This window comes from Heloderma suspectum, chromosome 8 (assembly GCF_057233095.1).
Source record: "Heloderma suspectum isolate Gila_16-S chromosome 8, 16-S_ref, whole genome shotgun sequence".
Lineage (NCBI taxonomy): Eukaryota > Metazoa > Chordata > Lepidosauria > Squamata > Helodermatidae > Heloderma > Heloderma suspectum.
The window spans coordinates 43,720,569-43,862,276 of NC_139465.1; the positions used below are offsets into that span (position 1 = coordinate 43,720,569).

The 141,708-nt window shown below is 49.5% G+C and overlaps 3 protein-coding genes across 10 annotated transcripts; 2 read left to right on the plus strand and 1 right to left on the minus strand.

Annotated features, from left to right (window-relative positions):
- The first annotated feature begins 2,890 nt into the window (after positions 1 to 2,890).
- Positions 2,891 to 45,166, plus strand: PDPR (pyruvate dehydrogenase phosphatase regulatory subunit). 5 transcript variants are annotated; one of them, XM_084812204.1, is made up of 20 exons: positions 2,891 to 2,952; positions 4,420 to 4,477; positions 6,447 to 6,736; positions 9,154 to 9,287; positions 9,832 to 9,913; positions 10,009 to 10,172; positions 10,715 to 10,836; positions 12,721 to 12,838; positions 14,253 to 14,402; positions 15,354 to 15,546; positions 16,627 to 16,751; positions 18,373 to 18,528; positions 18,621 to 18,754; positions 20,601 to 20,749; positions 26,151 to 26,263; positions 30,667 to 30,761; positions 36,446 to 36,535; positions 38,719 to 38,901; positions 41,008 to 41,408; positions 41,861 to 45,166. In XM_084812204.1, exons 3-20 carry the CDS (start codon positions 6,510 to 6,512, stop codon positions 42,018 to 42,020), a joined length of 2,796 nt encoding a protein of 931 aa, XP_084668330.1. In that variant the 5' UTR covers positions 2,891 to 2,952; positions 4,420 to 4,477; positions 6,447 to 6,509; the 3' UTR covers positions 42,021 to 45,166. The 5 variants fall into 5 exon arrangements, with proteins under 5 accessions (XP_084668330.1, XP_084668334.1, XP_084668331.1 ...); XM_084812206.1 differs by having other exon boundaries at positions 2,907 to 2,952; positions 6,447 to 6,641; XM_084812208.1 differs by lacking the exon at positions 41,861 to 45,166 and having other exon boundaries at positions 41,008 to 41,499.
- Positions 45,167 to 46,904: 1,738 nt separating this feature from the next.
- LOC146339120 (fibulin-7-like) lies at positions 46,905 to 87,088 on the minus strand. 4 transcript variants are annotated; one of them, XM_084812213.1, is made up of 9 exons: positions 86,853 to 87,088; positions 62,498 to 62,616; positions 58,533 to 58,689; positions 57,231 to 57,401; positions 55,240 to 55,365; positions 53,028 to 53,150; positions 51,260 to 51,397; positions 48,912 to 49,050; positions 46,905 to 48,371 (listed from the first exon to the last, which is right to left on the minus strand). In XM_084812213.1, the coding sequence occupies exons 2-9, from the start codon at positions 62,567 to 62,569 to the stop codon at positions 48,011 to 48,013; spliced, it is 1,287 nt and encodes a 428-aa protein (XP_084668339.1). In that variant the 5' UTR covers positions 62,570 to 62,616; positions 86,853 to 87,088; the 3' UTR covers positions 46,905 to 48,010. The 4 variants fall into 4 exon arrangements, with proteins under 4 accessions (XP_084668339.1, XP_084668336.1, XP_084668337.1 ...); XM_084812210.1 differs by lacking the exon at positions 86,853 to 87,088 and adding an exon at positions 64,901 to 65,266; XM_084812211.1 differs by lacking the exon at positions 86,853 to 87,088 and adding an exon at positions 64,519 to 64,731.
- LOC146339121 (C-type lectin domain family 18 member C-like) lies at positions 76,721 to 106,908 on the plus strand. The gene is given in 11 exon segments (XM_084812898.1): positions 76,721 to 76,834; positions 80,011 to 80,137; positions 81,503 to 81,726; positions 88,154 to 88,378; positions 89,441 to 89,538; positions 91,796 to 91,917; positions 94,485 to 94,592; positions 96,880 to 96,972; positions 103,485 to 103,591; positions 104,537 to 104,666; positions 106,808 to 106,908. Coding segments are annotated over 11 exon segments (1,449 nt in total).
- The last annotated feature ends 34,800 nt before the right edge of the window (positions 106,909 to 141,708 follow it).

Below are 141,708 nucleotides of genomic sequence, written 5' to 3' on the forward strand. Positions count from 1 at the left end.
AGGCATTTGGACTGACTTAAGTAACCAGCTTTTAGAAGGCTTGGATCAACAGCTGGTCCAGCTGTGTGTGTGTGGGGAGAAACTGGATAGGTGATAATTCAACAGAGCAGACTGCTCCCAAACTAGTAAGCTAGCCTAACTGCAATATTCAGCCATGTTTACAGTTGGGTAGGACAGTGAAGCCCCAGTGTTCTTAAGAGCCCTGCTGCCAACAACCGATGGTCCATCTAGTGCAAGGGTTGCACAAAGTCGCCCCAAGGCCTTAACTATGGTTACCTAGGCGCCCTGCCCTTGCTGCCAAATCTGCCCTCCTTTCATTGTACCATTGCTACTGAGCACTTTCCGATGAGGAAAGAGCAAGCTATGTGAGGATTGCTGGGAGAGGGAGCGATCAGTATCAGGACTGCTGGGGGAGGAGGTGGATAGAAGGCTCTCCTCTCCCTGACATCCTCATACAGATTCCTCTTTTCCTGCTGGTCCCAGCAAGTAAAGAGCAATCTGAATCAGGTTACTGGGATATGTGCATGTGTGTAGGCCCTGAGCCAGCATCCCATGCAGCTGGCTGGGCAATTCTGGGAGTTGCAGTCCAACATGCCTGGAGGACACCAGGTTGGAGGACACTGGGACATAGGCAACCGGGGAAGCAGCCATCACCACATCTCATGGCAGCAAATGCCATAAATGATTTGTCATGTGAAGAAGGCCTTTCTTTAATCCTCTAAGTCAGTTTCCTGATAACCTCATTCTAATAGTATGGAGAGAGGGACAAAACCTCTAGCCACTCCCTTCATGGTGTACATAATTTTATTGAGCTGTCATACACTTTTCTGAACTAAAAAGCCCCAAATGCAGCCTCTCCTCGTTGGGAAGGTGCTCTAGCTCTTTCGATATGGTGGGTTGCCTTTTTCTGCATACAGTCCCAGCACACAAGGAGAAGAAATGAAATAGCTTCTGTGAAAGATTCTGCTTGCGATTTCCACTCTTTCTATGCAGTATAAATCTGCAGGAGAATGTTGGGTGTGCTTTACGGTGCACTTTCAGCTGATGTAGGATGAGGGCCCAACATGAACTGCATGTACCTGCACAGGTGAGGGCTGAATTCCGTTTTGGAGACGTTCCTGGGGGGCATATTCCAGTGGCAGATGGGGCAAAAATATCAAAAATTCCAGCATATTTTAGCATAAAGCTCTTACTGCCAGTAAGGAGAGGCATGTCAACCTTTTCGAATGGGTAAGAAACCACACAAAAGCCAGGAAATCACGGAATAATCAGCGGTCCAGGGAAGGGGGGGGCACTACTTGGGGGACTATATGGGGCTGCACTTGACACCCCTGTCCCCACCCACCCTGGGCCTGAGGTTCTGCATGGTGCAAGTAGATTGAATTTCCAGTGTGGTGGTGGACTCTGGTCCCCAAAGAACCAAAGCTGTAGTACATTTTTGTCTTTAAGGTGGCACAAGACTCTTTCGGGGAGGCAGGTTTTTGCCCTCGTAATACTAGAATTTGGCCTCGTCGCTGATGGGCAGCGGGGTCACCGCAGCCAAAAAGGTCTTTTGTACAACATGCCACTGACTTACGTTGCCCCAAGGTGTAGCGTTGGTCCCTGGAGCTTGCCAAATTCATGCGATGCCTGGCCAATTAGGGCGAGTGGCGATGAGAGCTAACTGGAACGAATGGGGCAAGCGGTATTATAACTTTCCACGCCGCCTTCTGGAGACAATGGACGGACCGTTCCTCTGGTCACCTGCCTGGGCTCGCAATCCTACGGACACTCGCTTGAAAGCAGATCCTGCTGCGGCGCTCGGAGGGCCTTTGGTCTGAGCAAACACGCGTACGACTGGGCTGCAAACGGGGCGCCCGGGTCGGACGCAGCTCCGCGCGCCCTCGGCCCCGCGGCTGGCAGCGGCTCTCGCTCGCCCGGGGTCCCCCCGGCGTGCGGCCCGCAGCCCCGCGCGGCCGGCCGCGCCCTGCTCTGGGGAGCGGCGCTGGACTCGGCGCGCTGGCGGCGCGGGAAGCCCGGCGCGTGGTCTCGCCCGGAGCACGCTGCGGACGGGCGCAGCGACTCCGCGCCCGCGCACCGGGGAGGGGCGCCTCGCCGGACGCAGCGGCGCTCGCCTCTGGCGGGCACGCGCGAGGCGGCGCCGGAAAGGAGCCTCCCCGCCCGCGGCCCCGGGGTGTGTTGGGCGGCAGCGCCATCGCCCCCGCCGGCATGGCGACAGGCGCTGCGCCCGCCGCCGGGGCCCCGGGCTGGCCAAGGCTGCTTCGCGGCGCCGCAAGGGCGCCGCCGCGTCTCCGCCCGGCCCGCCCCGCCCGGCCCTCCGCTTCCATCTCCACGACGACCCCGCGAGGTCGGCTGGCCGCAAGAGCGGGAGCGCGCCCGGCCCCGCATCACGCCCGGCGGGCCCGCGCCGCCCGGCCCCCAAACTCTGCGCGGGGCCCGATCCGGCCTCCTCGGCTGCAGACAGTTGTCGTCCCGCAGTTGATGCGCGGCATTTTCTGCCCCTGCGGGAAACGCGCGCAGCGACGGCGCAGCTTAGAACTCGGCGCACGCGAGGCGCGCTGGGCCGGGCGCCGGCAGCCACCGGGCGGGGCGGGGCGCAAGCCCAGCCCGGGCAAGGCGGCCCCAGTGCGCTTGCGCGCGCCCGGAGCCCCGCGCGCGCTCTCTCTCTCTCCCCCCTCCCGGATCGCGGCCCCAGTGCGCTTGCGCGTGCCAGGAGCCGCTCTCTCTCTCTCTCTCTCTCTCTCTCTCTCCCCCCCCCCCCGATCGCGGCCCCAGTGCGCTTGCGCGGCGCCTGGACCGCGGCCCTCCCCCCGCCGCCCGCTCCGGGCGTTGATTGGCTGCCGCCGGGCGGCCGAGGAACGGCACCGGCCGCGACGCCGTCTCGCGCTTCGGCCGTAAAGCGCAGGCGGGAAAGCGAGGACGGGAAGGCGGAAGGTCGCGCGAGCGGCGCAGGTGAGGCGGCGGCTGGGCCCACCCTGGGCCGCCCCTTCCCATTGGCCCTGGGCGGGGCCCAGGCACGCAAATGAGCGTCGTGGGGCGGGGCCCAGCATGCAAATTAGCGTCGCGGGGGCGGGGCCGCAGCACGCGAATCTGAACCCAGGGCCAAGCTAGGTGGGAGCGCCTGCCCCCAGCATCCCTGAGCCGTGGCCTGCTGGCTGGGGATGATAGGGGATCGATTTTATTTATTTATTTAATTTATTGATCGCCCATCTGGCGGGTCACCCAGCCGCTCTGGGCGATGCGCAACAATAAAAACAGTTCATACAATAAAATTCAACGTTAGAAACATCACATTTCTAAACTCACCCTCGCCCGCCCCAAATGCCTGCCCGAACAACCACGTTCTTAATGCGCGGCGGAAGCTCCTTAGATCAGGGGGCTGGAGCATCTCCCCTGTGAGGAAGGACACAGCAGCTGGGATTGTTTAGCTTGGAAAAGAGGAGGGACACGGGAGAGGTGCGCAAAATTATGCACGGCGTGGAGAACGCGGATCAGGAGGCATTTTTCTCCTTCCCTCGTATTACTAGAACCCGGGGTCACCCCATTAAGCTGACTGGTGGGAGACTCAGGACAGCAACAAGGAAGGACGTCTTCGCACAGCACATTGCCAGACTGTGGAATTGGCTACCACAGGGTGCAGTGATGGCCACCACTTTGGATGGCTTTAAAAGGAGGTTGGACAAATTCCTGGAGGAAAAGGCTGTCAGTGGCTACTAGTCCCGATGGCTATTTGCTACTTCCAGTACCAGAGGCAGTGAGCATATGTACACCAGTTGCTGGGGAACGTGGGCAAGAGGGTGCTCCTGCACTCGTGTCCTGCTTGTGGGTTTCCCATGGGCAGCTGGTCGGCCACTGTGTGAACAGAATGCCGGACTAGATGGACCCTGGGTCTGACCCAGCAGGGCTCTTCTTATGTTCTTAAGGCTGCGAATATGAATTTAGGAATAATCAGAACAAAGAGCCTTGTGGCACCGTGAAGCCTAACCAGTTTATTCTGGCATAAGCTGTCATGGGCAGTGCCCACTTTGTCAGAGGCGTGAAGTGTTCTGCCAGCCTCCTCCAACTTGGTGCCCCTCACATGTGTAGGACTGCAGCTCCCATCACTCCCAGCCACCAGTGTTGTGGCCCAACTCCTCTGGAAGGCAGCTGGTTGGAGAAAGCTGCCTAAAGGCCGAACAGCATTTATTATGTCATATGAGTGTAATACCTTTATTAGGCTGACAAAAGGCACCAAAAATGTGCAAGTTTGTGAGAACTCCAGATCTCTTCATCAGCCAAGATGTTACAAAAAGCAGATGGAGAAGGGGAATAGGAGGAGAGGAAAAGTCTGACTTGATGTTGAAGTCACAATGCCTGCTTGGAGGGTGTGTCATCTGGTCCTTTGTTGTGTCAGGTTGCTCTACTCTGAATCTTTTCCAGGTGCTGAGCCTTACACATTGGTGTTCCAGATGTGGCCCTGTTAGCGTTGAATAGAGTGGTATGTTTGCTTCTTGCACCCACGTGGCAGGCTGTTGTCCCTGTGGCATAACCAAAGGTGGGATTGTGCCAAGGGCAGCGGTGGGAGGAGAGGCTTTGCTCTGGGTTGTGCTTTTGGTATGGCACATAGTGTAATGCCGCCTTTCCCAGCCTGGCACCCTCCAGATGTGTTGGCCTACAACTCCCATGGGGTGATGGGACCTGTAGCCCAGCACATCTGGAGGGTGCCAGGTTAGGGGAGTCTGCTGTAATATCTTGTATGGCCTAACGAGTTGGTTCGCTCAGGAGAGCATGGGCTGGGGTGGATGCTGACTATGGTGCTGCTGCAGCTTTCACCTCCTTAAACAGACTGCAGTCTCCTGTCCATGTTCATATTCATGTTCCTCTTTTGTGGAGTTTCAGTTTTGCTCCATTTGTGGACAGAGTCCTCCTTTCCAGCATGGAATGCACATAATACAGCTTTCGCTCTTTCTGTCTTTCTTCTTCTTTCTTTTTCTTTAAAGGGATGTTGGTGGGAAAGAGCAGTCCTCTTGCAGGACGGTTGCCCTCTATCCATCATCTGTAGATATGGCTTTTGGATTAAACTTGCAGGACTTCAAGACTAATGCTGACAAAACTTGAGAGTCTGGTTTCCATGGCTGGTCATTTGTGTGGCAAAATGAATACATTAAACACTGTTTGGGAAGCTGAATATTTCAGCAAGGATTAACCAAGTGTCCGTTTCCGAGAATTTTGCTTAAAGAGTCACAAAGAAATACATCTTTACCCTTGATCTGTTAATTACACGCCAGGGTAAACTCAAATAAGCTTTTGTCTGTGTGAGCTGTCATTCAAGAATTAGTTACAACTGATTTGAAATTACTGCATTTCCATCAGAGGCCTTTGTAGGTCAAAGTAAGTGGCAAACTTTGCTGGTTGGAAAAGCTGGGAGCTCACAGACTATCAGCAGTCGAGAAATACATTGTTCTGGAGGAAGACATTGTTTCTCAGTTGAATTTTTAGCCTTTGAAATTATATAGAATACATTTATTTCAATATGCAGCTTCCAAGCAATTTTTTAATTCATGTGTACAGTGAAAAATAATAGAAAATTTAAAACGTAGAATTTCATTTCTCATAATTCACTTATTATTCTTTTAGCCTTCAAGTGGCTAATAGTGCTCTAGTATTTTCAGTGCTAAAAAGAACACTAGTACTATTGAGTTAATTCAGGGATCATGTTAAAACAGGCAAAAAAAGATAAGACATTTTGTTTGCAAGCTATTTGTGCTAAATAGATATTAGGTATTTGACATTGGACGATTCAAAATCTGAACAGAGTTGGGATTCCCTGATAATTATTTTGCTTATTTGGGAATTGCTGTAAATCTGCATGTGTTATTATGCAAAAAAAATGATCATGCAGTCACCACTGGCTTCCACTGTAGCCTGCACATTCCTGGGAACACATCCTTTGCCATTGTAACGCAGTCTGTTGCCTCAGGACCTGGAAACATCTCTGCCTAAGGCTCTGGGTAGCTGTTCTCTGTCAGGGTTCACAAAATCAGGCTAGAGAAACTGTTGGTCAGTGTTAGTTATCTCCTTATATCAGGGATGTAAAAAGTACCGCATGTGGGCTCTATGTGGCCCGCCAAGTCGTTTCTGGTGGCCACACATTTCTGGAGGCTGCACTGCCTCGGTTTACCCTTGCTGCCACTAGCAAGGGAATCCCTTCCTTCTGGCCCATCTGTGCCGAGACATCAGAAATCAGGCAGGGGCTTCCTTGCTAGTGCTAGCAAGAAAATCCCTTATGTGTTGGTTTGTGTATGTCTGATGCAGGCCTTGGAGCCAAAAAAGTTGTGCACACAAGGGGTTGCGCACCCCTTCCTAATATGTAAGGAAGATGAGAATGCTGGCTGATGCAATTTAAGGCCACTGTACTTTTTCCAAGATTGATTTTGCATTTTGAAAAGAACTCTAATGTTTTCCAGAAGCAGACATTGTGGCGATTTATCTGTGGGGCCTTGAGGAGAACCAACGGACCCATTGTCAAGATGTTCCTCCGACTATTGTCGGATGTCCGGTGGCAAAGAATTGGCCCAGGATGGTGGAGCATGTCCAGCTGTCGGCACAACACTACAAATGGAGCAGAACCGCACTCGACACCTCTGCCGGCACATGCACAGGTGGTTATCTGTGGGGGTGGAATCATGGGTACGTCAGTGGCATATCACCTCTCCAAACTGGGATGGAAGGACATCGTCTTACTGGAGCAGGGCAGGTAAAAATCTTTTTTTCTTTGCTAAAGCAAAACCAGTTTTTTGATGTTGCAGATAGTTCTCTGTTGATTCTCTGGAACTGAACAAAAGTCTGTTGTTGTAGAACAGCCTTCCCCATCCCAGTACATCTGGAGGGCACCAGGTTTGAGAAAGCTTTTGCAGAAGGCTTTGCAGCCAAGGTAGATTGTCTGTGTAGCTGCTGGCTGGTTGACTGTAGAACCCAAGCCAAGAACTGATCTGTTACCTGTTCAGAAAAAGTATTTGTGATGTGTGTTCTCTCAGAACACAGGTTAGGATCAATGCTTGAATGCTTCCCCACATAATAAATAATCCCCCCCAATACAGAACTAGGCTGGGTTGGGCTGGAACCCATCTCTCTGGCATGTTTGTTTTCCGTGGACATTGGTTTTTATTCAACCTTCTTTACCCTTATTTGCCAGTTTTCTTTTGTGGTACCTTATGGCTGGAATTCCCTTCAGACTGCTTCATCTCTGGCCATTCAAGAGAGCTTAGCATTTGCTCTTTTCTGTTGTGTTTTTTGTAACTGGATTTCTTTTTCTTCTTGTTTCTCTTTGACTTCAGCATCTCGTCTCTTGTGTCTGCATTCCGTAACCTTTTGCTTCTCACTGTGACACATTATCTGACACCACTTCCGAAGGGTGAAGGGTGGTATAGAAATATTTCAGATAAATATGAAGGTGTGCCCAAAGCTTCACAGAGAAGGTGTTTTTTTCTGGATGGATTTGAAGGAAGTAAGAGAGGTAACATGGAGGCATTCTGGGAGGAGGTTCCAGGCATAATAGGCAGCAAAGGAGAAAGGGCAGTCACTTGAGAGAGCAGATGGGTGAGGGCAGTGAAGCCTGATTCACAAAGCTAGTCCAATCTATTCCAGTCTCAGCCAAAAACTCAGCCAAACTGTCACTGTCCCTGCTCTCTCGGAACCTGAAGTGCCAGCATTCTGACAGGTTTTCCCTGAGCAGTTGGAATCTTTATGAAACACCGTACCATCACACCAGCTAATACTGGTGTTAGAGGCTTCAGTAATTTCGTTGTTTCAGTCATAATCAGGGTAGTTGAAATGTGTCGTCCCCCCCCCCATTTCAGCACATACATATGGAAGGACTGGAGACTCTAATCCCTGGTGATTTGGTGTGTGGATTCCGGAGGGGGGCAGGGGCAAGCTACCCTAGATTACCTTTTGGACGTTGGTGTGATCTTGTCTGTGTCCTGATAAGAGTATGGAAGGACCCAGGAGATGATCTAATCCAAATTCTTGTCCTATGTAGGCTTATTGGATCCCTTAAAAGCATCCCTGATCAGTGCCTGCTCAATATTTATTTTAGAACCCTTTTTCAGAACAGCTGTAACTATGCCCCTCTCTCTCTTTGGAGCACAGAGTGCTTGATCTGAATGGAAAGAGGTGACTTTTAGGCAAGAGCAGGTCCAGTTTGGCAAAGAACTCCTGGCAGAACACCTTGCTTGGCATTCAATGGTGACCTTGTGGGGGCTGCCCAAGTTAGTCTTCAGGATTGTCAAGAATGGAAGAAGCCCCGTGGAAAGAGCTGGCCTGCTGCTTGACGTTCCAGTGTCGTACTGAGCCTCCGTGCTGATATGGCCCTGCCAGTGGCAGGCAAGGGCAAGTGTTTGCCCTTCATTTGGCTCTAGCTGCTCTGCTGTTCCTTGAGAGCGGAAAGGCCTCCTTGCACCTGTATGTCTCTGGTTCTCCTTGGACATCTGGAAAGGCAGGGAGAGTGTGTGCCTCTTGTCAACATGCAGCTAAAAATATTCCCTGCTACAGGACACTTCAGTGGACGCTTGGGCTCCAGGAGCTCGATATCCAGATCGCTTTTCATCAGTTTCCATTCTCTACATGAACAACATAAACTTGCATTGACAAGGAAAAAGCATGGATGTATGGCAGAATGGATGGGGCTCTAAAATATAAGAATAATGTATTGCACGTGAAAATAAATTTAGCATATTTATGCAGAATTGAAATAGAAGCCCTGCTCGAAAGTTCACCGTCTAAGTGGTGAACTAGATGCCAGTCCAAAGGAGCTGCCTTTCGGTTGACCTTTTCTGGCTGATAGCAGATGAAGCTTCCAATCCGGGTCCTGGCTCCCCCCTCCAGGCAGGAATGTAGGGATCCCAGTCACTGGTGATGCGTGTGATCTACCCCATTCTAGGCGAGTAGCCTGCCTTGGCTTGTACTGGCCCTCATAGTCCACGATGACTGACCAAAGACCCATGCGGAGGTTGTGCCATCTGTGCAACGCTCCATCCCCCAACCTGGTGCCCTCCAGATGTGTTGGGCTGCATCTCCCATCATCCCCAGCCCTGCACGCCTCCTCCTCTTCTGCCATCTACGTTGGGGGCTGCTTCAGAGTTTCCACAAGCCTTCCTGTGTTTTCTCTTTCAGGCTAGCAGCTGGTTCCACTAGATTCTGCTCAGGAATTGTAAGCACAGCAAGGCACTTGTCCATTGAGCTGAAGATGGCCGACTATTCGAACAAGCTGTATCAGCAACTCGAGCAAGAGACAGGGATAAAAACTGGTAAGGACGGGAGGATCCTCTGCTTGCAGGGACTTCTGTTGCTTGGAATAAAGGCGATCCTGTGCAGGAGGAAGCCTCTCGGTCCCAGTGCAGTCCATTGTCTTGATGATTTGTACTCCAACTCCTGTGACAGGCCCCAGTTCTGGCTCCACGACGTAGTGGGCCCTCAGCAAAGCAGCCACAGCCTCCGTGGGGGTCATGCACCCAGCCCTCACCCCTTCCAGGGAGTAGCAGATTCTGATGAGGATGAAGCAGCGGCCTTGAGGGTAGGGCAGTCAGTGCCTTATTGGGGGCCCTCCCAGCCAGAGGACGACACTGCCTTGCCATTATGTCCCCAGCCTTGCAGAAGCCTCAGGCTTCAAGATTTGGTGAGGGCCCTTTAACAGTCCGAGTCAGCTCCTACATGATGGGCAGAACTGACCAAGCAACAGGTCTCATCGGCCTGCATAAGACTTCAGTGGGCTTCAGCTGAAAGCTGGCTGTTGGAAGTTAGCCTAGGTGGGAGCTGTGCTGAGCACTGACCTGCTGCCGGTTCTGGTTCTAGGTTATGTGAGGACCGGTTCTATCTCCTTAGCTCAGACGCAGGACCGACTGATTTCCCTGAAGCGCATAGCGTCACGGCTCAAGTAAGTGCGCGCGCGCATGGGAGGGGCGTGTAATGCATGCACCAGACTTTCCGGAGCAGACGTTGAGTGGCCTCTGCTGTGTGTGTCCCTGGCAGGGTCATGGGGATCCCGTGTGAGATCATCTCCCCGAAGAGAGTGGCACAGCTCCACCCCCTGATCAACATCCACGACCTGGTGGGGGCCATGCATGTGCTCGAGGATGCTGTCGTGTCGTCTGCAGACGTGAGCCTCGCTTTGGCCAGTGTGGCCTCTTCGAATGGTATGGCCCTGGTCTGGCACTTCTTTTGTCAGCCACGCTGCTTGAGAAATGCTAGCTGGAGAGGTGTGGCTGAAGAGCAAGGACTGCTCCTTGTGTCCTGCTGGGCTTGCACATTTAATTTGCAATGTACTTTACAGCCCTTGGTGTGTGCTGCCTCATGTGCCCATTTTACAGATGAGGAACTGATGGTTGGGGCCAGACTTAGTCACACTTAGTCTTCACTAAATTAAGTCCCACTGACTTCAGTGGGGCAGCTCTAAGTATGACTAGGTCTGGATCCATCCCTGAGACTGAGGGCAGAACTACGTGCCCCTGTGTCCTGCATCACGTTCGTCCTTGTAACATCTTAAGGCCAGGGTGTGGAATCTCAGGCCTCTGGCCAAATCTGGCCCACCTGGGGTCCCAGTCTGGTCCTCTGGGATTCCCCAGAAGGCCATGCCCCCTTCCCTCTGACCACTGGTTGCAGTGGGTAGACTCGCAGCTTTTCTTTGGAGGGGGAACTAGAGGACGTCTGACTCCCGTTTCCATTTTTCTCTGCCCAGGTGTCCAGATCCATGAGCGAACAAGCGTCATCCATGTTGTAGGCCAAAAGGGCTGTGTAGCTGGAGTAGAGACGGACAGAGGGCTGATCACGTGCCAGTATTTTGTTAACTGTGCTGGACAGGTCAGACGCTCGTTGTAGTGTGTGGCGGCAGCGGGGGCTCTGGTGGTTTGGCTTGGGGATTGCTGTGAATGACCTTGGTTTCTCTCTCAGGAGGTTTTGGGGATATCTGCCAAATTAGAAGAAAAATGCCTGTTCTGTCATATAGGCAGTTGGGATAGTTTTGACCTCAGAAAATGGGAAATCCTATTTCAGGGCTCCTGGTCACTGTCATAATCTAGATCGGGGTCCCCAATGCAGCACCCGCGGGCACCTCCAATGGTACTCATGAAAGCTCTCCACCTTTTACCCCCTTCAAAAAAATATATTTTTCTAATACAAACCGTGGAAAATGTTGCGGTAGTGTTCTTTCTCTCCTTTGCTAGCCTCTAGCCTTGCTGTTTCTCTCCCCTCTATCCCTTTGCCTTGCTGTTTCCCCCTCCCTCCCAGCCCCTAGCCTTGCTGTTTCTCTCCCCTCTATCCCTTTGCCTTGCTGTTTCCCCCTCCCTTCCAACCCCTAGCCTTGCTGTTTCTCTCCCTGACCCTCTTCAGCTCACTTTTGACTAGCTGGGCCCCTCAGCAGCCATGATGTGACAAGCCACCTCCTTCGTGGGAGCCATCTTATAGTGGTGCCCACAGGAATTTCTCAAATTCCCCAATGTGCCCACGGGTCTAAAACGGTCAGGGGCTCCAGGGCTAGACGTCTCGGTCGCGTCCGTCTGTGCTATGTCCATGACTGGCGGGGGACCAGTGCGAATTATGCACAGCTGGCTTCCTGTAGTGCAGCCTTCCCCGACCTGGCGTCCTCCAGATGTGTTGGACTACAACTCTCAGCATCCCCAGCCAACATGAATGGCTGGGGATACTAGGAGTTGTAGTCCAACACATCTGGAGGACACCAGGTTGCGGAAGGCAGCTGTAGTGAGTGCCTTGAGGACTGTGGGTAGGGGGACGCCTTGGCTTGCATTAGTCTGCGTGTGGCATTCACAGCAAAACACAGGACTGGCGTGTGCAACTTAGGCAGAACTAGCTGTTTTCTGTTAACGTGTTAAATTTTGCTTTCTGTTCATGGGGAGAGCACGGAGCTGCAAGGCACTATATCTGGGCCAGGCAGCATGCTGCTCACAGGCGGCCCACGCTGCCCCCAAATTTACCCCCAGTTCAGTTTAGTTTTGTTCTTTAAAAGGTGTCTGTGGCAGCTACAGGGGATCAAAATTAGCTTGCTTATGGACATTTTTAAAAAAACAACCTTCAGCAGGAGACCTCGGGGGGCGGGTTGCAGCCCCCAGACCTCCCAGGGTTGCCCACCCATGGACTAAGTTATTCCAGGAGATGCTTGCCACTTCTCAGCAGGCAGCTGCCTGTCTTAATGTCCAACCACCCCGAGCTCCTCTCTGTGTATTGTCATATCAGCCAAAATAATAAAAGCGCCCACCCAGAGTTTCAAAGATTAACCCCCACCCCTTGTCACCGCACAAAATAAGCAGGCACCTCTGTGATTCTGTGTCACTTTTGTTTTATGGCTACTTGAATCTGGCCTCTCTGTTTTGGGGTGTATTGTCATATTACTCTAAGCCACTAGAAGGCCCAGTTTGCATGATCGTGGCTGGGGAAATAAGCCATGGGCTGTTGTAGGGTTTGGGGTGGCTTGTTACCCATGGCAACAAGCCACCCTAGCCAGGTTCGCACAACATGACAAGCTGTGCTACTAAGGGTCATTATGTGAATCCCCCTGGCACACAACCAGCACGTGCAGGGTGGTCAACAAGCCACCCTGGCTTATTGACCATCTTGCAATTGTGTGAACCTGGTCAAGGAGTCTGAAAGCAGTGACGTTTGAGGCATTAGCCACCCTGGGGTGACCCCTTCCTGCTGCTTAGCCACTGACATTTCCTGCCTTGGTTTCAGTGGGCTTACGAGTTGGGCCTTTCCAACGAGGATCCAGTCAGTATCCCGCTGCACGCCTGTGAGCACTTCTACATCCTGACGCGCCCCTTGAAGACGCCGCTGGAGAGCAGCATGCCGAGTGAGTCCCCTTCTTTTTCCCCCCTCTCCTTCTCTGTCTGTATGTCTGTCTGTCTGTCTCTCTCTCTCTGCGAGTCTGCATGGGCCCTTTCTGCTTCCCTGCACACACTTGGAGCTACAGCACAATTGAGGATATGTTTTGGGTGCGCAAAGTTCTGGCGGGGAGCAGGGCCAGTGAAGGCGTTTGCCTGAGACATTAGGGAACCATGCTCAGTGGGAGGAGATGGGGCTGCATCAGGCAGGACCCTGTTCCAACTCCACTTAAGGCTGCTTCCTGTGGCTTAGAGAGAGAGAGATTGTGGGAGGCCCAGCCACAAAGAGGCCCCCTGCAGTTCTCCCTGAGCGATCATGGGGTGGTATGGGGGACACATGAAACTGCCCTTGCTGGCACAGCGGTTCTTAAGCAGTGTCGCTGGAAGCTGCATTGGGTAACTACATTGTGAACTTGCATGTGCGGCTCTCATCTCTCACTCACACTGTGTGTGTCTTGTATACATTCTAATACATATTTTTAAAACCTTTAGTTTAAGATACATGTGAACAACTTGTGCTGCATTCCCTTGGGGGTAATCTGTCAGGTCCCCCTGTGCCCCCCTTCACACACAGACCACTCACCTCTCCCCCTTCTACTCACACATCCACACGCTGGCATGCTCACAGCTTTATCCCTTCCCTCTGCGGCCAAAAAAAGAAAACAGTGCTCTAGGAATGGGCTGTATGGTTCCTGCCATAGAAGCCTCATTTCTAGAGCATCCCTGAAGAGGCCTGGGAAGCAGGCAGGAACCTTTGAGCAGTGCCTCCTGGGTGCTCCAGGAGTGAGGCTTTTATGGCAGGAGCCATATAGCCCATTCCTAGAGCATTTTTTCCCTTAACCCCCCCCCGCCCCCGTTTCACTGGCAGCAGATACTGGGGGTCTGGGGACCACTGTTCAGGGCTTGGGAAGTGACCTGCAGCCCACAGGCCACACAGTTTGCACCCCTCCTGTAAGCAGAAGACTGTGTTTGGCTGTGGGAGCAGCAGGGCTGGAGAGGGTGGAGGAAGAAGTATCTGGGTTGGCTTGTGTCCTGCTGGGATGCCAAGTTCTCTGAGCAGACGCATTCCTTTTGCCCACACCCCTCCCCTCCCCTCCCCTCCCCTCCCCTCCCCTCCTCTGCTGCATTCGACCCCAGCCTTCCCCAACCTGGTGCTCTCCGGATGTGTTGGACCATGTCATTCCCAGCCAGCAAGGGTCCCACCCTGACCTGCAGGAAAGGAGCCTTGCATGCCAAACCCAAGGGGCAAGCTAAGGCCAGCGATGCCCTCCAGGAGTGGGGTGGCCCCCTCCCTGAGCTGCTTGAGCTGCTTGCTGACATGAAGCATGGGGGCAGCCTCCTGCGCGTGTCCAAGCGGCGGCTTCTTCCTCCTCTCCTGCTCAGGTATTGTGGACCCCGACGGGAGGATCTATATCCGCACCTGGCAGGGGGGCATCCTGTCGGGTGGCTTTGAGAAGAATCCCAAGCCCATTTTTACAGAGGGGCGGAACCAGCTGGAGATACAGAACTTGCAGGAGGACTGGGATCACTTTGGTACGCTGGGGGCTTCTCTGGAGTGGCCTGGAGAGGAGGGGCCCAGGGTCTTTCCATGTCCCTTTGAGCAGGAGGTGTCCATATGCTGGCTGGAGCAAAGCAGTTGTGAGCAGGAGCAAAGTGGGGAGAGCCTTCTGGGTTGTTGGGAGGAGTGTGGCTAGGACTAGGTAATGGGAACCCTGACCCCAGTGTATTTCCCAGGGCCCCAGATCTACGGTGCCAGTTGGAGGGTTTTTTCTCCACTTAACTGCCATGCAGGCGGAAATTTCCAAGAGGGATGGAAGATGGGGCAGGAAAGGTTAACTCTCTCCTTCCCCACACCCTGCTACACCCCCACAGAATCGTCTCATATCTGGCAATTTAGCTTCGAAAGGAACTTTCCCCATTGGTTTGAGATGAGCTGGGTTCAGATTAACTGAATAATGTATTTCATTTGAGATGGTTTGGATGAGAGATTAATTAGCTGGCTTTGCCTCCTGTGAAGTGTAAATAAATCATCCTAAGTATTTCCAAATTTGCACGCATAGATATAAGTTAGCATATGCAGAGTTTTTGCAGAGTTGTGTACCATGGGCTGGTGGCCTGAATTTTTTAAGTGACTAGCAACACTCCTGGTTGGAGGGGAATCCCTGTGGTTCCCCTTTGCTTTTGCACAGGCTCCAGTTAGTGCCACCCACTCTGGACAATGGTATGATGTTGCGCATGGCTCTCTGGTCACCAGGCCCTACTGGATGGGCGGAGATAGGAGCAGAAGGCACCCCTGTCTCTGAGCAAGCAGGACAGGCCACCGAGTAGAGAGGAGCCAGCTTAAGGTGTTGTAGTCTTGGGGCTTTATTGGGGGTGGCGAGGATGGGCCAGCGAGGGCTTGAGATCCATGCACTCTGTACATGCCTATCTGTGCAATGTGGTGGAAGAGACCCGGTCGTTTGCTTTGTCTTGTCTCGGGCATAGAGCCGCTTCTGAGTGCCCTTCTGCGGAGGATGCCAGGTCTGGAGGCCCTGGAGATCGTGCAGCTGGTGAATTGCCCAGAATCCTTCACTCCAGACATGCGATGCATCATGGGAGAGTCGCCCACCGTGCAGGGCTACTTTGTCCTGGCAGGAATGAACTCAGCCGGCACGTCTTTTGGTGGGGGAGCCGGGAAGTAAGTGGCTCGCCCCTCTCTGTCTTCATGGGGGAGGGGGAGGCGAGGGGGCATGCATGTGTAACGTGTCCCTGTATGGCGGAAGGATTTTAAAATTATGATTAGCCAGCTAAGAGGCTAATTGCTTGCTTTTCCATGCTGATTGCAGAGGACGTGGATCCCTCTCCTCCTCAGCCAGCATGAAAAGGTGCTGGCTGAGGTGCTGGCTGAAAAAAAAAGCTTTTTTTTTTCTTCACTAGCTTCCTCTCAGCTGGCTAGTGAAAAAAAAAAAGCAGGCTAGTAGTTTTTCTGGACTCATGTAACTGATAGAACTATACAACAGGCATCTTTACATTTGCAAATTTCTTTCTTTGATGTACAGTCAGTCTTCAGAGCGGCCTCCCTCAAAATCAATAATCTGTATCGAGACAGCCTCTCCCTGTCATATAGGGCTTGTCAGGGCCCTGTCATTAGGCAGAGTGAGGCAGTCGCCTCAGGTGGCAGCTGCTGGAAGGAGGCAACAAGGCTTTGGAGGAGGGAGTCCCATCCCCCCCACAGCTACCCTCAGGTGTGGTGGAGGAAGAGGAGGATGCCCCATTGCGAGTGTTGAAGAAAGCGTCAGTTGCCAGCCCAGTCGGCTTTTGTACATGGAGTCGGAGTGGGGCGCTATCTTGGTTTTTTGCCTCAGGCAGCACAATCTCTACGGCTAGCCCTGGGACTTGTAGATCAAAGGGCTGGATGTGTCTGATCTCGTCAGCCCTGGTTGGTACTTGGATGGGAGACTGCCTGGGAATCAGGCTTCCTGCACTGAGCCGGGGGTTGGACTCGATGGTCTTGTAGGCCCCTCCCAACCCTGTGATTCTGTGATTTTGCCCTAATTTGCAACAACTGTTCTGGGCAGCCAGACGAGCTGTGCCCTACAAGGACACAGCTCCACTGCAGCGTCTTCTCCTGCTGGGTTGCCTCTGCAAGTCATTCAAAGAAATGACCCCTTGACATGGTCTGGGATGCAACTATGGTCTTGGGTCGCACCATGGTTCCCCTCTGCACCACTTAATCTCCTGGCCCTTCTTGCCCCCCGCTCCCCCCCCCCCTGGACAGGTACCTGGCTGAATGGATGGTGAATGGCTACCCCTCGGAGAACGTGTGGCCCCTGGACTTGAAGCGCTTTGGTGCCCTGCAGAGTAGCCGCACCTTCCTCCGCCACCGTGTCATGGAAGTGATGCGTAAGTGATGCTGCTGAACTTGTCGGCTGAGACCTGGGTCTGCCCGCTGGAGATGCGGAGGCTCTGGCGGGGAGGGAGAGGATGTCAGCAATCCATCTCGCATCAAGGCCCTTCGGCCGGCAGAAATGCACACAGAAAATAAAGCCTGGTTGAATGTAAAGACAGCTGTGGCTTCTGTGCCATGCTGGATTGGCCTGTTCCAAAGTGGATGAGCCGTCAGAGGCATGTTTGGTCGGGACACAGGGGAGGGCTTCTCAGTGGTGGCTCCCAGGCTGAGGGAGGCTAGCTTGGCCCCCTCTCTGTTGTCCTTCCTCCGGCTGGCAAAGACACTTTTATTCAGGCAGGCCTCTGGAATGTAAGCTGGTCTGTTGCCAGAGGGGGTTTAATTGGCTGGGTGCTATTTATTTCTTTTATTGTTGAGTTTTTAATGGTGTTTTAAATTTTTTATTTTCTGTTTTAATTAAGATTTTGTTTTTAATCTCTATTTTATCTGTTGTTAGCTGCCTTGAACACCATTTTTGGCAGAAAGGCATAATGTAAACAAAATAAATAAAGATTGGCACAGCTAAAGGTGGAAAAGATGCACACTGTGAAAACTGAGCCTGTGAGGACCAGGGTCAAATTAGACTGCTTGCTAATTCTGTTGCCCATCATATCTAGTATGGGCTAGAGCTGAAGGAAGAGAGTCTGTTTTCAGTGCATAATAAAGAAGATTGAGTGATATTAGTGTTCAAATATTTAGAAAGATCTCTGAAGGCCAGGGATGGGAAACTAAATTTGGAAGGATGGCTGGATCACCCACCCACACCCACACACACCCACACACACACAGAGCCCTCCATGGGTCATCTGGTCCCCAGCTGATGCACTAGGTGGACAGTTCACTGAGCGTGTTGGCCAGGACCTGGCTTTACTGTGCATGGGGCTTCCCCCATTGAGGAAGGCCTGCGTGCAGCAAAGCGGCCTTGACCAACGCGCTGGGTGGATGATGCATCTGCCACATCAGATGGGAAAGCTTCACCTGCCCTGCGCCTTCTCCCACCGGGTGAGGCTGTGGCTCATGAAGGGAGGGGACTTGGCCATCCTCAGCCAGCCTTGCTTCTACTTTTTGTTCCCTTCACCAGAATGAGAAGGAGGAGCAAAGTGCACTCGGCCAGCACTAACCATGGTTAGCTTACCATGGGAGTTTGAAACCAGCTTACAAACCAGATTCTAATATTTGCTTTAAAGCTAACCGTGGTTAATATAAACCTTGGCACATAAGTTATGTGGATAATGTTGATGGGGTGGGGTGGGGTGGGGGGAACAGTACTCAAGAAAACACCAGGTGCTCCTAATCTCTTAAGATCAGTTAAGAGATCAGGGTTGCACCAGGCCAGGGTTGTAGATTTAGATCAAACATAGGAACACGTTCCCAAAGTGCAGAAGTAATTTAGCACTGGAACAAGGTGTGTGTGGAGGTTGTTGTGGAGTTTCCTTCCTTCACTGAAGATTTTTCTGTTCAAGGTTGGGAGAAGTATTTTTTTGAAGGGGCTGTACTGGATGTCTGGCCTAGACTAGACAGTTGATGAATTTGTGTCCCTTCCAGCACTTTGATTCTGTGATTCTGTGGCCCCTCCAGCCCTGATCTATGACCTGAAAGTTCCCCGCTGGGATTTCCAGACCGGCAGGCAACTGCGCACGTCACCCCTCTATGACCGGCTGGATGCCCAAGGAGCGAGGTGGATGGAGAAGCACGGTTTTGAGAGGGCCAAGTTCTTTGTGCCACCTGGGAAAGGTGAGAGCCCTCTTCATCCCTCTGCAGCCCTGAGAAACTGAGGGCCAGCACCCAGCCGGTCTGGCCTAAGTCTCATGCTTCCTCTCCTTTAGACTTGCTGGCCCTAGATCAGAGCAAGACCTTCTACAAGCCAGACTGGTTTGACATCGTTGGGGCAGAGGTCAAGTGCTGCAAGGAGGCAGTGTGCGTCATTGACATGTCCTCGTTCACCAAGTTTGAGATAAGCGTAAGTGTGGCACAAGAGGGAAATCGCGTCCTCCCATAGACACCTTCCCAGACCATAAGATCATCTTCAGAAGTCCTCCTCTGCTTGCCCCTATGAAACAAAGTGAGGTGGGTGGCTACTAAGGAGAGGGCCTTTTCAGTGGTGGCACCCCAGGTGTGGAATGAGCTCCCCAGAGAGGCTCACCTGGTGCGTACTTTGTGGTCCTTAGGGTGCCTTTTTATTTTCCTAGACTTTTTAGTCCTTCAGTTTTAAAAAACGAATTAGTGGGTTTTTAGAGCTTTGCTGGCTTTTATTCTGGTTTTTACTTTGATTTTATTCTGTTTTAAACTTTTAAAGGTTTCATATAATGTTTTATTTTTTATTTTATGGTTTTAATTTTTGTGAACTGCCCAGAGAGCTTTGGCTATTGGGTGGCAGAGACATGTAATAAACAATTTAATTTTTTTTTTAAAAAAAATGGGCCAGCACTGTCTACATGGCACCTGTTCCTTTAGCTTGCTTGGTGTCCAAGTCTTCCATCTTTTGTTTGGTTGATACAATGCCTTAATTATTAAACAAAAACCCGCCAACAGCTGTTAGCCGTGACTACTAGCCAAGAGATACAAAACCAATGCAAGCTAAAATGGAAGCTGAACACTCTTGGGCAACAGCAGACCAAGATCTTAAAAGCTTCTGGCAGGGGTCCCCAACCTTTTTGGGGTGGTGGGCACATTCAGTCCAGAGACCCCAAGTTCTAACACTGCGTTCCCCATCGCAATGCCTGTGGGCACCACGGACACACTTCTTGGTGCCTGCCATGTGTCCTGCCCCTCCTGGTTTTTGAAAAAGATTATTTTTCTTTTAAAGTTGTTGTTGTTAAACTGGGAGGCTGGCATGCTGCAAAGCCAAGTTCCCACCTCCAGCACCATCTTTATTTCCAAGAATGTCTCTGGGCCCCACATGGCAGGGGAGGATCCTTGGGGGCTAAGGGGGGGGGCAAGGGAGTGCTTTGCCTGTGCTGTGTGGGGGTGAGGGTTGCGTCTGTGTGTGCTCGCTGTTTTGTCTGTTGTGGTGTGCTGTGTTTAGCTTGGATTTTGTGTGTGGTTGTGTGTTTGCTTTGCCTGGTGTGGGGTGCGTGTTTTGCCTGTGCGTGTGTGTGTGTGTTTCTGTTTCTCTGAGCATCATGAGTTCATCTTCTGTTAAATGGGTATTGTGACTCAGACGCCATCTTTTCCCTATACTCAGTTCTTTGGCCAAGTTATTTTCAGTGTGTCTTCTGAGAAATGGGCGTCAGAGCCCAACTCTGTGAGTTTAAAAGAGTGGTATTGTGTTTTGGAGCTCCAGCCCCACCTCTGCTTGGTACTTGGATTCTTGGGGCACAATCCTATGCATGTTTAGAGAGAAAAAAGTCCTACAATTCCCCCCATTCCCCATGGCTGGCTGGGCAATAGTGAAAGTTGAAGGACTTTTTTCGGTCTAAACATGTATAGGATTGCACCCTTAGCCTAGTTAGAAATGGCAACCATCATGCGAATGGGCAAGCCCGCCTGCCATGGCAGCCATTTTGTGAAAGCACCCACGACACTCTCTAAAAATTCCAGATACGTGCACATCAACTCAAAACGTTTTGGGCCGCCTCTTCTAGCATTATGGAAGTTGGAGAGAATCCCTTTCTCTCCCCGTAATCCCCCTCCAAAGTATAATATTATAAATCTCCCTGGGTGCCCTGGAATATTATGTTGTCCCCTTATGTCGCCCTAAACCACGGGCATTCAGAGCGCTCTGCCATGTCAGGCTGAAAGCTGTTCCTTGGGGACAGGGCCGCATCCGCTCCCTGATCCCTCTCCCCCTTTCCCCAACACTGCAGTCCACGGGGGGCCAGGCCCTGGAGGTCCTGCAATATCTCTTCTCCAACGACCTGGACGTGCCAGTTGGACACATTGTGCACACAGGGATGCTCAACCACAGTGGAGGGTACGAGAATGACTGCAGCATCGTCCGCGTAAACAAGCGCTGGTAAGACCCTTTCTGAGTTTTTTGTATTTATTTGCAATACTTGTTTACTGGTGAGCATAACAAAAAATTCTAAGTGGTTTAAATACAAAAATATTAAAAATTACATTTAAAATGCATATATAATGCCATAGAACACTGTTGTTGTTGTTGAATTTATTTATTTATTTACTACATTTCTATGCCGCCCAATAGCCAAAGCTCTCTGGGCGGTTTACAAAGATTAAAACATTTAAAAATACAATATACAGATTTTAAAAGCCAATTCCATAAACAACACACGAACAGAACAATATACAATATCTAAAACAACTTCAACAAGCAATCTCAAAGCAGACAACCATAACCATATGCCATTCCAGGATCAATTAAAACTTATCACATGCTGCCAAATGCCTGGGAGAAGAGAAAGGTCCTAACCTGGTGCTGAAAAGATAACAATGTTGGTGCCAGGCGGGCCTCGTCGGGGAGATCATTCCATAATTTGGGGGCCACCACCAAGAAGGCCCTCTCATTGCTGTCTTCCGAGCTTCCCTTGAGTGGGCAGCCGGAGGAGGGCCTTAGATGTTTTGCGTAGTGTACGGGTAGGTTCGTGTCGGGAGAGGCGCTCCGTCAGGTATTGTGGTCTCGCTACCGCCTCTTTGAGGCAGCCCAGGACCACTCCCTCTCGCAAGGAGGCATTAATCACCTCCCTGGCCCAACCAGCTGTTCCTTCCCTGCCAGATTTTATAAGCCAAGAGGGGCAAGGATCCAGTACGGAAGTGGTTGCATGAACCTGTCCAAGCACCTTGTCAACGTCCTTGAGCTGCACCAACTGAAACTCATCCAGGACAACAGGACCAGGCTGCGCTCTGGACACCTCACCAGATTCACCTGCTATAACACTGGAGTCTAAATCCCAGTGGATACAAGAGATCTTATCCTGGAAGTGCCTAGCAAATGCATTACAGCGGGCCTCAGAGGGGTCTACAGTGTCCTTGGGGCCAGCATATAATAGCCCCCGGACGACTCTGAACAGCTCTGCTGGGCAGCAGACAGAAGATTCAGTCAGTAGAGGCAGCAAGATGATTTTTTTTGCCGCCCTCACTGCCCCGAATATACTTTACTGTAGGCACATACCAGCATTTGATTGCATCCACTAGGAGTTCTTCTCCATCTGTACTCAAGCCGTCTCCTATTTTGTTTCATCGCTCTCAGCTCCGGGGTATACCACGGAGCAGTACGAGCTCTACTTGGGAGAGGGCGCTCAGGAGCAATCATGTCAACCTTCCGAGACATTTCTGCATTCCACAGATCAACCAGAGTTTCGACAGGAGAGCCCGCCATATCAGTCAGGAACCTCCCCAGAGTCCTCTGGAAACCATCCAGATCCATTATCCTCCAGGGCGGATTATTTTAATAGGTCCCCCATCCTTGCAGAGGGGAAAAGCTGCTGTAAGTCTAAACCTCAGCAAGTAATGATCTGACCATGACAAGGGGACTGATGCAAAGTCCCCCACCTTCAGATCACCATCTCCATGTCCAGTTGAGAAAACCAAGTCTAGAGTATGCCTTGCTACATGTGTTGGGCCGATGACATGTTGGGACAGTCCCATGGTCCCATGGAGGCCATGAAATCCTGAGTCACCCCAGACAAGGTGCCCTCAGCATGAATGTTGACACCCCCCAGAACCAACAGTCTGGGGGATTGCAACAACACACCTGAGACCGCCTCTGTCAGCTCAGATAGGGAATCTGTTGAGCAGCGGGGTGGGCAGTACACCAACGTAGTCCCCAGTCCGTCCCGCTGGCCCAGCACAAGGTGCAAACACTCCAGACCAGTAGTCACATGGTCAGGGAGCCTGCAGAGGCAAATGGAACTCCTGTAGACCACAGCACCCCTGCCTCCCCAACCTTCAGGTCTTCCCTGATGCTGGATCAAGCACCCTGGTGGGCAGACCTGGGAGAGACTAACTCCTCCCTGCTCACTCACCCAGGTCTCAGTTATGCATGCCAGATCGGCTGCCTCATCCACTTAATAAATCATGGATGAGGGAGGTCTTATTCTGAACTGATCTAGCATTTAACAGCAGCATCCGGAGACCCGAGGGCAGGCTGATAGGGCAACCACTGTGCCTGAGGCTGGAGGGAGGGCGGGAACATGGCACAGCCATTAACTGGCTGGGCCATGTTCCCCTAACCTGGCTAGCCCTCCTCCTGATGCCATATCTCCCTTGACCCATAACCACACTAATTGGGGCCCCCTCAAGTACCCTGACTTGGCCATATGTCCTCTCTCCCAGGCACATAACAGGACCCTAAGCAAACAACCAACCCCCACACACAAAAGCCGCAAAACCAGTCAACCCAGTGTTAGGGGGGTGGCCCTTGCCCTTGCGGCTCCCCCCAAAGGGGCAACCCCACCTTTGGCGGCACGGTGCTACTGCCCCACGTCAGAGCTGGGTTGATAAGAGTGTTCCAAGGGAACCCAGGCCCAGCCGGCTCAAATCAGCTGTAATTAGCCCAAGGGAGTTTTTTCTTTCCCTCTTCAGCTCCAGCCAGGGGTGCGAGGGGTTTCTCCTCTCTGGCAGCAAACACAGTTCCAGGCAAGGCCAATAAGATGGTAAGTTGGCCCACCTGCCTCCGTTTGATGTCCTGGCTGCCATCCCTTCTGGGTCCGGGCTTTGAATTTACTGGAAGCCTTTCTCTTTAAAAAGACCCAAAGCAACTTACAACAAAATTATTTGAAGCATCCAAAATATAAAGCCGTTAAAAAGAATTTTCATTCAACTAGCAAAACATGGTAAGATGATAAAAACATCAGAAGAACCATAACCAAAGCAACTGATGAATAACAAGCCCATCAGATGCCTGGGAGTAGAGGAAAGTCTTAACCTCTGAAACATGACAGTGTTGGCTCCAGGCGGGCCTCACTGGGGAGAGCATTCCACAGTTGGGGTCCACCACTGAAAGGCTCTCTCATTTGTTGCCACCCTGCGAGCCTCTGTCAGAGGAGGCACTCCGAGGAGGTCCTCAGCTGTTGAATGTAGTGTACGGGTAGTTTCATACCGGGAGGCCAAACCACAGTAAAAACAGACAGTAAAACAGAGCAGCATCATGATGATCCGTTATAAGTCAAGGAGAGCTTATGTGAACAAGTATGTTTTCAGCAGGCATTTAAAGCACACCACATTTTCTGCCCCCCTAACTGTAGAGAAGAAGGTATTTCAGAGGGTGGGGTGCCAGTGCTGAGAAGGCTGTGCTGTACCTTTGCTGGCTTATTAGCTTCTGTTTGCCTGCTTTGGGCCCTCATAATGTGCCTTCCACATTACGCAGGGCCTGTGTCAGCTCTGGGCCTGAAGCAGTCATGAGGAGAACAGATCTGGCCATATTTAATGGGGAAAAAACACCCTTCCTCATTCCATGAATGAATTATATGGAGTGCTTTCCTTTGTTTGTCCTGAATCTTCTACTAATCGGTTTCAAGACCTACCTAGGAAATTACAGCTTCACACCACACATAATTAATTTATAGAAATGATTGCCACAAGATCTGTCTTTAAAGTGTTCAAATAGTTTTTAAAGCTTCCAAATTATATGTCACTTTGGGGACCCTATATGGGCTGCAAGGCAACTCGTAAATGTATGTATATATGTACGTATAAATAAGAAAGAAAGAAAGAAAGAAAGAAAGAAAGATGTCGTGTTGGCCCCTGGCTTGGAGACTCTCGAAGGGGCTTAGACAAGCTTGAGGAAGAGGAGGACATAGTCAATGGCTCTTAGCCATGGTAGCTAAACGGGACCTCAGAGTTCAGGGGACAAATGGGGGCTGGGGGGCTGTTACCAGCATGTCCTGCTTGTGGCGGCCACCAGGTAAAACAGGAAGCTGGACTGGATGGGCCCTTGGTCTCATCGAGCATCACTCTGCTTGTTCCTGTGCGAGAGGCCAGGTTTCCCCACCTGTTTTGGGATGGCCGGAGTGCCACTTACCTCCAGGATAGAGACCTAACGAGCTTGATTTAAGAGAACACGGCCAACCCCTAGTGCTGGTTTGTGAGTAGGCAGCTGGGGTCACATGGGTTGGGGATCCCAGGCTACCTATTTTTTGGTCCCATGGTCATTCTAAGGACCGGAACTGCTTTTCTGTGGCTGCCACTCATCTCCATATTCCAAGTGCAGCAACTTGCTGAACTGAAAAAAGAGGCAAGGAAAGTGCTCCTGATCCTCTAGAGCAGGGCTGGGGAACATGGGGCCTTCCAGATGTTGTTGGACTGCAGCTCCATCAGCCCCAGCCAGCATAACCAGTGGTGAGGGATGATGAGAGTTGCAGACCAACAACATCTGAAGGACCACGCGTTCCCCATCCCCGCTCCATAGCCCTCACTTCTTTGCTTGCCCCATGAACAAACAGCTGCCGTGGGCAAAGGACAGTTTATCTCAAGAGTCTGTAAAGCAGGGGTACAGAACTTCTTTCAGCCTGATGGCCAGAGTCCACTTTGAAGACGCTCCAGGGGCTCGCCTCCCAATGGTGGGTGGGGCTGAAGCCAAAAGGGGTGGGGCCTAAATACCAGAAATACCCACATGTTTTAGCTTAACGCTCTTACTGCCAGCACCAAAGCCTTAGGAGAGGCATCGGCACTCGAGGGATAGGGGCGTGGCCACCTGGGGAAGCCTGGAGGGCTGGATTTGGCCCCCCAGGTGGGCTGGATTTGGCCCCCCAGGTGGGCTGGATTTGGCCCCCCAGGTGGGCTGGATTTGGCCCCCCAGACCTGAGGTTCTGCACCCCTGATGTAGATATTCGACATGCATTCAAGGAGGCTCCTGGCCAGAGTTCAATAATACATCCGCTCACCTCCTTGCCAGCATTGGCTATGGGAATACTTCGTGACCAGGCGCCTGACCTCCCTATTTCTGGGGCTTCAGACACCCCAGAGTGGATGGTTCAGGGGCTATTTTGGGGCTGCATCCGCAGATTAATCCTCTTCCAGGCCAAGCATAGCTGTGTGGGCCAGATGGCGTTGGTCATGTCGTGAGTGATTCTTCAAGTGGTGGCTTTCTACCCTCCCGCCACTACAGCCTTCCCCCACCTGGCTTCCTCCAGATGAGCTGGGAGTTGTGGCATGATGGGAGTTACTGTCCAACTCATCTGGTGGGCACCAGGAGCAGGGGGGCTGCTCTACTCCTTGGTGCTCTCTTCCCCCCCTCCCCTTAGGCCAGGTCTCCCATTTCACCCTCAGAGCCTAATTGGCTGGAATCACTTGCTATCCATTCCAGGTGAGGGGCAAATTCCAAACAGGCTTTTATTTAAACCCTCTGTCATCTGGAAACGGCTGCAGCTGGCTCCCCAGTGTGGACTCCCCAGTGTTGGCCTCCCTCAGTGGCCCCTACGTCGAGCTTAATCACTGCAATGTAATTTGTATTCCAGCTTCTTCATGATTTCCCCCACAGACCAGCAAGTCCATTGCTGGGCCTGGTTGAAGAAGCACATGCCGGATGACAGCAACCTGCTCTTGGAAGATGTCACCTGGAAGTACACAGGTGAGGCGAGATGGGATGTTGTGGCCGCCAAACGCAGCTGCAGCTGGAGGGGCATGCAGATTCTCCTAGTGAGAAGTCTTGGTTTTAGTCTGGGTCATGACACAATTTTCCTCCAGATCAAGTTGCCTAGAAGGAAGGGGTTTTTTTTAAATTGTGTTCAGGCGAGCCTCAGGTTCCTCAGCGACCAGATCGGTACAGGTCAGATCGGTCCCTGAAGGAAGGCTTGCCTGCTACTCCTGCACCACGTCTTCCCTTGCAGTGCACACCCACAGGGAAATGTTAGAGGTGCTCCAGGCTCGTTTTCTGGTCATGTGAGGTAAAAGGCCAGAACCCAGATCTCTGAACAGAGCGTGTGCCCAAGAACATGCCTAGGAAACAAGTGCAGCATGCCGGGGTTCTCTGCCAGAGGCACGTGGATTCCTCAAGCGGACCACCAGTCCATGTACACAGGGTTCCTCTAGCATTACACTAAGGCTCAGAAGCTTCATAAGGCAATACAAGACCAGGACAGTGTGAAGTGTCTTTGCTGGTCCCAGGTACTCCATCCTGCCCAGCTGGATTTGGGACTGAAAGACCCAGGAAAAGTAGTTGCCTGGAGGGTAAGTTGTAAGCAAGCACCATTTGTGACATTGCACAACATCATGACCGATTGCGGGGCACGTCTGTTCAGGCTTCAGCCTACGCTTCCTGTTTCCTGGCGTTGTGGAGCTTGAGCCAACATGAGATAGGTTTTTCAAAACTTATCTACACAACAAAAGCACCACTATATGAACACTGAATAAAAACATTGACAAAAGTCAAAAATATTTGCTGACAAGAATTTATTTAATGAGGGGAAACAAGGGAAGGAAGCACTAGGAGCAACTCGGATAACTAGAGCATTTAAGGAGAGTTTCTACACAAAACAAGGAAACAGGAGAGGATGGAGTCCAATACATCCAGCACTAGGGAGCGCTTAGGGTCTCTCTTCTCAGGCCTGTCTGCTGCTCACACAGCCCTGAGCTGGAGTGCAGCTGTAGGCCTCAGTCCAGTGTTCCCCAACCTGGTGCCCTCATGCTGGGAGTTGTAGTCCAACCCACCTGGAGGACACCAGGCTGTGGATGGCTGCCACAGCCTGTCATGCTCTTGCCTCAAAGCTGCTTTTGCTGAATGCTGTGTGAGGCTGCCCAGCTGCAGTTCTCTGCCATCTTCTGCAGCTGGTGCTTTTTATTCACTCATTCTCCCTGTGAGTAGCCAGATCTCTTTTGCCTCGCAAATCTTCCAGAATTGCCTGGCAAAAACTCCTCGGAATTTCCTGTGGCATCTCCTCAGCGACAAGAAGGATTGTGTTCCGGGCATCCTCCAGCGGGGAAAGAGTTAAAGTCTCCCTGCCCCCCCAAGCTGTGGTCCTGATCTGTAGAGTAATATGCAGTCTGAGCTTGTGAGCTCACATTCCATTACTAATGGAATGGCCATTGCCCCTGTAATCCATTAAATTCCCTCTGCAACATGAAATCCCTCTGAAAATATGGGAGAAATGGCAGCATTCTAGCTTCAGAATGAAACTGAATGGATATTGCAGAGTTGGAAAAGGTGCAGAAAAGGGCAGCTGAAATTATCAAGGTGCTGAAGCAACTCCCCTACTCCTCTACAAGTACATGCTCGGTGGCAAATCAAGCTTTGTTGTTGCATAATGTGGGAAAGAGTTAAAGGTTAAAACATCTGGGACGATTCAGCTTTAAAAGAAAGCAAGTAAGGGGAGGCATGATACAAATGTACAAAACAATATGTGGTGTGCAGAAAGTGGATAGGGAGACACTTTTCTTCCTCTTCCATAATGCTAGAACCCAACGGGCTCAACCCATGAAGCTGATTGGTGGGAGACTCAGGACAGCTCAAAGGAAGTCCTTCTTCACACAGTGCAGAGTTGAACTATGGGATTCGCTACCACAGGATGTAGTGGTTGCCACCACTTTGGATGGCTCTAGAAGGGGGTGGGACAAATTCCTGGAGGAGAGGGCTGTCAATGGCTACTAGTCCTGATGGCTCTGTGCTACCACCAGTATAAGAGGCACTATGCCTATGTACACCAATGGCTGGGGAACATGGGCAGGAGGGTGCTGTTGCACTCGTGTCCTGCTTGTGGGTTTCCTGAGTGCAGCTGGTTGGCCACTGTGTGAACAAAATGCTGGACTAGATGGACCCTTGGTCTGAGCCAGCAGGGCTCTTCTTACGTTATCTTAACTTTGCCAGTAGCTACTGCTATAGGCTTTAGTGGGGCAGGAAAACTTTCATAACATGTGAACCACTGCTCGAAACTTCACCAAAACAATGAAGGATCACCTTCCCCAAGAAGCCTGAATAACATACAATAGTAGTTTTTACCAAAATTTGACAGATATATGATATGCCCTTCCAAAAATTGGAGGTAAAAATGCTGGAAATTGACACATTGACTCTACTGGTGGCAATTTTGATTGGATTGCTTTGAAATTTGGCCCAATTGTAGATCCCATCAAATAGATCACAGTTGCCATGTTTCAAGTTATTAGTTCCACAGGTGTCCTTTTTATTTTGAACTTATTATGGTGGAACCTTATTTTTGCAACTTACCTTAACTAAAGGGGCACTACTGTGTCTCTTCGATGATCCCAGATACAGGGGATTGGCTGTGGTTCTCTACGAGTACATGCTCGGTGGCAAATCAAGCTTTGTTGTTGCATAATGTGGGAAAGAGCATAGCAAGGCACACAGTTCATTTCATGATGCAAATTCCCATTTCCTGTCTTCTCATAGAATTCTCTTCGTCTTTAGAACATGAGTTACTCCTTTCTGGTACTGAGGGTTGAACTCCGCTTTACATGGCATTGCCACCAAAAACAGCAGCCTCGTGCTATGTTTGCCCCCCACACACACACACACCCCTTGATGTTTCTAAGCTTACTTTCCTCCGATGATTTTGCGACACGTTGATTTTGCAACCCAACAATAGGCCATGGGTTATTTAAGGGTTGTTTCTCCCTCGAACAAGCCATGCCACCTGGGTTTGGAGGACACGGCAAGCTTCATACAGGCGGATAATTTGGCAAATGGTGCCTGGCACGCGCTAGCACATGCCATGGCTTAAACAAGCTGTCGTGGCTTGTTTAAGTCACGGTGATTGTTTGAACCGGGTCACTGCCTAGGTTCACTCAACATCAAGGTTGAGAATGGGTGAAGTGTGGGTTGTCATTGAACTGTGGGTTGTTGTGTTCTGTGAACCCAGCCATGCCAACAAACCATGAACAACCCACGGTTCACAACCCAACAACAAACCATGGGTTCTCTTCCTGGGCTGTCACGTCAACTGAATCTGGGCAGCATGGCTTGTCCTCAAATGGCCTCTTGTTTCTCCCACGCACAAGCCATGCTGCACGGGTTTGGATGACACAACAAGCCGCGACTGGGCAGGTGATTAGGCGAATGGCATCTGGCATGCACTGTGGCTTAAGCAAGCCACTGCTGCTTGTTTAAGCTGCAGCAATCATGCAAACTGGGCTGTGTTTCCCCTGCGCATCAGTAGCTACCCATGATATGACGTTGGATGGAGAGTTGCACAGCATGATGATGTTGCAGCACAGAAGCACATACAGAGGGTAGAGTGGATGCTGCTGACTGTGACACAAGTCTTCCGTTCCAGTGGCAGGACTATGTTAGCAAAACTAATTTTTGTGTGGTTACTAAGCACGTGTTTTTAACACTAATGTAACAAGCCTGCCTGCTTGGAATGGGTCAAGGGCAAATTCCTGGATTCTCTTGACAGCTGCAGCTGCAGAATGTTCCCATACGTACTGTCTGATCTCATGGGACATCTTGCCATAGCTTCAGGTTTTTTTTTATTTTCCAGCAATGGGAACATTGATTCTAATTTCTGTAGAACATGGGCAGTTAGAAAAAACAAACTAATATTTAAAATCCATAAATTACACAACAAAGATGCACAAAATACATTTTTGTTTTTTTTAAACATTTTTATTGCAATACAGTACAAATTTAAATATAGATTTACATGTATAAATACAAGAAAAATATATAACGAATCCAGTGACACCATTTAAATGAATACAGTACAGATAAACTTGAGGAACAATTACGTTAACAATTTTGGAGTGTCATTTATCTCATATAATCAGCATTGCCATTGTTAAAGTTCATGTTAACACTTTATAAAATTACTAACTAAATACAAAACCTCCCTGTTTAGTAGGCTTTTCTTGCCCAGCAGAATTTCGTGGCTGTCCTCCTTTCCTCTGTCAACGACACCTGAGTTGTTGAGCTAGAAAATAAAAGCAATCGGCTGGGAGAAGCCAACGTGGTGGGGCCCACCCTGCCTTTTTGCAGGTTACTCAGAGGCAGAAAAAACCTTTGTGTTTCTCTCAACCCAGCTTTGAACCTGATTGGCCCGCGTGCTGTGGATGTCCTGTCAGAACTGTCCTACGCACCGATGACCCCAGAGCACTTTCCCTCTCTCTTTTGCAAGGTATGTGACTTTCCAGTTAGCTTAAGAAACCTACATACTTTGCAAGCAGGGCCAACAGATATTTAGGAGGCCTAACTAAATGCAGAGCTTTACACAATGTGCCTCCCTCTGCTCCTGCCCTAGGTTTGAAATCTGCAGGCCCTGCACAGGAAAGCATTAACACAATGTTAATGCTTCATCTTGCAGTTGGATTTGTGCAGTGCAGTTCCGAGGAAGGTTTCCAGGGGGTTGTAATGCGCAGTTGCAGAAATTGGAGCACATCCTTGGTGCGTGTGAGGCAGTGGTTAGACCAATCAGGCTTGGTCAGGGCCTTGTCTGAGCTGAGATCATGTCGTCAGATTCAGCGTATAATCCATGGTGCAAACACAGGGTTCCTCAGAAGACAAACCTACAGGATGAGGGCTGCCTCAAAGTAGGCAGGCTTAGAGTAAGTCTAGTCTTGGTTTCATATCTTGGGCTATTTGCAGCCCTGGGTCATGGTGTTTCCAGACAAAGGGTTGTGCTGCCTCTTCCTCTTGTTTAACTTTGTAATGATTAGACATTCACAACCTGGTATGAGCCCTAGGTGTTTGTTGTTCCTCATTTAAGTTTGCTGAATGACACCAAATGTTTTAGGGTGGTTAAAAAAAAGGGAATTGCAAAGAGCTCTAAAAGAATCTCTCCAAACTGGGGGATTGGGCATCAAAATGACAAATGTAGTTCAGTGTAAGCAAGGGTAAAGTGATGCACGTTTGAGCAAAAACTCCCAACTTCATATATACACTGATGGGATCTGAGCTAGAGGTGACTGACCAAGAAAGAAATCTTGGTGTCGTGGTGAACAGCTCGATGAAAATGTCAACCCAGTGTTGTAGCTGCTGTGAAAAAAGCTAATTCCATGTTAGGAATAATTAGAAAAGGAATTGAAAATAAAACTGTCAATATCATACTGCTCTTATACAAATGTGTGGTGTGACCACACTCAGAGTGCTATATGTACAGTTCTGGTCACCACATCACAAAAAGGATATTGTAGAGTTGGAAAAGGTGCAGAAAAGGGCAACTAAGGGAGCAATCCTATGGCCACTAGTCACCGGCTAGATGGCCATAGGATATCTTGTTTCCTGGGAACCAACCTCGGAGCCCGCGCTCCGAGGTCCGTTCCCAGAGAACTGACTTTTCCCCCCTTCCGCGCTGCCTCGCAGGCAGCATATAGAAGCCCCATGTTTCGCACTCGCCAGAGGAGTGTGGAGTGGCCGAAATGAGGCGTTCTGAGGCGAGGAGGGCAGAAATGCCTGTATGACAGACACATCCTATGTGTGGTACGGTAGCCTCCTCCCCCACTCTGCCCTCCCGCGGCCAGACAGCCGAAAGCGGCTGTCTAGCCAAAAATGCAGGGCAGGAGGAGCATGGAGGGAATGATCCCCTCCCTGCTTCTCTTGCCCTGCATTGGATAGGCGGTTGCCTCTGAGTTTGGAGGCAGCCGCCTATCTGCATAGGATTGCGCCCTTAAGTGATCAAGAGGCTGGAGCAACTCCCCTATGAGGGAAGGTTACAACAGCTGGGATTGTTTAGCTTTTAAAAAAAGTGAGTGAGGGGAGACATGATACAAATGTACAAAATAATGTGTGGTGTGGAGAAAGTGGATAGGGAGACATTTTTTGTCCTCTCCTATAATACTAGAAAGGGGCTGTGGTGGCTTAGTGGTTAAGACGCTGAACTTCAGACTGGAAGGTCGGCAGGACAGCAGTTCGAGACCCGAGTGCTGCGTGATGGAGTGAGCTCCTGTCTTCAGTCCCAGCTCCTGCCAACCTAGCAGTTCGAAAGCAAGAAATTGCAAGTAGATAAATAGGTACCGCCTCGGCGGGAAAGGTAACAGCGTTCCGTGCACCTCGGTGTTCAGTCATGCCGGCCACATGACCACGGAAGCGTCTTCGGACAGCGCTGGCTCTTCAGCTTAGAAACGGGGATGAGCACCGCACCCTAGAGTCGGACACGACTGGTTGGGGACACCTTTACCTTTACCTTTTTATAATACTAGAACCCAATGGGGTCATCCCATGAAGCTGATGGGTGGGAGATTCAGGACAGATAAAAGGAAGAACTTCTTCACACAGCACATAAACTGTGGAATTCACTTCCACATGTTGTGGTGATGGCCACCAAATTGGATGGCTTTAAAAGGGGGTTAGACAAATTCATGGAGGGTAAGGCTATTGGTGGCTACTAGTCCTGATGGCTCTGTGCTACCTCCAGTATTGGAGGCAGGATATCCCTGTATACCAGTTGCTGGGGAACTCAGGTGGGACAGGGAGGGTGCTGTTGCACTCGTGTTTTACTTGTGGGGTTCCCATTAGGCATCTGGTTGGCCACTGTGTGAACAGAACTTTGGACTAAATAGGCCTTTGGTCCAATGCAGTGCAGGTCTCTTCTTATCTTCCAAGTCCCTCCCAATAATGATAATAATAATTTGAGTCTTATATAGTGCTTCAGAGTGTTCAAAGCACTTCACATGCTCGATAATACAACAAGCTGGTAAGGTAGATGGCTCTTGTTTTCTCCCATTTTGTAGATTTGGGGTGAGTGGGGCTGGCCTCAGGCCAGCTTGTCAGGTTTTTATAGCAGAAGTGAGATTTGAACCAGGCCATTCCTGATTCATCGCTCCAGCTCTCTCACCGCTCGGCTGTGCTAGCTTCCTTTCACACTACAGCGGCTTGTTTCACACTCCCAAACAAAGTTTCTCCCAGTATGAGCTATAATGTACATTCTATAATGCTGGTTGGAAAGGCTACAGTAGGACCTCTGATACTCGAAGGCTGTGAGCCAGTTGGGAGTTTCCCTCCTGCCTAATTATAGCAGGATGGTGGCATTGATCATAAACTAGCCAGCCATGAGCAAATTGTAAGAGATGCTTGTGTACACTGCGGAAATATGAGTGGTTTGGAATGCCTGGAGTCATTTTGGCAGGCATATAAAACCTGTGCATTTATTTTTTTCATGTATTTAATGGGTGCACCTTTTTTAGTGTTCCCCTCCTCTCTCCAAAGTACACAACTCTTCTGTCCACAGACAGAGAATCCTGTCTCCATCCTGTGAATGGAGAATGCTTTGGGGCAGAGGAGCCCTTCCAAGTGGGCCTGACCTCTAGCAACCCCCTCCCCCGCCCTTGAAGGCTCTCTAACCATTTTTGCCTCCAAACAAGCAGGAGAAACTTGCATAAGATATTCCAGTTGCCAGCCACTGGCATCAGGAACTTTGGATTTCCAGACAGGATGCATTCCAGCTTCTGCATTTAGGGTTTCAGTCTGTCTCCACTGGCGGAAATGACAGAGCATCTGGGGAAGCGTTCCTAGTTACAGATTCCAGAGGAGCAGCCATGTAAACCTTTTGGCAGTAAAAACAACAACAAAGAGCCTTGTGGCTTAATTTATCTATTTGCTTTGTACCCCACCTTTCCACTAAGAAAATGGTGCTCAGGGCAGCTAACAAGCACAGGAACAATAATAGTACATTCAAAACACAGATTAAAAAATGCAAAAATTACAGAATAAAAACTCCCAACCCAACAGACCAGGTTACATGCTGAAGCGCTGATTGAGGAAGGACAGCAGAGAGGAGGCCAACTGAGCCTCCCTCAGCAGGGAGTTCCAGAGCCTAGAAACCACCACCCAGAAGGCCCTGTCTCGCATTCCCACCAAATATGCCTCCGATGGTTGTGGGACTGAGAGAAGGACTTCCACTGAAGATCTTAAAAAGCAGGCAGGCTCACATGGGAGAAGGTGGTCTCAGGTAGCGTGGTCCCAAGCTGTAGAAGGGCTTTATAGGTCATAACCAGCACTTTGAATTGTGCCTGGAAACAGCTAGTGAAGCTGTTGTAACAAGGGAATCACACACTCCCTGTAAAGCCTTAAAGACTAAGGGCACAATCCTATGCATGCTTAGACAGAAAAAAGTCCTACAACTCCCATATGCTGGCTGGGGAATGCTGGGAATTGTAGGACTTTTTTCTTTCTAAACATGCATTGCATTGCTCCTTAAGACATTCGTTGTGCCGTAAGTGTTCATGGACTAGAGCCAATGTCATAGTCATTGTCAGTTTGTTGGTATACTGCATGTTCTGCTCAAAGAGGATCACAAAACAGTCGCCATAATTATAATTTAGTACAATACACCATTAATTGCAGTTCATTTAAAACATATCAAAATTTAAGCAAGTGCAAGACGTGCCAGCAGGTCAGTTAACAATATCCAGTACCAATAATATCAACTTTAAACTCACATTAAGCATTTCATTCAACTGTTGATATTAAGAGACCTAAAAATAAGGTGTCTTGCCCACATCAAACTAGCAGCAAGAGGGAAAAGGATAAAAGAAAATAGCCACAAAGCATTTCAAGCAGCCTGCTGCAAGCAGCAGAAAGAGACCCTTCTCTCACCAGGGTCCTGTATCCTGAGCCAAGAATGGGCCCCCTCATTTCTCCCACCTGGCACTCTCTTGATAGCAGAGCACCAGGAAAGGCAAGATGGAAGAAGCCTTTCCCTGGGCAGATGTTCCCTAGCTGGAGACACCACAAACTCCCCCCCCCCCCCCACACACACACATTTCTGAGGGATCCTAGGACTAGGTGTGTGCCAAGGTGGGTTGAAGCAGCAGCCTGTCTCTCCCCATGCCCTCAGGTGAGTGCCCCTCATTCGTCAGAGGAGACGCACCTGATAAAGTGGGGTCCAGCTCACGAAAGCTTTAGCCGCAATCAGTGTCTCTGCAATTAAAGGGTCACAAGACTTTTTGTTGTTTCTCACTGAGTCAGTAGCCAACAAGCTGCAGCTTGAATTCTAGACTGGGAGGGTTGAATGTGGGGAGAGGGGGGAGGCTGTTGAATCACATAGTTGAAACAAACCAACTGGATCATCTAGGCTGGTGATTCCAGTGTGTTCCAGAGAGCTCTGTGGTATCTTGGAAGAGTATGGAATGGGGTGGAGTGGGATGAATGGAATGAAACCAGTAATGGTGGACAAACAGAGCTTTCCTGAACTATATCTTGTCCTCCGCTGTTGGTCTTCCCTTGCAATGTGTCGCTGTAAGAGAAGGTTGGGTGCGTTCTCGGACGCAGTCTTGTTTCATATGGACTTACTGTGAAATCCTGCGGGCCTGGCCAGTGTCCTGTGTGAGCTGACTGTGCACCCAGAACAGGGGTGGGAACCTTGTGGTTCTCCAGAAGTTTTGGCCTACCACTCCCATCAGCCCTAGCCAGCATAGCCAGTGGTGAGGGACAATGGGAGTTGGAGGGCCATGTGTTCCCCATCCCTGATGTAGGAAATGCCCCCGAATCCTCTGCAGTGAGGAAGGATTCTTTGGCAGATGAGCCAACAATGTTCCCTGAAGGGAGACTGTCTTGAAAACCACGGATCGACTCCATTCCACACTTGTTGAGGCATCATGTACCGGCCCAGTCTTTTCCTGCAAGACGCCAGCTTCCCAAGCCTGCTGTTTCTGTTGCAGATCTGGTTTTCAGGGTTGGTTCAAGTTCTTTCTCATGTGTAATCACAGTTTGCTTCCCTGCAGTTTAATCCTGCTGCATGTCACCTTGGCCTCAGTGGAGAGAGTGAATGATTGCTCCCCTTCTACTTCTATACTGGGTCTTGTTCTGGATTTCACAAGTGCTGTGCCAACCAGAATCCTCTCCATTTGGCCCCTGTTTCCACAGGAGATGAGCGTGGGTTACGCCAACGGGATCCGTGTCATGAGCATGACACATACTGGAGAGCCGGGATTCATGCTCTACATTCCCATTGAGGTGAGCAGGGCTTGTACTCTGACCAAATGCACCAATTTTGGGGGTCTCTGGGCAGGTGCCATCGAAGAGACCAATTCTCTGCTTTTCCCAAAGGTGGTATAATACGATCCAAAGTCTGCGCTGAAGAGACTTTGCTTAGAGCGAGGGAGTTGAACCTCAGGCCTGCAGGGCCAAATCCTGCCCACCTGGCATCTCAGTCTGGCCCTCTGAGGTTCCCCCAGATGGCCATACCTCTTTTTCCCGACCACCAATCGTTTGGTGTTTTCCCAGATTTTGTACAGTTTCCCCCCGTTCTCCAAGACTGAAATGCTTCTGCTAAGGCTTTAAGCTAAAATATGCCGGGAGGGGGCGTTTTCCCCTTTTGCCACTAGAACGTGGTCCACAAGGGCTTCTCTGAAATGGATTTCGGCCCTTGGACTGAAAGAGGTTCTGCACCCCTACTTTATATACACATACCCCCCTCCTCTGACAAATCCGCTCAAGGGCTTTGTGCAAATTCTGGAAAGAGGGAGAAAATGGAAAACTTGAAAAGACATCTCTGCAAATTGCTGCAGAGGCAGCCCTACCCAGAATGGAAATTCAGTCTCTCAGGGTTGGGTTGGGGATCAAATTGCAAAGAAGTCCCTCTCAGTGAAGATTGATGAAAAAGATGAAGCTGGTTGGATAAAAATGCAGGATGGGGAGATGTTTTACAATTCTGACAGAGGAGGAGGAGGGGAGGGACAGTGGCCCAGAGGAGAAGAATTGCAAAGGGTTTGTCCAAATAAACATTAACTCTAAAGGGGTTCTGCAAACCTGCCTGGGAATGTTGGGAATTGCAGTCGAACACATCTGGAGGGCACCTAGAATAACATATGCTGAACCATCTCATTTGCCCCCCCCCCCCCCCGGCCAAGAGGATGGGTTGATGCTCAGGTGTTTTGCGAATGATCTGATAGATTGCAGTGCGAATGTTTGTGGATGTATATCCCTTTGCTGTATGTTCATATCATATTTGATATGAAAAGCCTGAGTTGTCTCCTGATGTGGCTGGCCAGAGTCTGACCTGAAAATAAACACTTCTAGATTTGCTTACAGGGAGCTTGAAACTGGAGTCCGTACAAGGCTCCTGTTGTCTGTCTGTGGAATCACACGTTGCTTTATGTTGGAGACACGGTTTGCCAAAACAGATTCTCATATGGCTTCCAAGAGCAGCACTGTTGGTGGTGGAGTTATTGGCTGAGAAACTGGGAGGTTCCCTGGAAAATTGCTCAGCTTATATATTCTACTGATTGGATGAATTAGGACTCTTGGGAAAGATGTATTTTTTTAATGTCAAGCTGATTTGGTCGACATTGGATGTGCACATTTCTTACTCAAGAGCATACTAATAAATCCATAACACGTGCTAAGCACGGTTCTTCATGGTGATGGTCTCCTGCAAGCTCCCATAATATGTAACCTAAAAGCAGACTTCTGTACTCCCAGCCCGGCGTAGACTGGTCCAAAAACCTGAGAAATGTATGTATTGCCTTTTCCTGCAATTCAGCATTTTGATTAAAGCCAGCAAAGGTATCTTGAAACCACCAATAGTCTGTGTCTGTCTGCTTGTCTGCAAGTCTGCCATTTTTCATGAGGTGGAGAGGAGGCTCTCTGGAACTGTGACCTTCAGGACTTTGACCAGGGCTGTTGAACCTCAGGCCTGCAGGTCAGATCTGGCCCACCTGGGCTTTCAATCTGGTCATGCCCCTTTCCCTGGACTGCTGATCGGTGGTTCCTGGCTTTTGTTTTCCAGTTTTTTCCCCATTCTAAAAGGTTGAAAAGCCTCTCCTAAGGCTGAGTTACTGGGAGGAAGAGCATTAAGTTAAAATGTGCCAGAATTGTTGGCCCTTCCCCCTTTGCATTTGACTCTACTCTGCCCACCCCTGGAACGTGGCCTCCAAGAACGTCTCCAAAACTGAATTTGGCCCTTGAGCTGAAAGAGGTCCAACACCCATCCCCTACGCCATGGTCATGAACCCTTTTCCCAACATCCTTCACCTAGAGTTGCAGTTGGTGGTAACTTTGGTGGATTGGGGTCATGGGGGTTTTGCTGCATGCCATGTCACTGGCCAAGGGCTGTTGCCGGCTTTCTGCCTCCAGAGTTACAAAGGGTTGCTTCTGGCCACATGTATTTCAATGCCACGTTGTCTTTTCCCCTGCAGTACGCGCTGCATGTGTATAACGAGGTGATGAGCGTGGGGCAGAAGTATGGGATCCGGAACTCCGGCTATTATGCCCTTCGCAGCTTGCGCATTGAGAAGTTTTTTGCCTTCTGGGGCCAAGATCTGGATGCATTCACCACCCCCCTGGAATGTGGGCGCGAGTTCCGGGTTAAACTAGAGAAGGTGTGTGACGGGGCTCGGAGCAGCTCGTGCTGGGCTTGCTGGCGGGAGCATAAAAGCTGGTCTGCCTTGAAACGGAAGCACACCCCAGCTGGACTGCAGCACCGGAGCTGCCTGCCTCGTGGTTGTGTCACTGTCTTGCACGCTTCCTTGCAGAACAGGCACTCGGGCTGGGTGACTCTGTCAGTGTTGATTTCACTCCATTTCTCATTTTCTCACCCACAAGTTAGTTTTTTGACCTGTTTCCTGCATCAGTTTGCAAATTTGGTGAGAAAAGATTCATACATCTGCATGAAGATTCATACACATTTTTGTATGCATGTGTTCTCATATACATAGTATTGATTGCGCTTTTCCTAGCGTGCGCATGTTTTGCAAGCGATTCTACCCTAGTATGCATTTTTGTGCATACTTTGCTCTAATATACACTCTTGTGTGTGCACTTTTGAGTTGTAAATTGCATCACAATATTTTGAAAAGTGTGCATTTTGGTGCCTTAGTTTGTTCATTCTGGTTTCTGTATAGGGTCGAGAGGTGCAAATTGGATACGTTTGGACTGAACAAATTTCTCATCCATCCCTAACGGGCACCTTGTTAGACTTGGAACTGGGTAGTGTGGGTTCAAATCCCACCACAGCCACAAATTCCCTGGGTGGCCTTGGGCAAGCCACTGGTCTCTCTGCTTCAGTTTGCCTTCCACTACATGGGAATAGTAGTTGTTTATTTCACAAACATGATAAGACTTTGCATAGCTGGGGTCTCCAATGTGGTGCCCTGTGGACACCTCTCTTGGCGCCCCCCAGGCTCCCTACCCCTCCTGATATACGTATATATATATTTAAAATTGGGAGGCTGGAATGCTGCAAAGCAAAAGGATGCCCTCCAGTTCTGTCTTTATTTGGGGTCAAAAGAGTTTGTGTTTTGGAGCCCAGACCCCATCTCTGCCTTGGTCGTAGGTTCTTGGGCAAGTTATTTTTCTTTTAGTCTCACCAGTTTGCCTTCGGTGTTTTGTGACACCCCCCCGGCAGTCATTTTGTGAGAGTGCCTGTGACACTCTCTCAACATTCCAAATGTATCCAATGACCCAATAAAGTTGGTGATCCCTGTTGTAAAGCAATACGAATAGCTAGCACTATTGCTATTAATAGCTACTACTATTGCTAATACTAGTAGTATTACCACTATTACGTCATCATCATCATTAATTTATCAATTTTTAGACCATAAGAAACCAAAACAGACTTTGAAATGCAAGCATCATGATAACATATCAGTTAAAATGTTTAAAATCAGAACACAACTACGAATGAGTCTTGATTGTCAGGGTGGCTGACCCTGGGCAGTATCCAGCTGCGTCATTCCGTCAGTGCAAATGATGTTGCGCTTGTGGAAAGTAGGTTCTGAACTATGCGCAAGTTTAGAATCCAGATCAAGCCATGTTTGTGCAAGCATGGTTGCGCAAGCAGTTGTGTGTTATGCTTATGCAACACGTTGTGCATAACTGTTGTGTGATGCATTGTTCAGCCGGTTTGCACAACTGCTTGCACAACCAGCTGCACAACAGAAAGATTCAGCAGAGCTCCGCTTGTGATATTTCAGCTTGTGGAATTACACCATTGGGTACTTCTCCCTGGTTCCTCCTGGTCCTTTGTAAAGAAGCTCCCCACATAACAGGGATGCAGTACCTTGAGCCCAGAGGCCACGTCCAGCCCTTTAGAGTTCCCCACATGGCTCCACCTCTTTGGCCCCACCAAAAGTCGATGTTTTCCCGACTTTTATGCAACTTTCCCCCTAAAGCTAAAAGCTTGAAATGCCTCTCCTAAAGCTTAATTACTAGCAGTGAGAGCTTTAAGCAGACGTATGCTGGTATTTTTGCTCTTTTGGCTCTGCCCCTTTTGCCTCTGGTCCGACCCACCCCTGGAATGTGGCCCTCGGTGAGCTCTCCAGCATGGGATTTGGCCCTTGGGCAGAACGAGGCTCTGCACCCCTGCCATGTAATACGAAACAGGAGCTGCATGCAGCCTGGCTCTTCGACGCTTCAGCAGCTGATTCGTGGGGTGCCAGCCTTCCCCGTCCTCCCTCCATTGACGCCTCTCTCCCTCTCTGCAGGGCACCGACTTCATTGGGCGGGAGGCGCTGCTCCAGCAGAAGCAGGAAGGGGTCTACAAGCGCTTCACCATGTTCATTCTCGAGGATCATGACACGGACCTGGACCTCTGGCCCTGGTGGGGGGAGCCCATCTACCGGAATGGCCACTATGTCGGCAAGACCACCAGCAGCGCCTACAGCTACACGCTGGACCGGCATGTCTGCCTGGGTTTTGTTCAGAACCTGGACCCAGAAACTGGCAAGGAACAGCTGGTGACGCCCGACTTTGTCAACCGGGGCGAATACGAGGTCGATATTGCGGGGCAGCGCTTCCAGGCCAAGGCCAAGCTGTACCCCTTCAGCTCCCTGTTCACGTCGCGCCGGCGCAAGGATGAGTTGGCGCTCGGTGGCTACCAGGGGAAGTAAGGTCCCGGGGCTGACGGAGGGGCTGCAGCTCTGGACACATCGGACTTCGTATAGCTGCCTCCCCCAGTCTTGTACCCTCCAGGTGTGTTGGACTACGACTCCCATCATTCTGCCCAAAGGATGATGGGAGTTTTAGTCCGCCACATCTGGAGGGTACCAGGTGTTGGGGAAGGCTGTTGTATAGTCCCTCTGAGCTGTTACATTTTGTACGTTTTAGCCCCTTTCCTGCCCTTACGTGCATATCTGCCTCTCGCATGACTGGGGCCCTATGTTTGCTGCAGTTGCTGAGCTCCAGGCCAGAAAAGAGCCCTCTGACTTGGCAGGCCCAGACTCTCTCCATATGTGGCAAGCACAGACTCACCTAGCCAGACATGTTCTCAGAATCCGGGCAACGGCCTTGCAGGGCTCGGTGGGGCCACCTGAACCTCGGAATCTCTTCTCTCTTTAGGGCACTTAATTCTGTCACCCATGGGCCAGTGAAGCTCCCACACATGGAACACCCAGCCACCTGCCCCATCTTCACCGTTTGCAGCTTTCCTTCTCGTGTGCTGCCGGTAAGGAGTCTGACTGGCATTGGAAGGAGTTTTACTAGCTCATCTCTGCCTTAGAAGATGGTGCAATCCGTTGGCGGAGGAGGGGAGAGCCGGATTTTGGCAATTCAGTTCAGCCCCTCTGCCAGGCAGCACAGGGTAAGCACATTACAGCAAATCACAGGTCATCGGCATCGTGGAGCCCCCGATGGTGGGATGACAAATCTGTGCTGTTGAGGCAGCAGCTTTGGATCCCCCTTCCCCCCCTTGTGCTCTGTGTGTTTTGTCATTGGGCGGTACCCAGTGCTGCCACAGTGATAGTGTAAACCAATGCTGGTGCTTGCAAGGCAAAGGGGAAAACCTCACCTCCGAAATCCGGTGGCAGATCACTGCTTTTTCCCTTTGCCCAGCAAGCACTGATGCCGTAGCGCTAGTGTTGGTTTGCGCTAGTGCGACGTCATTAGTGCTATTGCTGCACTCACATTGGATGTTGCCCTTTGGTTGGTTGTGCAATATCTGGGGTTTGGGGGCTGGCCAGCCATTAGCCAGGATGTCTCTAGTTGCTTGCAGGGAGCACATCTGCTTCTGTGCCTGACAGTGACCTGCTTCTTACGGAGGCTGATCCCTTGTCTCCCTGTTGTCTCCTTTTCCCCCCATCCACATCTTTGATGGGCACCAGACTGCCTCTACTTGCCCCCCCCCCCTGCATCAACCTCTGCTGCAGCCGCTGAGAGCAGATTTAGAGGCCCTCTCCTGTGAGGACTGTACCATCTCGGGATTCAGGGAGCGCTTGTTTGTGAAGACTTCTGGCCTTCTCACTGACATTGGAATGATTTGGCCACGGGGTTCCTTTCAGGCAAGCAGTTCTCCCTTGAAAGAGAGCACCGAGTTTGAATTCACTCCAGGCTAATCTTATGGCTGTTTGCAACTGACCACTTGGTCCCAACCGCAAACGACTCTGCAGATGGAACCAAACTAAGGAGAAAAGCAGCGTGTCAGGACTTTCGGGTTCTCCCCCCTCTCCTTGTGAGCTGGCTCAGAGTACTTCAGTGTCATTCTTCTCTTTGAAAAACTCGTGGATACTGCTCTGTGTCCTTCTATCCCACCCGCCCCCGGCCGCTTTCCTTTATTCCACCTGCTCCCCAACTTCTCTCTTTTGCCTCGCTGGGTGGCACGATGCACATAACATTGGGGAGCATTATCCCCATTGTATTTTTGCGACTGCTGCCGCTTCTGAGACAAGGTGCTGAGCGCCTCTGCTCTCTCACATTCCCGAGTGGTCAGTCAGCCAAACGACGGGTGAGGGGGCACTCTTAGTTCAAGTTTCTTGTGGGGGGCAGCATGCAAGGTCGGGCCCACCAGGGATGGTCTGCCTGTGCTCTTGCCTCCTCGACAGAGGCAGAACTGCCCCTTGAGCAGAAGCCTTGGGCACCACGTGGCTACATTCTCACGCCTGAGGCCGCCCCCACCCCCGCTGGCCTCCAGGTGTGTCGAGCGGCAACTCGCAGCCATTGGCCACGCAGGCCGGGAGTTCAGGTCCCACACATCTGGAGGGCGCCAAGTTGGGGAAGGCTGCTATGAGGCACGACTCCTGAAATCTCCCCCAACGCAGACTCTGAAGCCCACTGATGGATGGCTGCCCAGGACTTATATGAAGTACGAATGAGGCCAGCCAGACCAACGTGGGAAGGAGAGGAAAAATCAGCATCTCAAGTAGGCAGGCCAAAAAGGAGAAGGGACTCCAGTACCGGGTCACTGTAATGTGGGTCTCTACACATTTCAGAGCAAAAACTTCAGGAGGAAAATGCAAACATTTCAGATGTAAAAAACTTGCTCTCTAAGTAGGTAGAAAATCTTCCAAGATTTCTTCCTCTCTGCACTTGTAAAGAATTGCTGCAACCTTCAGAAGGAGTTTTTATTCTAAAACACATATAACTACACTCAAGGTTTCCACCATCTCTCAGCACTGAAGTTGTCTTCTCCTTTCTGCTTTGCCAGCTGGACCGAAGAAGCCCTTTCTGTGTCTTCTGTGCTCTTATTGTGATGTTTCCCGTTTATCTCATATAGAGATGAGATAAATTTTTTTGCAGGAGTTTAAAGTGGTTTGAAAGAGGGACTGCTACTTGTGGTGTATCCTCATATTCCGTTTTGGTTTCTGGTTAAGCAGGTTTTTGAGGGGGGCAGTATTCTGTCAAAAACCTGCTGGACCAGAGATGACAGCAGGATGGAAGACGTGTGTAAACCAACAGAAAGCAAAGCCTTCTACCACATCACTTTCCAACTCTCCCAATTCTGCATCCAGCTGGCCTCGCACCAGAGGTGGACGCTCTGCACGAAGGAGTTGACTTCTCACAGAGTGGAGGTGTGCGTGTGGGGCTGCTCCCACCTGTAGGCCTTCCTCGTAATACCTGCCAGGCTGTTGGGTGGTCCAGCTGTGTTCCAGGCTGTTGCTCTGCTCCAACCAAAGTAATGAGTTTTGGTCTCAGCTATACATGCTTTGTACCTGCTGTTTTTTTCTGAAAGTGTTTTGGAGGCTTCCTTAACTTGCAGTGACACCCCCCCACACACATTTTCCCTCCTCTCCCCCCAAAATCAGCACCTCAAGAGTCATTCTTCTTTTTAATTCTCAGAAGCACTTTAAACAGGTTATTCGTTTTTGACATTGAATGCAACCCCTGCATGATCACCTGTTCCTTCCAGGAATCAACTCCAAAATTGGTGGGGGTATTTTTTTTTTAGCATCATCCTCATCAGATTAAAAGCTTTTGCCACCATCTCTTCTGTGGAACGGGCGCCAGGGTTCTGAAGCTAAGCAAACCTCTCCTCCAGCGTGCCTTATGCTCATGCATGTTCCCGAACATGGGGTCTCGCCTCCATCCCATCGCCTGCACTTGACTCTTGGCCATCGCAGGGCACCATGGCAGGGTCTTGATCCCTTCTGACTCTTAGGAGGGAGGTGGCGTTAATGGCTACTGCTGTGCCTTTGCAGAGCACGTGTGTCTGGCCTGCAGAAAGCAGGCATGGTTGGAGACCCTGAGCTGCTTTTTCTGACCGAAGCCGGTCATGGGAGCTCCTGGTCTGAAGTGCACGAGGGGGCACCAGCTTCCATCCTGTCCGTGCTGTTCTCCAGCTGAGACGCTGCACCTTCATTGTGTACTGTCTCAGCAGATCTTTCCAGTTCCACTACCTGGTTTGTATATCAATAAAGAGTTGTTTTAACTGCTGTTGCAGTGGAGCCCGTGGGCTGTTTCCGAGGCCTGCCTGGACTCCTGGCTGAGTGCTGGACGTGGCTGCCCAGGCTTGGTGCCGTCCCCTCTTCCTGCCCCATTTGTGCACAAGATAACAGGACGTCTGGGCTGAGTCTCTAGTGCCTTCCATGGCACACCCTCCAACCCCAGCTCGGCACCTTCATATGGGGGCAGGGTACTGGCCAGTTGGGTGTAAGGAGATCAGGAGTGGGGTGTGCTGACCCTGTGTGGTGTGCTGGCTGAGATGGAGCTCGGAAGTCCCTGCCGGGGAACCTTGCCTCAGTCATGAGCCCCAAGAGCTGCCTTCCCCAGCTAGTGCCCTCCAGCTGTCATCAGCCCTAGCCAGAATGGCCAATGATCAGGAATGCTAGGACTTGCCCAAAATGTCTGGAGGGCACCAGGTTGGGGAAGGCTGCACGAGCAGTTCTTTGGCAAGCCGATCTCCCTCAGACCCACGTTGCAGTGCTCGTATAAAGGCTAAATATCCATTTATCAGCGTTCACTATGCTGCTTGTCTCTTCCCACTCCCTACGACAAGATAGCTTTGCAAACTCCCTTACGTTGGCCCGGTCACTCAGAAGTTTAACCCTGGCCCACTGTCTCCCCAGTCCTGTCTGATCTGGCAAGGTCTCGCCAAGCCAGCAATGTGCGCATGGCAGCTCTGCAGCTCCCAAGAGCCTTGTGGGAGTGTGGCTTGGAGCTGTGTGGCTGCACCAGTGAGGCATGTGGGGCTAGTGCTCAAGAGGAGGGGCAGAGGGCAGCGAGATGGACTTCTGGAGACGTCTGCAGCTGCTGCTCAGGGCCAAAACCATTGCCGTGGGGGCTGGGAGAGGGGAATTGTGGGAATGCCCGTGTTGTCCTAATACACCAGCGTTGCACGACGCAAACCTTTGGAAGGGCTGTTTGCGCCTTTTCTCCTGTTGAAGGCAATGCTACTTCTGTCCTTGACCCCATCTCAGAGTAGGCCAGCCCATCTCTGGAAGGGCCTAATGTCAAACTAATTGCAAAAGGAACCAACCCCATCTCACTTGATTCCTCTGCCATGGAGCAAGGGTAGCTCTTGCGTCGAGCTGCATGTATCATGGCTTGACCCATGGCAGCTCATTTCGAAATCTGTGTTTTTATTTATAAACGTTGCCCTTAAAAAAGTCGCACTGAATCTGGACCAACAGACGTCTGAAAGTCAACTGATCCTAGGTCTTTGGGCTCTATATGCAGATATGCACATTTATCATTTTTAATAATAGTGTTTCAATTAACAAATTTATAAATTGGTTGGTCTTTTAAGGAGCCGCAAGCATCTTTGTTGTTTTTACAGAATTACGTGATGTTATCTCAGCGGAAAGTTCAGTGCCTAGGTCACAGAGTGGTGGCCATCTTTGAAATCTCCAATTTTGGAAATGCTTCCGTAATTATAATTTTTTAGATCTGATATGTTCGATACATGGTTTGTACAAATTAAATAAGATGGAGTTGGTTTCTTTTGCAATTAGTTTGATGTCAAACGGTATTATGACTGGATTAAAGAAACCATTTCCCTTACAGGGGCAGGAAAGAGTGGGTCTTGGTCTTGATTTGAAATGGGCAGCAGGGGTTCCACATATCCTGCCCCCCTCAACTGACAGCCCTAGGTCTAATGGCCTTTTTTGCTTTGGGGCCTTTCTCACCTGACAGCACACACAGTTCGCTAGTCAACAAACTTCTCCATGAAACATAACAGTCAAACTTACGTTTTAATGATCGGTATCAACATAGCAAAGGTGACTAATCTTAATACATGTATTTTACATTTTCTACCTGTGGTATTAAGCCAGCACAGGTGCTGATGCTGTTTTATAGCAGATGCAGAATAGCTGCTGTGCCTATTTCTCTGCCCAGAGAGGAATCGCAAGAATCAGAGTCGAAAGCTTATAATAACTTCAGGGAGCTGGAAAAGAGGTGCCTTTCTCTCCAAATTGTGGAGTAAATGTCATCCGGCACACCCTGGTTATACTGTCCGAATACTGCAGCGCTGCATGAACTACCATAGTTACCCCCACCCGCCCACCGAGCCGATATTCCAGTTTCTTCTGGGATCATGCTGACTTGTACTTGCCTACTTGTATTTCTTTAAAAACGGAATCTGGAATCGAGCAACCAGAAATCTTTGTACCGTGGGAAGACTCAGGATACGACCTACATCTTCATCGCTGGAGGCTGCTCACTCTTGCTCACAGTTCAGCTTTCTAACATCACAAAGATTTATGCGCTGGTGTCGCTCCTTCAGAAGCTGGCATTTGGCTTTTGCTTGAGGCAGCATGCTGGAAGATAGGAGTAACACGGAGTAGTCCTTGTTCCGACTCCACTGGCAAAATCAGAGGCACGCTTCATTTTTATTTTTTCTTAATCAGGCTCCAGAACGACAGACAAGTGGATTGTGGTTGCAACTGTGGGCAGCCTGGTTAATACTGCCGCCTCACAGAATCCCACCTCGCCCTTGCCCCAAGCAATCAGGGCTCATGGATGGGGCTGTGCTTTCCAACTATAATGATGCTTTGGGGCTTTCCCAACTTCTGTCAGATGTAGCAGGGAACTGTAGTGTGTCATTCCCTCCCACTGATGGGGGGTATGGGGGGAATCAGTGTACTGCATGGGATCACCCCACTCCAAAAGGCACAGAGTGGTGGATGCATCAAGGGATAGCTTAATTATTCACAGCCCACTTCAGCCCCTCTTGCAGCACACTACTGTGCCACAGACCGAGACCCACATTTCTGCGGGTTCTGTCCATTCTGTGGTCGATGTTCCTCCAGATTCTGTTGGGGCCGGCAAGGACCAGGCTCAAAATTCATACTGGGAAACGAAGACTGTGATCTTGAAGATGTGCTTCCCCAGAAGGATCTTCCGGGCAAATTCGCTCATTTCCAGCTCAGCCTCCAGTGTCGTCGGCCCCACCGCCGGCTGGGTGAGCACCAGCTCCCCTGTGTGCTGGTCGGAGCGCTGCACGGCCAGCTTCCCCTGCCCGTTGCCCCCTAAGATGGCAAAGCGCAGGCTGTCTCCCACGAAGCGGCTGGTGGACATCTTGAAGAGGACCCTGGGCACGCTGCGGTTGGACTGGAGGGGCAAGTAGTGGAACGAGACAGAGTGGGCAGCTCTCTGGCAGGCCTTGCTGTCCATGGGGCAAGGGCTCCGCTCACACTGCCTGTAAGAAGGCAAAGAACGCGCATCCAGTTAGGGAGGCAAAAGTCTCGTGCCGGCCCTAATTGGTTGCACCAGTCAAGCTGAGAGGGGCACAGCATGTCACTCCTTAAAATGGGTGCAGAAGCTCTGCCCCAAGGGCCAGTTCTGGCCACCCAGGGCCCCACAGTTGGTCATGGCCCCTTCCCCTGGCCCCAACCCCCCCTTCCCTCCAAATTCCATTTTGCAAAAGCTTCTGGGTGCTGCATTACAGTGCTGGGTGGGCCCAAAGGCAAAAGGGGCAGGATCAAAAATAACAAGAACACCAGCATATTTTAGCTTAAAGCTTGTACCGTCAGTAGCTAAGCCTTAAGAGAGACATTTCAACCTTTTAGAAGGGTAAGGAAATTGTGCAAAAAATAAGAAACCATCAAGCGATTGGGGAAAGGGGGCTGGGCCAGGGAAGGGGGCGTGGTTGTCTAGGGAACCCCAGAAGGCAGGATTTGGCCCCCAGGTCTGAGGTCCTCCACCGCTGCCCTACGTGAAGCCTGTACCTTGTACTTACAAGGTCGAAGTCTTGACGTAGCTGGTGTTGAGCTGAGCCTTGGGGCATTCGGGCCGCACACAGCGGAAGCCTCCGAAGACGTTGACACAGGTCTGTCCGCGGCTACAGTTGTGTTGGTTCTCAGCACATTCATCCACATCTTGCAAAGACAATGGAGAGATTCACTCTGTTTGCCATGTTGACCTCTAGTCTCAGCCAGGGTGGTCTCAGGCCCTTCTCCCACCTCCATCTGGCAAGCACCAGAGGCCCCGCTCTGCCCTGGGAAGGTGGCATACTAAAAGCTATTGTGTGCTATCGAGGCTGGCCCAAGACATTTTGCCGCCTGAAGCAAAGGACAAGAGGGCGCCCCCTCTCATGCCATGTGCAAAAGCTGACTGGACTGGCAGGTGAATCTGCCTTCAGCACTAATGACGGGACAACAGTCTCCACTGAACCTGAAGGCAGCAGGCTAACTTGAGTTCTCTCCTTGAACACCTTGAGGCTGCCTCCCAGCATCTGCCGCCTGAGGTGCCTGCCTCACCCTGCCTAATGGTAGGGCCGGCCCTGTGTACTTTTGAAGCTGATACTGTACTTTGACCAATGGAAAGGAAATTAATATGTAATTAACATGAATATAAAGCCCAAAGGTGGGGCGTTGGTGCCCCACTGGCTGTAGGAGATACTTGCCGTGATACTCCTCCTAGTCTGCATTCATGTTTAAGATCCCAGCTGTTAGGACATGTCCTATACACTCTGGTAACCTTCACTTCTCCCCTCAAAGCCTTGATTTTCCCCTCTGCCATATCTCAATCAATCCACCACAATCTCAATTTGTTTAATGCATCTAATGGAGTAGGCCGTTGTCTCCAAAATAGGATGGCCAGGGATCCTTCTTTGCAGAGGACAGTCCTCTATTTGAAAGGCTGTTCAGTCTGGGTCTAGTAAAAGATGCAGAACCAGAAGAAGGGTGACCAGGAGCCATGAAGTTGCCCACTGGTACATAGCAGTGCCGACACAGCAGATGAGCGGCACTCAACAGGTCACAGTTTTCCCCACTAGGGTGAGACGTACTGCACTTCTACTTACACTCTAGGAAGTATTCCTACGTTTGCATCTATGCATATAAAGTAGCAAATGCACATTTTCTACAACGCCCTGTCCTCTTTTTGGTGAGCATTTCCTCTTTTGTGGCAAGGCATTAATGGCCACCCTACTCCAAAAGCTTGTGCCACACGAAGAGATCCACCTGCCGTTACATCAAATGGACTGGGACCAACTGAATGGGGCGTCTTCCCCTACCCCTTGGTAATCTTGGAAGGCCCCCGGGCGCCTAACTTCCTTCTAGTGCTAGCAACACCCTTCCTGGAACTGGAGCAACGCTGGTGTGAGGAGCTGAGCTGCTCTGGCACTGGTTGAGGGAATGCTGGAAGGATCCTCTCCTTTGCAGTCTCCCAACTCCGTCCCCAACATTGCAGGTCTTTTTAGAACCCTACTTCAAAGCTGCTTGTGCTAAAAGAGGAGGGAGGGGGGTTTCAAATCCATCAATTAAAGGTTTTATGTTGACGTTTGCTTTCCTATAAGCCCCTCCCAGGGCACTGCCACCATGCACCAGCTAGGCTTAGCATAGGTTCCATGGGTCAAATCCAGCCCCATCCTCCCAACCACCAATCATTGGGTGGTTTCCTGGCTTTTCTGCAGTTTTCCCTCTCCTAAGGCTCTGTTGCCTGGGCCAAATCTGACCGACTAGTGTTCCCCCAGAGGGCCATGTTCGTGTGTGTGTGTGTGTGTGTGTGTCCCCGCCTGCCCACGATCATTTGCTGGTTTCTTGGCTTTGGTGTGATTTCCTCCCCATTCTAAAAGGTTGACGTGCTTCTCCCGAATTGCTTAGGCACTGGCAGGAACTGCTTTAAGCAAAAATAGGCTGGTGTGTTGGCTCCACCCCCTTTGCCTCTGCCCCATTTTGCCTTTGGCTCCACCCACCACTGGACTGTGGCCCCCAAGAGGGTCTCCAGCCTGAATGTGGCCCTGAGGCTGAATGAGGTTCGACACTCCCAGCTTAGAAAGAAGGTCCGTTTGAACTAATGGGAACTTTTTTCTAAGCTTAATTGCTAAGTGGCTGCTGGGGGAGACAACAGAGAAATAAGGGGAGAAAGAGTGAGGAAGGGGTGGCAGAAATAAAATGGGTGGCCCACTACGAACTGCGGCCCCGTTCACCCCGGTCTGCAGCCACTGACATAAAAAAGATCCCCGGCTCCCGGTTAGAAGCTGCGACTCTGTCGGTCGTAAGGATGGGTGCAATGTCCCCTCACCCTGCTTTGCTTCCCCCAGCTCCAACCTTCCTCCCCCCAGCCCCCTGCAAAGGTACTCACCGTTGCATGTATTATGGTCAGTCTGGAGCCGGTAGCCGCTGGGACAGGTGCACCGGTAGGACCCGGGCAGGTTCGCACATTCATGGAGGCAGATGCGGGTGTGGGGGCCGGTCTGGAAGAGCAGGCACTCGTCCACATCTGGAACAGAGGAAGGAGTCTGCTGAGGGGCTGCGGAGGCAGGGAGAGAAGAGGCCTCCAGCCCCTGCTTAGACCATTTGCAGGCCGGAAGCCAGGTGAGGGTGAATTCACACAGGCAGGTTTGCTCAGTGCCCCACGAAGAGGAAAACCATCGAGTGATGCTGCAGCCCAGGGGCCCCACAAATGACCACTCAGAGTGGCAGGTGATGTGGGGAGCGGCAAGCGGGCCAGAAACCAGGCACTGGGCTGGCATTTTTATTTGATTAGACTTTTTCTTCCATTGTGGCATTCCAGGTGGCTACATGTGGTTCCCAGGTGGTCTCCCCTCCAAGCACTGACCAGGCCCACACCTGCTTAGCTTCAGCGAGGTGGCTGCTTCAGGTGCCTTCAGACCACACCCCGGGGCCCACTGGGGCTGATTCAGCTTGCCACAGCAGCCACTTTCTTCTGAATTTTAAAAACATTTTATAGTTGGGCAGGGGGGGAGCTGGGCACATACATGGTCACACATGCTCATATTGTTATTTAACTGTAAAAACAGATTTCCCCTTTCTACAACAAAATGGTGCTAATTCCCAAGTACACAGCCACTAAACTTCAGTTCATCACAGCAGCAGAAACAAGCCTCATTTTAATCCTGTAGCCATGACAGTGCTATGATTTCAGTGAGTTAAGACGTGAAATTGTACCTGCTCAGAGTATTTATTTTTTATCAGGTTTGGCAAACAGTTGCTGGAGGATTTGTTTATGTGTTTGTTCCTCAAAGGTATCAGGTATGCAGAAGCAGTTGTAAAGCACAGAATGGCGCTTGGGATGGGGAGAGACGAGAACCCTGCCTTAAAAGCATTAAGTCCAGTGTCTAAAATCACCTAGGTGCGCCACTGAAGCTGAGCTGAGGCACTCTGGGCTCCCTCGGGTAGAAGATCAGTAATGTGGGCGTCTTTCACGCCACTACTGAACCTCCTCTGGCAGGTTCAGCAGGACGGTGTGTTCTAGGTCATGCAATGCATGCAAGGAGGGCAACGGTGAGGGCCCTGGAGTCTGCTGGGGTGCCCTGGGTTCTGTTGCAGACATGCAGGGATAGTGATCGATGTGTAAAGAGTTCCTCAAAGGCAGCAAGTTTGACGAGGACTCCCTTGGGACTTGGAAGGTGCTGCGGGAGGCAAGACCATTCCCTTTCTGGGGCACACACGGCAGAAGGAATTGCAGTGGGGTTCCCCCTGTTGACCTGCCAGCAGGCCCGGCCCAACGTGGCATGAGGCCGCCACCCACCTGCTTGCCGGTGCTCACCCACACGCACCCGCCGTGGGGCTTCCACGAGAACTTGGCCAAACTCTTGCAAGACTTGGCCCCTGCGATCACGGTAAGGAAAAGCAGCGGCGCGCAGGTTGCTCTGGAGAAATCCGCCAGCTGCTCCCTTCCTGCGGCAAATGCCACAACAGGATAACGGTCCCCAGAGCACCTGCTGGAGGCGGCAGGGAGGCAGCGGCAGGCCCCCTTGGCAGCGTCAGGGGAGCGCAACACTATTTGCCGCTCTTCCCGCTCCGCTGTCTGATGCGGGTGTATGAGCCTGTGCAACGGTAGGGCCGGCCCTGCCTGCCAAGCACCCTTCCCCCCTCCCAGCGCTTACCTTGGCATATGCCTCCTGCCCGCATCTGGAAGCCGGTGTCGCAGCTGCACTGCCGCGAGCCCAGGCGGTTGTCGGCACAGCGGGGCTGGCGGCTAAAGGAAGTGTTACTGAGCGTTGCCCAATCTGTGGTCAAGAGGCAGCTGTCAGTTCATCTTATCGAGTCCAAATAAGTACGTTGGGGGGCGGGAATTAGGGACCCCCCTCCCTGCTAATCCTCACAACGGGCTTCTTATGAGCCCCATATGTTCAGCCTCTAACCAACGCTGCTGGGAAAAAGTGGTGTATCAAAGGCAGGGGTGCATAACCTCTTTCAGCCGAGGGCCGAATTCCATCTCAGAGAAGCTCTCGGGGGCTGCATTCCAGTGGTGGGTGGGGCCAAAGGCAAAAGGGTGTGGCAAAAATACCAGAAATGCCAGTGTATGTTAGCTTAAAGTTTCTACTGCCAGTAACTATGCCTTAGGGGAGGCATTTCAAACTTTTGGAATGGGGAAAAATGTACAAATGCCAGGAAACCACTAAATGATGGATGGGTGGGTGGGGATGGGGGGGGCCAGGGGAAGGGGGCGTGGCCATGCAGAGGCCTGTACAGGGTCCCCAGGAGGGCAGGATTTGGCCCCGGGCCTGAGGTTCAATCTAGGGCATCAGAACTGGCTTGATGTAGGGGTCAGAATTTTGGACAAGACCAGGATGACCCAGTCTAACTCCACTCAGCCATAAAGTTTACTGGGTGACCCAGGGCCATTCACTCTCTCTCAGCCTAACCTACTCCACAGGGATGTTGTGAGGATGCAATGGGGGCGGGGAACCAGTTATGCCACCCTGAGCCTCTTGGAAGAATTGTGGGATATACATGTAAGTAAGTAAGTAAGTAAGTAAGAAAAGAAAGAAAGAAAGGGAGTACCGTGTCAGCAGAACAGAGTGGCCTGATAGAACTGGCTTATCTAGAAGGCCTGGGTCAAGCCCAGTGCTCAGGGATGGCTCTACGATTAGGCAGAGTGAGACAGCTCGTTTTGGGTGTCACAGAAGTACAGCCAATTGTTAGCTACTCAATTTATTATTATTGTAGTAGTGCAAGTCCCGTGTCACCACGGGGGCTAGTAGTATTTCCCTTGCAATTTGAACAACTCCACATTTTAAAAATAAATGTACCACAAATAAACCAACAAAGGTGAAAATGGAAAAAAATGTTCTTTTTTATAAAATCATTTATCTTTTCTTGAAGTTTGAGGTTGAAAACAAGTGATGTAAGATATTTCTTCTCCTTCCGGTGTCCTTTCAGCACTTTCTCCTCACCTTCCCTTCTTCCTACTCTAACTAGCACTAACTGACTTTTCTTCAGCCCCTTTCCCAACATTCTGTGCCTGTCCTTAGAGTGCTGAGCCAATGAAAGAGCTCACAGGAGTAAGCATTATTCTACATGCATACACATACTGTGTCACGTTACATTACATGCACAGTGTGGGGCGTATACATTAACCTCCCCTTGCCTCATCCCTCTCCCTTCCCAAGCTGCCCAAAGCTCAAGCTTTGAACTTTTTCAAAGTTTCAAAATTTTCTGCATGTCTACACTGCTCATGCTTAAGTTTAAACAATAATGAGCAAAATCAATCTGGTAGATCTCTAGTAATAAGCCTTACACAATTGTATTCTTATATAAGATTTTTATTGCCAAGGATGGGGGGAGGCACCTGTGGGGTTTTCTACCTCAGTTATCAAAATAACTTGACCAGCCTTGGGCACTATGCACCTTGGAATGGGTGGGGTGGTGGGGAGAGGGGTGCCATTTGCTGCTCTGCCTCGGGCAGCACAATCTCATGGGCCAGGCCTGCCAGGGCACAGCCAAGGGAGCACACACAGTATCAACTTTCTTACAGCCAGCCATTTTGTTTGCTTGAAGCAGAGGTGTCAAACTTCTTTCAGTCTGAGGACCAAATTCAATCTCAGAGAAGCTCTTAGGGGCTGCAAGTGGTGGGTGGGCAAAAGAGATGGGGCCAAGATACCATAAAAGCCCCCAATGCATTTTAGCTTTAAGCTTTTCCTGCAGGCCTTGGGAGAGGTATTTCAACCTTTTAGAACGAGGGAAAACGGCACAAAAACCAGGAAACCATCAAATGATTGGTGGTTGGGAGAAGGGGGCATGACCTTCTGGGGAACCTTGGAGGGCTGGATTTGGCCCATGGTCGGCACCACATGGCAGCTTCCTCCTACTTACAGGAATAAAGTGGGGCTTGGCAGGTGCTGCCCGACCATCCACTGGGACACACACAGCTGAATTGGTGGGTGCCATCCATGCAGGTCCCGCCATTGGCACAGGGGTTGCTACCACAATAATTCATGCCTGTTAAGGAGGGAAGAGAAGGGGAAAAGATCATTACTAATAAAGATCAATTGATATCGATATCTGGCTCTCTCCTTCTTTACTATGATCCATGGCTTGCTAGAACAACTACACCCTTGCAACCTCACCTGTGCAGGTGTTAAGAAGCCCTGTGCCTACTGCACAGTGCCAGGAGGTAGAACGGGTGCAGAACATTGGCCCGGGGGCCAAATCCAGCCAATGGGAGCTCCCCAGGTGGCCAGGCCTCCTTCCCCTTTCCCCCAACCACCATTTGTTTGGTGGTTTCCTGGCTTTTGTGCCTTTGGCCCTGAAGAGCTTCTCCAGAATTGAATTGTGCCCTTGGACGGAAAGCGTCTGAACACTCCTGAACTAGATCCACTCGAGGGCTGCAATGTTCCAAGCTTTCCCAGGCATTCCGCGGGATCGATCCGAGTCTCTGGGCGCTTCCAGACAAGGCTTTTGTTGCACAATCGCCCTGCCTCGCTCACAGAATTTTATGGGATGTGTTTCCGGATGGCGTCGACTTACATTTGTAACCCTCCCATGTTTTCCCACAGCTTCTTCCATCTTTTTCCTTACCAGAAGAACATCCGCCAAGGAGAGAAAGGTGGCACCACGGGGCAGTGTCTTTTGACTGGCAGCATTAGTAGGAGCACCCTCCTCGACCGGAGATCAGGTGGCTGCCCTGGGCCACCCAGACCTTCATTTTGAGCCCACTTTAGAAGCAGGGCTCTCTATCTATTCCACACGTCCACGGAATTGGAGACTGGGTGCAGAGTTTAGCATCCTGAGGGTCTCATCCTTATTGTTTTAAAACACACGTTTCCAGCCCTTAAGGCTGAAAAGGTGGGGTTGAAAATGCGTGGTGTAAGTCAGGGGTAATCTCAGAAGCCCGGGGAAAGGGTGGGGCTGGGCCTCTGGTGGCCCTGGGGCAGGGGGCGTGCCTTCAGTGGCACTTGCTCTCCTGTGTAGGCTGCACACGTCTCCCGTGACAGGCTAGCCAAGGAACCAGGTGGCCTGTCTGTCTTTTGTCTACCGTCCACAGCAACAATAAAATCGTGTGCTCCAATTTTGCGGTTTTCACCTGGTTTGCCACCAGCTTTTCCTTGGTTCATTATATACCACCCAACTCGTCTGCAGGGTTGTTCCACTGTTGCATTTTTATTGTTCTTTGAATTACTGTCAGCTGTTGGACCCCTTAGAGCTGAAGATATAAACCAGGGGTCTTGAACCGCTTGCAGTCCGAGGGCCAAATTCACCTTTGGAGCTCTCAGGGGCTGCATTCCGGTGGTGGGTGTGGCCAAAGGCAAGAGGGGCGGGGCCAAGCTCCCCCAAACCACCAGCACATTTTAGCCTAAAGCTCTTACTGCCTGTACCTAAGCCTTGGGGGAGGCACTTCAACCTTTTAGAAGGGGAGAACCCGCAAGAGCCAAGAAACCAGCAAAAGACAGATGGCTGGGGAAAGGGGGCCGAGGCTCTGCATCTCTGCCGGTGGAGGCTGGTGGCTCCGATGTCAGTGGGGCGGTGAATCCGCTCTGGGTTTCAGTCAGAACTACCTAGCTCCTTTAGGGTTCTGACTGAAACCTGGAGTGGATTCACTGCCCCTCTGACATTGGAGCCACCAGCCTCCACTGTTCTCTACTACAAAGCTTTCTAAAAGAAATGCACAGCTGGATAGATAGATAGATAAAATTAAAAAAACAGCTCTGTCAATACATTGTTGGAGTTCACCGTACGCCAGGCTCCGCAGCTCCAGCGCAGTAGCAAAGATGGAGACTGTCAGGGGAGGGTCCCTGGGGCTGGAACACCTCAGACCTCGAAACACTCCCTCCGCCAACGCCCACAGCAGGCCACTGAGCACGTACGTTTGCAGGAGGGCTGCTGCCCGCTCCAGGTGCGGTTCTCCAGGCACGTCCGTGTCTCGGAGCCCATCAGCAGGAAGCCGAGGTCGCAGACGAAATGCGCGTCATGCCCCACGGCTCTCTTGTTGCCCAGCCTCCGGCCGTTTGAGGGTGCTGGCAGGAGAGCGCAGCTCTCTGTTCGGGTTTGGCGGGGGGAGAACAGCAGCAGAAGAAATGGGTGAGCAAGAGAAACCTCCTTTCCCAGGTTCCCCAGTCATGAACTAAGACATTTCTAGCTGGCCTTTCTGCCGAAAACGGTGCTCAAGGATAAAATGGGAGATGGCTGGCAAACTTGGAGAAAAGGAGGATTTAGACGCAACCAATAAATAAATACGTTCATTATGCATTGTGTGAAGGAGTGCTTCCATTTGCCCCTCCTGAATCTCTTTGTCAGTCCATTTCAGCAGATGCTGCCCCTGCCCCGCAAATTGTAACGTTCTGTGAAAGGGTAAAAAAACAACAACCTGTCTCTCTCTTTCTCCACATACTGGTATAAACAGACTCATCAAGCTTCAGCAGAGGGAGAGACAGGAAGCCGGACAGCTTCTCCGTCAGCTCTCCTGCGAGACCAGTTCCATGGGGCTCCTCCTCTCCCTGATCTGGTTCAATTCCCGCAGGTCATTAAAAGAACTCTGTAACTAGAAGAACGGTTGCCTGCCTTTGCTTGTTTTCCTTCTCCCTCCCCACCCCTTTTTCCTTTTGCGTCATGTTTTTTAGATTGTAGGCCTGAGGGCAGGAACTGTCTCATTACCGATCTTTGTAAGCAGCTCTGCGAATCTTTTTTGGCTGAAGAGTGTGGTTTAAGGTGCAATCCTATCTATGCATGTTTAGACAGAAGAAAGTCCTGCAACTCCCAGCATTCCCCAGCCAGCTATGCTGGCTGGGGAATGCTGGGAGTTGCAGGACTTTCTTCTGTCTAAACATGCATAGATAGGATTGCACCCTTAAATAACAAAGAAACCTCTATCGTATCGTGTCAGCCTCAGCAGAAGCCAGTCTCCACTGAGAGTCAGTACAGTGTAGCGGACTTCTACCAGGGAAACCTGGGTTCAAATCCTCTATCAGCCATGAAGCTCACAGGGTGACCGTAGGCCACTCCCTCTCAGGCTAACCTACCTCACAGGGTTGTTGTGAGAGAAAAAAACCCAAAGGGGTAGAATATAAATGTGACAGGCAGACAGACAGACAGACGGATGGATAAGAAACCCACAGCACAGCACAGCCTGGTCTGTCTCAGCCAGGCCCCTTTCACCGTTGCCCTGTTACCGTTGCGTTTGGCCGCCCGCTTGTTGACGTTGCCTTGCAGGACCGTCAGCTGCTTCTTGAAGTTGCGCAGACCCTGCAGCTGGGCCGCCTCGTGCGAGGACAGCAACTTCTGCACCTGCCTGATCACGCTGGACACCTGCTGCTTGCTCAGGCAGCCCTGGATCGAAAGAAGGAAGCACGGTGGGCAGGTGAGGAACCCACAAAGGCTGGGAACAACGTACGGAGGTGCGGCTGGGTGATTTTAGACGCTGAACGGAGGGAGCCATCCTATGTCCCCTAGACAGCGTCTGGCGGGCACAGGATTGTTCGGATGCCTGGCTCCGTGCTCGAAGACAGGGCTCCAAGCTCGGAGCCAGGAAACTGTGCTCCCCGCCCTCCCCACTCATAGCCAGCGCAGGGAGAACCATGCAGTAAACGGAGCGTGGAGATGGGAGAAAGGAGGTGTCCCTGGGAGCTGGGAGGGGAAGAGGCTGGGGTGGCTGGCGTAGGCCTTTTCCTATTGCTCCCCAGCCTCCTTCTCCCCCCTCCTGGAAGACTCTACTGGATGGGCAGAATCGCCCGTCTAGCTAAAATGCACAGCTCTGCAGAGGATACTTGGAAGCCTCCGAGTTCAGCGGCTCATGAGTGCCCATAGCGCAACCCACAGGATTGCGCCCTAAATGGCCTTATGGGGTGGGCAGGCTTTAGATGGCCAGGTGCATTCCTTTGGTTGCGAAGCACACGGCAAACATTTCTATTCCCCCCTCCCGCTGCTGTTCCATACTTTGAAACTCCGTCTATGTTACTGGTTTGTTAGATACTGGAATGAGCTCAGAGAAGGGGAACAAAGATGATCAGGGGACTAGAAACTAAGTCCTACGAGGAAAGATTGAAGGAACTGGCTCTGTTTAGCCTTGAGAAGAGGAGAACGAGGGGGGATATGGTAGCACTTTTCAAGTTCCTAAAGGGTTGTTGTCACACAGAAGAGGGCTGAAGACTGTTGGACACGACATAACAGGCTTAAGTTACAGGAAGGAAGATTTTGACTGAACATCAGGGAAAACTTCCTAATGGTCAGAGCAGTCAGGCCATGGAGCCAGCTGCCTGGCGAGGTGCTGGGCTCTCCGTCGCTGGAGGCCTTCAAGCAGAGAGTGGGCAGTCACCTGTCTGGGATGCTGTAAACCAGGCGGGGGTGGACTCAATGGCCTCTGTGGCCCCTTCCAACTCTATGATTTTGTGATTCTGCAAATAACAACAAAACTGTTCGCCAACCCTGGTTTCGGAACATACTCTGAGCATGTGCAGTTTTGCGTTTTATACTAGGGCTGTGTACCACTTCAGCCTGAAGCCCGAACTCTGAGCCGAGGTGTGGCACTTTGGCCACTTTTGAGGCGAGGCGAGACGAGGCGGAGGGAGCATGAAGCAGCCCAAGGTGGCTCGAGTTGCTCCAAAGAGCTTTAGCGCACTTTGGAGCGATCCAAAAGCCCAGCCACACTGCCACCCAGCCCCCAGCTCTTGGGACGTGCGCCAGCCACCATCTTCTTGTTCCAGGGAGTCGCCATTTTTAAAGCAAGAAGCCGGCAGATGGCACATGTCCCGAGGGACAGGTAAGGAGCTGGGGGGTGTGGGGGGGGCAGGATTTGGCCATCTGAATCCTGCTTCAGCTCTGGAGGCCAAAGTGGGTTGGGTGCCCCCGAATCAGCCCAAAGTGAATTGAGCCCACCGCAGAAGCCCTGAAGCGGCCGCCGAGGCAGAGTGGGGGGTCCCTGCACAGCCCTATTTTAAAATTACTTAAGTCATAGCACCATCATGACTAAGGAATAAAATGGAGTTTGCTTCTGGCTCTGCCAGTCCCTGGGTAGTCATTTGGGGCCCAGTCCTAGCCACACCTCTGAGAAAATACAGTGAGTTAGCTTGATGCCCACAAAGACAACGGACCATGCGCGCACAGGCGCAAAGTGCCATGGGGTCTTGAGCTGGGGCCACAGTCCAGTCAGTGTACTCCTTTGCCGGAGGCTGGCCTGATCTCCGCAGCGCTATAGCACCACCACTGCAGATGGCCAGAGAGCGGCACAGCAGCTTCCAGCCCAGCAGTGATCAGGTGACCCAAGTTGCCAGTTGCATCCCATCAGCCCCTAGAAAGTTGCTGACCCTGGGTAGGTTCTGCAGTCCATTGCTAACAGATGTACGGGCATCTGTGGGGCTGGCATGTGAGTACAAGACCTCGTACACAAGGGGTTAGATCCAGATCTAGTCATACGTAGAGGAGACCCATTGAAATCAAGGGGATTTAAGTTATTCAGGATTCTGTTACATGATTCTGATTCTAAGTGATGTCCCATAGATTTAAATGGGTCTACTCTAAGTATGACTAAATCGGGATCCAACCCAAGAATTTGGGCTTGCTCAGTGCAGCACTCAGTGCAGGGAGGATGGCACAATAGCGACCCTCCATCACTTTACAGATGAACACAGGTGGCTGGACAGATGGAGCCAAGATGGGTCCCCCAAGAAACAAGAGGGAGGCATCGGCATGCTCAGAGGCACCTTGAAGTTTGCAGAACTACAAGAAATCTTTTTTAAAAAACGTAAGGGGGCAACGAACGGTCCAATGATGACTGAGCCATGCAACGTCGAGCGTCCCGTAGAGAAGATCACTGGAAAACCAGGAGATCCTTGAACTTCTATGGTAGGGCGCAGAACCCCCGCTGGGGCTCCCAATCTGACCCTATGGGGTTCCCCAAATGGCCACACACCCCTCCTCTGGCCTCACTCCCTTCCACTGATCATTTGACGGTTTCCCAGCCCACCCCTGGAACGCGGCCCCTGAGAGCTTCTCCAAAGTGCTTCCCCCCGCCCAGGCTGGAAGAGGCTCAACACTCCTCTGAGACACTGGCCCACCCCCAGCCACGTGGACATCTGGAAACAAAGGCTGCCTGCCTGCACGCACCACATGCGAGAGGCCTGATCAAGGGTAGGGTGGCCACGTGTCCTCCTTTACAGAGGACAGTCCTCTGTTGGAAGGGCTCTCCTGTCCAGCCCCAAGTCCAGTTTAAAGGGAAAGAACCCTCCGAAGGGAGAACAGGGGCCTTAACGCGGCCTATCCACAGTTCCCAGATCCAGAAGGACAAGTGGTCACCTGGTCAACAGTCCTTCCCGTGATCGTATTTCTATTTAAATTATGGTCCTTATTTCTGAATCTGCTGCTATACATATAAATTAGCAGATGCAAATATTAGGCTAATCCATGTCTCTCAGCTTTTGCTGTCTTCTTTTTTTGGTGGTGCATAAGTGGCCACCCGCATCAGAGATTTTTCACCCAGTCTGACCCAGGGAAAAGTTTGCTGTAACACAAAAAAGTTTGCTGTAAGCCAGCTCCCGCACCCCTGCCGCCACTCCTGCCCCAGTAGGAACCCTCTTTGTGCGCCTGGGGACATCTCCTCCACTTCTGCCTGGGGGTTCCTGGGTCTCAAGGTTTGGCCTGAAGTTCTGGGGGTTTAGCCTTCTTCTCAGGGTCTCTGAGAAAAGGGTTAAAATCTGGAGGGGGGGATTCTTCACTTTGCAAGAGCTTTTGCTGTTAGCCCCCGCACCGTGTCCGCATCGGGACTCACTCTTGCCAAAGGCCACCAGACTCTTGCTCTGCCCACTGGATTTACTTATTATTAACTCAAAATATTTTTATGTTGCTCCTCAGCCAAAACGGCTCCTGGAGCAGCTTACATCCACTCAATGAAACACGACAATCCCTGCTCACATGCTTATGATCTAAAAGGCACAGCACACAAGGAAAAACAGATGGGGAGGGAAGAGGAAAACATGAAATAGTTTTTCCCACAGGGCTGGTGGAATGGCCCCACTTTCCCTCTCATCTCCCTCTCCACTGGACTTGCCAGGCACTGTTCCATGCGACCATCTTCCAGTCCCTGGGCTACAAGGGGCACCATGGCTCCCCCCGCCCCCCAGGAAACAGCTTTCTGCCCTCTTACCTGGGTGCTGCTCAGCGGCAGCCACAGGGTGCCCAGGGCCATCACCACCAGTGCCACCACCTTGGGCTGCATCTTGTGCTCTCTGGTAGACGGAGGGAGGGAATGGCTCCTCTGCACAGCTGCTTTGGCAAGATAAAAACAGGGGAGGGGAGCCAGTGAGAGGGCAGCCAGAGTTCCTGCCCCCCGCCATTCAACAGGGCAGGCCTTCAAGGGGCCTTCCCAAGGGAGGAGGGGGCAGGCCTTCAAAGCCTACTGGAAACCTCCACATTTCCCTCCCCAAATTCCGCCCCGTCCTGCTCCACAAAGACGTTCTATCCACACTGCAAACCAAGGGGTTGGATCCAGACTTAGTCTTACTTAGAGTCATAGAAATAAATGGGGCTTCAGTTAGTCGCGACTCCCTCGAAGTCGCACGGTTGAAATCAATGGTGCCGCTAGGCCCTGGGTGTCATGGATTTGGGGGTGCGGCGTGGGGAGGCACCTTTAGACAGCCTTGTGTATTATTCCCCTTGTGAAACACACAACTAAAATTTCTCCCCCCCCCACGCACCTCCAACCGCCATGCTTTAAAACGGCTTCTACATTCCTGATGCGTTAGAACAACAACAACACTTTACCAACCCTGAGGAAAAAGAAGTACTCTGAGCATGTGCAGTTTTGCATTTTAAGTTTGCTTAAATCACAGCACCGTTGTGGCTACAGGAGGAAAGCGGTGCTTCAGCTGCCCTGCTGCTCCCATCACCTGCTCCGGGGGGGGGGTCATTTGGAGGCCCTGGACTTTGTCCCCAAGGTCCAGTCCGCGCTGCACCACCGCTTGAGATCAGTGGGGCTTCAGGTAGTCATGGATTACATGGATTCCTTGGATTCCAATAGGTCTCTAAGTATGGGTAGATCTGGACCCAAGCCCTCGACTGCCAGCTGACCAGGAAATGAACCCTTCTCCCCCCTGCGACCTGCAGAAAGCAGCAGATGTGGTGGTGCACAGCAGGAGAGCAGCGCAATTGCCCGTGCTGCTCAGGCCGCTGTTCTCATGGGGCAGCAACAGGGGCCACGTCTGCAGTTGGCATCCAGCTTGCATCAGCCTCATGCCAACAGCCGGGCCACCCCGCAAGGAGGCACGGGGCCGGCAGCTGGCGGGCGCTGAGGACCCTCCGCTGGACCCCCCCCCCGCCCGCTTTCCCGTGCCCTCCAGATGGATGGGACTCCAGCTCTCCTCGCCCGTAACCGTGGGCCACGCTGGCTGGGAGCGACGGGGGCTGCAGCCCCACGCCGCCGGAGGGCACCCGGCTGGGGCAAGCTGCCCCGCGCCTGCACAGCACTGCCGCGGCCGGAGTCCCCCGAGGGGAACGCGGGACGAGGCATCCGGTCCACGCGTGGCGCGGGCCACTGTCCGAGGCAGCGGACCCAGGAGGGGGCGAGCGGCGCGCAGGGCGAGGCGCGGCGCGCCGGACCCGAGCCCAAGGGGCCGCAGGGCCCCCTCACGGGCCCGCCGCTCCGAGGAAGGCCGCCGGGCCCGCCTGGCAAGGGTTTGAGGAGCGGCTTCCGCCGGGGGGCGCGCGGAGGGGGCACCACTGCAGCCGCCCCCGGCCTGGCGCCCTCCGGCGGCGTCGGACTGCAGCTGCCATCATCCCCCGTCAGCACGAGCCGCGCTAGCTGGGACGACGGGCAGCGCCGGGCTGCGGGCAGGGGCGGCGGGGACGCGCGCCGCCCCCTCTCGCCAGGCGCCCCTCCGCCCTGCCAGCCGCGCAGGGGCGAGGGCCGCCGCGGCGGGCCGAATCCGACGGGGCCCCGGAAGGGCGCTGCGGCAGCCGCCGCCTTGGCGCGCCGTGCCCGGCCCGGCGCGGCTCCGCGGCAGCGCCCCTGCTTCGGCTGCGGGGGGCCCCGGGCTCGGTCCCCGGCAGCGCCTCCAGGCCGGGCGGGGAAGCGCCCGCCTGCGCCCCCCGGGAGAGCCGCTGCTGCCGGTCCGCGCCGGCAACGCCGGGCCGGAGGGCGCGAGGCGGCTGCCGAGGAGGGGCACAGACCTGGGCGGCGGCGCGGGCCGGGGGAGGCCGCGCGGGCGGCGGAGCTCCTTCCGCCGGCGGCGCCCGGCTGCTCTGCGCCGCCCTCCTGCGGGGACCTCGCTCGGATCGCCGTCCGCGGGGCTCGCTGTCCCCCGGGCCGAGGCGGGCGGGAGCCGCGCGGGCAGCTCCACGGGCGGGAGCCTTGGCGCGCCGCGGGCCCGCGCCGCCGGCCGCGGCGACCCCTTTCCGGCCAGCCGCGCGCCGGGGCCGCCCCCTCGGCAGAAGGCGCGGGCCGGCCCTGGGGGCTCGCCCTCCTCTTCCCCCCGCGGGCCCCCGTGGCTTAGGCGCCGCAGAAGAGGGGCGCAGGTCCGCATAGCGTTCGCACGTCCTGGCTCACACGCACCGCTGCACGTGCCGGAAGAATTCCCGTAGCTGCAGTAGGGCGCGTTACGCCCGACCGCGGCGGAGGCGGGGCGCTCCGGTGGCCGCGGGGCCGTGCGCGTGACCCGCCCGGGATTTCACCGGGAACCGCAGCGGAGCCCTCCCAGGGCCGGCGGCACGCCTGGGGCGGCCCCGTAGAGCCCCGACTGGTTCCGAGCGCCCCTCGGAGCGCAGCCCGCGCCCGCCGGCACCCCCGGAGCCCCGGCCTCCTCTGCCCGGCCACACGGTGGCCGGGTGACCCGTCTGGGCCGCTGGCCCGCGGCCGGCTGCAGCGGGCCGCGGACGGGCATCTCCAAGCCGCTCGCTTGCTCCGCCGCCCCCCGGCCGGGCTCCGCGGAGACTCGCGGCGGGGGAAAGCCGCCGCCGGGCTGCGCCTCGCGCCCCGCTGCCCGGCTTGCCCCAGCGGCCCTGGCTGGCGCGGCTGGCCTGTCGCCCGCAGCCCGGCGGCGCGGCTCGCCAGAGGGGGCAGACGCCCTCCGGCACCGCCGGCTGCCCGGGGCCCCGGCGGGGCTGCTGCGCCCCACTGGCCGCTTCTCGCCGCCTCCGCAGCCCCGCCTCGGCCCGGTCCAGCCCGACGCCGCGCAGAGGCGGGGAGCTTCCCGCAGGAAGGCGCCGAGGGCGCGCCGGCCGCCCGGCACGGAGCAGAGCTGCGGGGGCCGGCGGGATTCGCGAAAGCCCGGCTGAGGAGCAGCGCCCGCGCCCCGCTGGACCCGGCGCCGGAGAGCGGGCTCCGCTGCTCCGCTCGCCCGGCTTGGCCGCCGCCTCGGCTCCCGTTAGCCACGGGCGGGGGGGGGGGGGGGAGAAGGCAGAAGACGCGCGCCTGCTGTCCCCGCTCCTGTGCAGCCAAGAGCCGTGTGCGGGTTGGATCCGGGACGGACATTCCTCTCGAGGAAGGGCTCGGCTTGCGGACTGCCCCTCTGCTCGGCTTGGGGGATCCCGCTCCCCCGGGCCACACAGCTCACCCGATTCGACGGGATCTCCTGACTCTCTGTGCTGCAATTCCAGCGGGGCTACTTCCATCGGCGCAGTTGATCCGGTGTAAATCTGGATCCAGCCTCGGGTGTGCGGGGCACAAATCAGGTAATTGTTAGAGGAGGAAAGGGTTCATCTCCTCCACACCTTGGGACGAGGGCCCCCAGATCCAATGGGGCGGGGGGCGGGGGGCTTGTTTTAAGCCTAAAAGGTAGACTGGGCAAGATTTCTCACATGCTGTGCTGTGAACTGCCAGGGGGTCTTGGACAAGCCTCAGTCCCTCCCCTCTGCAATTTGGGGGATGCTAATACTGGCCTTGTGATACGTTCCATGGGGTTTTCTTGGCAAGAATCCTGGAGTGGATTGCCATTTCCTTCTCCAGTGGACCACATTTTGTCAGAACTCTCTGCCATGACCTGTCCGTCTTGGGTGGCCCTGCACGGCATACCTGATGGCTTCACTGAGTTACGCAAGCCCCTTCACCACCACAAGGCAGTGATCCAAGATTGATTATGTCCTTTGCAGCCAAAGATGGAGAAGCTCCATACAGTCAGTAAAAACAAGACCTGGAGCTGACTGTGGCTCAGATCATGAACTGCTTCTTGCAAAATTTCAGCTTAAATTGAGGAACGTAGGGAAAAACACTAAACCATTCAGGTATGACCTAAATCCTATCCCTGATGAATATACAGTGGAGGTGAGGAATAGATTTCAGGGATTAGACCTGATAGACAGAGTGCCTGAGGAACTATGGACGGCGGTCCGTAACATTGTTCAGGAGGCAGCAACTCAATCCATCCCAAAGAAAAAGAAATGCAAGAAAGCCAAGTGGCTGTCTGATGAGGCTTTACAAGTAGCTGAGGAAAGAAGGGAAGCAAAAAGCAAGGGAGAAAGGGGAAGATATATCCAACTGAATGTAGAGTTCCAGAGAATAGCAAGGAGAGACAAGAAGGCCTTAAATGAACAATGCAAAGAAATCGAGGAAAACAACAGAAAGACTAGAGATCTCTTCAAGAAAATCGGAGATCTCAAGGGAACGTTTTGTGCAAAGACGGGCATGATAAAGGACAAAGAAGGCAGGGACCTAACAGAAGCAGATGAGATTAAGAAGAGGTGGAAAGAATACACAGAAGAACTATACAGGAAAGATCTGAATGTCCCTGATAGCCATGATAGTGCGGTCACTGAACTTGAGCCGGACATCCTCGAGAGTGAAGTCAAGTGGGCCTTAGGAAGCATTAGTAACAACAAAGCTAGCGGAGATGACAATATTCCAGCTGAGCTATTTAAAATCCTAAAAGATGATGCTGTTAAAGTGCTGCATTCAATATGCCAACAAATCTGGAACACTCAACAGTGGCCGCAAGACTGGAAAAGGTCAGTTTACATTCCAGTTCCAAAGAAGGTCAACGCCAAAGAGTGTTCAAACTACCGCACCGTTGCGCTCATTTCACATGCCAGCAAGGTGATGCTCAAAATCCTACAAGCTAGGCTTCAGCAGTATGCGAACCGAGAACTACCGGAAGTACAAGCTGGTTTTCGAAGAGGCAGAGGAACTAGAGATCAAATCGCCAACATTCGCCGGATCATGGAGAAAGCAAGAGAATTCCAGAAAAACGTCTATTTCTGCTTCATTGACTACGCTAAAGCCTTTGATTGTGTGGATCACAACAGACTGTGGCAAATTCTGAAAGAGATGGGAGTACCAGACCACCTTACCTGTCTCCTGAGAAACCTGTACGAGGGTCAAGAAGCAACAGTAAGAACCAGACATGGAACAACCGAGTGGTTCAAAATTGGGAAAGGAGTACGACAAGGCTGCATATTGTCACCCTGCTTATTTAACTTATATGCAGAGTACATCATGAGAAATGCCGGGTTGGATGAATCAGAGGTCGGAATTAGGATTGCCGGGAGAATTATCAACAACCTCTGATACGCAGACGATACCACCCTAATGGCAGAAAGCGAAGAGGATCTCAAGAGCCTCTTGTTGAGGGTGAAAGAGGAGAGTGCAAAAGCTGGTTTGAAACTCAACATTAAAAAAACGAAGATCATGGCATCTGGCCCCGTCACTTCCTGGCATATGGAAGGGGAAGAAATGGCAGCAGTGACAGATTTTACTTTTTTGGGCTCCAAGATCACCGCAGATGGTGACTGTAGCCATGAAATTAAAAGACGCTTGTTCCTTGGGAGGAAAGCTATGGCCAACCTAGACAGCATAGTAAGAAGCAGAGACATCACCTTGCCGACAAAGGTTGGTCTAATCAAAGCTATGGTTTTCCCAGTAGTAATGTATGGCTGTGAGAGCTGGACTATAAGGAAGGCTGAGCGCCGAAGAATTGATGCTTTCGAACTGTGGTGCTGGAGAAGACTCTTGCGAGTCCCCTGGACTGCAAGGAGGTCAAATCAGTCCATCCTCAAGGAAATCAACCCTGAGTGCTCATTGGAAGGACAGATCCTGAAGCTGAAGCTCAAATATTTTGGCCACCTAATGCGAAGAGAAAACTCTCTGGAAAAGACCCTGATGCTGGGAAAGACTGAAGGCAAAAGGAGAAGGGGACGGCAGAGGATGAGATGGCTAGATAGCATCACCGATGCAATGAATATGAACTTGAGCACGCTCCGGGAGAGAGCGCAGGACAGGAGGGCCTGGCGTGCTATGGTCCATGGGGTCACAAAGAGTCCGACACGACTGAACAACAAATACTGGCCTGCCTTGCAGGGGTGTGGTAAGTCATGCCTGAGATAACTCTCTTGCCCCCACCAGAGACATGCACTGCTGTTGCTTCTGCGGTGTGCTCCCCACGTCGTGCCTGGTAAGAACACCTGGAGGAGGGAAATATCATGGGAGGCACCAAAGGCACAGCCGCACAGGTAGCTCTCTTGGCCGGGGCGTGGGGGTGTGAAAGAGCAAGGGCAGAAAACGGATGAAGGGTGTGTGTTTTTAAAGGAGTTCGCATGAGAATGCTCCAGTGCTTGAATTATGGAGAACAGGCAAGGGCACCTTAATGAAATCCAGAATCTCCACTTCTTAACTTACCCCGTGATTAGTCAAATCATTTCCCCCCCTTCTAAAACAGTAGCTAAGGAGACCAGCCTCCCCCCACCCCATTTGAGCACTGGGATGGCTCTGGTGAACGCAGGAGCTGGCATGTTGGTACCTGTGTGAGAGAAGGCCACTTGCAAAGGAGATTAGATGGTTCGCCTCTTGTCTCCCCCCTACTAAAATAACTATTTACATTGGGTAGGATCCGGACTTAGTCGTACTTAGAGTAGGCCCACTGAAATCAATGGAACTTAAGCTAATTATAACAGCAAAGAGCCTTGCAGGACTCTAAAGATGAAAGGTAAAAGCCAACATAAGTCCTACTTAGAGTAGGCCCATTGACTCCCGTAAGTCCCACTCTAAGAAGGACTTATGTTGGATTTTACCCTAATATATTTTATTCTAGCATAAGCTTTTGTGGCCACTGTCCACTTCATCATGCTGGCTGGGGATGATGGAAGTTGCAGTCCAACATGTGTTGGACTGTTGGGGAAGGCTGATCTAAGCCAACAGCCATCCCCTTTTGGGAGCAAATATACATGCTTCCATATGCGATTTATGCGTTGTGTGAAGAAGTACTTCCTTCATCTGTCCTAAATGTTTTTCTCTCTCTGATGTTTTTATCCTAGCCCTCCTCCAAGGAACTCAGGGCAGCATATACAGTTCTCCCCTCTCCATTTTATCCTCACAACAACCCTGTGAGGTAGGTTAGGCTGAGAGCTAGTGAAAGGACCAAGGACACCTACTGAACTTCATGGCTGAGTCTGGATTTGAACTCTCATCTCTCCAGTCCTAGTCCAACACTCTGGTCTCCACACCACAGCATCTCTAAATCAGGGGTGTAGAACCCCAGGCCCAGGTGTCAAGTTCTACAGATGGTTCTACACTCCCCCTTCCTCTGCCCCCCCTTTCCACGACCACCAATTGTTTGGGGTTATCCAGATTTTGTGCAGCCCCGCCCCTTCTAAAAGCTTAAAATGCCACTCCTAAGTTATTATTTTTATTTATCTTATTTATTTATTTTATTACATTTATATCCCACCTTTTTTCCTCCTTAAGGAACCCAAGGCAGCATACATAATCCTCCTCCTCTCCATTTTATCCTCACAACAACAACCCTGTGAGGTAGGTTGGGCTGAGAATCTGTGACTGGCCCAGAGTCACCCAGTGGGCTTCATAGCTGAGTGGGGACTAGAACTCGGATCCCTCGCTTCCCAGTCCATCACTCTTGCCACTACACCACACTGGTTTAGGCGTGAAATACCTCTCCTACAGCTTAGCTACTGGCAGGAGGAACATTAAGCTGAAATATGCTGGTATTTGGGCTATTTTGGCCCCACCCCTTCTGCCTTCAGCCCCGCCCACCACTGGAATGCGACCCCACCCCCTTGGAGGGCTTCTCCGAAATGGAAGGCGGCCCTCAGCCTGAAAGAGGCTCTGCACCCCTGCTCTAAATCTACTGCCTATCCCATTTATTGCATGATCCTCAGTTCAAGGAATATTATGAGGAGGAGAAAAATATCTCTCATTTTACAAACAGCACTTTGATGATGTGAAGGTGTGATCCTGACTCTCCCCCCCCCCCGCCCCAAGTGTGCAGTGCAGTGTACATTTCTACATATTCCAGCCATCTGCACAGACCGCATGTCAGTCATGCAAACTGAGAAGCCAGGTTCATACTGTAGCTGAAGACATGTCAGGGATGGATCCGCCTTCATGCTGCCTTCACTAGGGTCACCACTTATGCATCACCCCGCCCCAGGACAAAAGAGGATGCTGATTTGCATGTCATTTGCACATGCAAATTTATATGCGTAGGTACAAATTTAGAAATAATTACTGTGAATTTAACAGGAATGCAGCACATCTCACCATAGTGGAGAAGAACGACCAGGTGACCCGTATGTGCCTTCTCAGGCCAGGTGCTAAGTGTGGATGGGCACCTTGAGGGCACCACTGTCCTCTGCCAGCTCTCCAAAATAGAGGACTGTTCCCTGTAAAGTAGGACACCTGGCCACCCTAGTTCACTCTGGTTCTCTCGCAGCCCTTTAGAGGCAAAGCCCAGACTGGAGAGTGCCCATCCTAGTCCCATTCTGAAATTTCTTTGGCCATGGATGGTCATGATAAGAGAGGCCAAGCGGGATGTGAGGTTTGCACACTGAATTCCTTTTCAAAATAAGTGTTCCATTCACAGAGGACCCTCAGCATTCCTGGCACAATCTCATATGGCACAACAAGACAAAAGTTACCTTCTGTGGGAAGAGCGTCAATCTCTGACTCCCCCCGCCCCATGCAAACAGTGAAGAAACTTCAGAAAACTCTGGACAATGATATGTTAAGTGTGGAGGAAGCAGTTTAAAGTTTTTACTGACCTGAAAACACACCTCGATACATTTAAAGATCCTGGAAAAAAAAAGCCCCCCCCACACACACACACACAAAGAAAAGAATATGACAGTGATTCTGCAGGGTTCGTGAATATCGGGACAAATCCTGCAGCGGCAGGCACGTGCCTGTAACATCACCAATGTACCATCCCTTACTATCCCCAGAGCAATTTTGCGACTGGTTTTAAATGGTTCGTAAATGTGGGAGAGAGTCAGTGGGAGTAGGAGCCTGAAGCATTAGCAAATACATGTTTTGGTAAAGATATATTTTACGCTGCTCTGAAACGGCAGCAGGAGCAAACCCCATTTAATTCCTGCACTCACCGCAGATGCAGTGGCTGCGGTGGCACGTGTGCGTTAGTCGAGCATGTCACAACGGAAGTAATGCCCATGAAGCAATACACGGCCCCAGCCGTCACTGGAATGCGGCCCTCGGGAGCTTATCCAGACCTGAATTTGGCCCTTGGGCTGAAAGAGGTTCTACACCTCTGGTCTAAACTGACCTAGCTGCACCAGTGGGAAGGGTTTTAAAGCACTATAAATCAGGCAATCAGCCTGAAGCATTTAAAAAGGGGCAACTCTGACAGCTCAGCAGTCAACGTGCTGTTGAATACTTGGGTAAGGCAAGTTTTTGTGCGGTGCGTTTTTAGATCGTTGCACTGCTGCTGGTTTTATCTTAGTTCCTACTTTGGTTGTGTTCTGTTTTAAACTTATGAGTTTTATATTATGTTTTTCTATGTTATTGCATTTGATGGCTTTAAGTTTTGTTTTGTGAACTGCCCAGAGCTTTGGCTGAAGGGCAGTGTAGGACTGTAATAAATAAGATAAATAAAATAAAGTTGGGAAGTTCATGCCGAGGGTGAAGGATCCACCGTGGCCATACTGAAGAATGATATGTTTGTCTTAATTTGTTTTCAGATTTTCAGCTTCCAGCAGAGTTACATAAAAGCAAGTCCCACATTCTCCAATGCAAGCATGACCCAAATACTGGCTTCAAGACCCTGGGACACAACAAGCCCGTATTTTCAGCAGCTGGGGGGTGGGGATGCTATAAATGAAAGTTTTGAGGAGCGCCTGCTATACAGTGAGGCCAGTGTCTTAATGGGCTAAGGCAGGCAATGTCTCTTTTCCGGCTCTCACATTTAGCTTCACAGCAAGTGTAAATATCGTTTCTGTGAAAAAGCAACATATGATTCTGCAGAATTTGTCAAAGGAAAAGTGCAGGTTCAGAACAGGGATATTTGGGGTGCCTTGAAACCAGGTCTGCAGTGCTAGAACGTTCAAAAGCATTAAACCATGGAAATCTAAAAGACATTGCATCACAGGGGCTTCAAAAGCTCAGTTATTGCAGGCAATCCTCATTTATTTATTTATTTATTTATTTATTTCTATACCGCCCAATAGCCGAAGCTCTCTTGGGCGGTTCACAAAAATTAAAACCAACACACAATAAAACAATTTAAAATATATAGAACATTAAAACCACAATATAACAATACAACCACAATAAAACCTAGCAGCAGTGCAGGAGTTTAAAATACAGATTTAAAACAGCAAAGCTAAAAATTTAGAAAGCTAAAATGCTAAAATGCCTGGGAAAATAAAAAGGTCTTCACCTGGCGCTGAAAGGAGTACAATGTAGGCGCCAGGCGAACCTCACTAGGGAGCTCATTCCAGAGCCGGGGTGCCACAGCAGAAAAAGCCCTCCTCCTAGTAGCCACCCGCCTCACTTCCTTTGGCAGGGGCTCTCGGAGAAGGGCCGCTGATGATGCCCTCATCAAGGGCAGAGGATGCATGAGAATTCTGTTTTGGAGTGAAATCTGGAGAGATGTTACTGGTTCGGTCCTGGTGGATTTTGTTCTGTTTCCCCCTGCTGGCATCAAATTTATGCGTGGTAAGTTGATCCTTTACACAGATTTCAGGTTTTTTAAATCGGTGGTGGCAATTTGTGCAAATGGGATCTCCCCCCCCAATTGCACAAATGGGACCATAATGTTTATTTTAAATATTTTTTATTGGGTCTTGCACACTCGCGTAAGTCTGCCTGTCCTCTGTGTAGCCCCACAGTTTCATCCTCTCCACACACTACTTCATTTAGTCCAGCAGAGCCTTATTCCCTACTTGTCAAAGAACTTCTCAGTTTCATCTTCTGCTTCGGCACTCGTATTTGTGCAGTTCTCCAGATTCGATAAAGGAAAAAAGAAAAGGGGAAAAAGACCCCATTTGCGCAGATCAGGGGGCCTGACAAAATGCATCTGTTTAACATGAGCAAAAATCTACAAATCTCCGCTGCTGCTTATTGGAAGAGAAACGCCGTGAAATCCTGTTGGGCTTAAGCAAAACAGAATCCCCAGTGTTGCACATCCTTAATCAAGGGTAGGCATGGTGGGGCACCTGCTGAGGGCCCACACCCCAGCAGGGGCCCCCTGAAAAGCCCCCCGGAGTGGCTCCTCACCATGGCAACCTGCTTCCTCGTCTGCCTCTCCCTCTGGCCCAGACAACAGTGTTGGGGAGCAGGGGCAGGAGAGGCCTGCTTCCTCTTGGGCACTCTGCCTGTCCAGCAAGCAAGTGGGAGCCACAGTGGGAAACAGGAGCGGCCGGTGACCATGGCGGTGAGAAGGGAGACTCAATGAAGCAAGTGACCCATTGTGAGTGTATTGCCCAAGGGCTCCCCCAAACCTGGAACCAACAGTGGTTAGAGGAATCCCAGTGAGAAGAGATGGCACGCTCTCAGCTTTGTATATAGATTTTGTCCATAATAACCCACACTATTTCAAGGAGCTAGGGCTGGCCTATAAAGTTCTCTCTCTCCCCGCCCCCTTATAGTTGCTGCGCATCCTCATTCACATACGAACTCGCATGTAATGATGAACCCATGCAACAATGAAGATGGGTCTATGGGGGCTTTTACCAGAGATGTGGTACGCACATAGCAGACTTATGCACAATGCTCTAACAAAATGAGGAATAGCCACTTCAAAAACGGGGAAATTAGCTCAAACACCCGTTAAAGTACCCAAAGTGTAGACTTAGTTTTTAGCGATTTGGGGTTGTATGCAATGTTAGTCCTACATACAGTAGACCTATTGAAATTAATAGGACTTAAGTAAGGCAAACATTGGATATAACCCTTTGTTCTTAACACACATTACAGAAGAGAAAAATATACGAAGCCTGTAGCACATGGGCCCATATACTAGTCTTATTAGGCCTAACCCCTGCAGACAGAGGAAGTCAGCATTTGTGGGAATGAGTGTTTGCCAAGAAGGAAGCGAGGATGCCACTATGGAAGGGGCAAGGCGAGTGACCGGGAAAATATGTAACAGAGAAAGCTGACAATGGTGGGCCATGGGGTCGGAAATGGACAGATTTTGGAGGAAAGGAGACGAGATAGCATATAACGGGCTACAGTTACCTGGCTTCAGGAAAGGGAGAATCCAAGGGGACTTCACTTCCTGGTTGGCTGCAAATAGATAGAAAAATGCAGAGGGCACGGACTATCCACAGGTTTCTCAGCTTTAGGTCCAAATTCAAAAATGGCTTAAGCCTCAGATAATTTAGGGTTCAATCCTATGCAGATTTAGACAGTAAAAAGCCCTACAATTCCCAGTAGGAATGGTGGGAGTTGTAGGACTTTCTCTGTCTAAACCTGCATAGAATTGCACCCTTAGGTACTTTTGAGTAGATGTGCAGAAAGAGCCAAAGGATTAATGGCGCAAAAGGTGGTTCTGAGACAACTGGCGCTCGCAGCATTCACGGGGAGACCAAATGGAGGCTTAGCCATTGTTAGGGACTCAGAGCCCCCACAAGCTGGTTTAAAAGTAGAATTTAGATGGAGAGCCTTAAAAGGGGCTTCTCCTTAGAATCCTCAATGAGATTTAGCTTTACACCTTTGGTGGCGGGGGGGGGGACCTGACCCTCCCAAGTTATGGTTTGTGCACCCCTACTCTAGGAACACAGCTTTGCCTGAGTTGAATATCCAAAGTTGGCATTGACTTTGAAAATATATGTGCATTGCAACGCTTCTTCACTGAGTCTTAGCATGATTGTTGAACTTTAGAAAAGCGGAAGCTGCAGCCATCTAATAGTGGAAAATGGCACCGCATCCCTATTGTAAGAGAGTCCATGAAACATTGCTGTAAAACGGGTGGGCAACATGTGGTCCATAGGCTGCATGTAGCCCCCATCACCCCTTGGTGTGGCCTCCACTGCCCCCTGCGGCTACTATGCTGCCAAAATTTGCAGTGGTGGCAGCAAAAACATGCAACACAGCAGTAAATAGCTCAAATTTAGCTTGTTCTCAAGCTACGTTTGACCTATTTACCGTTCTATAGCAGTTTGCTGCTGAATTTTGGCAACAAACCACAATTTATATATTATTTTTTGCCACCACCACGTTCATTGCAGTGGCAGGAGTGCAGCTCATGGGGCGGGGAATGTCTGGGTGGGGCAAAAATGGCCTCCAGACCCCCCAAAGCTGCCCACCCCTCCCGTAAAAGAATATTATTTGCATATTAGGAAGAGTTTTGTTTTCTGTTTAGCTGGGCAAGTTATATAATATGTTAAGCAACAAATTTGTGGTGGGCATACTTGTTACTTCCTCCCAGCCACTCTTAGGGCTTTTCTACATGAGACTTTTAACCAACACTTTTATGATGACTTCTGCTTCCAGATTCTTTATGGGATTAAGTTTGGCTCCTTTTCACATGCTTTTTTCTGGGGGTTTCTTTTTTGCCTTTCTATTGGTTCCATTAAACAACCACTAGGTGGTGCTGTGGTATAGTGGAATTGTGCAAATACACCAGGGACTCATCCCGCCCTTCAGAGATATGCCAGACTTTCCTGATTAGAACCCGCACCCCCCCCCCCCCGGCTATAATGGTTGCAAAGAACAGGAGAGGCCCTGGAGGAGAACAGTGTTGTGTGAAGGACCCGCAAACTACTGTGAGTGTGGAATCACTCACAATACAAGACTCAGGTAGAAAGGCTCTTAGAAAGAGTCTGGCTGCTGGTTCAGTCACTGTGAGCTTCAGTGGTACCGGGATCTCAGTTGTACAAGCCTTGGCAGATGAAATTGCTGAGACTGAGGGTTGTAAACCGTTGCTAGTAGGTGAAGAAATAGCTGCTTGTTACTAGAATGATGATGTGGAAGAGCTCAGCTACTGCTGAGCTGGATGCTTTAAATAGGATTGCTATGCATCATCATGGCTGCCTTTTGTTCTGGAATTTTTATTCACTGAAATCAGAAAAGGGGCAGTTCTGCCTTGTTTGGTCAAATCACTAAAATGAAGGAAAGTTGTTGTTGTTTTTAATGGGGTTTTACTGTGAACGTTCCTACTGAGTGGTTCAGTGAAGATCCAGAGAATCACAGGCGATGGCTACTGCCACCTGCCAGATCCGTCTGACTGCAACTCTCTCAGTTATTTGCACTTTGGCAGAACGAGAGCAGAATGCCAACTGCCGGGCTGTGTCCTTGGATTACCTGTGCGTGAGGCCAAAGGACCCAGATTGGCCTGGGCATATCGGGACACTGAGCAAACACGCTGTGCTTTAAACTACTGGGATCATAGAATAGTTGGAAGGGGCCTATAAGTCTCTCGAGCCCAGCCCCCTGCTCAGTGCAGGAATCCGAGTCAGAGCATCCCTGCCAGGTGGCCGTCCAGCCTCGTCTTGAGCGCCTCCAGTGTGGGAGAACCATTGGTCCCATTGGTTCCATTGTCGTATTGCTCAAACAGTCAGGAGGTTTTCTCTGATGTTCAGCCGGAATCTGGCTTCCTGTAACTTGAGCCCATTATTCTGTTTCCTGCACTCTGGGATGATCGAGAAGAGATCCTGGCCTTCCTCTCTGTGACAGCCTTTCAGGTACTTGAAGAGTGCTATCATATCTCCCCTGAGTCTTCTCTTCTCAAGGCTAAGCATGCCCAGTTCTTTCAGTCTGTCTTCACAGGGCTTTGTTTCCAGTCCCCTGATCATCTTTGTTGCCCTCCTTTGAACCCTCTCCAGCTTGTCTGCATCCTTCTTAAAGTGCGGTACCCAGAACTGGACACAGTACTCCAAATGAGGCCTAACCAGTGCTGAGTAGAGGGGAACTAGTACTTCTCGGGATTTGGAAGCTATGCTTCTATGAATGCAGCCCAAAAGAGCATTTGCCTTTTTTGCAGCCACATCACATTGTTAGCTCATATTCAGCCTGTGATCAACAATTCCAAGACCCTTCTCGCTTGTAGTCTTGTTGAGCCAAGTCTCCCCCATCTTGCAACTGTGCACATGGTTTCTTTTTCCTCGGTGCAGAACTATCTCATTGGGTGCCTTTATGCTATTACGTTTTGCCTCTTAATTTGAATAAGTATTGTTATGGGCCACATCTCACGTGTACGTGCAGGGAAAGAAGCACCCAGGCTTCCAGTGTGAGGTCCCAGGCTGACTTGGGTGGAGGCTTGAGGACAAACACAGTGAAAAAGGCAACATTTAAACCCAGCCCTTAGTTCTCACTTCAGGGTTACATGGGGTCAATATTACTTTATTCCAGAATGCCAAAATCCAGGCACCCAGCAGGCAATGACCACTGTTACCTATACCTGGTGGAGATAGTTGTTGCAGAAGTCAGGAAGGTTCCTCTTCCTACCTGGATTCTACGGTTTGAGGAGGCTCTGGATCCACTGTGGATGCCGTCTGTCTTAAGGTAAAATGTATAAGAAAGATAGACAGACCAACAACAGAGTATTAAAAATATATTTTAAGCTAAACGTTTCAGCTTCTGCCCTCATCAGTAGCTGTGCTGTTAACTGGGTATCAGGAGTGGCAGTTTGGAAAGCCTGGAGATGAAAGTTTCTTAGGAGAAAAAAGAGAGGTATGATGGGTGTAATGCTTACGAATCATCCTCCAGATTAAGGCCACTGGAACTAAGATCTAGAGAACTTGAGTCTCTAGATCCAAAAAATATTCTCTTTTGTCAAGCATATCAGGGTCTTTTGTTTGTTCTATTGGAACCAACTGTAAATCCAAGAGACTATGTGCAGGAGAGTTGAAATGTTTTGCAACAGGCTGCTCCAGTTTTTTTTTTTATAAGAATCGCAGATTTGTGATTACGGAATCTTGTTCTTAGGTCTCTTGTAGCTTTCCCTACATACTGCATATGACATCCATTTTTTTTTTTTACATTCAGCTAAATAAATCATATAAGTAGAACTGCATGTTAACGAATGTCTAATGCAATACATTTTGTTAGTAATTATGCTCCTGAAAGAAGGAGTTTCTTGGAGGTAACTGCAGGTAATGCAACTCATTGATTTACAATGGTATGATCCTGGGTTGCAAGTATCTTGTTTGAGTGCCACCTTAACTAACACTTTATGTAGATTGGATGGTTTTCTGAATACGATACATGGTGGAGAAGTAATGGCTTCGATTAAACCTATGCAGCCCTGGCTGTATTTTACTTGTATCTAGAGTGGCCAGGTGTTTACAAGGGACAGTCCTCTATTTGAAGAGCTGCCATAGGACAGTCCCCCCTTCGAAGGTGTCCTTATTTGATGGGCTGTCCAGTCCAAGTATAGTTTAAAGTTGAAAAACCCTAAGGAGGTAAAGCAGAGCAGGGCCTTGAAGATGTCCATCCACAGTTAGTACCTGGACAGCAGACAGAGCAGGCAGTTACAGGTCACCTGGTCAGTCTTCACCACTATGGCGAGGTTTCTTGTATTTATATTGACATTATAGTCATTATTTCTAAGTTCACCCCGAAAGAGGAAATGCATTACCCAAAAAAGGACAAAAGATGACATCAACTTGCATAACAGCATATGCAATCATTATGCAAGTTGGTGTGCTCTTTTCCCTCTTCTTTGGTGACGTGTAAGTGGCCATCCTATTTGTACCTCACCCCACGATAGCCTTTTCGGCTCCCAGCATGCTCCGGGCCTGTCTCCATCTTATCAGGCCTCCATTCTCTTCTTGCTCTTCTCCCCGGAGGTGTCCACCCTCTCTGCACTTTGTTTCACTCACAGCAAGGGTGGGCAGTGGGAAAGAAGGCTTCCTTTGTGATGCTTCACTCCCAGCCAGGGACCCCGTCCTCTGGAGTCCCTGGCATGCAACTGGACTGAGCCTATCAAGTGAGTCACATTCCCGACAGTTGCCTTGACACCCCAATCCTAAGCAGGGGTTGACATGGGAGGGGAGACAGGCCGGGGTATCACGCTGGGGGGACGGTTTGGGGCGAGCACTATGGCATGCCCCAATCACAGAGGGCGATGCAGCCCCCCCTTTCATTCAGTCACTTGCCTGCACCTTTGGCATGTTTCCTGGCCCAGCCAGCACAGCCCTGTGTGGTTCAAGGGAGACAAGCATTCCTCCCTCCCTACTCAGTGGCTTGTGTCCGGGCGAGGCGGACTCCAGGGATCCCTTCGCCCTTGTCCCTCTCTTTCTCTGAACAGCAGGAGGCTTCCCAGACAGCCCCATTATTACTCACCACCAGTCACCAGCCTCGCTTTTGTCTACACTGTCTGGCAGGGCTTGACTGAAGTTGTGAATAGCACTGCGATTTCGACAGAGGGAGGGAGAGAGAGGGAGAGATCTTGCTTTCAGAGACTCACACTACCCGGGGCCTCCCTGCCCGGCCGGTCGTGTCTTTCTCGTGCACACGGCAGGCTTTCGACTCCCTGCATGAAGAACCGCCGGGCGCTCATCGTGGGTCAGCTCCTGACTCTCGCCTGTGGCTTCCTGGGATCCTTCCTCAAGGACAGCATGGTCACCCGGGGTCCTGAGAAGCAGCCTCTTATGGCTCCAGGACCCAGAGGTAAGTTAGAGGTTGCACTGTGGGCAGCACTTCAATGTCAGTGGGGCGGTGAATCCCCTCTGGGTTTCAGTCAGAACTGGTCAGAACTCTAAAGGATAGCTTTGCACCTTGGAGAGCTCCTTTAGAGTTCTGACTGAAACCTGGAGCAAATTCACCACCCCACTGACGTCGGAGCTCCCAGCCTCCACTGAGTCTACAAGCAATAGAGAGCACAGTTCCTGATGTGGCGGGGCCCTCCAGATGGGCTGGGCAGTAACTCCTAACATGCCCAGCCAGCAGAAGTGCCTGCAGAGGGTGGGGAGGGGGCAGCAGCAAAGGGGTCTTGGTTGAGGCACAGTCTCTCTTGCGTATGCAAGCTCTTAGTGAAATCATGCTGCATTGTGGCGGAGGGACAAGAAGTTTCCCCATCGTCCCCTGCACGCCTCTCCTGCCTAGCTCTGACTCTGGATTCCACCTGCGTATTATTGGCTAAGGAGATGCTGGAAACTCCTTGTTCCCAGCCGTGGTCGGCCAGGTGTCGATGGAGGAGTGTTGATTGGTGGCCACAACGTTGGGAGCAGTCTGTGGCCAGGAAAACCCAGGCCAGAAGAAACAGAACTACTCCTATGAGTTTGTGTGACTGGCTTGCTGGATTCAGGCTGCAGATGTCCTGAGTCTGCCCAACTTCCCCAAGGTTTCTGCCTCCCTAAGAGGCTGGCTGCGTGGTCTAACCTTTTCGAATACCTCTCTCTCTCTCTCTCTCTCTCACACACACACACACACACACACGCACACACACTCTCACACACACTTCTTAACTGGGAGGATAATAAATACACTGGGAGAACAATACATTGGGAACATAATAAATTTGGCCCTCAGACCCTCAGGCTGAATTCCATTTCAGAGAAGCGCTCAGCAGCCACATTCCGGTGTGAGTGGAGCCAAAGGCAGAAAGGGCAGGGCCAAAATACCAAAGAATACCAGCACCTTGCACGGTAAAGTTCTTCCTGCCAGTAACTCAGACTTGGGAGAGACAGTTCAACCTTTTAGAATGGGAAAAAACTGCATAAACACCGGGAAACTACCGAATAATTGGCTACTGGGGGAAGGGGGGGGTATGCTTATCTGGGGAACACTGGAGGGCTGGATTGGGGCTCCAAGCAAGCTGGATTTGACCCCCAGGCCTGTGCACCTCTGCTTTAAGTAAAGTTTGTTGCAGGCTTTAGCCCGCTGGGGTGTGATTTTGCAAAGTCTGCAGCAGCTTTTGAGGCTGAGATGACAAAATATACAAGATGAAAGATTTGTGGTAACAAGGGATCACAGAGGCGCACCTCCGGGATCGCAACCCCATGCTGTTGGTGCCCCTGAAAATCATTCCTGCAGCAAGCTGCTGCTTTGGCTGCCCCTGTATGGGACGCCGGGTCTGTCCAGCTCTGCTCGCCAGGGCAGGGCAGGGGGTGCAGAAGGTGGAGGTTTCCCCTGCCGTCACTGATGCTGTTTGCTTCCCTTGCCCAGCTCTGGGGCAGACGGAGAGCTTCCTGCTGCTTTCGTTGCACAACAAGCTGCGGGGCCAGGTGCAGCCCCCAGCAGCCGACATGTGCAGGATGGTGAGTGTTACTGCCGTCCTCCCCGGGTCCTTGCTCTGTTCCAGCACAGTCAGGGAAGTGGTTTCAGAGGAAAGGGACAGCAGGGCGAACGCCAGGGGCTGGTTGTTGGAATGCCAGGCGCCATTAAAAGGTAAAGGTAAAGGTGTCCCCAGCCAGCCGTGTCTGCAGTTCAGCGTCTTAACCACTAAGCCAGCGTGGCCCCACAGCTCTGTATAATCTGCAGCTTCTCCCATCGAAAGATATAGAGGCAGGGGCTTGATCCCTTCCTGGTCCCCATTTGGGAGAACTTTAAAAGGGGAAAGTGTAATTTATATACACACATATGGCGTTTGGGACTGACATAGTAGAAACAAATTTTGACAAGGATATTGAGGGTTGGCATCAAGAGTAGGCATGGTTGGGCACCTGTCGAGGGCCCACACTCCAGCAGGGGCCCACTGACAAGAGCCCCCTGGGATGGTGCCACCTCTTCCCCGTTGCAGCCTGTTTGTTCCCCTGCCTCTTGCTCTGGGCCAGACAATAGTGGTGGTGAGAAGGAGGAGCAGGAGAGGGCACGGCCTCCTTGCTCACTGCCCCTCTGCCTGTCAAGTGAGCAAGTGGGAGAAATGAGGAGGAGGAGCAGGAGCAGGTTGGGGGCATTGGTGGTGACAAGGGAGACTCAGTGAGGGAGAGGCCCATGGAGGGCATCTTGCCCAAGGCCCTCAAAAACCTGGATATTGGAAAAAACACTGTGGATATTGGAAAAAATAAAAGTGACACAGAAGTGCCTGTTAATTTTGTGCCGGCCTGCCCAATGTTTCAGAGATGAACTCCTTCCTCAGTGGCTACCTAAAATAGAGGACCACATCTTATAATTTTTTTATGCCTAAAATCTACAGCACAAAAATACTATGGGCTAATGGACTGCATTCCATTCACAAATGCATCACAAACTTTCAGCACAAGAAAATCCACAAATGAAACTCATAAGTAAGCTCTCGTACATGAATGCATTTAGTAACAATTAAAATAAAATAAGCACAACTACCCACTAAAACCCACTAAAACTACCCACTCTCTTAACTTGCAGTAGTCAAGAACCCCTTATCACTACACATTTGCATGACTCAAAAACACTATATAAATACATTTATAACGTAACAAATACAGGTGCTAACATTTCCCTTGTTAAGGAAATATCCAAGGCAGGTTAGGTTGAACAGTCAGAAATTTATTAAAGCTCCATGGGAGAGACAGATGAAACTGTGTCTGTCTCAAATAAAAGAAACAGGATGCATTTATTCAGACTGAAAGTTGGAGAACAAAGAAAATATACTACACATGCTCAGAAACCAATTAGTACTCAGCAACAGTCTTACCAGCATAGCGGCCTTCTTATCTATAGGGATGAGTTTCTTTGCTGGATAGGAATTTCTTGTTTATGAGCAAGTTACAATTACCTTCTCATGGTCAGACACACACACACACATACACACACACACACACTCAATCCCATCAGGCACCTTGCCTGAACCAAACTACTTACAAGGCCTAGTCAGGCCAACCTTCACAATCCCCCCTTTGAACCTATTAGGCTCACCATCTAGGTTTGTATTGTTATCATTTTTTCAATCTCTTTTTCTCTCTCTTTTTTCCCCACATTTCTCTTTGCATTCTACTGACCATCTGGTGCAGTTCAGCTTTATGTATAGTTTTAGTAAGGAATTTGATACAACATTTAATCAAAGCAATGATCACATGGAACAAAACAATACAAACAGCAATTATGCTTATTACATTGCATATCTTGCCAGGTGGCTGTTTCTGGTAGATCTAGGTAATCATTTTAGTCTGATTTAGTGGGATTTGGATCATTGGTGTGCCTCTGTGGGCACGGGCGGGCACATGGCTGCAGATCTAGCAGTTGGATACATTCAAGTCTACGTGAATCTGGGTCACTACTTTCAGGGAAGCGTTCTTTGCTTTCATGCAACTGAAGATGTCATGCAGGAGCAGGATGCAGGTGGGCCACATCATCAGAATGTGCCTCTGGTGCATGCTGAGACAACCCTTTCTTCGCTATCAGGAGCTGGGCTCACTGCTAGGCTTATGCTCACCTCGCCAGCAAGTGCGTGGCTCACGACTGGTCCTTTAGAGGAGGCTATTTTGTAATCCAGGGGAGGCCAAAGTGCTAAAAGTTTAGGAAGATCTCACACAACAGCAGGAAAAAGGCCAACAAGCCAGTACCACGATGGCAACTAGAGATGTTCTTCTCTTTCCGGGTCCAAAATGACCCACAGGGCTGATGAACTCTGTGTTAGGGCACATCCAGTGTTCTCTGGTTCTGGGGCACATTGTCTCCAGGTGGCAACACTTTCTTGCAGTGGGATGCAGGGCTCCACGTAGGCCGTCTTTGCAGCTTCAGGCAGTGTGGGTGGTCAACAGCACCTGATGGGGTCTGTTTCAGTGAGGCTCAAGGGAAGACTTCCTCTGATGGACTTTGATGTAGACTCAGTCTCTAGGCTACAGGTTGTGACACTATTGTAGGAACGTCTGGAAGCACTGTTTAACCTGTGAATGGAAAGCCTTCACACACTTCATTAATGGTTGGCAATAGTTCAACACAGGGCCAATCTACACTTATGGGTTTTTTCGCTTCCAATGAGGTTTCACCGCCCATCTTTCACACTATGCAGTAGCCGTCTCGAATTGGAACCGGAATTTCCCACTTCCATGCTCCTGTTTTCAATACCGTGATATCCCGGTATTTCCCCTTAATGTGCTCTGATTTTCCGCCTTCACTACCATATCTGGTCGTAGTCCCCTCCCCTGCCTGTCCATATACAGCGGTGTTTGTATTTCCCTCCTGTTCAATCACAGCTCTCGACGGCCCCATGTCGTCTTCCAGCTACTGATCGCATAGCTTCCTCAGCACTCAGTGTTTCCTCAGCAACAAGCAAAGGGCTGGATGTGCACGTGCTTGTCTGATCTCGGAAGCTAAGCAGTGTTGGACCCGGTCAGTAGTTGGATGGGCGACTGCCTGGGAATCAGGCTTCCTGCACTGAGCAGGGGGTTGTTCTATCCCTTCAAATGAGACTAAGTTTTACCTCCTTCTATCCCCCACATTGGTTTTTTTTTTTTTAAATTAAGGAGTTATCTTCAAAGAATCGTGGCTTCTCCGCAATGTTTTTTTTTCCTAATTCAGGCATGATCTTTGAAGATTCGAAGATTTGAAGATGTGAAGCTTCACTGAGTCAGTGGCTCAGAAGGACCAGGCAGCAAAGAAGCAGGATTTGGAGTGGAACAATGTTGCACTGTAATATGACTACTAGAGAGAAGCAAAATTTCATACCTGCAGAGAGGTGATTGAGATAGGTGCTGAGTCTTTGCTTTAAGTAGAAGAGCTGCCAGTGAGTGAGGTACACAAAGAGTTAAAAATATTTTCAGAGGCTTGAACAAGGAGGGCAGCGGCTGAAGAATCAAGGAAAGTACTGTAATATGTCACTAGTCAGTTCTTATTTCCATGCTTTTAGGTAAACACACTAACAGCACAAGAATTTTTTTTCATAACAGTAGAGAGTGAACGGAATAATTAGGAAGCCCAAATTGTTTTAGAACAGTGCTTGTTTTGGAGCAGTGGTAGCAGATTCAGCTTCGGAAGACTAGGAAAGTGGCTCAGGAATATATGAATATACTCTGTCAGGGAACAAAGATAGTTCAACCAAGTTTACACAAAAGTTCTCTGGTCAATAGAAAGAAAATTTACAAACCTCTCGGCTGTCTTAGAGGTTTTGAGAAGGAGGGGGAAGGGGGGGAATGTGTGAAGTGTTTCCTTCGGCTGGCCAAGCCAGTGGGGACACTTATTTTCCTTATGCTCAACTTTGGCTACAAAAAAGTGGCAGCAATGGTAAAAAAAAAATTTCAAAAACATCTTTAGACAATCCATGTAGTCTGCTGTAGCCTCACTTTTGTTTTGCTTACAACTGATGATTCTTTAACCCAATCCATTTTCTGCAGACAAATTTCAGGAATTATTCCTAGGGGTCTGATGCACGCTTAGTCTAAAGTATTAAGATCAGCTGCTTCTTGATTTGGCCAGTTTGCTTGTTCCTTTAATCTAGTGCGCACTTCTTGGGGCAAAATAACTCAGACGAGTTGGTTAATGCTAGCCCAATTAGGATTTTAACAGGTGATAATTGTTTGCAACTCTTTTCTAAATTTCTGTGGCTTTTCTCTGATGTTTTAAAATTTGACCTGATCTTTCAGTTTTTTTCTTGGGAGTCCTTAAGATGCCGCTCCCCAGGACTTAGGTGACCTTTTTGACGTCTCAACATACCAATCAAAGAATGCATTCTCATTGACCCTGTGCTACCTTGGACCTTGAGATTCCAAGGCTCCCTTTAAATGCACAGTTCTGTCCAAATCAAAGGTCCCAAACAAGGGAAATTGTTTGGATGGGTCAAGTTCCATTTGTCCAAAACTTGCAAGTCTTGGTCCGTAATTCCTGTACATGTACATTGAAGGGCATCCCTTTTGGGGATGCGGAATTTCTTTGGAAGAATCTGATCCCATCCTCAATCCACACAGGAGCACACAGGAAAACAATCAGGAGGTCTCCACAGTTTGGAAGAAATGAAAAGCACTGCCAAATTCCGAGGTACAATCAGAGACTGACTCTCACTGAATTGGAGGCACAATCAGTAGCTCACGGTCTAGGGAGCTCATACCATGGCATGGAGTGAGGGAAAGGTTGGGTCACTCACTGCAACCTCCGTTCATTCAGGAATGATTCATTCAGGAGGTCTGTGCCTTGCTGGCCTGCTCATGCCATGAAGGGAAGGAGGAAAACTTACTCACACACCGTTCCAGCGACTATAATTTGCTCTGGTCCTGTTCATACCAGGCAACTCTCGTTCAATTATTTTCCTCGATTCACACAAGGCAACTCTCATTCACCTGAAGTCATATCCCACGAACCTCTATAACCTCCCAAATAACAACAAAACCAACACAAAAACAAAAACTTACCAAGTGCTTAAATTTCTGACCATCTCTTTAAAGGCGGTATCCCATCAGCCAAGGCAGAATCGTTCCATGGGCAGCCTCACCCTGAGTCCCAGACTTAGAGATTTCAAAAGGTCTCTTACCTTGGTGTGTGCTTCTGGGATGTTCAGTGACTCGTGGTCCAAATTGGTTAGATTCTCCTCAGCATTTGGGATCTGAGTCACAGCACCAAATTGTGAAGGAAATATCCAAGGCAGGTTAGGTTGAACAGTAAGGAATTTATTAAAGCACATCACGGCCATGGGAGAGACAGATGAAACTGTGTCTCTCTCAAATAAAAGAAACAGGATGCATTTATTCAGACTGAAAGGTGGAGAACAAAGAAAAACACACTACGCATGCTCAGAAACCAATTAGTACTCAGCACAGCCTTATCAGCACAGCGGCCTTCTTATCTTTAGGGATGAGTTACTTTGCTGTATAGGAATTTCTTGCTTATGAGCAAGTTACAATTACCTTCTCACGGTCAGACACACACACACAATCCCATCAGGCACCTCGTCTGAACCAAACTACTTACAAGGCCTAGTCAGGCCCACCTTCACACCCTCCAGGGCTCATTTACCCCCCCCCCAAAAAAAAAACAATCCCAGAGTACTATTTTTCACTTCCCAGGAACTATCACTAATCTCTTTTTTGGGACATGGATATTGGCAGCTAAAGAAAAAAATATATAATAGGAACCAGGCCTTACAGCTGCTTCAGAAAAGGCAGATAGTACGGTGGCAGCAGGGCCATGGGAAGGGGGCTTATCTGAGGCCCCCCACAGGGCGAGATGGGGATCCCGGGCAGGTCGGATTTGGCCCCTGGGCCTGAGGTTCCCCAGCCCTGCTATATGTATGTTGGGAATATTGCAACCTCGTCTGCAAGTTACTGGAAGCAGGCAGTGTTGCATTTAGTTATTTCATGGCAATGTTGACCACAGCAAGCCTCCAGATCTCTATAGCCTGTAATGTGGTTTCCTGAGATTTTTTCCTTTTGCTCTTCCCCTTCCTCCCCGCCCCCCAGACCTCCACCACTGCTGGGAGCGTACGTTTTCCCTCTCTTGCTCTGGCCTGTGTAACGAAACACAAAATAGACAGAACAAACTTCTTTTTGAAACTTTATGCCGTATATGCAGGAATATCTGCGAGTAAAGCTGTTTCATTTCTTCCACAGAAGAAAGGTGTGGTCTCTCTCTTTATTGTGCCGGATAGCTGATGTGCATGTGGGACTGGTAAATGCTCATTCTGTTTTGCCTTTTTGTTTTTTCTCTGTTGATTGCCTTTCTAACAGGAGGCATCATTACAAAATAATCCCATTTTGCACTCCTTGATTGAATCTCCCTTCCCATCCCTGCCAAAATCCCTCTTCTGCTGATCACCTTGTCCCTTCACCTTCGTAGGACTGGAGTGACCATCTTGCTTCCCTCGCCCAGGAGTGAGCAACTAGCTGCCTTCTCCACGGCCCACCGTGCTGTGCCCAGCATGTGGGCTGGAACACCCACCTGGTGCCTGAGGAGGCAGCTTCTTTTGCTGATGTGATCAAGAGATGGTTCAGCGAGGGGCGAAGCTATGATCACAGTACAGCCCAATGTCTGGTCAACGCAACTTGCAGCCACTACACCCAGGTAATTCTTCATTCAGAGAGGGAGGTATGAACGATGTAGATCAGGAGTGGAGAACCCTGGCCCGCAGGCAGTGGAGGCTGGTGGTTCCGATGTCAAGCGGGGCGGTGAATCTGCTCCAGGTTGCAGTCAGAACTCAAAGGAGCTATTTGGGGTGTGAAGTGTCTGCAAAGCGCCCGGGATACCTCCTTCAGAGTTCTGACTGGTCCTGACTGAAAGCTGGATTTACCACCTCACGGATATTTGAGCCACCAGCCTCCATTGTCTCCAGTCCACCGAGTCTGCAGTCTGGCCCATGGAGCCTCCTGAGGTCTCTTAGGGGGTGGGGCTGGGCTTCCACGCCTCCCCCCGGAGGAATTCCTTCCTTCCCCCCGCCAGAGGGAATCTCTGCTGTTATCTCATATTGGAGATAACAGTGGGGATGTAGGTGCCAGGGGACTTGGCCGGCATCTAGTTCTAAATCCTTTGTATTTAATAAAACATGTATTAATTAATTAATTATATTTTATTTAAAGCATTTTTAATCCCACTCCTCAGCCAAAAAGGCTTCCCGGGGCAGCTTATGTGCAATCAGTAAAAACAGGTCCATCTGCCCACAAGCTTGCAATCTAAGAAGATACGACACAAGAGGGGAAAGGGGGTGGGGAGGGAAGAGGGGGAAAAGGGAGTGGTCTTTTGGTGGGGTGGTGGAAGGGCCCTTCCTCTCACTCACCTCCCTCTGCGGCAGCCGCCTGGACAGGCTGCTATTGGTGAAAGTATTTGCTTGGGAGCCATATGAGAGGGAATGCCGGGAATTCTCCCGTGGATGGGGAGGCCAGATCGAACTTTCAAAGGCCGTGGGGCATCTGGAACTGGAATGCTTGGCTGAGAGGAGGAGGTCATTTTCAAGAGAACACAGTTTTGTTCCTTCTCCCATTGGAGTGGGAATTTGATGATTAGCCATTAAAGAGGGAGGGACTTAAGCCGGAGCGTTGGCAGGGGCTGTGAAGAAGGATGCCCTTGGGGAAGCTGGAAGGTGCTCAGCCCCAGTTGTGTCACGGCTATGTCGGGCTGTTTCTCTTTCAGCTGGTGCGGGCCACCTCCAGTAAGCTGGGCTGTGGGAATCACATCTGCCCTTGGGGCCGAGAGAGGAGAGAGGTCTTTGTCTGCGCTTACTCCCCAGGGTAAGAGCTCTCCACCGAACACGATCCATGGTCACAGGATCGGTCATGTCTGACAAATCCTGGAAACAGTCCCCAGAGGGACAGGAACCCTTGAGTTCCCACAGGGAGAGGGGGTGATGGCCTCTGAACCTGGGCCTCCTGTTCAATAAGCCCCTGGGAAGACCCATCCCTGGCTCCTGGATGGTTTGGAGGAATTTCCTCCCCCACTCCCTGTCTTGGCTGGGCTTCTTCTAGCTCTGCCTCCGAATCTGAATCAGAGTCCAAAACCAAACCAGGAAGCTTGGGCCCAATCCTGACACTTTATACCTGAATGTGGGCAGAGTCCTACTTTGGAGAGGACAGTCCTCTATCTTACGGTCTTCCAGTATTTGGTGGACTGTTGAGTCCCAGTCTGGTTTAAAGTCGAAGAACCCAATGGAGGAAGAGCAGAGCAGACGCCTTGGAGCTGCCCAGCCACACACTGAGCAGGCACATACAGGTCAGCCGGCCAGTCTTCTCCACTGTGGTGAGATGTATGATATTTTTATTTGAATTATAGTTATTATTTCCAGATTTGCACCTGTACATACAAATTGGCTTACGCAAATGTTCCGCAAATTGGCGTCTTCTCTTGTCCTCCTTTTTGGTGATGCACAAGTGCCCCCCCTACTGGGGAGTGGCAGTGCAGCAGCAGCGCTGTGGGCCAGCAAGATGCTGGCGGCGTCAAGCTGTGGGCCTGCCGGCGATGGCAGTGGAGGAGGGGAAGGGCTGGGGGAGAGGGCCGGGATGCCAGTTGGCTGAGAGGTTAAAAGGGCCGCTGGGGGCACATGTCGAGAGCACCCTTGCTGCCTTCTGAAATCTTCAAGTAGCCAGATTCAACATGCAGACAACAGGGCTCTTTTCCAAGGCTTTATTTCCATTCAACCTAATGACGCTTACAGATGCTAATTGCCTGAGCCTAATGAGGGAAACTTAAGAGAGCTGCCTAAGGGGTTTCTAGCCTTAGGGAATCAGTTGGTCTCTGTTTGGAGGGAAAACCCAGGAAGCCTCTGAACTTAAGGGCTAGGCGGCGAAAGTCTTCCCCTTTCCCGTGGGGCATCAGGGCGCAGCTGTTGATGTCGCGCCAAGCGGGCTGAGCGCCTCCTCTCGGCGCCCTCCATCTCCTGCTTGTCCCTGCGCCAGTGCCTCGCGTCCCGAAGCGCCAGTTGTCCCTCCCCCTGCCTGCCAGGGTCACTACCACTCTCAGGAATGTGAGCAGGGAGGGGCTCTCCCTCCGGTGGCACCTCTGAACAGTGTGCGGGTTCCTCTCCCACGGTTCTCAGAATCAGAACTGCTTTGGGGCTCTATGGGCTCCGATCCAGCCCTGACAGCACACTGGCAGAAGCGCTGCATGAGGAAGGCCGAGGCCGAGCCAAGCCCTAGCAGTGGTTCCTGTCCGTGGGGCATGGCGGGTGTGGCCTGGCCAAAGCCGCACCAGTCCCAGCAGCTGGCAGGGCTCCTGCCCTGGCAGTGGCAGAACGCGCTCCTCATGGAGTCAGCGCAAGTGGTGCGGCGCTGTGTGTTGGCCTGCAAGTGCCCCATTTGCCATTGTATTCTGCATGCTCTTCTATAATATTACAGGAGGATGTGAATCTGCCTGTCAGTGCCATATCACCAAGGTCATGAAACCTGGACACCTGAATCTTGGCATGCCTACTAAGGGGAGCATAGGGGTGTGCACCTTGGGGTTATTTTTTTTAAAAATGCATTAATTAATGTTCATTAATTTAAATGTGCCCATGGCTTTGGAGCCTGCAGTACCATCTTCGGTCACTAGGTGGCAGACTTGCCTAACCAGCGCATAGTTTTGCGATCAATAGTGTTTGAAGCGGTGGGGGGGGGGAGGGAGAGAGTTATAACGTCCTCCCCTCCCCCTGCTGTGGGTAGCCCCCCTCAGGGGGCTGGAGTGGACAGACCCCTCCCTCAGGGGGCTATAGGACTGCACTATGGCAGGGGCTGAGCCTAGGAGTGACAAGGTGTGTGGCTTCACTCACAAGGGCTACTCCAACATGGGTCGGGTCACTAGTCCTCAAAAAGAGGCCTGTTCCCTGGAAAATAAAGGTGCCAGAGACAGGGCGGGAGGGAAAAACACAAGAGGAGACCACATGGCCAAAGGCTGGCTAGACCAGACAAATTTGTCCCATGGGTGGCCCGACTCTTCTGCCAAGCTGAATAGTGTGGTGGTGGTGGTGGGCTGTGTGCGTATCCTGATCCTGAGGCTACATCTGTTCTCCCACAGAGGGAACTGAGAGATGAATGGGAAGGTGATTGTCCCATATAAGAAAGGGTCCTGGTGTTCGCTGTGCACCTCCGGGCATTCGGGATGTTTTAAATCATGGGATCACAGTGGGGGTCTCTGTGGTGAGTACAGCCGTCCTTGGCCTCCTCACTAGAATATTTGCAAATGAATGTGTTCACAATGATTCTCAAACAGATACGCACAAACATTTGAATACTGAATGGATGAAATGAATATTCACAAATATTTGAAATTTGCCAGCACATTTTACTTTCTACTTTTACTTTTTCCTCTTCCCTGTCCATCCCCTTTTCCTTGCGTGTCAGGTCTTTTTAGATTGTCAGCCTGTAGCATCTTGTTTAACTGACTGTATGTAAGCCACTCTGGGAGCCTTTTTGGCTGAGGAGCAGGATAAAAATTCTATAAATAAATAAATAAATAAATAAATAATCATCTTTTCCTCTTGGGAGCTCAAAGGTGACTAACAACAAAAATCATAAACTTAGCAATTGAAAGCATCCCTACAATTTAAAACAAAATTTGTTTGGTTTGCATTTTAAGCCAAATGTAATATGTGAACTGACATTCAGGGTGCAATCCTATCAGATAGGCGGCCGCCTCCAAACTCAGGGGCGACCACCTATCCAATGCAGGGCAGGAGAAGCAAGGAGGGGATCGTTCCCTCTGCGCTCCTCCTGCCCTGCATTTTCGGCTAGACAGCTGATTGCAGCTGTCTAGTTGCGGGAGGGCTGAGCAGGGAAGGAGGCTGCTGTACAACACGTTGGATGTGTCCTACAGGCATTTCCTCCCTCCCTGCCCCAGAACACCCCCAGACACGCCCCTTTTCAGCTGCTCCGCTCTCCTCTTGCGAGTGCGGAGCATGGGACTGTTCCACGCTGCCTCCAAGGCAGTGCGGAAGTGGGGGGAGGTTGGTTCTCCGGGGACTGACCTCGAAGCGCGGGCTCTGAGGTCGGTTCCTAGAAAACAAGATATCCTATGGCCCTCTAGCTGCTGTCTAGCGGCCATAGGATTGCCCCTTTAGTTATCCTTCTCTGAATTTTGCAGTAGAATTCTCCAGTCACAAAATGTGTACAAAATGTGAATATTAGGGGAAATAAGTTTTAAAATGCATCATATTAGAAGAAAAAATTATTGCAAAAATGTGCATATTAGACAAAGTGCACTGAAAAATGCATGTGTTAAGGGAAATGTGCACAAAAATGCAAAAGAATTTTCATGTGAACTCTGAAAAAATCTCAGCATTTAGGATGAACTGATTTTAAGACTGGAATAATTCTCATAGTTCAGGATGAACTGAATTTAAGATTGGAAAAAAATGAGAAACGGAGAGAAACCAAAATGGGTAGATTTGCCCATCTCTACTCTGGAGTTATTAGGACATACACGAGGGTCAACGTATTCCATGCCAATATTCACAGCTTTGGTGTGAATTCCTGAATTGAAACTCCAAATGCACATTTAGAAGAACCTGGGGGAGAGGGAGAAAGGAGCAGAGCTTTTCCCTCTTGCTGCACACACTATAGATCACTCTCCCCAAGGAAATGGGGAGAAATGTAATTGTTCACTGCTGATGCCACTTCCTTTGATTTATCAGTAGAATTTTATTGGGCTTCTATCCCACAGTTTTCTTGTCTATCTATTTCAGAATGTACGGTGCCTCTTGCGTGTCTTTGGGCAAGGAACGCGAGATAAATTCAAGTGCTTCAGCCTTGTTTACATCTCTTGATTGTTTTGGCAGGCACCAAATATGAAATCACCTCACCACCCTTTAATGGACAGATACTAATACTATTGCATGTCAATGATTTAAAAAAACCCTGTCAAATACTAACTGCTACTGCATGCCAACCATGAAGAACTGCCAGTGTGAAATCCCACTGCATGTCACCTAGAAAAATAAAATCAAATACTAAATACCGCTCACTACTTATCAGATATACTATTCAGACGTCTGTGATCAAATACTGTAATTAACTTCCGTAGGATGGCAAGTACAGATATCAAATCTTTGGCAAATAGGCAAGTATTTGGAGTCTATCTGGAGAATACATCAACATCAGTCTTTTTTGAGAGGGGAATTAATTTCAGCTCCTCGCTGGTGCGTGACTCGGCTGGACTTACAAATGTATATCAATTTCTTAGCAGCAGGGCCGGCTCCAGGCTTTCGAGGGCCCTTAAGCAAGGGACCCTCCCTCGGTGAGCCTATCTTCACTGTGACCTGCTGCTCTGGCTCCCCCGCCTCGTTCTCCTCATTGCTCCCGCTTGCTTGCTGGGCAGGCAGAGAGCCGGGAGCAAGCAGGCCGTGACGTCTCCTGCTCCTCCTCCTCACCACCGCCCTCGTCTGGGCCAGAGCGAGGGGAAGAGGAGGGGCACCTCCAGGGGTCTCTTGTCAGTGGGCCCCTGCTGGGGAGTGGGCCCTTGGCATGTGCCCAACCATGCCTACCCTTGATGCCTGCTTACCTGTTTCATCATGGCTTCCCTCCACCTATCTTGGAACTTGTAGTTTGGTGGGGGTGTTCACCCAGAGCTACGGTTCCCATAGTTCCCTTGGGAGGGGGAAAAGATAAATTGGTTGAATTATGTCTGTGGTGCAGATAGGCCCTTTCAGGGCAGGGCCTGGCTTGGTTCCCTTTCCCCATGTTTCCTGTTCTCCTTTGCTTTGCGTCAGAGGTGCCAAGAAACCCGTGCCGCATGAGCTGCAGGAACGGCGGGCGCCTGGACACCAGTTCCTGCCGCTGCGATTGTCTCCCAGGATTCGCAGGCAGGAATTGCCAAGGTGAGCCAAATCCCACAGCATGCCTGCGCCAGGCCCTCCTCTCACACATCTGTGCCGTATATGGAGCCTCTGCACTGCCTGGGCTGAGTATTGATTTATTTGGAGAGCCTTTATCCCGCTCCACAGCCAAAGGACTCCCAGAGCCTGCAATCAGCAAAACAAGGCAGTCTCTGCCCGCAGACTCGCTGTGTTATTTTTTTGTTAAAAAAATATTTCTAGACCACCTTTCGGGGCAGAAATCCAGATGCCATTGCAGTAATCTGAAAATACGTGATACACAAGGAAACAGGGATGGGGAGGGAAAGGGGAAAAAATTCCGTAGGGCTGTGGAATGGGCCCACTTCCCCTCTCATCTCCTTCCCTACAGCCTGCTAGAAGGGCTGTTGGTGGTGACAGCCGAGGGGAGAGGCGTGTCATCAGAAAACGGCACCCTGTACACTTTGTTCAGAACACGAATGGGACCTGGGAAGTTTTCTGAGGAATGGTGTGATGCCTTTGCACTTGTACTGTGCTCAGTGCAAGAGGCTAAGACACCCAGCCCATGGGCTTATCTGCTGTATGAACTAGGAAGGCACCAGCGGAAAGCACCCTGTCTGTGGCCAGAAATAGTTTTTGTCAGATCAGTTTGAAGGAGGGATCCTTGTTTATGGGGAGTACACATCCCACTTGCACATCCAGCTGAATAGGTCTGGCAGGTTTTTGTTTTTTAACCCCCCCCCCCGCAAAACTTCCTTAACCAAATGCCAAAGGGGCACAAATAACAGATGTGTATACCCTCCTATGGAAAGTAATGCATCTGTCAAACCACATTTGACTTTATTAGTTATTTTATTGATGGATTAAAAGACTAAACTACTTTCAGGACATGAAAGCCATCACAAGGCCTTGTACCATTTTCAGACAAACATAACAATGCATTAAGTCATCAGTCTTAAAATACTTGCACCCCTTAAAATGAAGAGTACAAAGTAATCCTAGGGACAGCAATTAATAAAACTCAAATTGAAATAGAAAAATCTTTATTTTTTTTCTTTTAAACTAGGGCAGAGGTCTAGGGCAGAGGTCTAGGGCAGAGGTTCCTGCCAGATGTTTTGGATTACAACCCCCATAATCCCTGACCATTTGCTATGCGCATTGGAGTTTATGGGAGTTGTAGTCCAAAACATGTGAAGGGCACCAGGTTGTCTCCTCCCATTCTAGGAGAACTGGAGGCCATTGCTGAGAAAGCCCTTATGATGGGGACAGACAATAGTTCTACAAAAAGTAGAAAGTGGTTCATCCTTCCCCTCATTTAAAAAAAAATGGTGCAAAGCTTAACAAAACAACTATGGCGGCTGGGAGGAGACACTGAAAACCTGAACTGATTTTTCAGATGTCATCTCAGGGGAGGGGGCAAAACGGGGTCGTCCCAAATGCAGTGGGGATCCTTCAAAATGAACCGTGCTGCAATAAAGACATTCCATGATCTGCCAGCCTTTTGCAGGGTGGGCCCATATATCGTTGATGGCAAGGGTGTAGAACCTAAAGCCCAGGGGCCAAATCTGGCCTACTGGGGGTGGGGGTCAAAAATTGGCCCTCTGGGGTTCCCAAATGGTCATGCCCCAACCACCAGTCATTTGGTGCTTTAGGACCGTAGGAAGCTGCCTGAGACTGAGTCAGACCATCGGCCCATCTAGCCCAGTATTGTCAACACTGACTGGCAGCAGCTCTCGAGGGTTTCAGGCAGGGTTCTTTCCTTACCCTGCCTGGAGAAGCCAGGGATCGAGCCTGGGACATTCTGCATCTGCTGTGTCACACTGAGCTACAGCCCCCTCACCGACGCTTTCCTGGCTTCTGTGCAGTTTCCGCCCATTCTAAAAGGCAGAAACGCCTCTCTTAAGGCTCAGTGACTGGCAAGAAGAGCTAAAATATGCTGGTATTTGGCCCTACCTCTTTTGCCTTTGGGCCTTGCGCACCGCTGGAATGCAGCCGCCGAGAGCTTCTCCGAAGTGGAATCTGGCCCTCGAGCGGAAAGAGGTTCAACGTGGGTGGAACGTGTGCTTGGGCTGTTAGAGCAGAAAATAATTCTTACCCTTGCTCTTTGTTGGTTGCAAAGAGCCTTTTGTGTCTCCTAGTTTCTGGCAGCTGCTTGGGGTGACCAATGCTATTTGGAGAGACCCTGCTTCAGTTCTGTTAATTTCTGGTTTATGGCCTCTGGCCAGCCTGGGCTCTGCCCCACTGCAAAGTGGCCCCACCACAGTGCCTCTGCCATGTCAGGCTGGAATGTAACCCCTGGACTCTCTTGCAGTGAAATGCAGCCTTCCGTGTCTCTGTGGGAAACGCAAGGAGGAGGAGTGCTCCTGTGTGTGCGACGCTGGCTATGGGGGAGCAGAATGCGGAAGTGAGTCGCTGTCTTGGGGACCCTGCACTCAACAGTTTTGGGGGTACCTGGATGTGTCCTGGTGTGTCCCGCGGGAATAAGGTTGACAAGGGAGCTCAGGTTCTTGAGACCTTCCTAGACAGCATCCCAGTGAGTCTTGGACCTTATTCTCAGTTAGGGCCTCCCAACTCTGTTCCTGGGCCTCAAATTCAGCTGGTTACAGTCTCCTCCTCCTCCTTTCTGTTTAAGATAATACAATTATATTATTTTTGTATGTGGTTTACATAGAAAAATATTTTAAAAATCACAGTTAAAAGTACATATATAATGCAACTAAAATTCATCTTACAACAAGAAGGGTAAGATAACAAAGACAATAAAAAGAGACAATAAAACAGAGCAGCATCATGATAACCAATTATAAACCAGGGAGAGATTGCATGAAGAAGTACTTTATTAGGGGTTGTTTAAAACACACCACATTTTCTGCCCCTCACTGCCTTGTTGTGGCAAAGGGGCTTGCGTAACTCAGTGAAGCCATAAGCTATGCCGTGCAGGGCCACCCAAGACAGACAGGTCATGGTGGAGAGTTCTGACAAAATGTGGTCCACTGGAGAAGGAAATGGCAATCCACTCCAGTATTCTTGCCAAGAAAACCCCATGGAACGTATCACAAGGCTAAAAGATATGACGCCGGAAGATGAGCCCCTCAGGTCGGAAGGTGTCCAATATACTACTGGGGAAGAGCAGAGGGGATTTCCAAGTAGCGCCAGAAAGAGTGAAGCGGCTGGGCCAAACCCGAAAGGACACTCAGCTGTGGATGTGTCTGGTGGTGAAAAGAAAATCTGATGCTGTAAAGAACAATATTGTTTAGGAACCTGGAATGTCAGATCAATGAATCAAGGTAAGTTGGAGGTGGTCAAACATGAGATGGCAAGATTGAACATCGACATCTTGGGAATCAGCGAACTAAAATGGACAGGCATGGGCGAATTTAATTCAGGTGACCATCATATCTACTATTGTGGGCAAGAATCCCTTAGAAGAAATGGAGTAGCACTCATAGTCAAGAAAAGGGTGGGAAAAGCAGTACTGGGGTACAATCTCAAAAACGATAGAATGATCTCAGTACGAATCCAAGGCAAACCATTCAACATCACAGTAATTCAAGTCTATGCCCCAACCACTGAGGCCGAAGAAGCTGAGGTTGATTGGTTCTATGAAGACCTACAACACCTTCTAGAACTAACACCAAAAAAAGACGTCCTCTTCATCATAGGGGAAAGTAGGAAGTCAAGAAATCACCAGGATAACAGGCAGGCATGGCCTTGGTGTACAAAATGAAGCAGGACAAAGGCTAATAGAGTTTTGCCAAGAGAACACGCTGATCATAGCAAACACTCTTTTCCAACAGCACAAGAGACGACACTACACATGGACATCACCAGATGGTCAATATCAAAATCAGATTAATTATGTCCTTTGCAGCCAAAGATGGAGAAGCTCTATACAGTCAGTCAAAACAAGACCTGGAGCTGACTGGCTCAGATCATGAGCTTCTTGTTGCAAAATTTTGGCTTAAATTGAAGAACGTAGGGAAAACCACTAAACCATTCAGGTATGACCTCAATCATATCCCTTATGAATACACAGTGGAGGTGAGGAATAGATTTCAGGGATTAGACCTGATAGAGTGCCTGAGGAACTATGGATGGAGGTCCGTAACATTGTTCAGGAGGCAGCAACGAAATCCATCCCATAGAAAAAGAAATGCAAGAAAGCCAAGTGGCTGTCTGATGAGGCTTTACAAGTAGCTGAGGAAAGAAGGGAAGCAAAAAGCAAGGGAGAAAGGGGAAGATATACCCAACTGAATGCAGAGTTCCAGAGAATAGCAAGGAGAGACAAGAAGGCCTTCTTAAATGAACAATGCAAAGAAATCAAGGAAAACAACAGAATGGGAAAGACTAGAGATCTCTTCAAGAAAATCGGAGATCTCAAGGGAACGTTTTGTGCAAAGACGGGCATGATAAAGGACAAAGAAGGCAGGGACCTAACAGAAGCAGATGAGATTAAGAAGAGGTGGAGAGAATACACAGAAGAACTATACAGGAAAGATCTTAATGTCCCTGAGAGCCATGATAGTGCGGTCACTGAACTTGAGCCGGACATCCTCGAGAGTGAAGTCAAGTGGGCCTTAGGAAGCATTAGTAACAACAAAGCTAGCGGAGATGACAGTATTCCAGCTGAGCTATTTAAAATCCTAAAAGATGATGCTGTTAAGTGCTGCATTCAATATGCCAACAAATCTGGAACACTCAACAATGGCCGCAAGACTGGAAAAGGTCAGTTTACATTCCAATTCCAAAGAAGGGCAACACCAAAGAGTGTTCAAACTACCGCACAATTGCGCTCATTTCACATGCCAGCAAGGTGATGCTCAAAATCCTACAAGCTAGGCTTCAGCAGTATGTGAACCGAGAACTACCGGAAGTACAAGCTGGGTTTCGAAGAGGCAGAGGAACTAGAGATCAAATCGCCAACATTCGCTGCATCATGGAGAAAGCAAGAGAATTCCAGAAAAACGTCTATTTCTGCTTCATTGACTACGCTAAAGCCTTTGATTGTGTGGATCACAACAAACTGTGGCAAATTCTGAAAGTGATGGGAATACCAGACCACCTTACCTGTCTCCTGAGAAACCTGTACGAGGGTCAAGAAGCAACAGTAAGAACCAGACATGGAACAACCGAGTGGTTCAAAATTGGGAAAGGAGTACGACAAGGCTGCATATTGTCACCCTGCTTATTTAACTTATATGCAGAGTACATCATGAGAAATGCCGGGTTGGATGAATCACAGGTCGGAATTAAGATTGCTGGAAGAATTATCAACAACCTTCGATATGCAGATGATACCACCCTAATGGCAGAAAGCGAAGAGGATCTCAAGAGCCTCTTGTTGAGGGTGAAAGAGGAGAGTGCAAAAGCTGGTTTGAAACTCAACATTAAAAAAACGAAGATCATGGCATCTGGCCCCATCACTTCCTGGCATATAGAAGGGGAAGAAATGGCAGCAGTGACAGATTTTACTTTCTTGGGCTCCAAGATCACCGCAGACGGTGACTGTAGCCATGAAATTCAAAGACGCTTGCTCCTGGGGAGGAAAGCTATGGCCAACCTAGACAGCATAGTAAGAAGCAGAGACATCACCTTGCCGACAAAGGTTGGTCTAATCAAAGCTATGGTTTTCCCAGTAGTAATGTATGGCTGTGAGAGCTGGACTATAAGGAAGGCTGAGCGCCGAAGAATTGATGCTTTCGAACTGTGGTGCTGGAGAAGACTCTTACGAGTCCCCTGGACTGCAAGGAGGTCAAATCAGTCCATCCTCAAGGAAATCAACCCTGAGTGCTCATTGGAAGGACAGATCCTGAAGCTGAAGCTGAAATATTTTGGCCACCTAATGCGAAGAGAAAACTCTCTGGAAAAGACCCTGATGCTGGGAAAGACTGAAGGCAAAAGGAGAAGGGGACGGCAGAGGATGAGATGGCTAGATAGCATCACGGATGCAATGAATATGAACTTGAGCACGCTCCGGGAGAGAGTGCAGGACAGGAAGGCCTGGCGTGCTATGGTCCATGGGGTCACGAAGAGTCGGACACGATTGAACGACTGAACAACAACAAAAACCGTATGAGTTTGTTCTAGATATGAAGTGGTATTGCGTATTGCAAATAATGAGTAAATGAGGGACAGTGTTCTGGAGAGAAGGTGTCACTATGAGAAGACCTGCTTTTGAGATGTTCTGTGGCAACATTTTGTTGGTGGTGGAATGGCCAACACGGTTCCCTCTGAAGCTCTTAGGGGGTGGCTGGGTGTAGATAGAGGAAGGGGGCCCACTAGGCATCCTGGTCCCCAGTTGTTTAGGGCTTTGTATGCCAACAACAGAACCTTGAACATGGCTCGGTGGCGCATAGGCAGCCAGTGTAGTTCTTTTCACAGAAGTGTGACGTGAACATGGCTGGGTGTCTCACTGAGCATCCTAATTGCTGCCTTCTGCACAAACTGTGGCTTCCAAACCAGAGCAGCCCCACATAGAGCGCCTTGCAGTAATCTAATCGTGAGGTTTCCAACGCATGAACCACAGTGGCTAAACTACCCCTATCTGGTTTGCAAGTCCTCACCAATGACTATTTTAATTCTGTTGCGATCCGTTAGCATGCCTGCTGGACTGGTTTTATTTACTGGCAAATGGAACCTACAACAGAAAATTTCGGTGTGCTCGCCCTCCTAAAGAGGAGTGCTCTGTCCAGGGTTCCAAGCAGCCATTCTGTCAAAAAAGGGACATGCATCCCATGGTGTTTCTCTTTTCCATCTCTCTCTTTACATTCCGTCACTACACAAAGGGCTGTTGGGGGGGGGGGCTTTGCCCTCTTAGGGTGCTGAACTCAGGGGCTGATGGGCATCCTGTACAGAGTGGAAGGAGCACAGAGGCGATTTCCACCTCTGCGCTCCTCCTGCTCAGCATTTCAGCTAGACGGGCATTTTCTCCCGTCTAGCTGAGGGGGAGGGAAGGAGGCTGGAGGATTCCTCGTGCAGTGGCCTCCCCAGTCCCCTCGCCTCCCTGCCCACGGGAACGCCCCCTTCACCTCCCCTCCGAGGTCACTTTTGCAACCTTGGAGAGGCAGCTGGTGTGCTTCTCTCCATGCCAGCTGCGATGGGGTGGGGGAGAGGGCAGGGAGCTTGGATTCCTGGGTCTGAGGTTGGAGCCCTGTCTCTGACCTTGGATCCAGGAAGCCGAACTATCCTATGGCCCCCCAGATGCTGTCTAGAGACCATAGGGTTGCTCTCTTAGGTGCTTTCTCCTTGTTTTACAAGATGCTTTGTACTTCTGCAAATCTCAGGGTTCATCTGAACACGGTGATGCCTCCCTCTCGTTTCTTGGTGGCTACAATCCTGGGTGGCACTCACTCCCTGAATTTGCTTTTAAAAGGACTGATATGCTTGTATAGCATTTTTGTAGTTGTTTGTGGTGCAAGTCACCTTGAGGGAAAGCCAGCCCAATTTTCTCAGCCATTGGCATATTAAAATTTGGCCACCCCCCCGTCCCTGGTGTCTTCTTGTATGCTGAACAGCGCATCAAATTATTAGGAGCTGACTGCAATACTGTGTTCTCTTCTTCAGTTTTAATGCATGCTGCTTCTTTATTTCATCGCCTTTACAAGTGTGCCTAAGCCCCAGGGGGCCGGTAAAGATCCGAACGCACCTGTGTTCCCTAGAATGCAAGGGAGGTCACCTAGCTGTTGCTGCTAAACTGCATCTGCGTACCTCCTTCAGAAGTATGAGCCAATGTTCCCCAACCTGGTGTCCTCCAGGTGGGATGGACCACAACTCCCAGAATCCCCAGCCAGTATTATTATGGGAATTGTTATCCAACACATCTGGAGGGCACCAGGGTGGGGGAGGCTGGTATAGGCAGTGACTGTAAGGCATTCTGTAGATTGGAACATAGGAAGCTGCTTTATTATACTGAGTCAGAACATGGGTCCATCTAGCCCAGTGGCATCTTACCTTCCTAGTCCTACCTGGAGGTGCCGAGGGACGGACCTGGAACCTTCTGCATGCCAAGCATGTGCTCTGCCATTGAACTATGCCCCTTCCTTATGAGGCGAGTGCCCCTGGATTTTGGCACCCTCATGCAGCTGCCTAGTTTGTTTGTTTGTTTATTTCATTTCTATACTGCCCAATAGCCGAAGCTCTCTGGGCGGCTCACAAAAATTAAAACCAAATGACACACAATAAAGCAATTTAAAATATATAGAACATTAAAACCACAATATAACAATACAACCACAATAAAACTTAGCAGCAGTGCAGGAATTTAAAATACAGATTTAAAACAGCAAAGCTAAAAGTCTAGAAAGCTAAAATGCCTGGGAAAATAAAAAGGTCTTCACCTGGTGCAGAAAGGAATACAATGTAGGTGCCAGGAGAGCCTCACTAGGGAGCTTATTCCACAGCCGGGGTGCCACAGCAGAAAAGGCCCTCCTCCTAGTAACCACCCACCTCATTTACTTTGGCAGGGGCTCACGGAGGAGGGCCGCTGAGGATGAGCTTAAGGTCCGGGCAGGCACATATGGGAGGAGGCGATCCTTCCGGTAACCTGGCCCAAGCCGTTAAGGGCTTTGAATGTTAATACCAGCACTTTGAATCGGGCCCGGAAATAGTTTGGCTCTGTGGCTGGGCCATCCCTGCCCTGCCAGCTCTTTGGCAGCCAAAAGATGGGGTTAGAAGACCAATGCCCGAATAAATACACAACCATCATAGAACCACGGCACCTGGTCTGTTGGGTGGTACAAAGAAGGGATGTTCTGGGTTGCTGCTGTGGATAAGGGAACCTTTCAGGTATGAGACCTGGATAAAGAACATCTGTCATCCTTTGCCAGAAAGGAACTGAGCGGGCCAGGAGCTGTTCAAGGGAGCTTTAGGCAACTGTCACATCAAGGCATCGGCTAATCTCCTGTTTTAATGTCGCAGCCAAGGTCCAGTTCCCCTACCACATCTGTGACCTCCAGATAGACAGCGACTGCTTTGTTGTTTCCTCAGAGGCTGACACGTACTACGGAGCCAAAATGAAGTGCCAGGTAAGCCTGTAAGTGAAACAGCTGCAGACTCCTTTAAGAGAAGAACCAGTGTCGCATCCTGGCTCCCACAGCTTCAGGCCAAAGGCAGCACCAGGAACCAATGGGGCAGCACCTCCCTTATTCAGCTGCTCCCTTTAATCCAGAGGTGGGCAACATGCAGGCTCCATGCAGCTCCCCGTGGCTGTTTTTGCACCTCCTGTCCCCACCAAATTTGCTACTATTATGGTAGCAGCAGCAAAAATCGCAGCAATTAGGCAGGGAGACAGGCTGTGCAGGGAGCATGCACGTTGCTTGTACGCAGAATCATGTTCTCTGAACCCCCCTGGGAGTGCAGTTGTGCTTGCTTCCTAGTGGCAAATTCAGCAGCAGGGCAGGGTGTGGCCTCCAGTGTGTTCTATGGGGGCTGTGGCACCCCCCCTGCAGAGCTTGCCCACGGCCACCCCTGCGCTACTTTCTCCCTCAGTCAGAGCAGTGAGGACTTTTTAAAATAGGGTTCCCTGATTCCCAGACTCCCAGAACAGAACGTGGAACCCAAACGCAATTTGCGGTCAGAAATCCATACATTTCCAGACTTGAGATGCATTCTGCAGAAGAAAAATGTACTCAAAAACATTTTACATTTGTGAAAAATGCACAAAATTCATTTTATTTATTTATTTATTTATTAAATTTATTAATCGCCCATCTGGCTGGTCACCCAGCCACTCTGGGCAATGTACAACAATAAAAACAGTTCATACAATAAAATTCAACATTTAAAACATTACATTTCTAAAATTACCCTCGCCCGCCCCAAATGCCTGCCTGAACAACCCTGTTTTGAATGCACGGCGGAAGCTCATTAAAGAGTTGCGTACATTTCTGCGATGTGTACACACGTAAGCTTCCTGCAGCTCTGTTTGTCTCTTGGTGCTCACTGGATTCTCTGTGCTTTGCTGATGGCAGGAGAAGGGAGCCAGGCTGGCCCACATCAAAACCCAGAAAGTCCAAGATATCCTGGCTTTTTATCCGAGTCGGATGGAGACCACCAACGAGGTGACAGAGGTGGATTTCCAGACCGGGAATTTCTGCATTGGTAAATATGGGGTTGTATCGGTGATGCCAAAGGATGATAGAGGTGTACAAAATGATGCCTGGTGTGGAGAAAGTGGATAGGGAGATTTATTTCTCCCTCTCTCATAATACTAGAATCTAACGGGCTCATCCCATGAAGCTGTTTGGTGGGAAATTCAGGACAGATAAGAAGGACTTCTTCACACAGCGCATAGTCAAACGATGGAATTCGCTACCACAAGATGCAGTGATGGCCACCAATTTGGATAGCTTTAAAAGGGGGTTAGACAAATTCCTGGAGGAAAAGGCTATTGATGTCTACTAGTCTTTATGGCTATGTGCTACCTCCAGTACCAGAGGCAGTGAACTTATGGACACCAGTTGCTGGGGACCATGTGTGGGAGGGTGCTGTGGCACTGGTGTCCTGCTTGTGGGTTCCTGGCTGACAGCTGGTTGGCCAGTGTGTGAACAGAATGCTGGACTAGATGGACCCTTGGTCTGATCCAGCAGGGCTCTTCTTATGCTCTCATGTCAGCATTTATAGGTTTGGTGTAGCAGGGCGCAAGGTGATGCTCTAGTTGTCTGGTGGGTCAGTCCAGGTGTTTCAGTCCTTCCAGTGCCACAGCCTCCTTAAGTGGGGCAGTGCTCCTGGTGGTGGTTTCAGGAGGGCTGTTGGCATTCTCTGACTTCCCCTGAGCCTGGCAACCACTAGGACCCATGACAGGATCCTCTCCCTCCTCCTGCCGCAAGGTCTCCTCAGGTTCCAGGGTTGTCCTGCCAGGAAGGTGGTGGCATGTAGCAGCAGGACTGGAGCACCTGGGTGGCACGAAACCCGCTCACCCAGTCTCTCTCACACTGGGACCCCCCCCTTCAAACATGTAATTCGGAGGTCTCCAACATGATGCCCGTGGGCACCAATATGCCTGGAGACACCTTCCCTGGTGCCCACTAGGCTTCCTGCCCCTCCTGATTTTTATTTCTTACATTTGATAAAATAACAACAACAATAACGACTGCTCAGAGAGCTTCGGCTGTTGGCCGGGATAGAAACAAACAAACAAATAAATATTATTAAACTGGGAGGCTGGAATGCTGCAGAGTGAACTGCTGCCCTCTACCACCATCTTTATCTGGGTTCAGAAGAGTTGGTTTGTGTTTTGGAGCTCAGACACCACCTCTGCCTTGCGCTTAAGATTCTTGGGCAAGTTACTTTCCATTTAGTTTCACCAGTTTGCCTTTGGGGAAATGAGCATTTTGTGACCAGCTATGTCCGCCATTTTATGAATGGGCAGCCCTCCATGGCAGCCATTTTGTGAAGGCATTCACAACGCTCTTTCAGAATTCCAAATATGTCCACCAACCCCAAATGGTTGGGGGCCCCTGAATATAATTCCATCCATCTTCTCGCTTTAGTCTGGTTGCTCTCACCTTCCTAGCTCGCATTGTTAGAAAATATAACTAAGAGCGCGATCCTATGCAGGTTTAGACAGAAAAAGTCTTTCAACTCCCAGCATGCTGGCTGGGGAATGCTGGGAGTTGTCGGACTTTTTTCTGTCTAAACCTGCATAGGATTGCGCCCTAAGCTTCCAAGCACTGAGTTTGCTCGAACAAAGCAAAACACTTTACAAGGTAGGTCTTCCTCTCTGTAAGCTAATTGAAACGTTTGTGTGGGTCCACGTAGTCTAGCCATCGTCCTCCTTCCTAATCCCAGCCAAGCACATGCTTCCAGGAAGCCCACATTTAGGGCTTCAGGACAAGTTTGCGCCTATACATAAGATGTGCACATTAGACGCAAACGGGTGTCCTCTTTTGGTGAAGTCTAATTATGCTACTGGTGCTGGATTGAGCCTAGTAGAAGTGTGGCACTAGTCCTAAGAATAAGGCCTTATTTATTTATTTATTTATTTTCTCTATGGCCCAATAGCCAAAGCTCTCACAAAAATTAAAACCGCAACTACAGCATAAAACATATAAAATATCAACGCTCAAAACTACAGTATAAAAGTACAACCAGATAAAACCTAGCAGCAATGCAGAAATTTAAAATACAGATTTAAAGCTAACAAATGAGTTCTTCTGCTTCCCCAGACTCAACTGGAAAGGCACTGGGATTGCAGTGGGAAGCAGAGAGCACCCCCTCTGACGTGTTGCTTTTCTCTTTAGGTCTGACCTACAAAACATCTTTGGACTCCTTCCGGTAGGATGATGGAAATCCTCCTTCCTTCTCCAGCTTTGCCTTTGGGCAGCCAAATAACCAGGGGTGAGTTCTCTACTGGGTGTGCCATGACCAGCATTATGCATGGGAAACTGAAGTGTGCTTGTGCCACCCTTGAAGCCAGGGCTGCGTATACACCGAGCTAAAATTAAGTTAAAATTCTGTCCCCAGGCAATCCAAATTCTGCACCAAGAAAACTTTATATTCTGCAATCTGTACAAATTTGCGTATCTCGTATTTTGCATAATTGATTTGCAACATTTACTATCTGATAAAATTTATTCCAGCTTTGCTAGTCATGGGTGGAGGCAAGGAGCCATAGAGGGCACAGAGGCCATGCCCCCAGCCACAGGGAGCCTGGTTCAGTCATCCCTCTGGCTTCTGAGATTTGAGGAGGCCTTTCCACATGGTTTCTGTCGAGACGATTACTCTTCACACTGATAGGGGCTAGAAACTTGATTTATAAAAAAAGGTGACATTTTTAGAAGGCTAAATTTTTGTGTCCATTACTGCATTCTGCACGTCTTCTCCACTCCTGCAGAACTGCAGCATATGCAGAACTGTGCTCATAATATTCATGCTGGCTAATGTTTAATTAAAAAAAAACACAATAACACAATAAAGCAAGATGCTGGGATTCATGGGATGTAGAGTTGGGCAACACATGGTCTGTGGACAACCTGCGCCACCACCATGGCCCTTTTTGCGTCACCTGCTCCTGCTGTATTCGCTGTAGAAAGTTTGCAAGAAAACGAGGCACACAGGAACACGCCCCTGGCAAGCCTCCCAACACACTGTGTTTCCTTGTGAAAGCTCAGGGTTTTTTTTTACTGACACTATGGCAAATTCAGTGGAAGTGGGGTGGATTCTGGGGGGCAATGCAGCCCTCCACCCCAGAAGTTGCTCACTCCTGATGTAATGCCTTCTCCTACAAAGGCACAGAATTAGTGAAGGGAAGGAGCATGGAATGTGGGCAGAAAAAAACCCAGTTGTCAAGGCACCACTGAGGAAGTGGAGAACAGGTGGGAAAAGAGTATCAGAGGAGTTTAAGATGAAGAGGAGCAACTGAGTAGAGAAGCCACTGGAGGAGAGAGAGAGAGAACAGAGGAGGGAGCAAGACTTGACAGGGCAGAGACGGAGTGAACGGCAGCAACCAGAACCCGCAACAGATGGAATAAACGGTGACAGAAATGGCTTCTTGGCTAGAAACAGCTTACTGGCTCCTCACCATATAATCAACTGTGGTGTGGGGGTGGGGGTGGGGGTGGACTGGATGCGGCTTTTACCACAAGCTTCTTTTGTTGTTATCTTCTATAACTAATAAGAGATAAGAGGGTATTTAAAGGCAATTAACCTTTAAATACTCTGCAAATAATCAAGGTGTTGAAAAGATTTTGAGCCGTGCATTTTGCAGGCAGAAGACCTGCTTACTTCTGAGTAGAGATGCAGAGGTGTGGAATTTGGGATGCTGTTTGAACGTTCTGCGGAGTGATTCAGCCCTGCTTACTTCTGAGTAGGCATGCAGATGCCTTGTTTTGCTCATGTCTGAGTAGGCTTAAAATGGTAATACTCACATTTGGCAATACCCACTCTGCCTTTGGCTCCACTCACAGGTGGAACATGGCCCCAGAGACCTTTCTGATTTTGCAGTTTGGCCCTCGGGCTGGAAACGGTTCTCCACCCCGCTTGATTTGGTGTGATCCTCTGCCATCTCTATTCCAGTGTCACCTTCCGATTCTCCCCTACAGCTCCAGATCGTATTGCCCTGTGGCATCTGGAGGAGCCTTGACTTGAGAAAGCGACTGGCTGCCTGCAGGTTCAGAAGGGGGTGGTACAGCTCCCTTGCCTTCTGCCTACTGAGGCCTCTTGGAGCTCCAAGGAAGAATCCAGCTTTTGCTGCTCTGAATCACAGGGGTGGGGGTGGGAGCAGGGAGGGGAGGAGCCTGGATCTCAGTCTGTGTAGGAAGGTGGCTCTTCTTGGTACCCCATGCCTAGAGGGAGGGATGTATAACATCTGGGCACAGAGGTGCGATGCTGGATCAGACCGAGGGTCCATCTAGGTAAGCAGACTGTTTATAACAATCACCAGCCAGGTTGCAGAGCAAAGCAGAGGGCTTGTCCCCGTGATCTGTTAATTAGAAGTACGCTACCTCTGAACAGGGAGGTTCTGTTTAGTTGCTGCGGCTAATTGATCACAAATTTATCCAACCCATTTTTAAAGTCATCAAGAGTCATCGGCCATCGTCCCTCGCTTCCATGCACTAAGGAATTCCATTCGTTGAGTATGCATTTTCTGTAATATAGGAAAGACAGCGTTTTAATAAAGATTTGTGCGTGTGTGTGTGTAATGTCTGCTTTACTTTTCTTAAGGATAGAAGGACAAGTTTGTGGCAATCCATAAAGTATGTCACTCATCAAGAAAGGAAGGGGTGGAAAAGTTGCGACAAAGGAAGGATTTGGCCGGTGGTTAAAAGTGACGAAGGTGGAGGGGTTAAAAGGGGCTTTAGATGTGTGACACACTTAACTGATGTAAGGGTGAAGAAGGGAAGGGACCGGCCTAGAAGCAGAGCTCGTGGTTTGTGTGCAGAACAGGGGTGGGCAACGTGTTCCCCCGCCCCAGCCTTTTGTGTGGCCTCCACTGTGCCCCACCACCCAATTTGTGGTGGTGCCCCCAAAGTGGCAATTGTCTTTTAAAAGAAGGCATGGGGGAGTGTGCGCCTTGTTTGGAAACAGAATTGCATGTGTTTTGCCTCCAAGCAAGGTCCCCCCCCATACACACACTTTGTTTTAAATCTACTAGAGCCTTGGATTCTGATGCCTTGGAGGCAAAGGAGGGGGAGGCCTCCTCCTTGCCTGCTCCCTCTGGGAACCTGTTGCCACCACAGCTCGGACATGGAAAGGGGGAGGAGAGGGGGTTTGGGGTGAGTGGGGGCAGGGGTGTGTGAAGACTTTGAGGCAGTATTAGTACAGGCTGGGGGCTGTACTTCCACACCTTGGATAGCTCCTTTAGAGTTCTGACTGGTTCTGACTGAAACCCGGAGCGCATTCGCCGCCCCACTGACATCAGAGCCCCCAGCCTGCACTGGGTAGTATTGCAAACCTGGGGAGGCGGTGGGCTCTCCCACACTGGAGGCCTTCAAGATGAGGCTGGACAGCCATCTGTCAGGGATGCTCTGACTTGGATTCCTGCACTGAGCAGGGGGTTGGACTCAATGGCCTTGTAGGCCCCTTCCAACCCTGTTATTCTATGATTCTATGAAACCCCCTGAAACTCCTATTCCTGTCTCTGGATGTACAACCTTGACAACATCCTTCATTGTAGAGCCGCCTTCCCCTACCTAGTGCCCTCAGATGTTTTGGACTACAGCTCCCATCATATCTGGCAATTGGCCATGCTGGCTGGGGCTGATGGGAGTTGTAGTCAAAAACAACCAGAGGGTGCCGGTTTGAGGGAGGCTGTTGTATTGGGTCTTGAGCAGGACAGTTGGGCTTGATGGCCTTGTAGGCCCCTTCCAACCCTACGATTCTACGATTCTATGACAGCTTCCTGGCGGTTTTGCCTAATGTTGGAATCCAATGTCATTTTCTGGCTAGTGCAGCAGATGGCGCTCTGATGCCGTAGCTGGTGGCTTCCAGACCAGGGCCCAGGCAGGCACCTTCACAAACTTATTTTGGTACCCAGGTGGTGACAGCCTGAAAGCCGAGACCATCCCCTATTCGATGTTTGCGAAAACAAAACAGCCCCCCTGATACCATGCAAGCTTTTGATCTGTGTCCACTCTTCATCAGTCCGATGCCTGATTTACTTTCACTGGAAGGAGTTCCCTGGGCAAATCACAATATGCTATAAGTATTCTATGAGAGGGGGGAAAAGAGATAAAACTGATATGATCCCCAAGGGGTGAAAGGATTAGCTCTAGTGATGTATTTATTTTTAAGTGAAGACGATTGATCCAGGGGATTTATCTTAGGACTTGTACAGCTGTTCATGACTTTGGAATAGAATCACAGAACAGTAGGGTTGGAAGGGGCCTACAAGGCCATCGAGCCCAACCCCCTGCTCAGTGCAGGAATCCAAGTCAGAGCATTCCTGGCAGGTGGCTGTCCGGCCTCGTCTTGAACGCCTCCAGCACGGGACAACCCGCTAGCAGAAGTGATTCCTCCTTTGCAATATCCTCAGGGTAGCTCTGATCCTGCAGCAATCGTGCGTTAACTGGGCAGTTGCGCTGGTGTGAAGGGGGAGCTTTGCTGCAGAAGGTTAGTCTGTTTTCTTCTTGGGGTGCAAAAATCTTGAGCTGGCTGCACCCCTGACAATCTGTTCTCCTTTCTGCAACACCTTGGCATCGCTGCAGCGGTTGCCTCAGTGCCACCCGCCCCACCCCCGGCCCTGACTTCCCCCTGACAACTCTGATGTTGTCACATAGCCAGATCTGATGGATTGCCCCAACACCGGTTAAAACCAATGCTGAAACATAACGTCTGGGCCATCTACTCTTTATTGGGGTGTGCTTTCTTATTGGAAGAAGGCGAGCTGGAGCAGTGATTCATGCAGAGATGTGGCAGGCACCCCCTTCCAGGCACAAGGGATTCCGGTGCACCTTTGCATTGGAAGTGTGAAAGATCCAATCATACCTGATGTAGAGACTCAGCAGCATGACTTGTCCTGATGGTGGCTGATTGGAGGGAGCAGTTAGTCATGCAGAGACATCATAGACACTTTGCTCCGCTCTGGGTGGTGCATTGGACTTATAGAAGCCCTCGATGTTTTATTTTTGACAGCCCCGGCACAGTTTTCTCTTGGCACAGAATTTGGGAATTACCATTCTAGGTGAATTGGTCGGTGGGTGGCAGTGCAAATAGTTGTGGAGGGCAGTCACTTGCAGTCACAGTGTCAATCTGGGGGGAGTGTGGAGTTGGCCCAAGACTGCTGTTGACCCCCAAGTGCAGTGCTGTACAGTGCAACAACCTACACCAGGGGGGTTGAACCTCTTTCAGCCTGAGGGCCAAATTCCATTTTGGAGAAGCTCTTGGGGGGCTGCATTCCAGTGGTGGGTGGGTCTGAAGCCAAAGAGTGTGGGGCTAAAATGCCAGCCTATTTTAGCAAAAAGTTCTTCCTGCCAGGTACTAAGCCTTAGGAGGGGCATTTCAACATTTTGGAATGGGGAAAGAGCCTGTGCAAAGCCATGAAACCACCAACCTATCCATGGGATGGTGGTGGGGGGGTAAGGGGCAGAGGAACTGGGTCAGGCCATCTGGGGGAGCCTGGAGGACCTGACTGGGATCCCAGCTGGGCCAGGTTTGGCTTGCAGGCCGGAGATTCCATACCCGTGGCCCACACATGACCAACCCTTGTGACACTGCAAAGATTTTGGTGCACATTTATCAAATGTAGCCGCCTTCAGAGACGTGTTTGGCGGCCATGCGAGACGGGGCCCTCTTGGTGGCCGCTCCCAGGATGTGGGACTCCCTCCCAAGGGAGGCTAGGTTTGCTCCCCCTCTGCTATCCTTCTGCTGGCAGGCAAAGCATGCTTTATTCAAGAAGGCCTTTGGCCTGTAAGTGGGTTGAATGCTATCCTTAATATTTTTTCCCTGTAATTGTTATGTTTTTATGGTATTTTAATATATTGCTTTATTGTTTTAATTCATTGTTTCGGTACCCCATCTTGAGTGCCATACTCTGGTAGAAAGTTGTAAAAGGTAAAGGTAAAGGTGTCCCCAACCGGTCATGTTCGACTCTACAGTGTGGTGCTCATCTCCATTTCTAAGCCGAATAGGCAGCGCTGTCCGAAGACGCTTCCGTGGTCATGTGGCCGGCATGACTGAACACCGAGGTGCACGGAACGCTGTTACCTTTCCCGCCGGAGCAGTACCTGTTTATCTACTTGCAATTTCTTGCTTTCGAACTGCTAGGGTGGCAGGAGCTGGGACTGAAGATGGGAGCTCACTCCGTCACGCGGCACTCGAGGGTTTCAGGCAGGAGCTGCCCTACAGAAGAGGTGCAGCTCCATTTTCCCAGCCCTCAGGTTGCAATGTGTGGTACTTTGAAAGACACAGTGCCCCTCCCCGACGGCCCTACTGCAGAAGCCCCCCCCAGTGGCCCTTGGGTGGGAAGTACTCAATACTTGAAATTAGCCTCCCAGCCCAGCTTCCAGCCCAAGGCTCAATGACAGTTTCACAACAGACCCAAACAGCAATTGCTAACCTTTCTCTGCAATGAGTCGCAGGGCCTTTCTGGGCAATCGGGTTAGCTTCTCACTAGATGAGCATTTCTTCCTTATCTGTTGCACGTAGAAATGCTCATCTAGTGAGAAGCTAACCCGATTGCCCAGAAAGGCCCTGCGACTCATTGCAGAGAAAGGTTAGCAATTGCTGTTTGGGTCTGTTGTGAAACTGTCATTGAGCCTTGGGCTGGAAGCTGGGCCGGGAGGCTAATTTCAAGCAGAAGGACAACCTTTTAATGGTGGAGAAAGAAAAGCCATTCATAAAGCGATGCTTCACTAGCGCACGTTGAGTTTATGAGTTCCATAAACTGCCCTAGATAGCACATCTGCTCTTGAGAAGCTGATCTTTGTAGACTGTCAACTCTGTTCATAGGTTTCAGTTTGCATAATGTTTCAGTATATTTAATCTGAATTTTGGAAGGGGCCAGAGAAACACAATGCAGAAATAAGACTGAGCAAAAGCTGCTGACCATTTCATGTTTTCTTTCATGAACGTTGAGAAGCCTGTTTTCAGCAATGCTCATGCCTTGTTATGATGTCCTCAGTACCACTTCCCTCCTTCTCCTTTGCCTGAGGGTGACCAGGTGAGCTATTTTACAGAGGACACTCCTCTCATTTGGAGAGCTGGCAGAGGACCGTCCTCTGTTTGAAGGTGACCTCTGTTAGATGGGCTGTCCAGTCCAAGTCTGGCTTAAAGTCAAAGAACCCTGAGAAGGAGAGCAGGCATGGGCCTTTGCATAGCAAGATGCAAATGAAGAAAGAATTGCTATAATTTAGATAGTAATGTCAGACATCTCACCATACTAGGGAAGAGAGTGGCCCGGTGAGCTGTGTGCCTGCTCAGTCTGCTGTCCAGGTGCAAACTGTTGATGGAAAACCTCAAGGCCCCTGCCTGATACATGTTTGTAGGGCAGTATAGAAAGGGCCAAGGCCTTCTTGAAGGGAGACTGCCTGAACGGAAGCCAGATCTGCCTTTCTGTTCATTTTCCAATTTCAAAAGTGAGTTTGAAAGCTGAGGAACCGCACCCTAGCAGGGGCCAAGCAAACCATGCCGAACCTGTTTGGTCTGCTCGCTTGGGTTCCCACACCGTGACGGGTTCGTTCCTATCAATACAGCTGATATTTAGGCAATTATGAGCCATTTTTATTGGAGCCGATTCCAGGTTAGAATTTAATCTCCTGTTTTCTCCACCCTAAACCACGGTGCTGGGAACCCTGCTGTGCTTTGTGCTTCGTCAGGCGGTCGAAACGCGGTTGGAGGGCTGAACTCAATTTCAAAGAAGCTCTTGGGGGCTGCAAGAGCCTCACTCAGTGGTGGGTGGGGCTGAAGGCAAAGGGGGTGGGGCCAAAGTGCCCCAAACACCAGCATCTTTTAGCATAAAGCTCTTCCCGCCCGTAACTCAGCCTTGGCAGAGGCATTTCAACCAGAACAGGAAATAACCTGTGCAAAAGCTGGGAAGCCAAGCCACCAAATGACTGGGGGTGAGGAGAAAGGGGGTGAGGCCAGGGGAAGGGGTGTGGCCATCTCAAGAACTACAGGGGGCTGGATTTGGTCTGCGATTTTGTACCCCAGCCATCAAGAAATCATTCAGGAGCAGAGATGCACACAGTTAGAGACTGCATGGATTTGGACCTGCTCTGCCTGGGGCCCAGAGGCAGGTTCGAATCAGGCATGTTGCCTGCCTTTGAATTTGGGGTGCTCAAAACATAAGCGCCCTTGTTCAAAGGCCCCCGTTTGATGGAAGGTGAGCAGAACTCTTTGCCAGGATCACCCGGCCAGGGATCAGGGAAAGGCTTCCCCTTTCTCTGCCAATTCCTCTGGCCCCAAACGCAGTTGTTGGAGTTGGGCAGGGAGAAGGGAGAGATGGCCTCAGGCTCTTTCAGCGCTGCGAATCCTTTGAGGACACTCCAGTCCAGTGTTCCCCAAAGATGGCACTGTTATGAGTGGTCGACTCACAGCAAAGGCATAGTGGAGCCAGGGCATGTAGGGTTGACGCCCCAGCGCCTTTGGAATAGCCGGGCCAGACCTCTCCTGCCCCTTACTGCAGACTTCCCTATTCCCTGTGAGCTGAACGGCATTCCTCACGGGGCGGGGGGAGGAAAGTTTTGTCCCCAGCAGCAATATATTGTTGTGAGCTATCCCTGTGGTAACGCAAAGTGTTTGGGGGTGGGATGGGGGTGGCTTGGGTTAATTTGGTGGTCTTATCCGGGTTTGAATTTGCACCTTTGCAACCCGGTGGGTCTTGGAAGTATAATTATGGCCCATGAGCTCTGCAAAAGATGTGTATAATATACCCACCTACACATGGATCAGCACCGCTGTCTCTCGGGCCACTCTGGAGGGGTGCCCTTCAGAACATGAGCTAGAGTCCCCTCCCCTGAGCCAAACATAGAGAGGAGCTGCCTGTGTCAAACGCCCTTGAGGCAGATTGGGGGGGGGGATCCTGGGCCCCCAGGGGCGATGGTCATCGATCCTTCCCCTCAAGATGGAGTCAGCCCTCTCTGGGACTCTGAGGCAAATGCTGAGTGGCCGCAGGGAGCACCGGTCCCTAAAGTTGCAGGGTTAGCTGGCTGCCAGATGCAGAAAATCCTGCCTGAGAAATAAGGACTCTTCCAGACTAACGGTATACTTTTGAGCAAGGCTCTACTCATGATTAGCGTATTCCTTAGGTGGTGCTGATGGCCTGCAGCTGTGTTCTGATTGGGGGCTCTGAAGGCTCATGCTGAAAAGCCTCCAGTTGTAGGCGCAGAGTGCTGGAACAAGGGGCCTGCACTAGTTCTCTGGCTTGTATTTTGCTGATAACTGAGCTCTGGCCTGGCCAGGCCAGGCCAGAGCTCAGTTATCAGCAAAATACAAGCCAGAGAACTGGTGCTGGCCTGGCCTGTTGGACTGCCTTTGGACCTTGCCTTGGGTACTGATAAGTGCTAATTCCCAGCTGCTCTTGTCTTCACCCTACTTGAAACAGGACATTAAGTACGTGCTGTGTGAAGAAGGACTTCCATTTGTCTGTCTTGAGTCTCCCACCATTCAGCTTCATGGGATGAGGCCGTTGGGTGTTGATGTTTTCCACATTCTCCACATTGTGCACAATTTGATACATCTTTATCATGTCCCCCATTACTTGCCTTTTTTCTAAGCCCCTCCCTAACTGGGTTGCACGAGCAGACTCATTTTCATTAGTGCTTCCCGAATAGTATTTCCCGAGACCTGAGACCTTAAGAGTCCTGCCTAAGAGCTCAGAACATAAGCCTGTTATCCAGATGATTCACTAAATGGAATTCACACTCCAAGTCGTGTATTCAAATAAAAGCTGTGGGACATAATAAAATCCACCTCTTAAAAATTCTGATTTATTATTCATTTGAGATTATGTTACCAGCATGGATTTTTCATTCATTTTAACCACTAAAACATGTAAGAACGTTGGGATTTTATCAGATTGAGTGAGGAGGTGGACATCTTAAGAGCAAGTGTGGTGTAACGGACAGAGAGGAACTGGACCATGAAACTCAGCTGGTGAACCTGGAGCAGCCCCTCTCTCACTGCCTAACCTACCTCATTTGGCTGTGGAAAGGATAAAGCTACACCTAGCTGAGCTCAGTTATCCGTGCTCTGGTAATTTCCAAGTTAGACTACTGTGATGTGCTCAACACGGAGCTGCCTTTGGAGACTGGAAATTAATGCAGAATGCATCTGCTAGATTACTAACTGGGACTGAGAGCTATGATCATATTAAGCCTTATGCCAACTGCACTGGTTCCCAATTCATTTTGGGCCTGACTGAAAGTGCTGGCTTTGACCTTTAATGTCCTTCGTGGCATATGACCAGGATATTTGGGACTGCCTGTCCCTATATGTCCCTACCTAGGAACATTAAGATCTTCAGTGAAGGGCCTCCTGTATGTACCCCCTCTATCTGCTATGAGGCAGGTGAGCTTCTTAGTGGTGGCACCCCAGTTGTAGAAATGCTTCCCCAGAGAGGTTCACCTTGCACCTGCCTTATTGTCCTTTTGGTGTCAAGCGAAGATCTTTTAATTTTTATGAGCGTTTTAGATGCAACTTTAATCCTGCTGATTGTTTTCGGCTGCTTTTATGATTTTGTAGCTTTTAGCATTCTAGATCTTCTAGTATTTTACATTCACATTTGTATTTATGTTTGCATATCTGCAAAGTAGGAAAACACACAGAAATAATCATGATGCACTAATTCTTATGGTTATGTGATCAAGGTAGCTTTCCTGCAATGTTTTGTCAATGCGTACACATGGGCATTGGCTGGGTATGAACTGAAAGAAGTGAATTTGGCCAACGGTGCATGCCCAAAGCTTTGTCTCGGCCTTCCCCAAGGCTGAAAGTAAAAATAAAAAACAAAAATGGAGAATCCGTAATGTAACCGCTGCACTTTGGAAACAGCATCATTTAATTCTGAGCTCCAAAATCTGGGGAGGAAATTTTGATTAGGAGAATTTCAGAAGCATCCCTTCTGGAAGCACCCTCAGTCCCTGGAACAAGAAGAACACACTTTCCTAAACCAAGAGTGTTCAGCTTCAATAATCCTGCAGCATGGCTTGAGTGGGAGAAGAGAAGTTTGCTTGCTTTCACCTGACCACAGGGCTCAACAAGGAGGAGAAGCTTGTGCCAAAGAGGCATACTCCACTTCCTTTTGTAATTAACTGGCTATGTTATATCTGTGTCTGCTGTGACCCCACTCTGATAATGGTAAATGCAGGAAAGGGATGTACAAATACGCTTGGCTTGCTATGGACAAGGCAGCCAGCAACACTAATAAATCCTTTGCTGCAGAGACCATTAGCAGGGCCGGCCCTAATATGAGGTAGAGGGAGGCAGTTGTCAGAGGTGGCAGATGCTGGGATGCAGCAGCACGGTGTTGGAGGAGCAATCTGTGTGCCACGTGGCCTGCTGTGCACCCCTTAAGCTAGCCTGAGGGCTGAGAGAGATCCCTGTCTGAACCTCTGGAGAGCTCCTGCCAGGCAGTGTAGATAATACACCAACTGGTCTGACTCCATGTAAGGCAGCTGTCTATGTTCGTATTAGGGTGGCCATGTGTCTTCTTTTACAGAGGGCTGTCCTCTGTTTGAAGGGCTGTCCTGTCTAATTCCATTTAAAGATAAAGAATCATAAGAGAACATAAGAAGAGCCCTGCTGGCTCAGACCAGGGGTCCATCTCATCCAGCATTCTTTTCACACGGTGGCCAATCAGTTGCCCACGGGAACCCAGAAGCAGGACATGAGTGCAAAGCACCCTCCCTCCCATGTTCCCCAGCAGCTGATGTCCATAAGCTCGCTGCCTCTGGTACTGGAGGTAGCATATAGCCATCAGGACTAGTAGCCTTTTCCTCCAGTAATTTGTCTAACCCTCTTTTAAAGGCATCCGAATTGGTGGCCATCACTACATCTTGTGGTAGAGAATTCCATTGTTTGACTACATGCTGTGTGAAGAAGTTCTTTCTTTTATCTGTCCTGAATCTCTCACCAATCAGCTTTATGGGATGACCCCCATTGGGTTCTAGAATTATGAGAGAGGGAGAAAAAGGTCTCCCGGCCCACTTTCTCCACACCATGCATAATTTTGTACACCTCTATCTTGTCTCCCCTTACGCTTCTCCTTTCCAAGCCAAATAAGCCCAGCTGTTGTAACCTTCCCTCATAGGGGAGATGCTCCAGCCCCCTGATTATTTTAGTTGTCCTTTTCTGCACCTTTTCCAGCTCTACAATATACTTTTTTAGGTGTGGTGACCAGAACAGTGCACAGTATTCCAAGTGTGGTTGCACTTGTATAAAGGCAGTATGATGTTGGCAGTCTTATTCTCAGCTCCTTTTCTAACATGGAGCTCCTTTTCTCCATGCCTAACACGGGGTCTGCCTTTTTTTTTTTGTTTACAGTGGCTGCACACCGAGTCCACATTTTCATCGAGCTGTCCACCACAACCCCAAGATCTTTTTCTTGGTCAGTCACCACTAGCTCAGATGATCCCATCAGGTTATACTTGAAGTTGGGATTTTTTGCTCTTGCCCATCAGTTACTGTATTTCTATTTAAATTATAATAATGGCTTCTAAATTTGCATCTATAAATCTATATTATCATATGCACATGTGTGCCCTCTTTTGCCCTCTTTTTTTGGCTACCCTAGTTCCCACATGGATGCCTCAGGAGCATTCAGTATGCCTGCTTACTGGTTGCGCAAGTCTGCTTGTATTCCGCAGCATGAGTCTGTACTTGCCGTAGACCAGATGTGTCTCAAAAAACTTCTGCTGCCTGAGGCAGAGAATTCAAATGTGCCCTGTGATAGAAATGAACTCAATAACTGTCTCCTTTGCTGACCTTTTGGGATACCCCCAAATCTACTGCTTTAGGGTGTTGTTTGGCTTCACCCCGGTAAGGTGGAGTTGCCATAGTTATTTTGAATTTAGCTTTCTGGAGTGCCACTTACTCCTCTGAGAGCTCCGTATGGGTCGCCGGTCTCTCTCAGTGGGGGGCTTCAGTTTTCATTATCGTTTCCCAGTTGGAAGCAAAGCCTGATGGGGCAGAATGAGATTAAAAGAAATCTGCTCCTCTATCAAACCGTAGGCACGAACATCAAAGATCTGCCGCCTGATGCTGCCACCACCACAGAGAACTTTCCAGAAGAAACCCCCTTGCTCTCATCTTCCTCAAGCTGCAACTTTAAGCACATCCTCCACTATTTGACAAAGAAAAACAGGTATAGTTGTTGTATGAAAAACACATATAACCTGAAATTAAGAAAAGATAGGGGTACAACTCTCTCTCCCCCCTCCCTGCCCCCCAGTACTTGAGAGTTTAACTTAGGCTGGGGACAGACAAATACTTTTCGTGGTGGTGAAGGTGGCATGTCTGAGGCGTCATTGCTCATGGTGTGTTGCAGCCTCACCCAACCTAGCACCCTCCAGATGGGTTGGAGGATGTTGGGTGTTGTCAACCAACTAATCTGGAGAGCACCAAGTTGGGGAAAGCTGCTGTATTGTTTCCCAAAGCTGCAAAACCTGTTTACCAGAGATCATATCATAATCAAACCGGGCATACGCACCATGGACAACAATGTCTCTTTCATACCATTTCCAATCAGGAAAAAACATCTGCCTTCCTCCAGCCCAAGCCGTCTCTGCAATGGTCCATGCAATACATACATAATTTGAACAGTCAAGTTGCTGTGGAACCACGCGTTTACCCCATTTCGGTCAGATGTACAGACCCATGCAGGATCGAGCCCATGAGAAAACAGTTTATTTATTTATTGCATTTATATCCCACCTTTTTTCCTCTTGCAAGGAACCTATGGTGGCTTATGTTATCCCCCTTCTCTCCATTTTATCTTCACAACAACAACCCTGTGAGGTAGGTTGGGCTGAGAGTGTGTGACTGGCCCAAAATCACCCAGAGAGCTTCCGTGGCCAAGTGGGGACTAGAACCCAGATCTCCTGGCTCCCAGTCCAACGCTCTCGCCACTACGCCACTCTGGCTCTCAGTTCTGTGAGTTTCCAAGAGAAGTGGGCTGAGTGCAGTGCTGATTGGCTGGCCCTTGTGACATCGCCACCCCCATCCACAACACAACATAACTTTGAAAGTTTTAAAAATAGTTTCTTTCATTCATTCATATAACAGTGCTGAAAAATGTTGGGGAGTGCTTGAAAAAATAACATAAAATAGAAAAGGCAACCGGTAGCATTGGACAAAAGGGTAAAAATGAAAAGGATAAATCTGTATTGGATCCTGAGACAAATGATATGTGTCATTTGAGAAGCAACGGATTGGGGGAGTTGACTCAGGAGCAGGGAAAAAATGTGCAGACTCTCATTTCTTGTCATGTCAGAATGCACCCAAAGTATTCTGGTGTTCTGCCAAGCACTACTATTAATTTTTGAAATATTATCTACAAAATATACATTTCCTGGAGCCCAGAAAGCATGTTTTCTCATTTCCCAACCATGCCAAAAGATTTGTATATTTTAGCTGTTACCCTCCTAAACGCGACACTTCCAGCACTTGACATTTCCACTGATACTGACACAGATGTGAGTTCCAGTTCTCAGGTGAGACAGGGAAAGCGTTGTCTGGACCACACTGGTAATTAAAAATTCAGTTTTTATAGACAGCAACTCTTCAAGTGACTGTAGTACAACACAGGAAGTTGAATCGGAAGTACCTCAAAGAACGCAATTCCTAGAAGCGAGGTGCGATGGTGGGCTGCCACCGCTTACCTGGCCTGGAGAGTCAGCCAAACAGAAGTCCAGGCTTGGAGATTGTCTAACAAAATGGGGGCGAGAAGAAAGGTCTGGCTCTTCATAGACCTTCTGTGCCTATGCTTGCTAATCAAATGGGCTGACACATTTGTCATTAACAGCTATGGATTGGCAGCCTTCTATAGGTTGCATCTCATGCTAGGAGTTTGGACCGTCAGTCACTTTGAATTGGCTTACCACAGGGATGCAGAACGTCTGGCCTGCTGGTCTAAGCAGGCCCACGGAGTTTCTGCATCTAGCTCATGGAGCCTCCTTGGGTTCCAGGGAACAGGCGCGCACTGCATGAAGCCTTTCAGTTAAAATATGCCGGTATTTTTGGCCCCATGCTTTTTGCACCACCTCCTTTTGTCTTTGGCTCTACCCACCCTGGAATGTGGCCCCCAAAATCTTCTCTGAAATGGAATTAAGCCCTCAGGCTGAAAGAGGTTTTACACCCCTGGCCTAAACTGACAGGAATCTTCAGAGTTTCTAAAGCAGGACCTTCCTGTCAAACTCCACATTATCTTGACTGGAACCTGTCAGGGTCCCTATACCAGCAGCAGGCATGGCCAGAGCCCAAAGTGGTTGGAACCAGCACAAAGTGTGACAGAGTTAAGACGTGACTCTTGTTGGAAAGTCGGGTGTGATTTACAGCAGAGTTGCTTTATATAGGCAAGAGGGGGCAACACAGCATTTGGTATTGGAGTCAGTATCCAATAGGCTAGAGCCCGCTTGAAAAGAAATTCCAAACAACTTCCGAGGCAGGCTCGGAGGGCGGTAACAAGGGAGAGGGCCTTCACAGTGGTGGCCCCCCGTTTATGGAATGATGAGGCCTGCTTGGCGCCAGCATTCCTGCGCCAGATTAAAACTTCCCTCTTCTCTCAGGCACTTGGCAGCATATAGCGAGTCTTTTTGATCAGGTCCTGGATTGTCTGTAGCTGGTTGTTTTAAATTGTTTTAGATGTTGTTGTGTATGCTATCTATTTTATGTCCTACATGAATGGTTTGTATACTTTTTATAATGTATTTTAATGTTTGTGAACCACCCAGAGAGCTTTGGCTATGGGGCGGTATAGAAATATAATAAATGAAATGAACTTACTTTAGTAGTGCTTTTATACACATTGTCGGAGAAGGCGATCTAACACTGTTTAATGACAACACTGCCCCCTAAAGCTGGGTTTCTGAGCGAGGTGAGCAAAGGGATGAGATATGTTACTTGCATCCTTCAGGGAGAGAGCTGCATAGTGCTTCTGCAGAGGCAAGAGGAAGGGGAGGGAGCAGGAAACAGGAAGTGATCAAGCTACAGGACATTCTCTATTGCCCCCTAGTGTCTGGAAGCATGCGGAGTTGTTCGTATTATCCAACAACTCTTACCTTTGTATGCAGGGTATACGATCATTTAGTACGTGAGGGGGGAAAAGAGACATTTGCATTCCCCTTCCGCACCTTGAGCAAAGTTCCCCCCAACAGTTTTGTGACTGGGGGACAGAGTGGGAAGGAGTAAAGTGTATCAAAAACCCAGAGCAGGGTGAGGGTGTGTGGCCTGGGGAGAGTCCAGAGGTCTGGATCGACAGGCCCAGAGGCCTGCGTTTGGCCCAGGGGCTGGCGGTTCCTGACTCTTGTTCTAAAGCAATGTCTCATATAAAATGGCAGAAATGTGAACTGCCCAGAGAGCTTCAGCTATGGGGCAGTATAGAAATATAATAAATGAAATGCAATTTCATTTTGAAGAACTGAGATTGAGCAGGTTGTGAAAACAGCACCCCGAAACAGCAACATGTTCTGTGTAGGGTGACCACTCACACTATGCCAAAAAAGAGGAAATTCAGAGGGCTAAAGAGGTTGCAGATGTGCATAGTATTTGCATATGCTAATTTATATGTAGATATATATTTTTAAAAATTACTACACTTTAGACAGATATTATTAAGTAACTATTTAATTAATTAAATGTCTCAGATACCTTAAAAAAAGGACTCAAGGTGACTTGCAATAGAATTCAAACATACCAAATTTAAAACAGCTACAAAAATTTCCATTAATTGGACAGACGCTGAAATAGAGGACTGCCCTCTGTGAAGTAGGATATGTGGCCACCCTAGTTTTACATTGGTCCTGAGCTCCGACAGGATGTATCCCCTCAGTAAAGGTCTTTGGTTTTGGCACGTGAGGAGGCGGCAGGGGCTGCTGTAGCAATTATGCAATCATTTTAAATAATGGGGCAATTACGACGACAACATTGCAAACACCGCACACACCCTCTTTTGTTGGCTTTCCAGATTTTAAGACCGTCTCCTGCAGACAATAATGCGGCACTGTGAAACACTGCACTCCCCCTCCTTTGCTGCTGGCATACTCCTCCAAGGCGCCATTGGACTGAGGTCAAAATGACACGTACATCAGGGAGGCACATGGACACAATTCTCCTGCTGGAGAAGGAAAACAGTACAGTCGTATCTTGTTGGCCTGGAGGAAAGCAGAACGGGCCAGTGCTTTCCAACTGTGCCTGCTTGAATCCTCTCCTGACCTCCGATCCTGATGTGTGGGTTGCCCTGAAGTGCCCTCACGCCTCTGTCTGGCCCGTGGGTTGTTTGAGAGCCCACCTAGCGACTTGGCGTCCGCCCGTGGCACTGGTGGTGCAACTAGGACAGTGGAAGCTGGTGGCTCCGATTTTGGTGGGGCTGCGAGTCTCTTCTGGGTTTTAGTCAGAACCAGCCAGAATTCTAAGGAGTGATCCAAGGTGTTGAACCTATTTCGGGGATATGTTCAGCACCTTGGATAGCTCTTTAGAGTTCTGGCTGGCTCTGCCTAAAGTCCAGAATGGAATCACGGCCCCACCAAAATTGGAGCTGCCAGCCTCCACAGACTAGGTCTGGGCCAAAATCCAGGGCTCTGCAGTCTGGGCATGGGGGGGGGGATGACCCCCCAGAGAGTAGCAAACAGGCCCAGCATGAGCAGCTGGACTGGATGGACATACAGGGGCTCAGCGAGGTGGACACCAGTCACTGCAGCATCCTTTCTTAGAATCATAGAATCATAGAATAGTAGGGTTGGAAGGAGCCTACAAGGCCATCGAGTCCAACCCCCTGCTCAATGCAGGAATCCAAGTCAGGGCATCCCTGACAAATGGCTGTCCAGCCTCATCTTGAAGGCCTCCAGTGTGGGAGAGCCCACCACCTCCCCAGGTAATTGGTTCCATTGTCGTATTGCTCTAACAGTCAGGAGGTTTTTCCTGATGTTCAGCTGGAATCTGGCTTCCTGTAACTTGAGCCCATTATTCCGTGTCCTGCACTCTGGGATGATCAAGAAGAGATCCTGGCCTTCTTCTCTGGAACAACCTTTCAAGTCCTTGAAGAGCGCTATCCTATCTCCCCTCAGTCTTCTCTTCTCAAGGCTAAACATGCCCAGTTATTTCAGTCTCTCTCCATAGGGCTTTGTTTCCAGTCCCCTGATCATCTTTGTTGCCCTCCTCTGAACCCTGTCCATTTGTCTGCATCCTTCTTAAAGTGTGGTGCCCAGAACTGGACACAGTACTCCAGATGAGGCCTAACCAGTGCTGAGTAGAGGGGAACTAGTACTTCCCAGGATTTGGAAGCTATGCTTCTATTAATGCAGCCCAAAAGAGCATTGGCCTTTTTTGCAGCCACATCACATTGTTGGCTCATATTCAGCTTGTGATCGACAACAATTCCAAGATCCTTCTCGCTTGTAGTGTAGTTGAGCCACGTATCCCCCACCTTGTAACTGTGCATTTGGTTTCTTTTCCCTAGGTGCAGAACTTGGCATTTATCTCTATTAAATGTCATTCTGTTGTTTTCTGCCCAGCGCTCCAGTCTATCCAGATCACTTTGAATTTTGTTTCTGTCTTCCAAAGTATTAGCTATCCCGCCCAATTTTGTGTCATCTACAAATTTGATCAGCATTCCCTGCACCTCCTCCTCCAAGTCATTGATAAAAATGTTGAAGAGCACTGGGCCCAGGACTGAGCCCTGCGGTACCCCACTCGTTACCTGTCCCCAGTTTGAGAAGGGCCCATTGATAAGCAGTCTTTGAGTCCGATTCTGTAGCCAACTGTGGATCCACCGGATCGTTGTTTCATCTAGCCCACTTTGAGCTAGTTTGCTCATCAGGATATCCTGGGGCACTTTGTCGAAAGCTTTGCTGAAGTCGAGGTATATGATGTCTACAGCATTCCCATGGTCTACAAGGGAGGTGACTTGATCAAAAAATGAGATCAGATTTGTCTGGCAGGACTTGTTTTTGACAAATCCATGTTGGCTTCGAGTAATCACGGCATTGTTGTCTTGGTGCTTCCAGATGGATTCCTTTATCAGCTGCTCCAGAATTTTCCCAGGGATTGATGTCAGACTGACTGGTCTGTAGTTCCCAGCTTCCTCCTTTTTACCCTTTTTGAAGATAGGGACAACATTAGCCCTCCTCCAGTCATCTGGCACTTCCCCTGTCCTCCATGATTTCTCAAAGAGAACAGCGGTTCTGAGAGTTCTTCTGCCAGTTCCTTTATTAATAATAATAATAATAATAATAATAATAATATTACTCTAGGATGCAGTTCATCTGGCCCTGTAGATTTGAACTCGTTCGAAGTAGTTAGGTGTTCCTTGACCATATGCCTATCGATCTCAAGCTGCAATACTGCCCCTTCAGCCTGTACTTCGCCTTTGCCAGGGGGGTCATAGACTCTCTTTTGGGAGAAGACTGAGCCAAAGTAGGAATTGAGCACCTCTGCCTTTTCTTGGTCATCTGTTATCGTTTTGCCATCCTTATTTAATAGCTGAACCACCACTTCTTTCCTCTGCCTTTTACTATGCACATAGCTGAAGAAAGCCTTTTTGTTGTTTTTAACATCCCTTGCTAACCTCAGCTCATTCTCAGCTTTAGCCTTCCTGACGCCATCCCTGCAATTCTGTGCTATCTGCCTGTACTCTTCCTTTGTTACTTGGCCTTCTTTCCACTTCCTATATGTGTCCTTTTTTGTTTTCAGGTCATCCCTATGCTTTTTGTGAAGCCACATTGGCTTCTTTTGTTGTCTTCCACCTTTTCTTCTTGTTGGAAGGAATTGCTTGTGATTGTGCCTTGAGAATTTCCTTTTTTAAAAGCTCCCACCCATCTTGGACTCACTTCTTTCCACTTAGTTTTAAAATGCATAGTCAGCAGGCATGTAAATGCTCATTTTATTATCTTTACTTTAAGAATATATGACCCCTTTCTACAACAAAACGGTGCTTATTCCCAAGTAAATGTGCGGAGCCACAGGGCAGCAGAAGAAAGCTCCATTTTATTCCTGCAGTCATGATTTAAATGACTTTAAAATGCTAAACTGCACATGCTCAGAGTATTTCTTTCTTTCTTTTTTTAATCAGGCTTGGCAGACAGTTTTGTTTGTTTCTTTTCGCTAATATATCAGGAATGTAGAAGCAGTTATAAAATATGGAAGGGCAGTGGAGGAATGAGGAATGTTATTTGTCTGCTTCACAACTGAAGTAACACACATTTCTTTTCATTTATTTAATTTCTATACTGCCCAACAGCTAAAGCTCTCTGGGCAGTTCACAAAACTTAAAACCCCAAATACAACATAATAAAAACATAATATAAAATATTTCACATACAAAAATTTAAAACAATTTAAAACAGTTAAAAACAATCAAGAATAAAATATCAGGACCCAATAAAACAATTGTCATTAAAAGCCCCATCATATATTATCAAATGCCTGGGAGTAGAGGAAAGTCTTAACCTGGTGCCAAAAAGACGACAATCTTTGTGAGGAGGGCATATGGCCATCTAAAATCCCCCTCCCCCTGGTAAGGATATTAAGTCCAGGATCTAAATTTACCTAGTTGCACTGTTGCACAGTGACATTTAAATGGCCCCTTAAACGCAGGGCAGGACTACATTGCAAGCTTGTATTGGTTTTATGCCAGTTTAACTGTCATCCCCCCCCCCCCCCCGGAATGCCGGGAACTGTGTTTTAGAGAGGAATCATGATTTGGTGAAGGGGCTAAGAGTTTTCTGTAAGAGATCCCTTGTTCCCCCCTCGCAAAACCAGTTTTCCCAGAGTCCTCCGGTGAGAAGGAATGACAATGAAACCACCCCTGGTCCGCAAGGTAGATATGCTCTTTGGAGTCCTTTCTCTGGGTGCCCCCGCCAAAGGAAGTTGGGCAGGTGGCTACAAGAGAGAGGGCCTTCTCAGCTGTGGACTCCCCTTGTAAAGGAGGTGTGCCTGGCACTTACATTCTTATCATTTCAGTGCCAGGAAAAGACCTTTCTTTTCTCCCAGGCATTTTAAGGTGCAACTCTATGCATGCTTAGACAGAAAAAGGTCTTACAACTCCCAGCATTCCTCAGTCAGCACGTCTGGCTGGGGAATGCTGGGAGTTGTAGGACTTCTTTCTGTCGAAACATGCATAGGATTGCACCCGTAGTTTTTAGATTATTATGGCTGTTCCTATCATCCATCCATCCATCCATCCATCCATCCATCCCTGTGCTGTTTGTCATTTTGCATTGTTTCTTATTCTCTTAAATACTTGTATTGTCTTTTATTCTTTCAACTGTTTGTACTCTGCCCAGAGAATGCTTGCTAATGGGAGGATTGAGAAATACAATAAACAAACAAGTAATCAGAGGGCTAAGTATGTAGCCTTCCTTTACATGGGTCTTGGGGTAGCTGGCTGCTCTAGCCGAAGGTTAGACACACGGATATGTATGGCTGCTGCCAAAAACAGCAGCATTGTGTCTCTTTCCTCCCATGGTGAACATGTAGTAATATAACATGCAAGTTGTGGTGTCAGCACATGGAGAGTTTTTTTCCCAGGTAAGCAGCAGCTAATGAAATGGAGCAGGTGTGTGCTCATGCCCAGAGGTGGGAAAACACATCTCTCAGTGTGGGGATGTGATGTCACACATTTGTATTCCTTGATGATATCGGAGGAGAGAAGGGGAGGGGGAGGAGATGCAGGGCTGCTGTTTCAGCAGGCTCACCTCACTTGGCATATCTACTTCTTTTGCTGTGGGGACTCCACGTGCTATCTGGTACTGACCTACGTTGCCAAAAGAAAGAAAGAAGAGGAACTGCATCACCAAAAAATGCTGTTTGGTTTAGGAGAGGCATTTCAACCTTTTAGAATGGGAAACAAACTGCACAAAAGCCAGGAAACCCTGAAACAATTGGGAGTCGGGGGGAAGGGGGTGTGGCCATTTGGGGGACCCCAGATGGTAAGCAGAACTTATCATGATGTCTCATAAGTTGTGCTGATAAGAAAACTGCCCTCTGTAGAATGAAGGTATAACCACCCTGGACCATTTAATTCCATGCTGCTAGTACTAAGCATTGTCTCCACGTAATACGTGCCTCAATGTGAACTTTATTTCTGGTGTGTGTGTTTGTGTGCGCACTTAATGCAAAATGTTGCAATGAAACTACACTTCGATCAGATTTGGTTCTAGTAAAGGGCCCCTGGACAAACAGTTTGGATCTTCTGTCCTCACCTATGCCGCTTCATGCAGAGGATGGGGATTAAATGCCCTGAGAGACTACAGATGAGTGGGGGGAAACCAGGCAGGACTCAGGAATCTGAAGATGCAGCCAGGAGATGGAGATGTGGCAAAGACCAGTAAGAAGGAAAGGGTGGGGCGGGAAGTGCGGAAGAAACAAGCGGTATAAAAGAGGAGCTAGAAGCTGGAGCTCTTGGTGAGTAGTGTGTGTACAAGGGAGTTGGACCACTGGATCTTTTACAGCAGGGGTGTTCAACCTCTTTCAGCCTGAGGGTCAAATTTCATTTTGGAGAAGGTCTCGTGGGCCATATTCCAGTGGTGGGTGGGGCGGAATACAAAAGTGGCAGGACCAAAGGCAAAATGGATGGGTCCAAAACACCAGCATATTTAACACTCAGGGATCACATTCCAGTGGTGGGTGGGCCAAAATACCCAGAACACCAGCCTATTTTAGCTTAAACACTCTTAGTGACAATAACAAAGCCCTAGGAGAGGCATTTCAACCTTTTAGAATGGGAAACAAACTGCACAAAAGCCAGGAAACCCTGAAACAATTGGCAGTCAGGGGGAAGGGGGTGCGGCCATTTGGGGGACCCCAGAGGGCTGGATTGGAACCCCAGGTAGGCCGGACTGCCCTGAGGGTCAACATCCCTGCTTTATGAAGAGTGGTGGATGTTGACTTGGGATGAGGGTGCTGTAGCCTTCTCATTTTCTGCGGGGAAACCCCTCACACCCCTCAGTACTGTTTCCTCAGTCAGGCAGAGTTTGGGCATTTCTACACCAGCCTAAAATCCTGCAGTTAAAATGGGGCTTTCTGCTTCCATTTTAAATGTAGGATCATCACTGACTCTTTACACATGCTTCCTCCCCCCACTTCTCCCCATATCTGAGTCTTCCATTAACTTTCATTGATCTCACTCCTCTTCTTGCCACTTTTCCTCTTTTCATGGAGGGAACTCAAGCGGAACACAACAGGGTAATTTGATAGCTCATTATCTGCGATCGATTTAAAAACGGAACAAAGGGCATTTAGCGCAGGAGACGCTCTGGAGGGTCACGGCATCATGTAAAGAGTCCTCAAACTTCCGTGAAGGAGCCATCTCAATCGCAGGATGAAAGCTCCGTGTGATGAAGCCCTTTGTTTCTTCGGAGCAGCCATGAGTAATGGGTGGATTTGGACATGATTACATTGCCCTTGTTCCAGCCCTTCTCACCTTTTGTTCCTTGCCCATTTTTATCAAGTTTTCAACTTCCTTGCATTAAATTACTTTAATTTAGATGCAGTAGTCTTCACTAACAACAACCTTCTTTCAGAGGTTTTCTTAATTTTTTCTTTTATTTTTTCACCCACTCAGCTTTGCAATAATTGCTTAAGGGTTCAATCCTATGCATGTTTAGACAAGAAAAAAGTCCTACAGCATGGCTGTCTGGTGATTGCTCAGAGCTGTAGGACCTTGTTCTGCCTAAACATGCATAGGATTGCACCCCTAAATACACATTTTCAATGTTGCATTTCTCCTTTTACTTTTATATCTGCTCGTTTTATGTATGTGTACAATTTTCTCCTCCCGGTGACAAAATAATTACAATGGGGTATGTGAAGAAGCCATATGTACTGTAAAAATAGTCCAGTGTCTTGCGGTTTATGAAGATCACAAGGAACAATGTATGTTGTGTTTAAAAGAAAGCACATGCTAAACATTTAAATGGAGCTGGGCCTGCACAGTCCCAACTTAAGAATCAGTAAGTACCAGTCCAGAATAAAAATAAAACCCGTCACATAAATAACAGATGTTCATCCCAGCAAAAACAGATCATTGCAACACCATAGTGTCAGGGTCAGATGGGGGTTACATATGTCATGAGGAATTATAGCATTGTCTGCACTGCATCCTTGTTTTTACTTTATGTTAGATTTATGTTTTATTTGCATACTTTATGGTTTTAACTTTTATCCTAAACCGCCCAGAAAACTTTTTGTGATTGGACTTTATTTATGTATGTATTCATTTATAAACGAACAATTAAATAAATAATAGATTTCTATACCATTGTCCATATTTAAAAAATATCTCCAGGTTACATATTGCAACTAAACAATCAATCCCAGGAAGAATAATTGCTGAGTGCTCTATTTCCAGGTTTTGTCACAGGCTCTGAAGCTAGAGTGGCTACTTATGTATTGCCAAAAAAGAGGACAAGAGAGAACACAGGTTTGTGTAAAATTTGCATATTCCAATGTTATGCATATATGCAAATTTGGAAATACTTAGTATATTATGTTTTAAATAGGAATACAATACATCTCTCCATAGTGGGGAAGACTGTGACAGGTGACTTGCATGCTGCTCAGTCTGATGTCCAGGTGCTTAGCATTGATGGGCAGCTTCAAGGCCCCTGCTCTCCTTTCTTCTGGTTCTTTTATGTTGGACTGGACAGCTCTTCAAATAGAGGAGGACCTCAAAGAGAGGACTGTTCCCCTACAGCCCTTGAAACAGAGGACAGTCCTCTGTAATGTGGGATACATGGCCACCCTATGTGTTGTACTGTGGATTTAGGCCTCAGACATGGGGTGGCCATTTAAGAATAGTTAAAAAAAGAAGAAATCCATCATCAAACAAGAGGCCAAAAGAGGACATTGATTTGCATAAAAACTGCATATGCTAATTTATAAGTATAGATACAAATGTAGAAATGATTTTTATAATTTAAATAGAAATGCAGTACATCTCACCATGGTGTGGGAGACGTGTGGGCCTTGCTCAGTCTGCTGTCCTGGTGCCAACTGTTAATGGGCTACTTCCAGGCCCTTTAGCTCTTCCTTTTGACTGTTCTTTATCTTTAAACTGGACTTAGACTGGGCAGCCTTTACATAAGAACATAGAATCATAGAATCATAGAATAGCAGGGCTGGAAGGGGCCTACAAGGCCATCGAGTCCAACCCCCTGCTCAGTGCAGGAATCCAAGTCAGAGCATCCCTGACAGATGGCTGTCCAGCCTCGTCTTGAACGCCTCCAGTGTGGGAGAGCCCACCGCCTCCCTAGGTAATTGGCTCCATTGTCGTATTGCTCTAACAGGCAGGAAGTTTTTCCTGATGTTCAACTGGAATCTGGTTTCCTGGAACTTGAGCCCATTATTCCGTGTCCTGCACTCTGGGATGATCAAGAAGAGATCCTGGCCTTCCTCTCTGTGACAACCTTTCAAGTACTTGAAGAGCGCTATCCTATCTCCCCTCAGTCTTCTCTTCTCAAGGCTAAACATGCCCAGTTCTTTCAGTCTCTCCTCATAGGGCTTTGTTTCCAGTCCCCTGATCATCTTTGTTGCCCTCCTCTGAACCCTGTCCATTTGTCTGCATCCTTCTTCAAGTGTGGTGCCCAGAACTGGACACAGTACTCCAGATGAGGCCTAACCAGTGCTGAGGAGAGGGAACTAGTACTTCCCGGGATTTGGAAGCTATGCTTCTATTAATGCAGCCCAAAAGAGCATTGGCCTTTTTTGCAGCCACATCACATTGTTGGCTCATATTCAGCTTGTGATCGACAACAATTCCAAGATCCTTCTCGCTTGTAGTGTTGTTGAGCCACGTATCCCCCATCTTGTAACTGTGCGTTTGGTTTCTTTTTCCTAGGTGCAGAACTTGGCATTTATCCCTATGAAATGTCATTCTGTTGTTTTCTGCCCAGCACTCCAATCTATCCAGATCACTTTGAATTTTGTTTCTGTCTTCCAAAGTATTAGCTATCCCGCCCAATTTTGTGTCATCTGCAAATTTGATCAGCATTCCCTGCACCTCCTCCTCCAAGTCATTGATAAAAATGTTGAAGAGCACTGGGCCCAGGACTGAGCCCTGCGGTACCCCACTCGTTGCCTCTCCCCAGCTTGAGAAGGTCCCATTGATAAGCACTCTTTGAGTCCGATTTTGTAGCCACCTCTGGATCCCCTGGATTGTTGTTTCATCTAGCCCACTTTGAGCTAGTTTGCTCATCAGGAGATCATGGGGCACTTTGTCGAAAGCTTTGCTGAAGTCGAGGTATATGATGTCTACAGCACTCCCACGGTCTACAAGGGAGGTGACCTGATCAAAAAATGAGATCAGATTTCTGGCAGGACTTGTTTTTGACAAATCCATGTTGGCTTCGAGTAATCACTGCATTATGCTTCCAGATGGATTGCTTTATCATAACATAAAGAACATTTAACATAAGAAGAACCATGTGGATCAGACCAAGGGTCCATCAGCATTCTGTTCACACGGTGGACAACCAGCTGCACACAGGAAACCCACAAGCAGGACACGAGCGCAACAGCACCCTCCTGCCCATGTTCCCCAGCAACTGGTGTATGTAGGCTCACTGCCTCTGGTACTGGTGGTAGCACATAGCCATGAGGACTAGTAGCCATTGACAGCCTTCTCCTCCAGGAATTTGTCCAACCCCCTTTTAAAGCCATCCAAATGGGTGGCCATCACTACATGTTTTGGAAGTGCCATAGTTTAACTACGTGCTTTCAAATAGAGGGCACCTTCAAATGGAGGACAGTCCTCTGGCAGCCCTTCAAATAGATGACTGCCCTCTGTAAAAGAGGACACGTGGCCACCCTGCCTCAGAGCCCTCTTTAGCTGCAGCCTGTGCTGTTTGGCAACCAGCAGGAAGCCCCTGGATTGGCCCAGGAGTCACCTTCTGCTCTCGAATACTCAACAGAGCAGTAGCGGCTTCTTCCAGCTGACCTCAAGGTCAAGAGTCTCGCAATATGGATTAAAGCATCATAGGGATCTCCTGGGACAAAGAGGGGAAATGTTTGTTTGTTTAATAATATTTATATACCGCTCCACATCAGAAGATTTCAGAGCAGTGAACAACAAAGGTAAAAGAATAAAACACCAGGTTAAAACAGTTAAAACATTTTTTTAAAAGACAAATTCCAGTAAGGTCAAATTTAATAAACCGCAGCTGGTCATGCAAGGGCGGCCTCTCAAAATAACAATGTCTTCAAGAGGCTCTGGAAGGAACACAACATTGGCCTGACCTCCAAAGGCAGGGAATTCCACAAGAAGGGGGCCACTACACTGAAGGCTCTTTTCCTGGTGGACTCCACCAGGAACAATATACCCCTTTTTGTCCTGGAGACAAATTCAAACGCTGGTGTGGATCCTGGACCCAGCTAACAGTGGAAGCTGTTGCTGCTATAAAGGCATTTGGATGATGATTGTCTCTTTGCTTGCCAAGCTGTCATGAGCGTGCCCCTATATGCTTTTTTATTTTGCGCCCATGTTGTCCCACACTGGTGCTTCTTGTCCTCCACCCAGGCTCAGCTCTTGACTGCTCCCTTTGTCTCTGTCACCTACTCCCCAGGTTTCTTTCACGCCACCCCCAGATGCTTAAGATTAATATCTGCCTTTGCCAAAAAGCCTTCCCTTCCCCGTCACAAAAGAATCCTGATGATCCACCCATTCCATGAAGGATTCCAACAATAATAGGACCAAGTCACGCTATTCTGCTTTTGTTCATTACAGGCCAGAATTGCTGCAGGGCAGAAACATCTTGGTGACACACTTTGAAGCTGATGTCAGGTAGGATTGCATCACTGTATGCTCAGCTGAGTGGTACTAAAAGACACAGAGCAGTGCCAAATGTTATCCCATTTCAGTTTTTGAGCTGAAAATAGCCATTTTATGGAGGGAGAAGAATGGGAGAAATATTTTCTGAAAACTGTTTTGGTAGTGAGAATTCAGCTTTTCCCAAGTCCTGTTCAGTTCAATCCCACTGTCCCGTCCCCCCCGCCCATTCTAGTCACCATTTTTTAAAAATCTTGATTCATCACATTGGCAATCCCAGCTAATCAGGGAGTACAGAGTACATGGGATGATGTAACTACCCTACGTAGCCCATCAGATCTGGCTTTGTGTGTTGTTGCTAAGGGTAAATGAATCTGAGAGAGAGAACAAGCAAGAGAGAGCAATGTGAATAAGTGAATATTTTTGCAGGAAAATTGTTGAAAGAGGCATTTTTTGACCCTGCCGAAAATGTTCCCTCAAAACAGCAGTTTTGGCTCAGTTCTAAAACCACATCTGCATTGACAAAATGAAGAAGATAACTCTCTTCCTCCATGTTATACGTGTATATGTGCATATATATTCTGTGGTTAGGACTTATTTTCACCCAGAATGTGGCCCCAGGGCCATTTTAAGTACCAGGCTCTGGAGTATGTGAAATAAGAAAAATATTGCAGTTAATGCCCCAAATCTGAGGAATGTTGACATTCACATGTGAATGCTGACAATCTCAGATAAACTGCGTGACTGAAAATGTCTCCCACCCTTTTAGGTGATTGTCAGCATTCAAGGTGTATCTGTGAATTTTCAGATATTCACTAGGGGTGAACATTTATGGTAACCTATATATTTATTCTAATCCTGCCGGTGGATAAAGGGTGCATAAAGGCATACATCATTTGAGCAGAGGGAGTGCTCTGGAAGCCCAGTTTTGTTCAGACGTGTAATAATTTCTCTTCAGGACTGAGGCCAGGGGAAACCAGTTCTGCCAGTTTGCAGCAGTAGCCATCCATCCACAGTGCTTATAGGCTAGCCTCTGTCAGGTCCCTAGAGAAGTTTTTCAACCATATTGTTTGCTTTTAAAACAGTAAAGCACCCCATTAACTTGTAAAGGTATGTATGTACAATTGGTGCCTTAAACTATACAAAGGTGGGTAGGCCAAATGAAGCATGGTGGGACGGGGGGAGGGAGGAATGAAAAACTGAATACAAAATCTGTGTTCAATTCAGAGGCAAGTAATCTGTTGTTGGCAAAACAAAAGTGTGTGTGGGGGGGCAGTGGTGTCATGAAGCCTCACAACATGGAAACGGACTGAGAAGCATTTTCTGGTTATATCCAGATTTCTGTGAAATCGCTTTTGTCCGTCAGGGGCAAATGAAGCAAGAAAAGCACACTAACTAAAAACCCACTTTCACAGGTCACACAGCACTTGAAACCCCCATACTTCGGGGCTGGGTGGGTGGAGTGGAATTGAACATCGTGAACCCCATATGTGCTGTTCAGCAAATGAGAGGGGCTTGTTCCCCATCCCTGTCCACACTCCCCTGCTCAGGGAAGTTTACTGGATGTGCTGAATTAAGCCCCTGTAGTTCACCCTACACCCCTCCCCTCTCAGCCACCATTGGGATATTGTGAAAGATTAAACTGCGCTGCGCTATTGTGGATGGGGAAAACAGGCTACATAAACTGAATGGGTGAAGCAGCTACTGCGCTATTGTGAATGCTTGAAACAGCGCTACTGTGCTACTGTGAATGGGAAAAACAGGCTGCATACTGTGAATGGGAAAATAGCACTACTGCGGTATAGTGAAAGCGCCAAGTAGTGCTAAGTGGGAAAGAAAACCCGTGTCCAAAAGTGCCCTACTGCAAATGGGGAAAAAGAGAGAATGGGGGGTTGAGGCGGCCCCACCCCTCAGCTACATCACTGTCACATTACAGCCAGGTCACAGAGGCACACCCAGGATTTAATGCAGGGGGATGGGGCACACTGCAGCGGAACCGCACGGGAGTTGTGTTTAAGGAAAAACTATGCACTAAAAGGACTTTCCAAAAATGCACCTTTTCCAGAGGCAAGCTGTGGGATTGCTGCGGATTGGCGACAGTGTCATCCGTCACAAACAACCCTGATGCACTAAATCGGCTGTGTAGACTGGGCCAGGGACACAGCATCAGCACCTTTTAATTAGCAGGGACCCAGCATCCTCTGCCACTCCCCTCAGACTTCCTTGTTCCCTCTGGGCTTAGCTGCAATCCTCCCAGTAGCTGGGGGGAAATGAATTTTCCCAACAACAATATATTGTTGCCTGTTGTAATGCCAAGCATTGGTGGGGTGTGTGTGTGTGTGTGAGTTGGTCTTGAATTGGCAAATAAGACCCATTCACTTTACTAAAGTTCCGCTCCTGGTGATGAAAAGTGCTGGAACTGTTTTTTTTATATGGATCAACACAGCAGCTTGAATGTTCAGAATTGTTGTGATGGACACCTGCACTTCAAACTTTACCACAGCACACCTGGGTGGGGGGTGGGGCGCCCAGGCTCACTGTATGGGAAGGAGAATGGAAGCATCTCCCCTCTTTAGCGATGCCTCTATGAACATACCCAACGTTGTCTTAAAACGTATCACCAGGAGGGCTGCAGGCCATACTACTCCTGCATCCCATTATTTCAATAGCTTAGCAGAGCGTGAGGCTCAAAGGGGGAAAGGGTATTACATTCCAAATCCGTTCACTGACATCATTATGAATAATTAACAGGGCATTTATTCTGGAATCAGAGAGTGAAAGAGCAGAACTCATGACAGGCATGGGACAAAAGCCCATGTTATATACCAATGTCTTGCTCTAGATTGCTGTTCTGTTTCGTCCCTCTGTGCCTTGTGTTTCCTTAGAGCCAAACTACATATTACACTAATTGTGTAGCATGTAGCTGAGGCTCACTTGGGTTGTTGGCATCATTAACAAACCACCCACAACCATAAAACAGTCCATGGGTTTTGGGTGATTTGTTAACCATGGCAATAAGCCCTGTGGGGTTCAGACAACACGATAAGTCACAGAGACCGCCTGGCACAAACACTGCACAAAAGCTGAGGGACCAGCAGATGACAGGTGGCCGGGGGGGGGGAGAGAAATGGGGCGTGGGCATCTGGGGAGATGCCCCAGAGGTTGACGACATCATCTAAAGGGCCTGCAAGCGTCTGTGCGTGAGCAATCTCAATAGCAGGATAAAAATTTTCCCACCAACCAGGCTGCTGTTTGTCCACTGTGGAAAATCCCTGTATCCACCCCCACCCCACCGCTTCAGTCCCCACCTTAACGGCAAACAGGTGGCTGGGAGAGCAATTCCGATAGGGACAAATGTCATGGGGGGAGAGTTAAACACCCCTTTTCCCTTCTTGCAGCTTGAAACAATGTAGGCAGAGCCTCAGCCATTGCATCTTAATCTTAATGAAAAGGGACACTGGGAGACCAGTTGTGGATTTCTTACCTGATGTGTAGTTTATCTTACACATTAGGTGGGATAAACATAAAGATGTTGTTATTCAGGCAGGGCTTTGGCAAATCAGCTGGTCAGTTTCTAAAGAGGTTTTCAATTGGTTGGTGCTGTTTATTTCTTTCATTATTGTGCTTTTAATTTATTTGTTTTTATACTATGTTTTAGTTGAGGTTTTGTTAATCTGGATTTTACTGCTAGCCACCATGAGCTAACAGTACTTTTTTTTGGCAGGAAAGTGGCACAATTTTTGGCTCAGTTGTTTTGGCAGAAAGGTGGACGGAAAGTAAACAAATGAACAAATAATAGATTGGTCTTATATCCGGCCAAAAACGGTATGTTTACTTTTTCAACAAACTGCTAAACAGAAATGAACTTTTCCTTCATTAACATGTAGTTTTTACCTGCTAAGTCATCATGTAAATTAATGCTCCCAGCACCAAAAGGCAACGAAGTGGTCGGCAGGCAGAAAGGAAGGATGCAATTGAAGGGAAATAAGCAACTTTATACTGATCTGTTTTGTTGGTGACTTAGGGTGCAATCCTATGCATGTTTAGAAGGAAAAAAGTCCTACACCTCCCAGCATTGCCCAGCCAGTGTAGGACTTTTTCGGTCTAAACATGCATCGGATTACGGTCTCCTTTTTTGTTTAGGAATGTCAGTGATCAGTTGTACCCTTCTAAGGATCCACTGCATGCAGCCCTGTTTGGTTGTCCCCCTCCCCCAGGCACATGCATGCATGCATGCGCATGCATGTGCAAGCATGCGCATGCATGCGCGCGTGCACACACACACGGTTGGTGGAGAGGATGATGAGGAAACAAAGCTTTCTTTCCTCCACCGCCCTCTTAAAACTATTATTTGCCTCCCGCCACATATTTCTTTTTGCCCCATCATTGCCTCTGTGCAAACAGGTTGGCAGGTTTTTGAAACAGTACAAAAATCTTCAACACCTGTTTGACCATAGCAATCTGGCAATATGAATATCTACATCTATATCATCTATAGCTATATCAATCTTCAGTGTGTCTGCTTCTAGGTCTAAGGACAGCATTGCTTTTTGATGCCACTAGATGGCGATTAACACCCATCAGATAACAGCAGAGGTCTAGTTTCTTGTTGAGGAGCAACCTTGGGTGATCTGTGGTTCTTGTTAGAGCAAAACACACAATAATTTCCATATGGCAAGAAGAAACAGTGTTAAAGCTAAACAGTGTTTCGGACTATACTTTTTGGACTCTGACACATCTTGTCAACAATTAGAATCTGGAAATGGTTACTTCTTCATTCCCTCCCCTATCGAACCCCCCACTGTGATATGGAGACCCCAGACCCCTGGGATAAGGGTGTGATCCGAACGCTGGAGCCCTTCGCCAATTTGCTGTTTTGGACATGCGTTGCTAGGAGATCAGAAAGGGGTCTAAAACGTGTGGGGTTTTTTTTTAGCTTGAAGCATTTGCCTTGTTTAAATGTAAAGGGGCTCGTTTACCCTTTGCTCCAGAACATTGCACGTTTAATTTTTTGCTTTTACGTTATGTTTTAATTAAGATTTTTGGCCTTAATCTGTGTTTTATTGTTTGCCACCTTGAGTGTCATTTTTGGGTGGGAGGGTGGTATATAAACCAAATAAATAATAGAAAGAGAAGGAGAAGAAATCAGAGGACTGTTCAGCTGGAAGATATTTAAAAAGCCATTTACAGCAGGCCACTCAGGGAAGGACCCCTCAGAGTGGGGCATTTGGGCCAGGCAGAGGACCCCTCAGAGTGAGGTGTTGGATGGGCACCCGGTGCTTTTCTGTGGTGGCATTGCCACAGGAGGAGAGCAGCTGGGGGGATCTTCATGACAATGGAATGAGAAGCGCACTGGAGAATTACTTGGAGTTTCATGGAATTTGCTTTGGTCCATCAGGGACGCATGAAGCAAGAAAAGCCGAGTGTACCACAGTACTTTTAGAATCCGGTTTTCAGGGGTCACGCAGTGCTGAAAGGAACATAATTCTGGGTGGGGTGGGGGGAGCAGAACTGAACTAAATAATATTTAGTTATTTATGTGTTGTTTGTGTATATTGTCTGCGTGCTTTTATGTAAACGGCTTTTAAACTTTTTATATTGTATTTAATGTTTTAACTTCTGCAAACAGCCCAGAAAGCTTCAGCTACGGGGCGGTATAGAAATATAAATCATCATCCTCATCATCAGACTGGCAGGGGCTGCTCAATCAATGAGAGAGGCTTTTTTGCCACCCCCACCCCCCGTCCAGGCTCCCCCCTGCTACTACATTATGAACGGAGAGCAAATAATTCTGAAGGCTTTCTCCTGTTACTACATTATCTCCCTCCACCTTTTCCCCAGTGTGCGCACTTTTGCCTTGAGAAGCCAATCCCCAATTCTTGAGTGCAGCATCTGAAGGCTTCCCATGAGAGAAAACCAGCCCCTCAATTTCGCCCCATTCCAGCACTCTACTGTGAAATTATTGCTTCCAACCACCCTTTCTACCCCGCTTTCTCCTTCTCCCTGCTCACAATGAGATGAGAAGCTCTGTGACCTCCAACAATTTGTACTGCAACTTTACATAACAACAGAGAAACTATAGAATATCAAAGAAGCACAGCATCGAGATAGCGATTTCACAGAGAAGTGAAAGAGCGCTTTAGGGTGAGTTACTAATGTTAGCCTTTAACCCTTTAAATGCTTGAACGTTTTAGCAATTTACCATGGCTCTGTATCCACTGAGATCTGTTAAACATTCACTGCAAGGGAGCGAGATTTATTTTTTACTTTGAAGTAAACATGCACAGAAGCGGGTGTGTGTGCCTTACACGGAATCTAATCCAGCATTGGAATATATTAAAGATTCACTGTAAGGGAGCAAGATTTACTTCTTACTTATGAGTAAACATGCACAGAAGGGGAGGATATGGGAAAAACTACTTTGACTGAGGAAACAAGAGGGAATGGGGTGTCCCACCCCCTTGACCACATCACTGCTGGGTCAATGAGGCACACCCAGGATATAATGTGGGCTGGGGGGGGGGGAGAGACATGGCACACTGTGGCAAAACCTCCAGGGAGCCACTTTCCATAAAAAAAGTCGGAGTAAAAGGAGTTTCAGGCAATGCAGCTTTTCAAGAGAGAAGTGGCTGGTTGGCACTGGATTGGTGACAATGTCATCTGACACAAACAACCTCAGACTGCTGTAAACGCACCAAATAGCTCGTGAAGACAGCCCCCTGGTGTGGCTCTCTAGAGCACCAGCCAGGCTGATGCCTTGCTCTGAGGATCCCTCAGAGTGAAGTATTGGCCTGCCACTCCAGAAAGCAACACTGGGTGCTCTCTTGCTGTGGCATTTGCTACACCGCAGAGCAGTTGGCATGGCTCTCTGGAGCAGCCGCCCACCTATGCCTTACTCAGAATGAGGCATAGAATGGGCAGTGGAGGCTGTTCTGGGGAGCGGCAGTGACTACTTTCCTGCTGCAGCATTTGAGAGGCATCAGTTGGTAGTGGTGGGCCCACAGGTCTCCCAGCACTGGGATGCATGGGACTGCTGCTCTTCTGTATCTGCCACCTGACGTGGGGAACTCACCCCGCCTCATGGGAGGGCTGGGCCTGGCGGCATTTCACAGGAGGTCCAGACCTCAGCTTCAATTTGTAATCCTCCCGTCTTTTCCCACCACTTCTTCTGTCTTTTTTTTCACCACAAAAAGAAGAAGTGGAGGAGGAATAGCTGTACAATGCCTTTTGATTGGTAGTGCTAGGAGCATGCAAATGAAAATCAGTGTTGGGAAGAAAATAAAGCATATT

Bases quoted from the DNA above. Each gene is read 5' to 3' on its own strand.
- PDPR (XM_084812204.1), top strand. From the start codon at position 6,510: ATGTTCCTCCGACTATTGTCGGATGTCCGGTGGCAAAGAATTGGCCCA. The intron at 6,737-9,153 runs GTAAAAATCTTT...TTTCTCTTTCAG, and splicing joins GTCTTACTGGAGCAGGGCAG to GCTAGCAGCTGGTTCCACTA. The intron at 26,264-30,666 runs GTGAGGCGAGAT...CTCTCAACCCAG, and splicing joins TGTCACCTGGAAGTACACAG to CTTTGAACCTGATTGGCCCG.
- LOC146339120 (XM_084812213.1), bottom strand. From the start codon at position 62,569: ATGCAGCCCAAGGTGGTGGCACTGGTGGTGATGGCCCTGGGCACCCTG. The intron at 58,690-62,497 runs GTAAGAGGGCAG...CTTTCGATCCAG, and splicing joins TGCCGCTGAGCAGCACCCAG to GGCTGCCTGAGCAAGCAGCA. The intron at 51,398-53,027 runs GTAAGCGCTGGG...CCTCTGTTCCAG, and splicing joins GGCAGGAGGCATATGCCAAG to ATGTGGACGAGTGCCTGCTC.